This window comes from Kogia breviceps, chromosome X (genome assembly GCF_026419965.1).
Source record: "Kogia breviceps isolate mKogBre1 chromosome X, mKogBre1 haplotype 1, whole genome shotgun sequence".
Lineage (NCBI taxonomy): Eukaryota > Metazoa > Chordata > Mammalia > Artiodactyla > Physeteridae > Kogia > Kogia breviceps.
The window spans coordinates 53,819,354-53,963,532 of NC_081330.1; positions in this window are offsets into that span (position 1 = coordinate 53,819,354).

Below are 144,179 nucleotides of genomic sequence, written 5' to 3' on the forward strand. Positions count from 1 at the left end.
GACTCTGCTTCCTGGACTTGATTAACTATTTCCTTTACCATATATGGGAAGTTTTCCTCTATAATCTCTTCAAATATTTTCTCAGTCCGTTTCTTTTTCTCTTCTTCTTCGGGAACTGTATAATTCAAATGTTAGTGCGTTTAATGTCCCAGAGGTCTCTGAGACTGTCCTCTGTTCTTTTTATTCGTTTTTCTTTATTCTGCTCTTCAGTAGTTATTTCCACTCTTTTATCTCCCAGGTCACTTATCCATTCTTCTGCCTCAGTTATTCTGCTATTGATCCCATCTAGAGTATTTTTCATTTCATTTATTGTGTTGCTCATCTTTGCTTGCTTCCTCTTTATTTCTTCTAGGTCCTTGTTAACTCTTTCTTGCAATTTGTCTATTCTATTTCCAAGATTTTGAATCATCTTTACTATCATTATTCTGAATTCTTTTTCAGGTAGACTGCCTATTTCCTCTTCATTTGTTAGGTCTGGTGTGTTTTTATCTTGCTCCTTCATCTGCTGTGTGTTTTTCTGTCTTCTCATTTTGCTTATGTTACTGTGTTTGGGGTCTCCTTTTTGCAGGCTGCAGGCTCGTACTTCCCATTGTTTTTGGTGGATGCCCCCAGTGGCTAAGGTTGGTTCAGTGAGTTCAGTAGGTTTCCTGGTTGGGGGGACTAGTGCCTCTGTTCTGGTGGATGAGGCTGGATCCTGTCTTTCTGGTGGGCAGGTCCACGTCTGGTGGTGTGTTTGGGGATGTTGGTAGCCTTATTATGATTTTAGGCAGCCTCTCTGCTAATGGATGGGGCTGTAGTCCTGTCTTGCTATTTGTTGGGTATAGGGTGACCAGCACTGTTCGTTGCTGGTCCTTGCGTGAAGCTGGGTCTTGGTTTTGAGATGGAGATCTCTAGGAGATTTTCGCCATTTGATATTCCGTGGAGCTGGGACGTCTCTTGTGGACCAGTGTCCTGAGATTGATTCTCCCACCTCAGAGACACAGCCCTGTTGCCTCGCTGGATCGCCAAGAGCCTTTAATCCACATGGCTCAAAATATAAGGGAGAAAAAATAGAAAAGAAAGAAAGAAAGGAAGGAGGGAAGGAGGTAGGGTGTGAGGAAGGTAGAAAGGAAGGGAGGAAGGAAGAAAGGCAGCAAGGAAGTAATGAAGGAAGGGAGAAATGAAGGAAGGAAAAAACAAGAAAGGAAGGAAGGAAGGGAGGAATAAAGCGAGGATGGAAGAGAGGAAGGAAGGGAGGAAGAAAGGGCGGAAGGGCGGAAAGAATGGATGAAGGAAGGAAGGATGAAAGGGAGGAAGGAGGGAAGAAAGGAAGAAAGAAAGGATGAAGACAAAATAAAGTAGGATAAAATACAGTTATTAAAATAAAAAATAATTATTAAGAAGAAAAACTTCATTAAAAAAAAAAAACGGGTCGTTCTAACCCTAGGACAAATGGTGAAAGCAAAGCTATACAGTCAAAATCTCACAGAGCAGCACAAACATACACACTCTCAAAAAGAAAAATAGGGGAGAATAATAGTATATCTTGCTCCCAAAGTCCACCTCCTGAACTTGGGATATTTCGCTGTCTATTCAGGTTTTCCACAGATGCAGGGCACTTCAAGTTGATTGTGGAGTTGTAATCTGCTGCTTCTGAGGCTGCTGGGAGAGACCTCCCCCTCTCTTCTTTGTTCACACAGCTCCTGGGGTTCAGCTTTGGACTTGGCCTAGCCTCTGCTTGTAGGTCGTCCAAGGGCGTCTGCCCTTCACTCAGACAGGACCGGGTTAAAGGAGCAGCTGATTCGGGGGCTCTGGCACAGGCAGGCAGGAGGGAGGGGCACGGATGCGGGGCGAGCCTGTGGTGGTAGAGGCGCACTGGCCCAAGGTGCGCTGCGCGTTCTCCCAGGGAAGCTGTCCCTGGATCCCGAGACCCTGGCAGTGGTGGGCTACACAGGCTCCTGGGAGGGGTAGTGTGAAGAGTGTCCTGTGCTCGCACACAGGCCTCTTGGTTGTGGCAGCAGCAACTTAGCATCCCACACCCATCTCTGCTGTCCGCACCGACAGCGACAGCAACAGCCGCAGCTCGCCCCCATTTCTGGAGCTCCTTTACGTGGTGCCCTTAATCCCCTCTCCTCGCGCCCCAGGAAGCAAAGAGGCAAGAAAAAGTCTGCTGTCTCTTCGGCAGCTCCTCTCCCGTTTCTGGAGCTCCTTTATGCGCTTAATCTCCTCTCCTCACGCACCAGGAAGCAAAGATGAAAGAAAAGGTCTCTTGCCTCTTTGGCAGCTCCAGACTTCAACTGGACTCCCTCCCAGCTAGCCGTGGTGCACTAACCCCTTCAGGCTGTTTTCACGCTGCCAACTCCAGACCTTTCCCTGGGATCCAACTGAAGCCCGAGCCTCAGCTCCTTGCCCACGCCCGCCCAGGCGGGTGAGCAGCCAAGCCTCTCGGGCTGGTGAGTGCCGGTCAGCACTGATCCTCTGTGCGGGAATCTCTCCGCTTCGCCCTCCACACCCTGTTGCTGCACTGTCCTCCAGGGCTCCGGAGCTTCCCTCTCCACCACCCGCATTCTCCGCTCGTGAAGGGGCTTCTAGTGTGTGGAACCTTTCCTCCTTCACAGCTCTCTCCCACTGGTGCAGCTCTTGGCCCTATTCTTTGTCTCTGTTTATTCTTTTTTCTTTTGCCCCACCCAGGCACGTGGGGAGTTTCTTGCCTTTGGGGAGGTCTGAGGTGTTCTGCCAGCGTTCGGTGGGTGTTCTATAGGAGAAGTTCCACGTGTAGATGTATTTCTGATGTATCTGTGAGGAGGAAGGTGATCTCTGTGTCTTATTCTTCTGCCTTCTTCTCGCCAGCCTCTCTATCCCTATTTTAGTTTAACACAATATGCCTGTAGATTGTGTAGTCTCAGAAGTCCAGGGAAGACTTTTTATGGAAGTAGAGCTGAGAGCCAAGGGAAGTATAACTGCTAACAGGAGAACAGAGTTAATAGTATTTTAAACAAAATAAATAATATTCTAAGAGGCTATTGTGATAGAACATGGTGTGTCACAGGAGCTGAAAGCCTTGTATTTTACCATGATTGATCTAACTGCTATGTCAAAATTATATTTTCAAGAGGGCCAAGAGTAAAAGACAGGAGAACACTTAGGAAGTTCTTGCAGTTTTCTGGGTAAGAGATGATGGTGACTCAGGCTAGAATGGTAGCAGGAGGAGGTGAGAAGTCATCAGATATGGGATATAGATTGAAAATAAAGCCCACAGGCCTGGATTTGGGTGAAGAGAGAAAGGAAGAGATTGACAATTCTTCCAAATATTTTGCCCTGTGGACCTGAGTAAATAATTATATAACTTACTGAGGTTTACAGAGTAAATGCCAAAGAAAATCCAAGGTTCAGTTCTGTATATTAAATTTGAAGTGCCTGTTGGATATACAAAGTTTTGAGTATGCAGTTGAGTTTTATAATGTGGATTTATGAATTTGGGGTTATGAATATTTGGATTTTTTTAAGCCATAGAGCTAGATTAGATCACCCAGGAAGTGAGTGTAGATAAAGTCCTAAAACTGTGTCCTGGGACACTCAAACATTTAGAACAGAAATAGAAAGAGTATTTAGCTAAAGAGAGTGAGAAGAGACAGCCAGTGAGGTAGGAGGCAGGAAATCAACTGAAGAAACTATTTACAAATATTTCCTTTATTTATTAATTTATACTAGATTCTAGAACGACCTCTTAGTACAACCAGGTTTAATTGTTTGTCTTTCAATGTGCCAGTAAATATACATCTAAGCCTACGAATTGGTACCCTTCATGGCTAGCCAGATAGGAAAACAACAACAAAAAATGTGTACAAAGTTCATGGAAAATCTGTAAAACATATTTTGTTGGACATGAAAGGTGGCATGCACTTTATCAATTTCTGATGACAACCTTTTCAAAAGAGACTGAAATAAATAAGTAAATAAAAAGTGAAGTAAATAGAAATAAATTTAGAAAATTTAGAAAACGTCAGGCAGTAAAATAGTAGATGTCAGATCTAGTCATTAAAGTCACATCTTGCCAATGATTATACACTTACACATTTGTACATAATGAGAAAAGCTATTTCATGAAAAAGATTAAAAATTATGAAAAAATAACAGGACAGCATATTAGCTAGCTAATTATAAAGATATTATATAGTGATTAAAAATCCAAGAAAGGAAACTTGAGTCAGATAACATATTCATTATACAGATAGCTATTAGAAATACACTTATAGAATTCTGTAAACAGCTATGTGACTCAGAAGATGACGATTCTCCAGAATTGATTTTTTTTTAATCCCTTAATCAATGACCCCTGCCTCTGTACAGAAAATGACTGATACCAGAAAACAATTAGTTCACAGGAAATTGTCAAATATTTTAAAAGACAAACCTCCTTATAAATATCACATCATTCTGAGTATATATGTGGTTGTAATCTGAGAAAGCTATAAGAAGCTGACCGATTTGAGATCATTCCATTGACATCATTAGCTTATTTTCACTGAACCTTACAAGAGGTTTTCAACTTACCTTGGCCTATGAGGTATTTTTTAAGACATTTATTTTTAAGACATTTTTAAGGCATTATGATTTATTTTGTTACACAACATCCATATACCTAGGATATGTCAGGATGGCATCTTGTCTGTGCCTTTATACTACTCCACAGAAAGATGTAGATTTGTGATGTCTGAACCTTCTTTAAGTAAGAGAGGAGGGGGCTATTTTAAGGAAAGCAATAAAAAATAAGAATTAAAAATTAATAAACATAAGGATCCATTTAGATGAGAAAATAAATCACAATAAATATAAAATTATTAAAAGCTGACTACTGTAGAAAAATAAAGTTTTTTTCTTAACTATGTAACATGTCCCTGAAATATTTTCTTTTTAATTTATTTAAAGTGAAATTCACATAGTTGTCCATTTGAAAATGAACAATTCAGTGTCATTTAGTACATTTACAATGTTGTGCAACTACCACCTCTACCTAGTTCAAAAACATTTCCAACACTGTAAAGTAAAACCTTTTAGTCATAAAAACAACTTCTCATTCTTCCTTCCCCTAGCCACTGGCAACTACCAGTCGGCCTTCTGTATCTATAGGTATATCCATTCTAGATATTTCATATAAGTGGAATCATGCAGTATGTTACCTTTTGTGTCTGGTTTCTTTAACTTAGCATAATGTTTTGGGGGTTCATTCACATTATAACATAAACCAGTATTTCATTTCTTTATGTGGCTGAATAATATTTTATTACATGAACATACCACAATTTATCCATTCATCTATTGATGGGTATTTGGATTGTTTATACTTTTGACTATTGTGAATAGTGTTGCTATTAACATTTGTGTACATTTGAGTACCTGTTTTTGCTTGTTTTGGGTATATATCTAAGAGTGGAAATGTGGGATGATATGGTTATTCTATGTTTAATTTTTTGAAGAACCACCTAACTATTTTCCATAGCAGTTGAACCATTTCACATTCCCACTGGAAAATTATGAAGGTTCCAATTTTCCTACATCCATTCTAAAACTTATTTTCTGTTATTATTTCTTTTTAATTATAACCATCTTAGTGGGCATGAAATGATGCTTCATTGTGGTTACAATATGAATTTCCTAATTATTAATGGTGTTGAATCTACCATTTGTATTCAATTCTCATTTACTTTCATGTACTTTTTTTTTTTTTTTTTTTTTTTTTTTTTTTTTTTTTTTTTGCGGTATGAGGGCCTCTCACTGTTGTGGCCTCTCCCGTTGAGGAGCACAGGCTCCGGACGCGCAGGCCTAGCGGCCATGGCTCACGGGCTTAGTTGCTCCACAGCATGTGGGATCTTCCCAGACCAGGGCACGAACCCGTGTCTCCTGCATCGGCAGGCGGATTCTCAACCACTGCGCCACCAGGGAAGCCCCCATGTACGTTTTTAAAGATATTTTCTTACTGGTTACAATAAGGATTATAATTAACAACCTGAATTTACAACAATTTAGTTTGAAGTGATAGTAATTTACTTTAATTAGCATAGAAACATTCTCCTTCAATATAGCTTATCCCCCATTATAGAATATTACTCAGTTATAAAAAAGAATGAAATTTTACCATTTGCAGCAATGTGGATGGATCTAAAGAATATCATGCTTAGTGAAATTAGTCAGACAAAGACAAATACTTTATGATATCACTTATACATGGAATCTAAGCAATAAAACTAACCAATATATATAGCAAAATAGAAACAGACTCACAGATATAGAAAATAAATTAGTGGTTACCAGTTGGGAGAGGGGAGGGGGAAGGACAAGATAGAGTAAAGGATTAAGAGATACAAACCACAACTTATAAAGTAGATAAGTAACAATGATACATTGTACAGTACAGGGGAAACATAACCATTATCTTGTACTAAATTTTAATGGACTATAATCTGTAAGAGTTCTGAATTGGTATGCTGTACACCTGAAACTAATATAATAGTATGAATCAAATATAATGCAATAAAATAAAGGCATCCTATGGAATGGGAGAAAATATTTGCATACCATATATTTGATAAGGTGTTAATTTCCAAATACATAAAGAACTTCTACAACTCAATAGCAAGAAACATCCAATAGCCTGATTTAAATAATGGGCAAAGAATCTGAATAGATGTATTTCCGTAGAAGACATACAAATGACCACCAGGTAGATATATGAAAAAATACTCAACATCACTAAGCATCATGTAAATGCAAATGAAAACCATAATGAAATTGCATCTCACACCTGTCGGAGTGCCTATTATCCAAAAAAAGACATGTATTTGCAAAGATGTGGAGAAGTTGAAACATTTGAACACTATTTTTGGGAATGAAATATGGTGCAGCTGCTGTGATAAACAGTATTGAGGTTCCACAAAAAACTAAAAATAGAATTACCACATGATCCCGCAATCTCACTTCTGGAAATTTATGCTAATGAATTGAAATCAGGATATTGAAATATATGCACTACTATTTTCATTGCACCATAATTCACAATAGCCAAGATATGCAAATAACCGTAATGTTCATCAACAGGTGAATGGATAAAAGTAATGTGGTATGTATATAAAATTGATTACTTTTGAACCTTATAAAAATAAAATTTTGTTATTTGTGACAACATAGATTTACTTGAAGACATTAGGGTAAGTGAAATAACCCACTCACAGTAGGAAAAACACTGCATTTTCTACTTATATCTACAGTAGTCAAACTCAAAGGAACAAATAATAGAATTGTACTTGCCAGGGGCTGGGTGAACAGGATAAAAGGAAGTTTGTATTCAACATTTATAAAATGTCAGTTATGAATAACTTCTAGAGAGCCAGTATATAATATTTTTCCACATGAATATCAATACTGTTTTGTACACTTAAAATTATTTTGAAAGTAGATCCCATGTTGTGTTCTTACCAAAATTATTTAACAATTTAAAATAAATAAATAAATTAGATAAAGCATTTTTAAACAATCTTCATTTGTTTGTATTCTTTACAATTATCTACAACTGTCAAATCCTAAGCAACCAGATGAAAGCATAGTATGTTTTGCCTACAAAATTATTTTTTGGATTTATGGAGGGTTAAAACTATAAGAGATCTAAAAAATCATTTACTCTGTACTACTGATTTTGAGGTATAGGAAATTAAGACCATGAAAGTTTAGAAAACCCTCTCAGGTCATCCACTAATTTCCTAGCCACACAAGCTTGGAATCTAAAACCCTTATTTGAAACACTGAACTATTTCTGTGATGTGGGTAATAGAATTGTAAACTTCAACTTAAGTTAAATAATATGCAATTCTGAATTTCTAGAGTTTTAAATAATAAATAGAGATTTCTAAAATCATTTTAGAAATGTGGAAATTGTAAAATATGTCTGTTCAAAATAACATTACTAAGTTTGAGTCTACAAAAAATGAAATATTCCCAAAATTAGGCCTAAAACATTTTTTCTCTATTTTGTAATATCATTCTAGGGAGCTGGAGGAAGTGCTAAAGGCAACCTAATTAATTGACGGTCGTTAGAATATCCTTTGACTAACTGAACCAACTGACTTTTCATGACTCTTACTGTTCCTTTGGTTTTATACAGGCACAATCTATATTTGATCATGTTTCAAGCTCCATAGATTTAATAAGTAATATTCTAAACTCATAGAATATGGAGAATTAACTTCAGATGTTATTAGATAATATTTTCTTAAAAATATAGACTTCATCCTTTACAGGAATCACAATGTCCACCATGGTCTTACATTGTGCCAGCTAGTTGCTGACATATGGTGAAGCATATATTGCTGAAGTGGATTTAAGGAATTAGATTGCTTGAGGGGAGTTCAAAGGGAATAAGAGGAAATGAAATTTTAACCTACAACTTGGATAGCATTTCAATCTCAAAAGAAAATGTGTTGTTTATGAGATATGATCAGTATGATAGCTTGACGTCTTAAAAGAAATAAACTCACCCAGTAAATTATGATGTTGAGAACTCCATCTGAGAAAGATCAATGCATGTTTAAGTGAGAATGCTTTAGAACTGTTTTCCTCTTGGGGATTTTTTTCTTGCTGTTTACTGGTAAGAAGAAAAGACTTCTTAAAACAGGCTTGCAAAAATATCTGATATTACAGATCTTAGGAAGTACTTGCTGACAAACTCAAGGACAAGTTGGTAGGGAGCAAAAATACCTAAGGGTAGCTACTTTTATTTTCCCCATCATTACATTTCTTGGCTCCACAATTCTGAGCTCTGTGGTTTATAAGAAAACAACCTGACTGTGTAAATGGACAAGATTCACTGAAGCATAGATATAAATGTGTAAACCAGTTTTAGGCAGAGTAGTTGCTGACCTTGGTAAAGTCAGTATCAATAATGTGCTTAATGAACTTTAGTTGGAGCAGAGTGTATAATTACGATATGGAGCACAAATATTCCTGAGGTTGGTGGAAGGAGTCAACAGAGAATGAGGATGCAGGGCAAAGTAAAGAAAATCTTCAGTTGGATATATTTAGTGAAGGCAAAAGCTCATCTCTGATACAATGTGCTATTTTTCCTCTTCACACATAAAACCCACGCTGTTTCTGGAAGATATTTTGCTCACCCTTGTCTTCAATCCACTCAGTACACAGGTTTTCCTGTTTATCCTTTGGAGTTCACACTGTTTTTGAAAAGGCTTTCTCATTAATTGATCAGGGGTACTTGTAACTACATTTGCATGTTTGAAGATGTTGCTAACTATACCCAATTTCCTGTCACTTGGTAATTCAAAAAAACAGATTTGTAATTCAACTTGTCACAGAAAGAAAGAAAACTTTATTCCTCTTGTTATCTCAGAGATGATTAAAAGTTCATAAAGATAATTTATATGTTCTGGACATCCAAGATTAAAACTTCCATTAAAAGTCATGCTCAACTAAAGAAATTTGAATTTAATTTCAATACAGTTTGTTTTCAAAATTAGCACTGAGAATAATTTTAGCTAGTGTCTTTCACACATATAATGTTATCCTCAATTCCAAATACACCTAAATTTGATGTTTTTGTTTTGCACTGTTTACTCTCTAATTAAAAAACAAATTTCTAAGCTAGATATGCATTCATGCAGATATAATGACTTACAAGAAATCAGCCAAGGTCTTTTTATAATATCACACACCTGAATTTGGCAACATCCTTGATCAGCACTATGAAAATGTGCAGTTGTTACAAAGAGAAAAAAATGTCAAAATTTCTAGGCTAGATTTCAAAACTAAAATGTATCATTTTTTAAAAAGGACTTTATTGAAGTATAACTGCTTTACAATGTTGTGTTATTTACTTCTGTATAACAAAGTGAATCAGCTATATGTATACATATATCCCCATATACCCTCCCTCTTGTGCCTCCCTCCCACCCTCCCTACACCTCCCATCTATGTGGTCACAAAGTACCCGATCTCCCTGTGCTATGCAGCTGCTTCCCACTAGCTACCTAGTTTACATTTGGTAGTGTATATATGTCAATGCTACTCTCTCACTTCGTCCCAGCTTACCCTTCCCCATCCCTGTGTCCTCAAGTCTATTATCTACGATTGCATCTTTATTCCTGTCCTGCCCCTAGGTCCATCAGAACAATTTTTGTTTGTTTGTTTTTAGATTCCATATATATGTGTTAGCATATGGTATTTGTTTTTCTTTCTGACTTACTACACTCTGTATGACAGACTCTAGGCCCATCCACCTCACTACAAATAACTCATTTTTCTTCTTCTTAGGGCTGAGTAATATTCCATTGAATATATGTGCCACATTTTCTTTATCCATTAATCTATCGATGGACACTTAGGTTGCTTCCATGTCCTGGCTATTGTAAATAGAGCTGCAATGAACATTGTGGTACACGACTCTTTGAATTATGGTTTTCTCATGGTATATGCCCAGTAGTTGGATTGCTGGGTCATATTGTACTTCTTTTTTTAGATTTTTAAGGAACCTCCATACTGTTCTCCATAGTGGCTATATCAAATTACATTCCCACCAGCAGTGCAAGAGGGTTACCTTTTCTCCACACCCTCTCCAGCATTTATTGTTTGTAGATTTTTTGATGATTGCCATTCTGACTGGTGGGAGGTGATACCTCATGGTGGTTTTGAATTACATTTCTCTAATGATTAGAGATATTTAGCATCCTTTCATGTGTTTGTTGGCAATCTATATATCTTCCTTCGAGAAATGTCTATTTAATTCTTCTGCCCATTTTTGGATTGGGGTGATAGTTTTTTTTTGTTGTTGTTGTTGTTATTGAGCTACATGAGCTGCTTATATATTTTGGAGATAAATCCTTTGTCAGTTCCTTCATTTACAATTTTTTTTTCCCATTCTGAGGGTTGTCTTTTCATCTTGTTTATGGTTTCCTTTGCTGTGCAAAAGCTTTTAAGTTTCATTATATCCCATTTCTTTATTTTTGTTTTTATTTCAATTTCTTTAGGTGTGTCAAAAAGGATCTTGCTGTGATTTATGTCACAGAGTGTTCTTCTTATTTTTTCCATGGAGAGTTTTATAGTATCTGGCCTTACGTTTAGGCCTTTAATTCATTCTGAGTTTCTTTTTGTGTATGGTGTTAGGAAATGTTCTAATTTCATTGTTTTACATGTAGCTGTCCAGTTTTCCCAGCACCACCTATTGAAGAGGATGTCTTTTCTCCAGTGTATTTTCTTGCATCCTTTATCAAAGATAAGGTGACCATATGTGTGTGGGTTTATCTCTGGGCTTTCAATCCTGTTTCATTAATCTGTATTTCTACTTTTGTGCCAGTACTGTACTGTCTTGATTACTGTAGCTTTGTAGTATAGTCTGGAATCAGGGAGCCTGATTCCTCCAGTTCTGTTTTTCTTTCCAAGATTGCTTTGGCTCTTCAGGGTGTTTTGTATTTCCATACACACTGTGAAATTTTTGTTCTACTGCTGTGAAAAATGCCATTGGTACTTTGACAGTTATTGAATCTGTAGATGGCTTCGGGTGGTATAGTCATTTTCACAATGTTGATTCTTCCAATCCAAGAACATGGTATAACTCTCCATCTCTTTATATCATCTTTAATTTCTTTCATCATTGTCTTAGAGTTTTCTGCATACACATCTTTTTCTCGTTAGGTAGGTTTATTCCTAGATCTATCATTCTTTTTGTTGCAATAGGAAATGGGAGTACTTCCTTAATTTCTCTTTCAGATTTTTCATCATTAGAGTATAGGAATTCAAGGGATTCCTGTACATTAATTTTGTATGCTGCTAATTTAGGATATTCATTGATTAGCTCTAGAAGTTTTCTGGTAGCAACTTTAGGTTTCTTTATGTACAGTATCATGTCATCTGCAAACAGTGACAGTTTTACTTCTTTTCCAAATTGGATTACTTTTTATTTCTTTTTCTTCTCTGATTTCTGTGGTTGAAACTTCCAAAACTATGTTGAATACTAGTGGTAAGAGTGGACAAGCTTGTCTTGTTCCTGATCTTAGAGGAAATGGTTTCAGTTTTTCACCTTTGAGATTGATGTTGGCTGTGGGTTTATCATATGTGGACTTTACTATGTTGAGGTAGGTTCCAACAATGCCTACTTTCTGGGGAGTTTTTAACATAAATCACTGTTGAATTATGTCAAAAGGTTTTCTGCATCTATTGAAATGATCATATGGTTCTTATCATTCAGTTTGTTAATATGGTGTATCACATTGATTTGCATATATTGAAGAATCCTTGCATTCCTAGGATAAACCCCACTTGATCATCATGTATGATCATTTTAATGTGCTGTTGGATTCTGTTTGGTAGTATTTTGTTGAGGATTTTTGCATCCATGTTCATCAGTGATATTGGCCTGCAGTTTTCGTTTTTTTGTGACATCTTTGTCTGGTTTTGATATCAGAGTGATGGTGGACTTGTACAATGATTTTGGGAGTGTTCCTTATTCTGCTATATTTTGGAAGAATTTGGGAAGGATCAGTCTTAGTTTTTCTCTAAATGTTTGATATAATTCACCTGTGAAGTCATCTGGTCTTGGGCTTTTGTTTGCTGGAAGATTTTTAATCACAGTTTCAATTTCATTAATTGTGATTGGTCTGCTCATGCTTTCTATTTCTTCTTGGTTCAGTCTTGGAAGGTTATAGCTTTCTAAGCATTTTTCCATTTCTTCCAGGGTGTCTATTTTATAGGCATAGAGTTACTTGAAGTAATCTCTCATGATCTATTATATTTCTGCAGTGTCAGTTGTTACTTCTCCTTTTTCATTACAAATTCTGTTGATTTCAGTCTTCTCCTGTTTTCTTCTTGCTAAGTCTGGCTAATGGTTTATCAATTTTGTTTATATTCTCAAAGAACCATCTTTCAGTTTTATTGATCTTTGCTATTGTTTCTTTCATTTGTTTTTCATTTATTTCTGATCTGATTTTTCTGATTTCTTTCCTTCTGCTAACTTTCTTTTTTTTTTTTTTTTTTTTTTTTTTTTTTTTTTTTTTTTTTTCTTTCAGCTTTCTCTAATTGCTTTAGGTGAAAGGCTAGGTTGTTTATTTCAGATTTTTCTTTTTTCTTGAGTTTGGAGTGTATTGCTATAAATCTCCCTCTTAGAATTGCTTTTGCTGCATTCCATAAGTTTTGGGTCGTCTTGTTTTCATTGTCATTTGTTTCTTGATATATTTTGATTTTGTCTTTGATTTCTTCAGTGATCTCTTGGTTATTTAGTAGTGTATTGTTTAACCTCCATGTGTTTTTACTTTTTACAGTTCTTTTCCTTAATTGATATCTAGTCTCATAGCGTTGTGGTGAGAAAAAAAAAAAAAAAACTTGATATGATTTCAATTTTCTTAATTTTACCAAGACTTGTTTTGTGACCCAAGCTGTGACCTGTCCTGGAGAATGTTCCATGAGCACTTGAGAAGGAAGTGTATCCTGTTGTTTTTAGATGGAATGTGCTATAAATGTAAATTAAGTCCATGTTGCTTAATGTGTAATTTAAAGTTTGTGTTTCCTTATTTTTTTTCATTTTGGATGATCTGTCCATTGGTTAAACTGGGGTGTTAAAGTCCCCTACTAGTATTGGTACTGTCGATATTCCCTTTTATGGCTATTAGCATTTGCCTTATGTATTCAGGTGCTGCTGTGTTGGGTGCCTAAATATTTACAATTTTTATATGTTTTTCTTAGATTCATCTATTGAACATTCTGTAGTGTCCTTCTTTGTCTCTTGTATAGTCTTTATTTTAAACTCTACTTTGCCTGATATGAGAATAGTTTCTCCAGCTTTCTTTTGATTTCCATTTTCATGGAATATCTTTTTCCATCCCCTCACATTCAGTCTGTATGTGTCCCTGGCTCTGAAGTGGGTTTCTTGTAGATAGCATATATACAGGTCTTGTTTTTGTATCCATTCAGCCAGTCTGTGTCTTTTGGCTGGAGCATTTAATCCATTTACATTTAAGGTAATTATTGCTATGTATGTTCTTATTACCATTTTCTTAATTGTTTCGGGTTTGTTTTTGTAGGTCTTTTCCTTCTCTTGTGTTTCCTGCCTGGGGCAGTTCCATTAGCATTTGTTGTAAAGCTGGTTTGGTGGTGCTGAATTCTGTTATTTTTGCTTGTCTGTAAAGGTTTTAATTTCTCCATCAAATCTGAGTGAGTTCCTTGTTGGGTAATCTTTGTTGTAGCTTTTTCCTTTTCATCATTTTAAATATGTCCTGCCACTCCCTTCTGTCTTGCAGAGTTTCTGCTGTAAGATCAGCTCTTAACCTCATGCTTATTCCCTTGTATGTTATTTGTTGCTTTTAATATTTTTTATCTGTATTTAATTTTTCATAGTTTGATTATTATGTGTCTTGGAGTGTTTCTCCTTGGATTTATCCTGTATGTGACTCTCTGTGCTTTGTGGACTTGATTGACTATTTCTTTTCCCATATTAGGGAAATTTTCAACTATAATCTCTTCAAATATTTTCTCAGTCCCTTCCTTTTCCTCTTCTTCTGGGACCGCCATAATTCGAATGTTTGTGCATTTAATATTTTCCCAGAGGTCTCTGAGACTGTGCTCAATTCTTATCATTCTTTTTTCTTTATTCTGCCCTGCAGTAGTTATTTCCTCTATTTTATCTTCCAGATCACTTATCCATTCTTCTGCCTCAGTTATTCTGCTGTTGATAATTGTAGATAATTTTTAATTTCATTTATTGTGTTGTTCATCATTGTTTATTTGCTCTTTAGTTCTTCTAGGTCCTTGTTAAACTTTTCTTGTATTTCTCCATTCTAGTTCCAAGATTTTGCATCATCCTTAGTATCATTATTCTGAATTTTTTTCAGGTAGATTGCCTATTTTATCTTCATTATTTTGTTCTGGTGGGTTTTCACGTTGCCCCTGCATCTCCTGAGTTTTTCTCTGGCTTCTCATTTTGCTTAACTTACTGTGTTTGGGGTCTCCTTTTTTCAGGCTGAAGGTTTGTAGTTCCCATTGTTTTTGGTGTCTGCCACCAGTAGGTAAGGTTGGTTAAGTGGATTGTTTAGGCTTCCTGGTGGAGAGGACTAGTGTCTTTGTTCTGCTGGTTGAAGCTGGATCCTGTCTTTCTGATGGACCAGACAGCATCCTGTGTTGTGTTTTGGTGTGCCTGTGACCTTATTATGATTTTAGGCAGCCTCTCTGATAATGGGTGTGGCTGTGTTCCTGTCTTGCTTGTTCTTTGTCATGGGACTTCCAGCACTGAAGCTTGCTAGCCGTTGGGTGGAGCTGGGTCTTAGTGTTGAGACAGAGATCTCTATTAGAGCTCTTACTGATTGATATTATGTGGGGCCAGGAGGTCACTTGTTGTCCAATGTAATGAACTCAGCTTTCTCACCTCAGAGGCTCAGGCCTGACACCCGGCTGAATCATCAAGACCCTGTCAGTCACATGGCCAAGTATGTCGGTATTTTCTTGCCTTTTGGGAGGTTTGAAGTCTTCTGCCAGCATTCAGTAGGTCTTCTTTAGTGGTTGTTCCACGTGTAAATGTATTTTTTATGTATTTTGGGGAAGGAAAGTGATCTTCACATCTTACTCCTCCACCATCTTGAAGGTCTCCCTAAAATGTATTTTTTTATCCTGTATTATGGTCTGCTTTTACCCTTTAATAAAGTGTCAAGCTGAAACTTGAGATTTCACTGTTTCAACTTGCATTTTTGTGATAACTAGAAAATTTGAACTGTCTTTTTAAATTAGTTAATTAATATTGCCTGTCCTCTAGAAAATTATAAAAACATGACTTTAAGGCATATCACTTCCAAATTCTGTATTCTATGCTTCCTTTCCCACCCCTGCCTCAAAGACCTTGCTGTCCCTCATCTATCTGGGCAATCCTAGATTCCATTTTTTTAATCAGAGAAAATACCATGATCCAATTAATAATTTCAATTGTAATTCTGAATGAATAAATAAGCACTGCAGATATATATATATATTTTTTTGTGGTACGTGGGCCTCTCACTGCTGTGGCCTCTCCCGTTGCGGAGCACAGGCTCCGGACGCGCAGGCTCAGTGGCCATGGCTCACAGGCCCAGCTGCTCCACGGCATGTGGGATCTTCCCGGACTGGGGCACGAACCCGTGTCCCCTGTATCGGCAGGCGGATTCTCAAACACTGCGCCCCCAGGGAAGCCCAGCACTGCAGATTTTTTCAATATTTTTCTAAGTTAGCTTAAAATCATTCCTCAGTTTCTAATCACCATAGGATATACATGAAAACACACATCCATATTTTCATCTTACAAAGCTGATATGTATCTAATGCTTGCTATATGCTAGGTACTGCTCTAAATATATTAACATATGTTATATATATTAATTCAGGTAGTCCTCCCAACAACCTTATGAGGTAGATACTATTATTATCCCCTTTTTAAAAATGGGAAACTGCAGCATGAGAGGTTAAAGTAACTAGTCCAAAAGCACACATTTAATAATCAATGGCACTAGGATATGACCAAGACAGGCTTGTTCAGAAATATAGAAATATATCACAAGAATCAATGACAAGATAATAAGGTAAAATTTTGTGGATTTACAAACGTAGGTAGAGAGATAAGACTTTGATGTATTTCTCCACTTCAGTAATTCTTGTTCTTTCTTTTTGTTTTTCTCTTTATCAGTCCTTCCACAAAGGACAAATATGCTAAACCTTCTGAGTGCAAATAAGTTATTGCCCAGCTTTAAGTTAAATGACTTTTCTGAAACTTTCCATACTGGAATTTTACCAGAATAAACTATAGAGTCAGAAAGATGAAAATATGAGTAAGAAATATCTTCACACACTGCAAGTATTGCTTCTCTGGTGCTGCAAGAAAGAGCATTGAGAGAGAGAGAGAGAGAGAGAGAGAGAGAGAGAGAGAGAGAGAGAGAGAGATAGAGAGCAAGATAATAAGGCAGGGTTACAGCTGTGTATTTCCTGGATTCCCTTTCAAGATTTAAAGAGAAGGAAATTCAACAACAACCTCCTAGCGGTGTCCATAAAGACAAACAGATAGCTTTGGGGAAATTTAATAATATCAGGGTGTGTTTCTTGCTCTCTGCTCATAACATAGGTATTCTGTAAGCCTTTGTTTGACACAGTTTGTATCCAATATGGCGCAGATACAGTAGGTTACCTGGAGTTGAGATAAGGGTTTGGGTTCATAGACTTACAGGCAGGCCTTACACTTAAACTTGGTGCAAAGAAATCAGCTAAGAATTCTTTGGTCCTAAAAGGACACCAAATTGACCCCAAGGGTGGACAAAATAGCCCATACCTTGGTCCATAGCAGGGTAGAATCAAGTGGGCTCAGGCTATTCAAAGAAAATACAGTGAATACACAGAGACACAGGTAAACTAAAGGCAATACAGTGAGTACAGATAGCATCAAATGTTTCTTCTCTAAAACAATGAGAGTATATAAATTTTCTCCTTTTCCCAGATGCCATGCTAGGAAGAAACCAATGCAGAGCATGTCCATTGAGAGGGGTAAAAAACCCAAAAAACCTGAATAATATTTGAAAACAGCTAAGGTTTGTTCTAGATAAAACAGTCAACAATATTTGAATTTTGCTGAAGAAAGGTCTAAATCAAATTTAGTACAGTATGAGGTAATGGACTAAAATAAGATGTCTGCTCTAGGAAAATTGAGGTTTGACAGAGTTTTTGTCTTCAGTTACATCAAATAAATAAATTTTTGTTTATTTCTACTCATCAGAGATTAGAATATTTAAATTTCAATCTAGCCCCTATATTAAATTTGTAACTTTAAGCATGCAGTAAAAAAAAAAACATACATGGTCAAAAGCCATGCTGCTTTGGGGACATTTTTCTGCATAATTTAGAGTGACTGATGTTTCTTGAAATAAAAATGCAGTACAGTTGGCCTTAAAATGTCCTTTTTCACCTTGGTTAATATTCTTGTAGCAAGTCTTTATTGCTCCAGACCTTTGAACTAAGTTCAGTGTGGGAGGAGACATTTCTATGGAAATATTTGTTCAATGATACCTTGTTTTTTTTATTTCAAAAACAATCATCTGAATTAGTGCAGATCAAAGCAAGCTTCTCATTTTTGGCTATTCACTCAATGAAATATGATCATATGTTAACATTGTCCACTATTATTTTGTAGTCAGAAATACAAGTTTTGTCCATGACCATGGAGTGACAAATCAAGCTTTTGTAAATCAGAGATACCCTGTACACCTAATTAGATATGAAAAGTTGGGGAGAGAGAGCAGTCATAAATGGTTCTGGAGTTTGAGGCCTACAGATCTGAGGAAATAAATATGGCATTGACAAAAATGAGAAAGATGGAGAAGGAAGTTCTAAAGCTTCTCTATAACAAACAGGAAAGTGTCAAGATTAGTGGGAACAATAAAATAATTTTTCCCTTAAAGGAAGCATATATGCCTCTAGGGCTCATGAGGTAGTCATTTCTAGACTCTTATGCTAATAGCTCTCCATTGAGCTCATATATTCTCACACCTTCCTCTCAGCAGATCTGCACTCTACAACAGATGTATGACTATAACTAAAATTTTGGAATGAACTGCCTCTAGCTGTTGTTTAAGTGATACCTTCCATTTTTCTTTCCTTTGGACAGTGTCAAATTTAAGCTGTCTGGGAGACTGTAAAAACTGCCAGATGTTAATATATATTCTTTTGTGGTGTTTCAGGAAGAAATTGTTTCTCCAAGAAAATTACAATATTTTCTGTGAAATTGTTTTTTAAAAAGTTGCCTAAATGTATTGTATTTCCCCATATTTTCCTAGATATGGAAAGCAGGATAATCCTTTGGTTACATGATTTTTATTAACTAGGTACTGGTGGATTAGAGTCTTCAGTGTATCTGTGAGATAGACCATATTGATAAGGAGGTTGTTGAGGACAGTGAAGGACCACATGGTGCTTGTGCTGTTGCTTCTTCTGATATTATCTTCATGCCTAATTCCATGAAAGTTATTGTCTAGCTCACAAATGTCATTTTTAGACACTTCTCCAAGAAAAGTAGAGTTTATCAATAGATGAAATACTTTCCCTTTCCCTGTCACCTTCTCTAAGATAATTTTAGAGGTTTTATAGCTAATTTACTGCACTTCTTAAAATCTCAGACACAGTGTTATGCCTAGGCATACAATAGGCATTCATTCAATGTAACTTGCCAAATGCAATTTGTGTACTTCCACGGGAAGAAAGTCAAATTTGGAGATAGGAAAGGAAGTAATAGTAGAAGTAGGGTAAAGGTGGAAAAGAATAGCAGTTGTGTCAGTTGAGTCGTCTGAGAAGAAGATGCTGACGGAAAAGTAGAAGTAGAAGAGAATTAGTGAGGGAGTAATGCCTTTGAATATGAAAGTAGGATGAAGCAGTCTTTGGTAGTGAAAGATTTCAGACTACAGTGCAGATCTGACACCTATGAAGTGAAAGAGAGGAGGACATGAAACTGAGAAGGGAGAGCCTCAGATCATATAATGCAGAACTGCTGAACTCTTGTCCAAACCAGGAGGAAGTTCCAGAGAAAAGATTTCCTGTTTCCCCCATTGGTCAGAAATGGCCATCCTCATTAACAACTCCACTGCTCTTAGTACTGGCTGAGGTCTAACCAGAAAAAGTGAAACCTCTTGTTTACCTTGTCCAATCAGAATGATGTCATCAATATAACAGATAATTATGATGTTCTGCAGGATAAAGGGATGTCACAGATATCTTCAGACTATACTAAGACAAAGGATGGGAAAGTTACCAAAGGCCTGAGACGCAACTGTAAAGGTATATTTTTATCTGTTCCATGTGATTGTGAATTGTTTCTGTTCTCTTTTCTGACTGGAGTAGAAAAAAGCACATTATCTAAATCAGTAGCTTCATACCATGTACTTGAGGCTCTACTAATCTGCTCTAGCAACGATACCGCATATGGCATGGTAGGTATTATTTGGGATTACTATTTGCTTGAACTTGTGGTGATCTATAAGTTATTCTGTAAGGACCAGATTGGTGAATTGAGACATGACAGTAACCACCACCCAGGCATTCTACAGATCCCTGAGGAAGGCAACTCTTGTCCATCTTTGTGTAATGCATTATTATTTTTTATTCATTATTTTGACCAGAGATCAGTCTCAGAGATATATATTTGGCCTTCTCTACTATGAGAACTTTTCCTGGACAAGCCAACAAACCAATGTGTAGATCATTCCAAGTGCCAATTTGTCAAACTCAGTCATACATTCAAGGACTGGAAAAATGACCACTGGGTGAGCCATTAGACCCTATAACCCAGGATGCCTTTGTGATTTGAACTTTAGCTAGAAATCCATTTATTATCTGGTTTCCATATGTTCCCATTCTAACAAGGAGCCATGTAAAATGTCGGGTCTCTGGATATACATGTAAACTCAGATCCATAATAGTCCTTGAAATATCAGGACTCAGTGTACAGTAGTCTGAGTAAATGTCTCTATATTCTTTTGTAGAAGATCTGGGAGAATGGCTACAGTATAGACTTGGCATATTTTCGGGTCTTTCCACCTGGGGACCGGGCAGTCTCTTTTGTCAGTTGGTTCCAGGTCTGAAAAAGGGCTCAGGTTCCGAAATTGGTCAGGGATCAGTACATTTTATTAAGATGATTGCCCTCAGCCTCTTGCTCATTCTGTCTTGCCTTCTTTGGATTATATATATTAAGTGAGCCCTGTTACATCTAGAGAAGCCATGTTCTTTTAATCACCTCCACAGCTCTCTGTGGTTCTGCTGGTCATTACAATAATTTTGTCCTCTTGCCTTTTCATGGCTAAGCACCAACACTACATCTCCCTAACTTGGGCATGGGAGATGGAGAGTTATCATTTTCATGGATGTTAATGAGCCCAAATCTGTGACTGCCTCTCCTACCCTGAGCCCTGGCCTGCAGAGAAGAGCCATCACTGAAGTGCCTAGTGAAGTGGTGACCCTCTCACCAGCACATTTCTGGTAGTTTCGGTGAGTGGTGTGTCTTCAGGGATATAATCTTATGCTGGGTCATCTGACCTCACATAATATATCCGTTCCAACATGCCGACTTTCCTGAACCTCCTTAATTCTTCCTTTACCACATTGCTAGGGCAATTCAGATATTTCCACTTCCCTGAGCATGAGTCATCACTTTCTCTAAACTAGCGACTATTTTAGCAGTGAGTTTGCCCTGTCTGCTGGAGGCCTTGTCAGGTATCAATTCCTTTATCTTGAGAGAGACACTCAAAGTCAATCCATACTTTTTTATCTAGTTTTATAATCTGGCCCCATTGATCAAGCACACCAATAATCCAAACTCATAAATACTCCATGGCCATGGATTCAGTGGAGTTATGCTGAGTGTTGTTCTTCGTCCTTGGCCTGGCAGCCAAGAGAAGAGGTAAGGGCAGTTCCTAAAGAGACCCTGTTTCTTTGCAGTAAGAAGAGTGTTACACTGCTTTCCCATATGGCATAAGTGCTAATTCTTAATAAGAAGATGTGGACCACCTTTTTGGTGCCAAGCGATTAGAGGTTTCTGAGGAGTCAAAATCATCTGGGTTACCCACCCAGATTCCCCTGTACCATGTGTCATAGTCCCAGGTTTTCCCAACAAGGTCCCAGATCTTAATACAGTGGTCCTGCTTTAGTCACGCATTCAGTCATCATTTTAGCTGGCTACTCTAACTACTAAAACCTGATTTTGGTTTTTAGCTTTTCTGTCTTCCCCCTAGTGAGATAACAGTCACTTTGTGGGCTACCATAAAGGCTTTTTTGGTGTTTACACTTAATTTTTAATTGTTTATTAACTGTCCTTTGTAGAGCATCAATGCAACTTAGTAAAAACCAACAAATTCGGTTGTATTTTTACACATTATTTCCCCAAATCCTCCACTTTTCAAAAGCCAGAATTATTACATAGGTGAAAACAATTTTGTTCATAGGAACATTCTCCTAATTTATCATCGGTGAATATTTTAGAAATTGTGTCACAACCTTGTATCAGGGACTCTCTGTGCCCAGCATACCACCTAGAATAGGGTACTGATTACCAAATATCATTTTACCATCTGCATTCTTAGTGCACTATTGCCACCAAAATTGTCTGTTGAGTACCGTGGGTTGCAGCTGCTGACTTACTTACAATTGCAAGACGTTTACTGGGAGTAGTGGTGGTGGTAATGCCTATATGTGATAAAATGGGGAGAAAACAAGGTAAGTAAGAAAAATCTTAAGATTACACACAGTTCCAATATGCATTGAGAGAAAGACAGAAGGAAGGAAATTGGGTATAGAGACTTTCTGACTCTGGTACGAGATCTTGGCCAAACCCACAGACATACTTGGAGCAATTATTGTCTCTTAGGGGAGCATTTAATTATGCAGAAATAGCCAGGCTTTAGTACTATTTCCATGCTCAGTTATTGGTCGGGGGCTGCCTAGGAAGAGTGGAAACGGCTTATAAAGCTGAGGCACATCCTAAAGGCACTAACAGCCAGAGGTTGTCAGGAAATGGCACTCTTTGTAGCTGAACAGCAACTTCTTTCCTGAAAGATTTAAACAGTGTACCTCTATGGCTACAGCAACAATAAAGGGTGGAAGAGGAAAGAGGTTCATGGGATAGTTAAGTGAGGAAGAAATATCAGAAGAAAAGTATCAAAGGAGAAATGGAAGATGGATATCAAATGAAACATATAATGCTGATAATAAAGAGCCTTGAAAGTAATGATATTGAATCATATATCAGCTATTTTCCATGTACAGTTTACCTTTGAACAACACAGATTTGAACTATGCCAGTCCATATACATGCATATTTTTTTCAATAAATTTGTACTACAGTGCTACCAGATCCATGGTTGCGTCAATCTGCGGATGCAGACTTATAGATAATGAGGGCTGACTGCTAAGTTACACGTGGATTGTTTGACTGGGGTGGGAGTTGACACCCCTAACCCCCGTGTTGTTCAAGGGTCAACTGTAATTTGCATTTTCTTATTTAATACAATAATCATATGAGGTAACTATTTTTTTTACAAATGCTGAGATATAGAGATTAAATAGCCAAGGTCACAAAATTCAGAAGTGGTTGAAGAGTCTAACTCCGTATCTCATATCCTAACCACTATGCAATACTGCCAATTTATATTTAATGTATTAAAATCAATTTTGCTTTTTCCTTCTTGTAAATTTGTCTTCAATCATATGTATATGCATGTATTTTATATATCATATATATTATATAAAAGTACATACATGCATATTGATTTACTAAACTACAGACATCAACATATCATTTAATTTGCAAATTTTAGAAAATGTAACATTTTTCTACAAAAAGAATAGTCATATTAGGGTCATAAGTTTTTATATAAACTGTAATAAGCCTATTGAAATACTCATATTTATTTATGAAAGTAGTATACATTTAACAGATATTGCTTGAACTTTAGAAATAGTTTTCCATCTTTCAATTATTACTGAAACTGTCCAGGATTCTTCTAGATATTCTCTGAAAATAGTGGTTCTACAGAAATGTTTTATCTACACTATAGCCTTCTATTAAAATCCTTCACAAATCCAAAAGTAGTTCTTCACAAATAACCATCAAAAACTTTCAATTTCCTTTTTGGGGATCGTAGAATCACTATGGAATGTAAAAGCTATATTTCTGAATATTTTCACTTCACCACAATGTTTAAATCTTAAAGATGTACTGCTAAGCACAAATTTTAACATCTTTTCAAAATATTTTGAAATGAACCAAAAACACAAACACAGCTGCTTACATGCCATAAAAATGTGTATAAACCTGAGTTATATAAATATCATTATCTAATCCAAAATTGCCACCTCCTCTCACCATCTGTGAGTTCTTTTACAGTAGGGCACCAAGAAAAGGGTGTTCACTTGGAGTATTAATTCTTACTTTTTTTTATATATAACAAGCTATTTTAAAGACATAGAAAAATAGAGCTTAAAGAGAAGACAAAGTAGCTGTAAGCATTCAAAACAACTTTTCATCAACTGCTCTAAGAGGGTATCCCACAGCATATCAGTAACACAGATTTACTTTTAAATATGTAGAACATAAATTTATAAAAATATGCTTTACTTTTCTTGTATCAAGTTTATGTCTCTTTTGATATCCATTATATAATTGAAAGTACACTTGAAAGGCATTTTTAGAACATAAAGAAAATATTAATTCTGTCTTCTTTCAACTAGTTGAGGGACAGTTACTTTAGTCCACCTCCTCACAAATCAACTTACCCTATGGAAATTGGAACAAGAGTATTACACCTGAGATTGTCCAATGACTGTTGCCTCTAAAGAGACAGATAGCTTCTTCTTCTTTTTAAAAAATAAATGTATTTATTTATTTTTGGCTGCATTGGGTCTTTGTTGCTGCACACGGGCTTTATCTAGTTGTGGCAAGCAGGGGCTACTCTTCATTGCAGTGCATGGGCTTCTCATTGTGGTGGCTTCTCTTGTGAGCATGGGCTCTAGGCGCACGGGCTTCAGTAGTTGTGGCACGAGGGCTCAGTAGTTGTGGCGCCTGGGCTTAATTGCTCCGTGGCATGTGAGATCTTCCCAGACCAGGGCTCGAACCCGTGTCCCATGCATTGGCAGGCGGATTCTTAACCACTGCACCACCAGGGAAGCCCGAGACAGATAGCTTCTTGATAATTAAATCTAATTGCTTATTTATTTAAGAGGCTTAAAAATTGGCATGTAAAGAATTATATATGGCCCAGGAGCCCTTATATAGACCTCAGGAAAAGAGGCAAGGTAACTAGGCTGGTGTTATCCCTGATGGCAATATTAAGAATTTAGCACCTATTGTCTTAGATTCTGTTAAATTCAAGCAATTATGTTAACTATATTGGCCCTCAGTATTTGAGTTTTAAACTCCCGTTTTAATTTTTTTTTTTTTTTTTTTTTTTTTTTTTGCAGTGAGTTTTTTTTTTTTTTTTTTTTTTTTTTTTTTAACATCTTTATTGGAGTATAATTGTTTTACAATAGTGTGTTAGTTTTCCCTCTACAACAAACTAAATCAGTTATACATACATACATGCTCCCACATCTCCTCCCTCTTGCATCACCCTCTCTCCCACCCTCCCTATCCCACCCCCCCAGGCGGTCACAAAGCACAGAGGTGATCTCCCTGTGCTACGCAGCAGCTTCCCACCAGCTATCTAATTTACATTTGATAGTGTATATATGTCCCTGCCACTCCCCCACTTCGTCACAGCCCACCCCTCCCCCTCCCCATATCCTCAAGTCCATGCTCGAGTACGTCTGTGTTTTATTCCCGTCCTACCACTAACCTCTTCATGACATTTTTTTCCCTTAGAGTCCATATATATGTGTTAGCATACGGTATTTGTTTTTCTCCTTCTGACTTACTTCACTCTGTATGACAGACTCCAGGTCCATCCACCTCATTATAAATAACTCAGTTTCATTTCTTTTTATGGCTGAGTAATATTCCATTGTATATATGTGCCACATCTTCTTTATCCATTCATCTGTTGATGGACACTTAGGTTGCTTCCATGTCCTGGCTATTGTAAATAGAGCTGCAATGAACATTTTGGTACATGAGTCTTTCTGAATTATAGTTTTCTCAGGGTATATGCCCAGTAGTGGGATTGCTGGGTCATATGGTAGTTCTATTTGTAGTTTTTTAAGGAACCTCCATACTGTTCTCCATAGCGGCTGTATCAATTTACATTCCCACCAGCAGTGCAAGAGGGTTCCCTTTTCTCCACACCCTCTCCAGCATTTATTGTTTCTAGAGTTTTTGATGATGGCCAATCTGACCGGTGTGAGATGATATCTCATTGTAGTTTTGATTTGCATTTCTCTAATGATTAATGAGGTTGAGCATTCTTTCATGTGTTTGTTAGCAATCTGTATATCTTCTTTGGAGAAATGTCTATTTAGTTCTTCTGCCCATTTTTGGATTGGGTTGTTTGTTTTTTTGTTATTGAGCTGCATGAGTTGCTTATAAATTTTGGAAATTAATCCTTTGTCAGTTGCTTCATTTGCAAATATTTTCTCCCATTCTGAGGGTTGTCTTTTGGTCTTGTTTATGGTATCCTTTGCTGTGCAAAAGCTTTTAAGTTTCATTAGGTCCCATTTGTTTATTTGTGTTTTTATTTCCATTTCTCTAGGAGATGGGTCAAAAAGGATCTTGCTGTGATTTATGTCATATAGTGTTCTGCCTATGTTTTCCTCTAAGAGTTTGATAGTGTCTGGCCTTACATTTAGGTCTTTAACCCATTTTGAGTTTATTTTTGTGTGTGGTGTTAGGGATTGTTCTAATTTCATACTTTTACATGTAGCTGTCCAGTTTTCCCAGCACCACTTATTGAAGAGGCTGTCTTTTCTCCACTGTATATCCTTCCCTCCTTTATCAAAGATAAGGTGACCATATGTGTGTGGGTTTATCTCTGGGCTCTCTATCCTGTTCCATTGATCTATATTTCTGTTTTTGTGCCAGTACCATATTGTCTTGATTACTGTAGCCTTGTAGTAGAGTCTGAAGTCAGGGAGCCTAATTCCTCCAGCTCCATTTCTCGTTCTCAAGATTGCTTTGGCTATTCGGGGTCTTTTGCGTTTCCATACAAATTGTGAAATTTTTTGTTCTAGTTCTGTAAAAAAGGCCAGTGGTAATTTGATAGGGATTGCATTGAATCGGTAGATTGCTTTGGGTAGTATAGTCATTTTCACAATGTTGATTCTTCCAATCCAAGAACATGGTATATTTCTCCACCTATTTGTATCATCTTTAATTTCTTTCATCAGTGTCTTATAGTTTTCTGCATACAAGTCTTTTGTCTCCTTAGGTAGGTTTATTCCTAGATATTTTATTCTTTTTGTTGCAATGGTAAATGGGAGTGTTTTCTTAATTTCACTCTCAGATTTTTCATCATTAGTGTATAAGAATGCCAGAGATTTCTGTGCATTAATTTTGTATCCTGCAACTTTACCAAATTCATTGATTAGCTCTAGTAGTTTTCTGGTAGCATCCTTAGGATTCTCTATGTATAGTATCATGTCATCTGCAAACAGTGACAGCTTTACTTCTTCTTTTCCTATTTGGATTCCTTTTATTTCTTTTTCTTCTCTGATTGCCGTGGCTAGAACTTCCAAAACTATGTTGAATAAGAGTGGTGAGAGTGGGCAACCTTGTCTTGTTCCTGATCTTAGTGGAAATGGTTTCAGTTTTTCACCATTGAGAACGATGCTAGCTGTGGGTTTGTCATATATGGCCTTTATTATGTTGAGGAAAGTTCCCTCTATGCCCACTTTCTGCAAGGTTTTTATCATAAATGAGTGTTGAATTTTGTCAAAAGCTTTCTCTGCATCTATTGAGATGATCATATGGTTTTTCTCCTTCAGTTTGTTGATATGGTGTATCACATTGATTGATTTGCGTATATTGAAGAATCCTTGCATTCCTGGGATAAACCCCACTTGATCATGGTGTATGATCCTTTTAATGTGCTGTTGGATTCTGTTTGCTAATATTTTGTTGAGGATTTTTGCATCTATGTTCATCAGTGATATTGGCCTGTAGTTTTCTTTCTTTGTGACGTCTTTGTCTGGTTTTGGTATCAGGGTGATGTTGGCCTCATAGAATGAGTTTGGGAGTGTTCCTCCCTCTGCTATCTGTTGGAAGAGTTTGAGAAGGATAGGTGTTAGCTCTTCTCTAAATGTTTGATAGAATTCGCCTGTGAAGCCATCTGGTCCCGGGCTTTTGTTTGCTGGAAGATTTTTAATCACAGTTTCAATTTCAGTGCTTGTGATTGGTCTGTTCAAATTTTCTATTTCTTCCTGGTTCAGTCTCGGCAGGTTGTGCATTTCTAAGAATTTGTCCATTTCTTCCAGGTTGTCCATTTTATTGGCATAGAGTTGCTTGTAGTAATCTCTAATAATCTTTTGTATTTCTGCAGTGTCAGTTGTTACATCTCCTTTTTCATTTCTAATTCTATTGATTCGAGTCTTCTCCCTTTTATTCCTGATGAGTCTGGCTAATGGTTTATCAATTTTATTTATCTTCTCAAAGAACCAGCTTTTAGTTTTATTGATCTTTGCTATTGTTTCCTTCACTTCTTTTTCATTTATTTCTGATCTGATCTTTATGATTTCTTTCCTTCTGCTAAATTTGGGGTTTTCTTGTTCTTCTTTCTCTAATTGCTTTAAGTGCAAAGTTAGGTTGTTTATTCGAGATGTTTCCTGTTTCTTAAGGTATGATTGTATTGCTATAAACTTGCCTCTTAGAACTGCTTTTGCTGTATCCCATAGGTTTTGGGTCGTTGTGTCTCCATTGTCATTTGTTTCTAAGTATTTTTTGATTTCCCCTTTGATTTCTTCAGTGATCACTTCGTTATTAAGTAGTGTATTGTTTAGCCTCCATGTGTTTGTATTTTTTACAGATCTTTTCCTATAATTGATATCTAGTCTCATAGCGTTGTGGTCGGAAAAGATACTTGATACGATTTCAATTTTCTTAAATTTGCCAAGGCTAGATTTGTGACCCAATATATGATCGATCCTGGAGAATGTTCCATGAGCACTTGAGAAAAATGTGTATTCTGTTGTTTTTGGATGGAATGTCCTATAAATATCAATTAAGTCCATCTTGTGTAATGTATCATTTAAAGCTTGTGTTTCCTTATTTATTTTCATTTTGGATGATCTGTCCATTGGTGAAAGTGGGGTGTTAAAGTCCCCCATTATAATTGTGTTGCTGTCGATTTCCCCTTTTAAGGCTGTTAGTATTTGCCTTATGTATTGAGGTGCTCCTATGTTGGGTGCATAAATGTTTATAATTGTTATATCTTCTTCATGGATCGATCCCTTGATCATTATGTAGTGTCCTTCTTTGTCTCTTGTAATAGTCTTTATTTTAAAGTCTATTTTGTCTGATATGAGAATTGCTACTCCAGCTTTCTTCTGATTTCCATTTGCATGGAATATCTTTTTCCATCCCCTTACTTTCAGTCTGTATGTGTCCCTAGGTCTGAAGTGGGTCTCTTGTAGACAGCATATATATGGGTCTTGTTTTTGTATCCATTCAGCCAGTCTGTGTCTTTTGGTGGGAGCATTTAATCCATTTACATTTAAGGTAATTATCGATATGTATGTTCCTATTACCATTTACTTGTTTCGGGTTGTTCTTGTAGGTCTTTTCCTTCTCTTGTGTTTCTTGCCTAGAGAAGTTCCTTTAGGATTTGTTGTAGAGCTGGTTTGGTGGTGCTGAACTCTCTCAGCTTTTGCTTGTCTGTAAAGGTTTTAATTTCTCCCTCAAATCTGAATGAGATCCTTGCTGGGTAGAGTAATCTTGGTTGTAGGTTTTTTTCCTTCATCACTTTAAATATGTCCTGCCACTCCCTTCTGGCTTGTAGAGTTTCTGCTGAAAGATCAGATGTTAATCTTATGGGGATTCCCTTGTGTGTTATTTGTTGTTTTTCCCTTGCTGCTTTTAATATGTTTTCTTTGTATTTAATTTTTGACAGTTTAATTATTATGTGTCGTGGCGTGTTTCTCTTTGGGTTTATCCTGTATGGAACTCTCTGTGCTTCCTGGACTTGATTGACTATTTCCTTTCCTATATTAGGGAAGTTTTCAACTAAAATCTCTTCAAATATTTTCTCAGTCCCTTTCTTTTTCTCTTCTTCTTCTGGGACCCCTATAATTCGAATGTTGGTGCGTTTAATGTTGTCCCAGAGGTCTCTGAGACTGTCCTCAGTTCTTTTCATTCTTTTTTCTTTCTTCTGCTCTGCAGTAGTTATTTCCACTATTTTATCTTCCAGGTCACTTATCCGTCCTTCTGCCTCAGTTATTCTGCTATTGATCCCATCTAGAGTATTTTTAATTTCATTTATTGTGTTGCTCATCGTTGCTTGCTTCCTCTTTATTTCTTCTAGGTCCCTGTTAACTGTTTCTTGCAAATTGTCTATTCTATTTCCAAGATTTTGCATCATCTTCACCATCATTATTCTAAATTCTCTTTCAGGTAGATTGGCTATTACCTCTTCATCTGTTAGGTCTGGTGTGTTTTTATCTTGCTCCTTCATCTGTTGTGTGTTTTTCTGTCTTCTCATTTCGCTTATCTTACTGTGTTTGAGGTCTCCTTTTTGCACGCTGCAGGTTCGTAGTTCCTGTTGTTTTTGGTGGCTGTCCCCAGTGGCTAAGGTTGGTTCAGTGGGTTGAGTAGATTCCCTGGTTGGGGGGACTAGTGCCTCTGTTCTGGTGGATGAGGCTGGATCCTGTCTTTCTGGTGGGCAGGTCCTCGTCTGGTGGTGTGTTTGGGGATGTTGGTAACCTTATTATGATTTTAGGCAGCCTCTCTGCTAATGGATGGGGCTGTAGACCTGTCTTACTCTTTGTTGGGGATAGGGTGTCCAGCACTGTTCTTTGCTGGTCCTTGAGTGAAGCTGGGTCTTGGTGTTGAGATGGAGGTCTCTCGGAGATTTTCGCCGTCTGATATTACGTGGAGCTCGGAGGTCTCTTGTGGACTAGTGTCTTGAGGTTGGTTCTCCCACCTCAGGGACACCGCCCTGGTGCCTGGCTGGGGCGCCAAGAACCTTTAATCCACACGGCTCAAAATAAAAGGTAGAATAAATAGAGAGGAAAGAAAAGGAAGGAAGGAGGGAGGGAGGGAAGGAAGGAAGAAAGGAAGGAAGAAATGAAGGAAGGAAGCAAGAAAGCAAAGACGGAAGGTGTAGAGGAAGAAAGGGAGGAAGGAAGAGAGGAAGGGAGGAAAGAAGGGGGAAGGAAGGAAGAAAGGAGGGAAGGAGGGAAGAAAGGAAGAAAGAAAGGGAGAAGACAGAGTAGTATAAAGTATAGTTATTAAAATAAAAAATAATTATTAAGAAGAAAAATTTCCTTTTAAAAAACAAACAAACAAACAAACAAAAAAACAGAAAAATGGGTCGGTCTAACCCTAGGACAAATGGTGCAAGCAAAGCTATACAGACAAAATCTCACACAGCAGCACACACATACACACCCACAAAAAGAAAAAAAAGGGGAAAATAATAGTATATCTTGCTCCCAAAGTCCACCTCCTCAACTTGGGATGATTCGTTGTCTATTCAGGTTTTCAACAGATGCAGGGCACTTCAAGTTGATTGTGGAGCTTTAATCCGCCGCTTCTGAGGCTGTTGGGAGAGACCTCCCCCTCTCCTCTCTGTTCGCACAGCTCCTGGGGTTCAGCTTTGGACTTGGTCCCACCTCTGCGTGTAGGTTGTCCGAGGGCCACTGCCCTTCGCTCAGACAGGACGATGTTAAAGGAGCAGTTAATTCGGGGGCTCCAGCTCACTCAGGCTGGGAGGAGGGAGTGGCACGGGGGCGGGGCGAGTCCGCGACGTCAGAGGCCGACTTGACGCTGCACAGGCCCAAGGCGCGCCGTGCGTTCTCCCGGGGAAGCAGTCCCTGGATCCCGGGGCCCCGGCAGTGGCGGACTGCACGGGCTCCCGGGAGGGCCGGTGTGGAGAGTGACCTGTGCTCACACACAGGCCTCTTGGTGGTGGCAGCAGCAACCTTAGCGTCCGACACCCATCTCTACTGTCCGTGCCGACAGCCGCGGCTCGCGCCCGTTTCTGGAGCTCCTCTACGCGGTGCTCTTAATCCCCTCACCTCACACCCGAGGAAGCAAAGAGGCAAGAAAAAGTCTCTTGTCTCTTCGGCAGCTCCGCGCCCGGTTCTAGGGCTCCTTTAAGCAGCGCACTTAATCCCCTCTCCTCGCGCCCAGGCAGCAAAGAGGGAGGAAAAGGTCTCTTGCCTCTTCGGCAGCTCCAGACTTCTCTCAAACTCCCTCCCGGCCAGCCGTGGCGCACTAGCCCCCTTCAAGCTGTCTTCACTCTGCCAACTCCAGCCCTTTCCCCGGGATCCGACTGAAACCCGAGCCTCAGCTCCCGGCCCCGCCCGCCCCGGCGGGCGAGCAGACAAGCCTCTCGGGCTGGTGAGCGCCGGTCGGCACCAATCCTCTGCGGGAATCTCTCCGCTTTGCCCTCCGCACCCCTGTGGCTGAGCTGTCCTCCGCGGCTCCGGAGCTTCCCCCTCCGGCGCCCGCAGTCTCCGCCCGCGAAGGGGCCTCTAGTGTGTGGGAGTCTTTCCTCCTTCTCGGCTCCCTCCCACTGGCGTAGGTCCCGTCCCTATTCTTTTGTCCCTGTTTATTCTTTTTTCTTTTGCCCTACCCAGATATGTGGGGAGTTTCTTGCCTTTTTGGAGGTCCGAGGTCCTCTGCCAGCGTTCGGTGGGTGTTCTATAGGAGAAGTTCCACGTGTAGATGTATTTCTGATGTCTCTGTGAGGAGGAAGGAGATCTCCGCGTCTTACTCTTCCGCCATCTTTAAGCCGTCTCCCCCCGTTTTAATTTAACAAGGAAAAATTGCAGAGGAAATAGAACTGGGACAGCCAGAATTAATAAAGGAGACAAATTATTTTTCTAGTAGCATGAGATAATAATGTATATCAGAAAGGAATCATGGGGAAAATTGAGAAAATGATCGATAGAAATATTAAACTATAATTTGGAGGGCCAAAGGTTGATAAATGCAATTTTTTGTGTTATAGCAAATTAATTTGTTTCATATTTTATAGTGAATACTTTCCCGTATGTGCCGCATTTACTGGTAATGTCACAACTATGGCATAACTTATTACTAGTCCTAAATTTAGAAAAAAAATTGGGCTAAAAGAGACTTGGGACAAAATTCTATTATGTGATACATTTGGATGAACCTGTTTGATTCATATATATATTACTGTCTAGAACAGAGTCAGTAAATACACAATGTATATTACTCCCTATTTTATACCAATGACTGATATTACCAATCAATCATGATCCTTTTCTTCACTGAAGTCAAACATGCTTTTCAAATCTTTTCCAATAAAGAACTCTAGGGAACTATTGCCAGTAATTTGGTGCTTGCGTATAGGTTGAAAACTACTTGTCACCCCTTTATCTAGTGTTTTATTTTAGTTTAATTTCAGAATGAGTTCATATTAAATGACCTAACCAAATTGGGTGTATGCAATTAGTAAATAAAGGAGTCACAGATGTATTTGCTGAATAAAATATGTGTATCTCCTGGACCATGTGCATTATTTCCACTTAGATTATTTACATGTATATTTGAACATAGAAAACAATTTTCATTCCACTAAACTTCCTTGGGCTTCAATAAGTTTCTTTCATATAAAAGTTGTTCAGTATTTGAAAGTCAGTATATTCCTGGAAACTGACTCTTAAACAGATTGTCACGAGGCAAAATATTGGCTCTGTGTATGTTCTTGTTCAGGCATCAAGAGAAATGTGCCAAAGTGTGAGTAAGTTGGGCAAGAAGTGTAAGTATAGAGCATAACAGGAAGTGCTTAATGTCAGGCTTGCCAGCTCATAGGTAGATTTGGGAATTTTGTCTTTTATTTCTCTCCATTTTCTTTTTTTTTGGTAAAGCATTATAGATCATATGAAATACCTCCTCTCTCTCTCTTTCTCTCTCTCTCTCTCTCTCTCTCTCTCTCTCTCTTTCTTTCTTTCTCTCTCTCTCTCTCCCATCTCCCTCTCTCTCCCTCTCCATTTCTCTCTGCAAATCCACTGAAAGTAGAAATTCTCTTCAGTGAAAGGAAATACCTGAAACCTAGAAAAAAGATTAAAATTGAGATAATGTACATCTTTATTTTTTTTAACATGGGGGAAGTGATAAATTAGGAGATTCGGATTAACATATACACACTATTATATATAAAATAGATAAGTAACAAGGGTCTACTGTATAGCACAAGGAACTCTACTCAATATTCTGTAATAACCTATATGGAAAAATAATCTTAAAAATAATGGATATGCATATATATATATATATATATATATATATATATATATATATATAGCCGATTCACTTTGCTGTACACCTGAAACTAACACAACATTGTAAATCAACTATACTCCAATAAAAAATTTTTAAAAATGAGATAATATACATCTCATATTGTGTTACTGTATACAATTTGAATCTAACAGATTAGAACCCTTCTTGAGATCTAGGGACCATGATTTTATATTTTGAAAGGTTTGCCACTATGTAAAATTCTCCTGTATTTGGCAACCTTGATTAATCAAACTTCTGCTTCTTTTCAGGAATAGCCACAACAAAGATAGAAATACAAAATATCCTTTAAAAATGTTAAGCTTGCTAGTATCCAAATAAAACTTACACAAAACATTCATAGAAGACACCAAAAATAATGCAAGGGAAAAAAATAAAACTATGTTGTCTCATAAGATAAGATTTTATTTTTTAAGGCTGAATAATATTCCATGATGTGCATATATCACATTTTCCTTATCCACTAATCCATTGATGAACACTTAGGTTGTTTCCTTATCTTAGTTATTGTAAATAATGCTGTTTTGAACATAAGGGTGCAGATATCTATTTAAGATACTGTTTTCAATTTTTTGTGTATCAATTACACCTCTATAAAGTTGCTAAGAAACATAAACTACTAGCACACACACACACACACACATACACACACACACATATACACACACACACAATAAAAGCAGTTTTAGGTTTCTAAGCTTGAATACTGACTGGATATTTATTTCCAAACATGGCTGATCTATTTTCTCAGATATGGGATAATAATCTACAATAGGGCCTCTTCTTGTCAGTTGCCTGCTTGGTGGCTATCATTTGTTGAGTTCCAAAACATGAATGCTTATATAAATGCATTACCTTTGCTGTCAACCTCTCAGTTTACTGTAATTCTTGAACTAGTTGCTTACTGGTCCAGTCATTCCTAAGACAGTTATTGACATATTTGAGGTATCAGGTCCTCTTTCTCTCCTTCTGCCCAGCAATTCCTCAGTCTCCAATTAATGACTGTTACAGGACATTACAGAGCAAGTAAATCATCCTCTTATTTCCTAATCTCTTTTTTATTTATTTCAAACATTAAAACAAAGCAATTACATTACCTCCTGGTTAGGTAACTTATCTTAATTACCATTGGAGAACCTTATTTCAGTTTCCTTATCTAGCACCAGGCTCAGACATTCTTAAATATTCTTTTACTTCACATAAAGTAACTCTTTTCTTTCCAATCTCCCTGGTTCTGAAAGACTTTATAGGCTTAGCTTAGGCAGTCAGCATCTATTTGAAATCTCTTTATTTTAAGCATAGTGGATTGCAGAAACTTTATTTTAAAGTAGATGAAACACAATGTTCTTTTTCTCTTACTACAACTTTATTAGATTAACACTATTCTTCCAAATTTCTACCTCAATTATTTGCTTACTCTTACCCTTTCACTTAGGACACTAAAATGTAGTTACCTTTGTACTGTTTGTAATATAAATCATTTACTATTTGTATATTTATTTAATCAATGAGTTGTTCTGTCCTATACAATTTGATCCATGTCAACAATTTATTTTATCTTAGATTAATAAGCAATTAGGTGATAGATTGTAATTCTGTGTAGTTTTATTTATATAGTACCTAAAAGAACATAATACTTAATTAGCTATAGAAATGACCTTCCTTATGACAATAATGGTGAATTAGACACCAGATTAAATATGACAAATTTTATTACTGTTTATATTAATGGATTTTAAGAGCATGTGTGCCTATGTAGGTATTATATGGGAATATGTGAAATGTTATTGCTGTGTTAGTATCAGGGAAGAATGAAACTCAGTATCCTCCAAAATTATCTTCATCCTAAGGGTACCTTGTACTCTAACGCTGTCAGCATTTTAATTTATGATATTATTTGATGGTTAATTGATGGTTCAACTTAACTCTGGAGCTCTGAAACATGGGGGGGACACTCTCCACTCATTCAGTGCTTAACACCTTGTTTAGCACATAGAAAGACTCCAAAAATATTTGTTGACTCAGTGAATTCAGTAGGAGATTTATTAAGTCTATTTTAAAATAAAAGATGTAAAATCTCTTAAGATAGAATTTCCCTCACACATAATTTCATACCACTTCTTAATATAGTTGAATTAATTAAATAATTATTTTAATCAATATTTGTTAAATTCCTAGTATTCTCAAAAGCTCTGTGCTAGTCATAGGGAAACATGGTGGTAAAATTTTTAAAAAATGCTAAATCAATGCACAAAGCCAAATATCACATAGGAAAAAAAAATTAATGCCATTTAAGAGTATTATTTATTTTATATTAATTATTTTGTATAGTTACACAATTTCCACCATTATATATTCAGAATTCCAATTATTATTTAGAAATCAACAACATTTATTACACCAGAGGCTAAGGCTTTATATTTGTTTTCCTTCTCAAAATTCTGGTATATTATATGCACGACCTACTCCAATTTCCTGAGGTGAATGACAAATTATATAAATTTCCAAAATTATAAAAAGTACAAATTGCAGAAGTATAAAAAGATAGAGAGTGAATGTTAAATTTCATCTTCTCTTTCTGCCAATGACTAGTTGGTAGTGGTAAATACTAGCTCCTGACTCAACACAACAAAAAAAGATGCATTAATAAAGTAATATTTTAAGGCTATAAGAACCATAAAACCATGACTACTAGATGAACTGAAATTCTCAAGAGGAAGAAACCCTCCAGGGTGAGCTCAGATTGCCAAATATTTTATTCCTTGGACATATTTTCAGGTTCTAGGCATTGTCTGAGTTTTGGGCTTACCATAGACAAGGGACTAGATCATAAGAAAGAGAAACCAGTGAAACTTTTGAAGATTACAGGACTAACATGCCAAATTCTAATCAAGAGTATCCCCAAATAAAATTAGCAAATACAAACTATTACCTGTAAAATGGGTAAACAGCAAGGCCTATGGTATAGCACAGGGAACTATATTTAATATCCTGTGATAAACCATAATGGAGAAGAATATGAAAAATTATATTTATATACTTTTTTATTTATATACAAAAATATATATATGTGTATATATAGATATAGATATATATGTGTGTACATAGATATAGATATGTGTGTGTATATATGTGTGTGTGTATATATATATATATTTATCTATATAACTGAATCACTTTGCTGTACAGTCGAAATTAACACAACATTGTAAATCAGCTACACTTCAATAAAATAAACTTTTCAAAAAGAGTATCCCCAAATAAAAAGTAGGTTTTCCCCACAGAACATTTGCTGAGTAATGGGAAAGTATGGATAATAGAGGTCCTGGCCTGAAAAGCCTGAATGAAATATTCCCCTGTGGTACACTGTAGGGAAGACTATGTTGTACTAGGACCTACAACAGTCTCAAAAACTTTACTTTCAAGACATTTAAAACCAGAGATAGCCTGAGTCTAGCTAAAGATGAAAACCAGCTCTAACTCAGCTCACTTCCTGTTTGGATTGAAATTACTGGGTCCTCACTGACTGAAGGGAAATGTTATTAACTTTAGTCTCCACAGCCCTTTTGTACAAGTGTCTGACATACAAAATTTTTTACAAAACATGCAAAGAGGCAGGAAAAGATAACCAAAAACCAAGAAAGAGGACAAACAATAGAAACAGGCTGATAAATGGTTCAGATGTTGAAGTTAGCAAAGAACACTTTAAAGTAACTATTATAAATATGTCAAAGAAAGTAGAAAATAATATAGGCAAGGTCAATGAAGGGACAGAGAATATCAATAAGGCATTGGAATCCATGAAAAAGTATTAAATATATATTATAGACTCCTAAAAAGCATTATCTGAAATTAAAAATGCTGAATACTAGACATAAAATAAGCTAGGATTAGTGAACTTAATGGTTAGTCAAAAGAAAATATTCCCATTAACCTAAAAGGTAAAAAAAAAAAAAAAAAAAAGAAAAAGAAAAAAACAGGACAGAGCATAAAAGACATGTGGGAAAAAGTCAGAGAAGAGACAATTAGATTTAATTAGTGAACTTTAAACAATATCTCTGGCCTTGAGGATATATAAAGAATTCCTCTAATCCATGCCAAAATTACAAAATCTTCCTTTCCCCCTGCACTCTGCCCAATAGATGAGAGATCTATCTAAACAGCCACTTCACAAAAGACATAAAGGAATGGCAAATAAGCAAATGAAAATCTATTCAATACCATTAGTTATCTAAAATGCAAATGAAAACAAACATACCTACTGGAATGTCTTGAAGGAAGGAAGGAAAGAAAGAAAGAAAGAAAGAAAGAAAGAAAGAAAGAAAGAAAGAAAGAAAGAAAGAAAGAAAAAGGGAAAAATTTATTATTCCAAGTTTAAGAGAGACTTTGGAACAAGCAAAACTCTCATGTAAAGGGCTACAATTTCTTTGGAAAACTATTTGGCAATTTCTTTAAAAGTTATGATGCGATATTCCCAATCAGGAGTTTATCTGAGAGAAATTAAAATACAGGGCCACAAAACACCTTGTATAAAAGTGTTCAAGGCATTTTTATTCATAATAGCTAAGAAGTGACAATTATCCAGGTGTCCAAGAGCAGAATGAAAAGACAAACTGGTTTATTTAGCAACAAAAGTAAATAAACTATTGATATAGGCAGCAATATGGATGAATCTCAGAAACTTTCTGTTGAGTAAAAGAAACTTGGCACAAAGAGAACATACTGTATGATTCCATTTTTATGAAATTCTACAGAAAACATAACATAGAAATCAAATATGAAGTAGCTTGGGGTGGGGGTATTCCCTGGGAAGAAATTCAAAGGAATTTTCTTAGAGTATGGGAATTCTCTATCTCTTGATAAGAGTATGGGTAACACATATACATTCATTTATCAAAATTAAATGAACTTCATATTTTAAATCTGTACATTTCACTGTCTATGAATTATACCATGGTAAATTTAAAAGATCGAAAGTTATAAAATAAATTACCAGACATATTTTTGAGAAATAAAATAAATTGAATCTAAAATTTATACAGAAATGCAAAGGACTTGCAATAACTACAATATCCCTAAGGAAGAAAAAATGTGGAGGATTGCACTACAAGATTTCAAGACTTACTATAAAGCTAAAGTAATGAAGACAGTATCTTATTGCCACAGATTACAGACAAATAAACCAATAAGACAGAATAGAGTCCTGGAGTAGAGCCACATGTATCTAAATACTACACTTTATACTACACTTTTACTACAGAAATGTCATGGCATTCAAAGGGGGATATAGACAGTCATAAAAAAAATGGTGCTGGGAGTAATCTTTGGACTGCAGAGAAAAGAGGAGGAACCCCCCCAAAATCCCACAATCTACAGTAGGTAAGCAAACAGTGGAGTTTGTAGAGGCAAAGGTGGCTAGAATTTAAGGGGTGGAGTCCTGTAAGGAGAGACATGTGAGGAGAAAAAGCTTTAGAAATCTGCATAGGTGTCTTTGCTGTATGTCAATCTGTGCAATGTTTAGGACCAAATTCTACAAGGTAAAACCAAAAAAAAAAAAGAAAAGAAAAGAAAAGAAAGAAAGAAATAGAAATAGGGAAAAAATAAAATTCTCAGGAAAGAATAAATGTTACAAAATTTTAAGATGAACAATTCCCGAATTCACACAGGACTGAGAACAGTTTAAATTCTCAATATCCAACACAGAGAAACCTTTCCAAATACATGAGATCTCTTAGTAGAGATCCCACAAGTGTTACACCTTAGGAGTAAAGCCAAACTGATGCTGGATTAAATTCAGCAGCAGCAGATGTGTGCTACAAAAACTATTAAAGGATGTTCTTCAGGAAGAAGGAAAATTACACCAGATGGAATGTGTATCTATGCTAAAGAATGAAGAGTGATGAAAAGGGTAAATATGTGGGTAAATATAAAAGATAGTGTTTACTTATTGATAAATATTTTAAAACAAAATTTAAAAGCACAAAATTTTAATAATGTATTGTGGAGTTTATAGCATATGTAGGAGAAAATTGTATGACAATAATAGTACAATGTTCAGAAGAGAGCAAATGGAAGTAAACTGTTGAAGAATCAGACATTATATATAAAGTATAAAATATTACTTGAAAGTTGACTATGATAAGTTAAACACGCATGTTATAAATGCATGAGTGGCCACTAAAATAAAATAAACAGCAATTAATGGGGATAAAATGAAAAAAACTAAAAATAAATAATTCAAAAGAAAGCAGGAAAAAAAGAACAAACAGAACGAATAGAAAACAGATTAAAAAATGGTTAACTGAAACCTGACCATATCAGTAAGTATATAAAATGTACATGGTATTAATATACCAATAAAAAGCCAGAATGACACATTGTTTTAAAAAGTAGACTTGACTCTACAGTTATATCTCAGTATCTGAAGGGGATTGGTTCCAGGACCCCACCCCATTGATACCAAAATCCATGGATGCTCAAGTCCCTTATATTAAATGGCATAGTATTTGCATATAACCTACACACATCTTCTTGTACACTTTAAATCATCTCTAGATTACATATGATACCTAATAAAATATAAATGCTATGTAAATAGTTGTAAATTCAATGTAAATGTTATGTAAATAGTTGCCAGGGTGTGGTAAATTCAAGTTTTGCTTTTTGGAAACTTTTGGAATTTTAAAAAATATTTTCCATCTTTGGTTAGTTCAATCCATGGATGCAGAACAGACTGTATGTTGTTTACAAGAAAATCACTTTAAATACAAAGACATAGATTGTTAAAAAATTTTTTAAAATTATGGAAATATATACAAGGCAAATACTAAGCATAAGAATGCTGTAGTGATTATATAAATATAAGAAAAAGTCAATTTCAGAATAAGGAATAATAACAGTGATAAACAGGGACATTTCATAATAATAAAAGGGTCAATTAACAAAGAATTAATTGCAATCTTAATTTTTCTGCACAATACACAGTTTCAAAATACCTGAAATAAAGCCTGACTTAACTGAATGATAAAAAGACAAATCCACTACTATAGTTGGAAATTGTAACTGTAGTCTCTCAGTAAGGCATAGTAACAATTACATAGAAAAATCAATAAGAACATAAATAACTTGAATAACATTATCAACCAAGACAAACTAATTGACATTTATAGGACACACCACCCAACAACAAAAACTACATGTTCCTTCAAAGCATATGTGGAGTATTCATGAAGTCAGACCATAAACTGGGCCATAAAATGTAGCTCAGTATATATGAAAGGACTGAATCATGCAGAGTATGAAATCTTACCACTAGTAAAATTAGAAAAACAAACAAACAAAAAAACAGATATCTGAAATATCATCAAGTATTTGGAGAGTACACAACACATTTCTAAAAACCTTTAGATCAAAGGAAAAATAACAAGGGGGATTATAAAAAACTTTAGACTAAATGGAAATAAAAACTACATATAAAATTGCATGGGTCAACAAAATACTGGCAAGCCAAATTCAGCAGCATATTAAAAGGACCATACATCATGACCAAGTGGGACTTATTCCTGGAATGCAAGAATGGTTCAACATAATGAAAATTGCTCAATGAAATACAGCACATTAACAAAATGATGGGGAAAAAACACATGATCATATCAATTCAGAAAAAGCAACTGACAAAATTCAATACTGTTTCATGATAAAAATACTCAATAAGCTAAGAATAAATGGAAGCTACCTCAAAATAATAAAATCCACCTATGAAAAATCCACAGGTAACATCATACTTAATGATGAGTGACTGGAACAAGGCAAGGATGCCTGTTGTTGCCCCTTACACAACTTTGTATCCTGCTACTTTGCTGAATTCATTTATTAGTCGTAACAGTTTGTGTGTGTGTGTGTGTGTGTGTGTGTGTGTGTGTGTGTGTGTGTGTGTGTGTGGAATCGTTAGTTTTCTACATATAAGATCATACCATCTGCAAGCACAGCTAATATTACTTCTTCTTTTCCAGTGTGGGTGCCCTTTATTTCTTCTTGCCTGGTTGTTCTGGCTAGAACTTGCAGCATTATTTTTAATAAAAGTGGCAAACATAATTACTAAAGTTAAGTAACAAGTAATTCTAATATTGATTATCTTAGATTATGAATCATCATTAGTATTACCTATGATAATAAAGTTTTTAAAAAATCCTTAATTCAGGGCTTCCCTGGTGATGCAGTGGTTGAGAATCCGCCTGCCGATGGAAGGGACACGGGTTCATGCCCCGGTTTGGGAAGATTCCACATGCCGTGGAGCGGCTAGGCCCGTGAGCCATGGCCACTGAGCCTGCATGTCCGGAGCCTGTGCTCTGCAATGGGAGAGGCCACAACAGTGAGAGGCCCGCATAACGCAAAAAAAAAAAAAAAAAAAAAAAAATCCTTAATTCATATGTATGCATACATATATCTTTCCCAAAACATAGGCTATCTCTGGAAATGTATACATGAAAATTATCAGTAAGTATCTCTAGAGAGGTCAAGTCAGGGAAAGGAGAGTCAAGTGGGACAGAGAATAAGTTTAGTTTTATATTTAATAAGATAAAAATATACAAAGTCAGGAACAGAATGACAGTTCATCTCTTCTATAAAGCTTGAAGATATTTTACTCATGATATCACCATCCAGATCATAATGTAGAATATTTCCAGTACCCTAGAAAAGTTGTTTTTTATACTTTCCAGTCAATAGCTCTCCCTGCAAAGTGGAATCCATTCTTCTAATCTCTATTGTGATAAATTAGTTTTGCTTGTTCTTGAACTTAAAATAAATGGAACCATTCAGTAGGTACACTTTTGTGTATGACTTTTTTCACTCAACATATTGTCTTTGAAAGTAAATCAAGTTGTATATATCAGTAGCTTATTTTATTGTATAATATTCAATTATAAGAATATACTATAAAATATTTATATTTTATCTTGGGGAAGATGCTTTCATATATTAGAACATTCTTTTACATGGCGTGGTGTATACATGTACTCATTTTTTTTGAGCGTATACCTATTATGTTTCAATGTCTAATTTTCATTGCTATTACATGGGCATTTATTTAAGACATCTGGATATTGACCTTGTATTCTGTGACTTTGCTAAATTCACTTATTATTTTCATTACCTGTTTTTTAAATATCCTGGGCTTTTTCCATGTATACTATCATTCACACATTAACAAAGTTTTATTTCTTTTTCTCCAATCTGTATCGACTTATGTCTTTTATTGTCTTGTTGCATTGGCTAAGACTTCCAGTACAATGTCAAATAGCAAGGGTATAAATGGCTATCCATTTTTTGTTGTTTCAGATTATAAGGGAAAATTCTTCAGTCTTTCACAAGTTAGTATAATGTTACACCTAGATTTTATTTTTTATATATGACTTTTAGGTTGATGACATTATCTTATATTCCTAGTTTTCTGGCATATGTTTGATTTAGTATGAATAGATAATGGATTTTTAAAATGTTTTTTCTGAATGTTTGGAGAATAATAAATGATATTTCTCTTTTATCCTTTTAATATGGCAAACTAAATTGATTGACATTCAAATGTTAACCTTGAATTCTTGATGTAAACCCCACTTTGCTTTGCTGTATTTAATTATTTGTCCAGCTGGACAACCATGGAATGGCTATGAGGAGTGAATTCGTTTGCAAATACTTCATATTTTTTCTAAGATATGAAGAAAACTGGATAGTGTAAGTTTTATTTCCAGTAAATTAGTTGTGAATATAGGAAGCAATTACTTCTTTACTTCTATTTGCCTGGTAAGACTTTGTAGAAGAAGGATGGAAGGAATTATGGATGTTTGAGAAGGGAGAAGTGTTGGTGGGTTAAGAACAGTAAGAAAAAGCAGTCCTTGAGATGTACCATGAGATTTCTGATTTGGATGTAATTACTCTTTTATCCTAAACTTTTTGAAATTATAATAACAAAGTGTTACAATTGTCTCTAACGTTGCTTCATACACCGTGTTAGAACAAAAAGTTTCAAAGGGAGATGTGATGAACCTCTTATTGTTTTACTGTTTCTTCTAATCCTACTTTGCACATACAGCCTATGGTAATGACAGAATGTGCCTCAGATTCTACTTGCCCTGAAGGAAATTAAAGAGAAAGATGAGTATCTTTCTTCAGAGATATGTTACAAATTAAACATTTATGTAAAAATAAATGGTCTCTGTAGAGTATTATTCACATGACATAAAGAAGAGAAAATAAAGCCAAATATATCTTGAGGAAACTCTACAGCAGGAAAGAAAAGGTAAATTTCAAAGTATGGACATAACTCAGTTAAGCCTCCAAAATTGCTAAACCTTACAGGAAACTTATTGAATTAATATTTGCCCACAACAAGGAGTAAAATAATACTTGCTGAAGAGTATACCTCTTCATAAAACAGTCATTTCACACACCAAGTGGTGGCTAATTTGCTGCACATAAAAAAGTGATAGTAGCACATTAATATTCTGTGTACATTTTGTTAAAGCTTTCAATTGTCTTTTAATTGCTGTTTTACTTCTTGTTTTATGGTTAGCAGGGATGGAGCCTCTATGGAAAATTTGTGTGTATAATCTCTAATGTGTCTACTATCTTAAAAACAATTTCTCTATGTGGAAGATAAACAGTTAAGAATTATGTCATTAACTTAGGTATTTGGCATCTTCAATGAGGCAAATGTTCCATTAGGTTTACTGTTCTTTATTTATTATTTTCAGTTTGACTTATTCTATGCTTTGATTGCATATTCTATAAATCTCAGAGCTCAGTAGAACTTAGTAAATTTTTACTGAGTAACCTGAAATCTGCAAACAAAGGTGACAATCATGGGGCAAGAACTATGAGGTCCTTTTACATCTTTGTGAGGGAATTTGCTGAAAGTATAGGATAAGAACTGTGGCAGAGACATCCTCTTAGGTTACCTCTTAAGCAGCTCTGGTTAATATTTTCCATGAAAAGTATAGTAAAGTTTTTTTTAAAGTGTCTCAATGTTGTCTTCCTGCTTTTTTCTGCCTCAGGAATTTTTCTAAAGCCAAAAGCTTGTGAGCTCAACCTACAAGCAAATACAGCTCAGAAGTGTGTGTGTGCCTGTGTCTGTTTGTAGGAGGTTGTGGGTGTGTATAGTCCAGAGGAATGTGTGTGTGCTTGTCTCTGTGTGTTAACATTCAAGAGGGTAAACTCTCAAGCCAAAAAGGGATGAGAGTGTGGGGTGACAATTATGAGGTGCAAGGTGCATTCTCCATGCTCCCTCAGAGAGTATCCAGCAGGATTAGGCTCCAGTTTGCCACAGTGGTAAGCAACTTAAACATATTCCTATATATTGAGTTTCCTTTTTTCCCGTTCTCACTTTCCTGCCCCCTCAATTAGGCTTCTCAAATTCCCTCCCTGAAAAACTATCTGTCTCCAAGTCTTATCTCAAGATCTGCTTTCAAGGGAACCTAAATTAATACAAGAATATAGCAATATAGTCCCCTTTAAGCAATATATTCTTATATAAAATTATATGAATATAATAATTCATTGAAACGTCATGAAGTTATAACCCATTTGACATGAAATCCTTGTAAACTTACCTGCTTCTAAGATTTCAAGTACAAAGTTATTTCCCCAGTTTCAACTAAGTCCTTCCATCCAGAACTTCCTCCTAGAGAGATTTAAAGCAATTCATTTTAACAGTGCATCCCTTTCACACCACGCACTCATGCACAAACACACAATGTGTTCCTCAACTTATATTTCCCAACTTGGAAAGGTTGAAGAAAGGCAGTGCTGATGTGCATGTGAATATAATGCTTATGTACGTACAAAATGAGTGGTAGCATAAATAAGTACAGATATTGTTGGGGAATTTGGTTAAAATGTAAAAAAAAAATCAAATATGTATGCATCTCAATTAAAAATTCCATCATAAGGATCTATCTGTTGAAGAGAAATATTCATACATGTACCCAAAACATCAAACACAAATCCATTTATTGTAGTACATTTTTAACACTGAAAAGATGGGGGGAAACTCATAAATGTCTATCCATAGAAAAATGGTTAAAAATGTTACACATTTTTAACTGAAACAGAAAGTCTTCAAGTGTTTGTGTTATGTAGAAAAGAAATAAAAATAAAAAAACAGTTGCCATACAAATATGGATCACATGATAGAAAACAAACACCAAATTAAATGCTTGTATACAAATAAGTACACACATGCACTGGATACTCAGACGAGAATGTGAATATGTATTTTGTTTGTATGTGGGTGTGTAAAACTAATAAATTTTCTTAAATTATTCGCACCAAACCATGAGCCATCACTAACAATGGAGAGGATGATGATTAGAGTGAGTGATAGGGGATTTTCCACTTTTAGGCTATATAAATACATACTTTTTGAATTGTTTATAATGAGATAAACTCATTTAATTAAGAAATAAAATAGGTGCAATAACTCTTGACATTTGGAAACCTTGTAAATTGTCTCACTTATAACGTATTCTGAAAAAATAAATGTGTTGATTACAAGTATAAAATTACCTTGTATTTTGGTGGATGATCTACAGAGAGGTCATTTATTCTCTTTACATTTTTGTTTGATGAGTGGCTATAAAATTTTGTTAATGTATTGAATCAGTTATTTGATACATGACATCTTTATACCTGGAGTGAGTTCTGTGAACTTAATGTAATAATGAAACTGTCAAGTAACTTTCTAACTTATATGTTCAGTTCTTTTCTCCCAATTGCTCCAAATTAAAATAGTATTATTAGCAATATATTCAGAGTATATATTTTCAAATATTCCCAAAATATAATTTTCACTGTTTTTAAAGTAACTCAATGAACTGGCACAAGGGTATGTCCATGCACAGTATTATTTACTGAAAAAAATATTATTACCAGTATTGATGTGCAGGACAGATTTATGAAAAAAAAACTTATAAACATGATTTACATTCTAAGATTTTGATTTATAGAACTTGTGACAGATACAGAAGAAAAGTGACTGATGTATTATAGTAGTGCTCTTCAATTACTAAAGTTAAGGTTGTGTCAGCATTTCCATTATAAACTCTTAATTTCAGGAATTTATAACTTGCCTGCAAAAAGTCATTCTAGGTGAAAACTTTCTTCTCACAATTTTCTACTTAATAATTACAAGTCAGATAATTGGAGAAAGTAGTAAGACAGTGGAGAAGAGAACTTAGCAGTTAAATGCATTCTTATATACATGGATTGAAAGTCTGTTTCATAAATAGCAAATTCCTTGCACAGAGAAATGTCTTTCACATTGTTTCCCTTTCCAAAAGCCTTAAAAATTTCTGCAGGATGATGATTTGTGAACAAACAGTAAGAAGGAAAAATTTGTATTTTTACCCAATGTTGGCCAAATAAAAGAAAAACTTGAAGAATGATAAGAGATTTCTATAAGAATGTCCTTAGAGAAATGAGAACTTGAATGACTTCCCTTTACATGACTTCTCTTGAAACCTCATTGTGTTACTGGAGAATGTTGTGCCAACATTCAGATTATAGAATTATGCAAATGATTAATACCTCTCATTTTTTACTATTGTGGCAAAACGTTATGTCACTCACTTCCTTATAGTGCTACTTCTAATTCTAAAATAATAATAATAGCAACAATAATAGCAGTCATTGTTTTAGGTACAATAAAGAAAACTAACATTTTTCCAGATTTTATTTTAAATTAATTTTTAATTGATCTAATGTTTTATTTTCCAGTGATTCTCCATATCAAAAGGCAATATATTCTTTAAAAGCTGTAATTATTCAAGATTCTTATAGATGAAACAGACAACAGTTTATTGAGTTAGATGACTTAGACCAGAATTTTTTAACCTCAGAAATATTGACATTTTGGATTGAATAATAATTGTGGAGGGTTGTCCTATGCATTGTAGGACATTTAATAGCATCTCTGGCTTCTACACACCAGAAAGCAGTAGAATCTGTCCATTTCCATCCTTGTCCCCTCACCTAGACAGATGTGACAACCAAAAATCTCTAAAGACATTTCCAGTTATCCTCTCAGGGACCAAATTGTTCTTGATGGAGAACCACTTACTTAGTCCATTCCAACATTCTTAAACTTAGTCTGAAGATGTTCTTCATAATAATCTTTCTCTCTTCTTAAACTCCTAGTTAATAGTAACTTCTACCAGGACCTGGAAATTCTGCTTTTTCCTTTGTAGATAGAAACTAAAGTTATAGGTTCCAAATAGGATGATTGAAGTTAGAGTATTATGATACAAGTTCCAGGTCTTATCTTATTTCCAACATTGTTGGCATTATCTTTATTTTCCAGATCTTCTGTTTCTACTACAGAACCTGAAAAGCTGAAGATCTCAAAAACTCATTGCATGGAAAGAAGGACTGAAGAATTTTTCTGACTTCAATGATTAATGTCTAACCATTTGGTTGAATATTTCTAGAGGGTGTGCACATTGAGGAGAATGTGATTATTTCTAGAAAGGGGTGTCTCTGGGGAAAGTGATATTTAGTCTAACTATCATTGTTCTATAATATTAAGGGAAGTTGATTGTAACTTCTATCCTTCTAGAATAGTGTTTCTAAATCTTGGCTGCATACCAGAATCATCCAAGAAAGTTAAAAAATTCCAGTGCACACGGTAATATACAGAACAATTAACTCAAAATCTCTGAAGGAGGGATCTAGGCATCTTTAGTTGTTTTTTTGTTTTTAATTAATTTTTATTTGAGTATAGTTGATTTACAATGTTGTGTTAGTTTCTGCTGTACAGCAAAGTGAATCAGTTATACATATACATATATCTAGTCTTTTTTAGATTCTATTCCCATATAGGTCATTACAGAGTATTGAGTAGAGTTCCCTATGCTATACAGTAGGTTCTTATTAGTTACCTATTTTATATATAGTGGTGTATATATGTCAATCCTAACCTCCCAATTTATACCTCCCCCACTTTAAAACTATTTAAGTGTTATAAATGTGTGGCTAATTTTGAGAATTTCTGATCTAGAAAACAAATCGTACCTCTTCAAGCTTATCCTTAGGGTTCTCAGCTGTTCTCTATCTTGGAAATATAAAGTGTGAAGTCCAAGTAAGAAACAAGAAGGCTAAATCAAGGCTTCTCAAATAATGTTTTCCAGATCAACAACATCAATATAATAGGACAACTTGTTAGAAATGCAAATTTTGGTGTCTCCATACTAGAGCTAATATATCAGAACCTCTAGAACCAGGCACAGTAATCTGTGTTTTAACAAGACCTTAAGGTGATTTGGATGCATGTAAAAGATTGAGAATCACTGGACTAATTGAATTGTATGTGGAAAGAACAACAATGATTTTTAAAGACTGAAAGCAAAATAGGGAGAATTGTTACAGGAATACATAAAAGAAAACGTGATTTTACCCAACACTAAGGTCATATGTGGAACAATGATAAATAAGTCAAAAGACTAAGATCAAATCTCTGTAGGCAACCTGATATTTTTTCCAGATGCTAATCTTCTCTCCAACAAAACCGATGAAGGCAGGAGTAATCTTGCAATTTTATCTATCTCTAATAAAAAGGATTATTAATCTTCAGCCATGAAAGAACAGGAAGAGATTATGATATTTTTCCAGATTCTAAGGAATAAAGATTTTTGGAATTTCATTTCCCCAAAATGTTCTTTCATGATATAATATATTTTTTAAAAACTGCATTTAGAAAATCCACCTGTACATTCCTGTTCAAAAACAAGAAGAAACTCAACCATTTAAGAGGCTTTTTTAAAAGTAAAAATTATTGCCAATATTGCAGAAATAAAAAGAAATATGCATGTGATAATTTATTTTATACGTTAACCTGACTGGGCAACAGTGCCCAACTACTTGATTAAATATTATTCTGGATTTTTCTAGGAAGGTGGTTTTTAGATGAGATTAACATTCAAATTGATGGATTTTGAGTAAAGCACATTATCTTCCCTAATGTGGGTGAGCTCATGCAATAAGTTGAAGGTCTTAACACAAAAACTGACCTTCCCTGAGCAAGAAGGAATTCTGCCAATAAACTGCCTTTTGATTCAAATTGCAACTCTTCTTGGTTCTCCAGGGTGACAGGCTTCCTTGCAGATTTTGAACTTGCACCTCCATATTCCTTTAAGAAATTCTCTCTCTCTCTCTCTCTCTCTCTCTCTCTCTCTCTCTCTAATATACGTATAAATAGTGTAACATTATAATGGAGGTTCTTTATTGTAATAACGTACTGGAGGGTCTAGCCAGAGCAATTAGAAATCAAAGACATCCAGATCATAAAGGAAGAATTTAAACTATCTCTACATGCAGATGACATGATCTTGTATATATAAAATCCTATGAGGTCCATGCAAAAAATAAATTTAAAAAATAGAGCTAATGGGCTTCCCTGGTGGCGCAGTGGTTGAGAGTCTGCCTGCCAATGCGGGAGACACGGGTTCGTGCCCCGGTCCGGGAAGATCCCACATGCGGCGCAGCGGCTGGGCCCTGAACCATGGCTGCTGGGCCTGCGTGTCCGGAGCCTGTGCCCCGAAACGGGAGAGGCCACAACAGTGAGAGGCCCACGTACTGCCAAGAAAAAAAAAAAAAAAAATAGAGCTAATAAGTTAGTTCAGCATGTTTACAAGATATGAAATCAACATTCAAAATTGCTTTTGTTTCTAGACATTAGCAATGATCAATCGGAAAATAAAATTATGAAACAATTTCATTTATAATAATATCAAAAATAAATAAAATGTTTAGGAAGACTTCTTAAAAAAAACAGAAGTGCGAAACTATACTTTGTAAATGACAAAACAATGTTGAAATAAAAGAATACCTAAATAATTGGAAACACATCTTAAGTTTATGGCTCAGAAGACTTAATATTGTTAAGATGGAAATTTTACCCAAACAGACCTATGCATACATCATAATCTCTATCAGAATCTCAGATGTCTTCTTTATGAAAATAGTGAAGTTGATTCCAAAATTCATAAGGAGTTTCAAAGAACACAGAAGAGCCAAAAGTATCTTTAAAAAGAACAAAACTATAAAAAATTCAATTTCCTGATTTTAAATATTATTACAAAACAGTGGTAATCAATACAATATAATAATGGTACAGATTAATAGAAACAGAATTGAGAGTCCAAAAATAAACCCACATATCTATGGTCAACTACACAATGGTAAAAAACAGTGTTTTTAAAAAATGGTGCAGGGAAAACTGTACAGATATATGAAAAAGAATGACTTGGACACTTCTCTAAAAACATACACAAAATTAACTCTAAATGGATCAATGACCTAAGGATAAGGGTTAAAGCTATAAAACTTTTAGAAGAAAACATAGGGGTAAATCTTCATAGTTTGGATTTGGCAATGATTTCTTAGATATAACACCAAAACATCATCAACAACAACAAAAATTATATAAATTTTAACTTATCATGTTGAAAGCTTTTGGGTTTCAAGGATTCCATTAAAAAGTAAAAGAACCATGCAAACAATAAGATAATTTTTTTTTCAACTCATATATCTGATAGGGGACTTATATCCAGGATATATGAAGAACTCTTACCGCTCTAAAATAAAAAGACAAATAAACCAATTAAAAAATGGGCAAAGGATATGACTAGACAGTTCTCCAAAGAAAATATGCAAATAGGCCAATAAACACAAGAAACATTGCTTAACATCACCATCCACAAGGGAAATGCAAATCCAAACCACAATGAGATACCACCCCATACCCAGTGAGATAGGCATAATCAAAAAGACATATAATAAGTATTGGCTTACAGAGAAATGGGAACTTTCAAACATTGCTGATGTCATTATAAAATGATGCAACTGCTTTGGAAAACAGTCTGGTGGTTCCTCAAAAACTTAAACATAGTTACCACATGCTCCAAAAATTCCAATTCTAGTGGTATATCCAAAGGAGTTGAAGATATGTGACCATGCACAAACTTGTACATAAATCTTCATAGCACCATTTTTCATAATAGCCTAAAGTGGAAACAATCCAAATGTCTATCAACTGATGAATGGATAACAAATATGTGTTATATCCATATAGTGGAATTTTTCATTGATGCATGTAATGACACATGCTACAACATAGATGAATCTTGAAAACAAGTTAAGTGAACAAAAAAAGCCAGGGACAAAAGCACATAGATTACATGATTCAATTTTTATGAAATATTCAGACCAAGCAATTTCATGGAGGAAGAAATAAGCTTAGTGGTTGCCAAGGGCTAGGAATAGGTGGAACTGTGAATGATTGCTAACAAGTATAGGATATCTTTTGGGGGTGATTAAAATATTATAGCAAGAAATATATTGCTGGTTGCACAATGTTGTGATATACTAACAATCACTAAATTGTCAACTTTAAAATGGTGAATTTATGGCAAATGATATGTATCTTAATAATAAACAAATAAAAAGCCCCAAGAACTATGTATACAGAAAAGTCTATCTAAAGAAAATTAATCTTAACAAAATATTCTGGGAAAGAAACATTCATGGACATCAAGAGCAAGATCTGAGGTTTAATCAAAATGGAACATCTGGGACCGAATCATTTAACTTGAGCCTGCTATACACCCAGTACTGTACTAGCTACTGGGGCTTAGAAAAGTATATACCCAGTTTCTCTCCTCAAGAGTTTTATAGACTAGCTGTAACTTAGCATTAGAAAATGGTTCCTCAACCTTACCACTATTAAAATTTTGTGCCTGATAGTTATCTTTTGGGGGGAAAACCACTGTTGATTGCAGAAAGCAACAGTAGAATCATTGGCCTTTACCCACTAAATGCCAAAAGCAACCCCCTCCACTAGTTGTGACAACCAAAAATGTCCCCAGACATTGTCAAACGTCCCCTGGATAGAAAATTCTACCTTGTTTGAGAACCACTGACCTCTAGGTTACATAATGTCTTTCTTTAGTCTAGAGCTGATTTTTTTCCCAGTCATATCATACAATTCTACAGTATTATCACATATCCTGGTCTTTATTTTATTATGGCATGACATTTTCTGTTTGGTAGTGGTTACCCCTGAACAAGAAGGTAGAAAAGTAAAATGAGAGAAAATTATTTGCCCTGCACAGAAACATGCAATCCCCTATTTCTTAGTTCAGATGCCTGTGAAGTGGTAATTTCCTTTAAAATTGCCTCCTTATCTTCTCCTTCCTTCCCTTTTGACAAGCTTTTCTCTCTTGTATGTTATTTTCTTTTTGTCATTGATTAATATATCTAGTCTATACGGAAAAGTGAAAGTCACATCAAGCACTTTTTTAGCTCATATAATATGCCTCTTAAGAGTGATAACAGCAAGATGGTGGACAAAGAAGTTCCAAGACATTTTTCCCCCATGGAAACATTAAATAAATAGATATAGACTGACTTGAATAATTGCATAGGAGCTCTTGAAACCAGTCAAAGATCTATAAGAATCAAGTAAATGCCCAATCAAGAAATAGTCAATGTTAGGAAACTTTCTCTGTGTCATTTTTACTCACTGTTGACCCACTCCCATCTCACCCAGCATAGCATGATGTGTGCAGGGGAAAATAGTCCAACTTCTGGTTCCCTTGGTCAGGCAGAAGGAGCAGAGTAGAATTTGTTTGAAACATTTTGGCCCATCAGTACGCTACCTGAGGAATTGTTTTCTGTCTCATTTTCCTTGGAGCTCAAATGGGAGACAGTGGCATACAATATATCTCAGATTGGCAGAGCCATGAAAGGCAGTGGCAGATGTCACAGCATATGAAAACTGCAGGAAGACTGAAAATCCACAAATGCCTGTGGGCAAGATGTTATGGGTAGATAAATATAATAGAATATCCACGTCTCCACAGTGAGGTTTTGGTGAGACTTTCTGGAAAACTAAGACATTTAGAAGCAGCCATGGGGGAATCAGCCCTGGTCACCCCTTCTTAAGATGGGAATCCACCAATGCTGGCAGGGTCTGAATGCTAAAGCATGGGGTTAAGAGAGTGGATCTGGGAAGCATACAACTGTTGGCTGCATGTATGTAACAGAGGAGATGGGAATGAGGGGCTCTGCAGCTGGAATGCCCTGAGAGAACCTGTGGTCTGCCTAGAAAATGAGGTGCTATTGTTGAGTGGTGTGTAAGGGGTGGGGCTGCCATCGCTCCCACACACCAGCCCCTGCCTCAGCGGGCACTGGGAGGGACTCTTACCAGAGTGAGTGCACCTAGTCTGTTGCAACTGCCTGCCTGTCTCTGCCACCAGAGGGACTTCACTCACACCCCAGTTGTGGCCACCATGCTCCTACCTGACCTGAATGAGTAAGTGTGCCCCAATCAGCCACTGCTTTCACTCCCTCTCACCTGGGTGAGCAGACACCTGAGGGTGGCACACATGCAGAGGTGGGGCCAAAGCCAACGCTGAGCCCCAGGAATGGTGTAACTAAGGAAGAGGAATGGAAATCTCTCTGTGCAGCTGCACAAGCTATGAATTAAATCTCCACAATTGGCTCGGTAAACCCTGTGTCTTTGGAATATCCAAATAGACAATGAGTGCTCCCATAACTGAGACAGGTCTAGCTTTAGTGACAGTGGACTTCGGGGGCAAGTACACACAGGAGTTGGGCCAGGTCAGAGTCTGAACTGGCCCAACAGTGCCCACAGCAGGTCCAGAGACCTAGCTAGAGGTATTGGAAGGCTTTCTCTGGAGGCAGGGATTGGCTGGGGCTCACTGTGGGGCCAAGGACACTGACAGCAGAGACCCCAGGAAAATATTCTTATTACTATTATACTTTTTTCTTTGTTTTGTTTTGTTCAGTTGTTATTGATTTTATTATTTATTATTTTTTAATATTTTTCTATTTTTACTTTACTTTTTGTTTTTTTTTCTTGTTTTTGTTCTTTGGGTTTCTTTGTTTTGTTTTTAGTTTTTTGTTTTCATCTGATTCTTTGTTTCTGTTTGGTTGGGTTTGTTTTTATCATTTGTCTTGGGTTTGGTTTGTCTGTTTTCTTTCTTCATTGTTGTTATTGTTTGTTTTTGTTTTTGCTATTTGTCTTGGGTTTTGTGTGTTTTCTTTTCCTTCTTTTCTTTCTTTTTCCCTGGCCAGGGGTATGGCCTGGGCCTCTGAGGTGGGCTCACTCAGTCCAGGATGCTGGACCACCAGACAATTCCTGCATTCAGGGAATATTAATTGGCTTGTGCTCTCTTGTAGGTATCCATCTCAACACTAAAACCTGGCTCCACCCAACTGCCTGTAGGCTCCAGTGCTGGACACCTAATGCCAAACAACCAGCAAGACAGGAACACAGCTCCTCCCAACAGCAGACAGCTTCCTAAAGTCATACTAAGCTCACAGGCACCCCAAAACACACCATTTGATGCAGCCCTGCCCATCAGAGGGAAAAAACTCAGCTCCATTCACCAAAGGGCAGGCATCAGTCTCTCACACTAGGAAACTTACAGAAGCTCCTGAACCAACTTCATCCACCAGAGGGCTGACAACAGAAGCAAGAGAAACTACGACCCTGCAGCCTGTGGAAAGGAGAGCAAAAATACAGTAAGTCAGAAGCAGTCATGTATAAAAAGGAAATAAGGACAGAAAAGAAAAGTGTATATGCACATGCCTAGACAGGATACATGTCGAGAAAAGAACTGCAAGGACAAGCCTTCACGCAAAGCTTATGCCAAGACTAATAATTTAGTGATGAACTTCCACACCAGTCTACAAAGATGTGGCAAGGTACCTGTTTTTTTAAGTACTAATTTCAAACAAAGGATCACAAGACCTACAAAGAAATAGGGAAACATGACCCATTCAAAGGAACAAAATAAATCTACAGAAACCATGCCTAAGAAAGACAGACATCAGAATTACCAAACAAATAATTTAAAGAACTATCTTATTATGCTCAAAGAGCTAAGGGAAAACATGGAAAAATAACTAAAGAAAATTAGAAAAACAATATGTGAAGAATATCTACAAAGAGAAAATATACAAAGAAACTAGGTAGAAATTCTGGAGCTGAAAAATGCAATAACTCGGTCAAAAAATTCACTAGAGGGTTTCAACAGCAGACTCAGGCAAAAGAAGGAAATAGGAAACTCAAACACAGGTCTTTGAAATTATTAAGTCTGAGAAGCAAGAAGAAAAAATGAATGAAGAAAAGAGAACAAAGTGTAAGGGACATAGGGGAGATCATAAACTGGACCAAGATACACATTATAGGTATCTGGCAGGAAAAGAGAAGAAGAAAATGGCAAAAAAAGATCATTTGAGGAACTAATGGTTGAAAAATTCCAAAATTGAGAGAAAGTCATGTATATATAAGTACAAGAAGCTCACCCAACTCAAAGAAAAAAAATCAAAGAAACCCTCACTGAGGTACATGTTAATTAAAGCAGTAAAAGTCAAAATCTTGAAGGAGCAAGAGTAAAGCAATCCATCACATATAAGGTATCCCTAATAAGACTATCAATAGCTTTCTCAGCAGAAACCTTGCAGGACCAAAGGCACTGGCATGATGTATTCAAAGTGCTGAAAGAAAAATAATCTGTTAACCACACATTCTATACATGGCAAAACTGTCTTTCAAAACTGAGAGATAAATTACAAAATTCTCACACAAACAGAAGCTGAGGGAGTTTATTACCACTAGACCTTCCTTATAGGAGATACTAAAGAGAACACTTCAAGTTGAAATAAAGCTGAAATAAAGAATTGTAGACTTAAACTCTTCAAGCTAAACTTGAAGTAAAAATATAAACTTCTCTAGTAAAGTCAAACACATGGAAAAATGTTAAAAAATCATTATTATAATTTTTTTTCTTGTAACTCTACTTTTATTTACAAATGCATTAATTATAAATCTATTTTAAGATTTACACAATATACAAATATATAATATGTGACATCAGTAGCATAAGCTGTGGGGAGGGGGCAAGCTATAAAAGGAATACAGATTTTGTACATCACCAAAGTTATGTTGGTATCAATTTAAGATAGATTGTCATAATTTTAAGATGTTATATGTAGTCTCTATGGCAATCAAAAAGAAAATATGAAATAAATACAACATGAAATAAGAAGGGAATCAAAACTTGTCATGAAAAATATCAACAGAACACAGAAATGAAGGACAAACTATCTATAGGACATAAAGAAAACAAAGCATCAAAAGTACATACTTCCTAACAGTATTTACCCTAAATGTAAATAGTCTATATTTTAATATCAAAATACAGACTGGATTAAACAAAGATTGAACGATAGGCTGTCTATAAGAGACTCACTTTAGATCTATAGACATGCATAGGTTGAAAGTAGAAAAATGGCAAAAGTTATTCCATGCAAATAGTAATGAAAAGAGAATAGGGTGGATACACTAATATAGACTTCATGTAAAAAATAAAATAAAAAGCTATTCAAGAGATAAAGACATTATATAATGATAAAAGAGTTAAATCACAAGTAAGATATAACAATTATACACATCTGTCATACATCAGAGATCAAAAAGACATTAAATAATTCTGACAGAACTAAAGGGAAAAATACACATTTCTACAATAATAGCAGGAGGCTTCAATACTTAAGTTTCAATAATGGTTATAAAAACATAAAGTAGATCAATATAGAAAAAGAGTACTTGAAAAATACTATAGACCAATTGAAGCTAACATTTATATACAGAATACTCCATTCAGTAATACCAGAATATACATTTTTCTAAAGTGTATATTGATCATTCTCAAGTATAGACAATCTATTACACTAAAAAAAGTCTTAATAAATTTAAAAATAATAAAGTCCTACAAAGTATCTTTGATAATTACAAATGAATAAACTATAAATCAAGAACAAAAGGAAAACTAGGAATTCATAAACATGTGTAAATTAAAGTGAAATTTTAAAATATCTTGAGACAAATATATGGAAACACCACATATCAAAATGTATGACACTCAGTGAAATCAATGCTGAGAGGAAACTTTGTAACTGTGAGTACTTGTATTACAAAAGAAGAAAGGTCTCAAGTCAGCAACTTGACTTTACACTTTAAGCAACTGAAGAAGAACAAATTAAACCCAAAGCTAACAGAAGGAAGAAAATAGTGAGTATTAGAGGAGAAATAAATAAAATATGTAATAGAAACACAAGAGAGAAGATAAATGAAATCAACAGTTGATTCTTCATAAAGATCAACATACTTGACAAAACTTTAGCTAGATTGACTAAGAAAAAGGAGAGAAGACACAAATAACTAAAATCAGAAATGAAAGAGGCAAACTTACTACCAATTTCACAGAAGTAAAAATACATAAGAAAGTACTAAGATTTAGATTGTATATTCTAAATTGTATAATCTAAAGGAAATGGACACATTCCTAGAAACACAGACTCTACTAAGACTTAATCACAAAGTAATAGAAAATCTGTACAGATCTATAACAAGTAAGGGGATTGAATCAGTAATCAAAACCTGAGTTTTAAAAAAATGAAAAAGAAAAATTCCAAGATCTGATAGCTTCACTGGCAGATTCTACTAAACATTTAAAGAATTAACATCAATCTTCCTCAAATTTTTCTCAAAAATTGAAAAAGAGAAAACAGTTCAAATGTCATTTGATGAGGCCTTTATTTACCCCTATACCAAAGCCAACAAAGACACTACACAAAAATAAAGCCACATATCAATATCCCTGATAAATATTGACATAAAAATGTTCAAAAAATGCCAGAAAACACAAAATTCAAAAGCACATTAAAATAAGTATATAATATTACTAAGTGGGATTTATTCCTGGAATGTATGGATAGTTCAGCATAAGAAAACCAATCAATGTAATATGCCACATTAACTGAACATAGTATAAAAAGGATAAAAATCATTTGAACATCTCAATAGGTGCAGAAAAAGCATTTGACAAGATTTAATACTCCATCATGATAAAAACACTCAACAAACTAGGAATAGAAGGAAACTAACTCAACATAAAGTCACATGTTAAAAGCCAAGAGGTTTTTTTTTTTTAAATTGGAGTATAGTTGCTTTACAATGTTATGTTAATTTCTACTGTACAGAAAAGTGAATCAGCTATATGTATACATATATCCCCTCTTTTTTGGATTTCCTTCCTATTTAAGTCAACACAGAGCATTGAGTAGAGTTCCCTGTGTTATACAGTAGGTTCTCATTAGTTATCTATTTTATACACAGTACCAATAGTGTTTATATGTTAATCCCAATCTCTCAATTCATCCTATCCCCCAAAAAATAGCCAAGAGTTAACATCATACTTTATGGTGAAAGAATGACAGAGATTTTCCTCTAAGATCAGGACCAAGACAAGAAAGTCCACTTTTGCCACTTATATTCAACATAGTCCTGGAAATCCTAACCAGAGCAAACAGGCAAGTAAAATAAATTAAAGCATTCAAATTGGATACAAAAAGTAAAATTATCTCTTTTCATAGAGGACATGATCTTATATGTACAAAACTCAAAAGATTCCACCAAAAAATAGTTAGAGTAAACAAATTCAGGAAAGTTACAGGATACAAAATCAAAATGCAGAAATTAATCACACTTCTACACACTAACATCAAATTATGAGAAATAAAAATTAAAAATACAATCCCTACAATAGCATCAAAAAGAATAAAATAATTAGGAATAAACTTAACCAAAGAGGCAAATGACTTGTATACTCCAAACAAAAACAATTATTGTTCAAAAATTACAGATGGCATAAATAAATGAAAACACATCTTGTGTTCATGGAATGGAAGACTTAATATTGTTAAGTTGTTAATATTACCCCAAATGACTTACAGATTCAATGTAAACTTTGTTGAAGTCCCAATGACGTTTTTTATAGAAATGGGAATACCCATTTCAAAGTTCACATGGACTCTCAAGAGACTGAATAGACAAATTAATCTTGAAAAAGAAAAACAAACTTGGAGTTTTGACAATTCTTGATTTCAGAACTTACTACAGAGCTATGGTAATCAAAACAGTGTTATACAGACACACAAACAGACATGTAGATGAATGAAATAGAATAGAGAGACTACAAATAAATTCTTGCATATACAGCCAAATTATTTTAGACAAAACCATTCAATGGGGAAAGTTTTTTCAACAAATGGTGATGAAAGAATTGATATACACCTACAAAAAAATGAAGTTGGACTCTTACCTTATATCATATAAATAAATTAACTTAAAATTGATCAAATATTTAAATTTAAGAGCTAAAAGTATAAAACTTGTATCAGAAGATATAAGCAAAAATCTTCATGACATTGTATTTGTCAATTATTTCATGATGAAAATTAACAAATTACACTGTATCATTGTTAAATCTTTTGCTCAACAAAGGACACTATCAACAGAGTGAAAATGCCACCTACAGAATGGAAAAAAAATATTTGCAAATCATGTATCTGATGAAGGATTAATATCAAGAACTTATAAAGAACTCCTACAACTCAGCAACAAAAATATAGAAAACCTAAATAAAAGGTTAGAAATGTAAATTGGTACAGGCATTATGGAAAACAGTATGGAGGATTCTCAAAAAATTGAAAACATAACTGTATGATGCAGCAATTTAGTTTCTGGGTATTTATCCAAAGAAAACAAAAACACTAACTTGAAAATATATATGCACCCCCATGTTCATTGCAGCATTATTTACAATAGCCAAGATATGGAAACAACATAAGTGTCCATCAATGGATGGATAAAGAAACTGTGATATATCATGGCATATCATTTGGCCATAAAAAATAAAATCTTGACATTTGCAATAATATGGATGGTCCTCAAGTGCATTATGTTAAGTAAAATAAGTCAGCTAGAGAAAGACAAATGCCATATGATCTCTCTTATAGGTGGAATTGAAATAAAAACCTGTACAAACAAAGAAAAAAACCCACAAGCTCATAGATACAGAGAACAGATTGGTGGTTGCCAGAGGTGGGAGGGTGGTGGAAGAAAGAGGTTAAGAGGGTCAAAAGGTAAAAAGAAAAAGAAATGGGCAAAGGACTTGAACATACATACTCTAAAGAAGATATACAAATGACCACTAATCACATGAAACAATGCTTAACATCAGTAATCCTGAGGGAAATGCAAATTACAACCACAACGAGACAATGTTTCAGGTCCATTAGGATGGCTATTATTAAAAAAAAAAAGTTGGCAAGGATGTGGAGAAATTGAAACCCTTTTGCATTGCAAGTGGGAATGTACAATGGTGCAACTACTGTGGAAAATGGTATGGCATTTCCTCAAAATATTAAAAATAAATTTACTATATGATTCAGCAATTCTACTTCTGGGTATATACTCAAAGTAACTGAAAGCATGGACTCAAACAGGTAATTATATACCTACGTTCATAGCAGCATTATTCACATTAGCCAAATGTGGGAGCCACGCAAGTATCCAGTGAAGGTTAAATCAACAAAATAAATCTGGTGTATACATACAACAGAATATTATTTAGTCTTAAAAAGAGATGTAATTTTGACACATGCTACAACATAGATGAACCTTGAAGATGTTAGCCTACATGGAATAAGCTAGTCACAAAAGGACAAATGCTATAGGGATTCCCTTTGTAATCAAATTCATAAAGACACAAAGTAGGATGGTGGTTGCCATAGGCTGGGGAAGGAGAGAATGGGAAATTACTGTATAATGGGCACAGAGTTTCATTTTGGGAAGATAAATGTTCTGGAGGACTGTGATGATGGTTGCACAACAATGTCAATTAAAATTACAGAACCATACACTTAAGAATGGTTAAAATGGTAAACATTATGTAATTCATATCTTATCAGAATGAAAGATGATCACTTCCAAGTGGCACAAATGGAAGATATGACTTGAAAGGAAAAAGAAGACTCATTTTTCTCAAAGTGGGGTCTTTGAGAGGTTGTATACATCTTTGGGGCCAGTTCACATTTTATAGGAAGTCAAGTGTCCTATGTGAGTAAAGGGGAAAGATGTCAGAGGCAGATGTACATTCCATAGCAGCCAAGATATCAGGTTTTCACCCCATTCCCGATTTCTTTTGTTCAATCTCTTCTTAGTCAGTGATGCCAACACTTGGTCTAGATGGCAATCTGTAATCAATCAAGATCTTGTTAAGTCTAAAAGGTAATATTAGCTAGCCCTATTTTCAACATGTCAGGGCAAGGAAAAATTGAGAGATGAGAACAAACCAAAGAGTTTCTATAATCAAAGGGGCTTGCTCTGAGCAACTCCAAGTCACCCTCTTCAGAATCCAAAACCAAGTGAGGCTCACTTCGAGAAAAGCTCCAAATATGTGGAGCAGGATGGTTAAAATCTGCTTGACTCCAAGTGACCTGGTTAGCTACATAACCCCTTAAAGAAAGAGAGAAAAATCTTACAAAACTAAGATGGTTGTTTAATTCTTGAGACTTGAAATGTATGCTTCATGATTATGGAACTTGTGTTCTAAAAGTTCCTATTTTTAATTATAGGTTACTATATGGAAAAATACTTTTCTAAAAGCAATATGATATCCTAGATTTAATTATAGAAAATTTTAAAAAGACATTTGTAGAGATGTAGTGAATTCTAAGTAGTGTCTATATTTTAGTTAATAATACTGTATCAATGTTAATTTCTTAGTTTTAGCAAAAGTTTCATGATTATGTAAGATGTTAACATAAGGGGAAACTGACTGAAGGATATATGGGAATCCTTTGTATTTAATTCACAACTTTTCTATAAATCTAATATTATCCTAAAATATAAAGTTTATTTTTTAAAATTTCTAGGACAATTGCTTATCCATTTGTAAAAATAGATGAAAATTAAATTGGACCTTGACATCATTCACAAAAATAAATTCCAGATGGATTATCAACTTAAATGTAAAAGACATGAAATACACTGAGAGGGAGACAGAAAGATAGAGAGCAAGAGATGGAGAAACAGAGAGAGAGAAACTGAGAAAGAGAAAGCTTTGGAAGATAATCATAATTCATAATTATGACAGCTCATAACTCATAGGATATCATCATAATTCATATCATAATTCATAATCAAGATACAATAAATACAAATAAATAGATAAGTATAATACATTAAAATGATGAACTTCTATTTATCAAAAGATATTATTAAGAGTATGAAAAGAAAAACCCAGGATAGAAGAATACATGTACAACATATATACCCACAAAGATTTTTTATCCAGAATATATGAAGAGCTCCTAAGAATCAGAAAGAAAAAAGATAGACAACCAATTCTAAAAAATGGGTAGAACAGTTGAAAATGTATTTCATAATAGTGTAAATCGAAAGGGTCAAAATATACATAAAGATTTTCAATCTCATTAGTAATCAAGGAAATGCAAATTAAAACCACAGTGAGATGCCACTATGTACCCACCAGATTGGCAAAAATTAATGATGTTGGCAAGATCTTGGAACAACATGAACCCTCATTCTCTTCTTATTGTGGTGTCAATTGTTATGACTGCTTTCAATATCAAGGTGTCTAGTAGAATTGAAGATATGCATACCCTATAACTTAGCAATTCTCACTTTTAGGTATCAATATATAGGTAAAACTAACACAATATATATATTATATATATATATACACAGATAAAAAATAAATATTAGGGATATATAAATGGAAGTGATCAACATAAAATCATTCTAAGTGTTATGTCTATTGGGATTATAAGTGGTTGAGGTTAGGCAGGTAAAGTGGGAAGGGCTTCTGTGTAGTTAGCACTGTTCTATTTCTTGATACAGATGGTGATTACACAGGTGATTACTTCATGATTTTTCATCATTAAGCTGTTTCATGTACTTGTTAAATATGTAGATGTAGAAAGGAAAGTCCTCCATCCCACCTACACATTTCACAACTAAAAAGTTTTACTGAATGAATGATAAGAATGACTTGATATACCATCAAGTTTAAGGCCTTACTATTTTAATTTTTCATTGAAGGGCTGAATGAATTTGAACATTAATAGAGTGAAATTCTAGATAGAATGCCACCAAGCTGTTTTTATCTTTATAAAATAATTTCAAAGGAGTTTTAAAATATACTTTAAGGTTTGGGATAATTTAAATAGCATTTTAATTTGTTTGGTTTACATAAATATTTAATAAAATGTGTTTACATCCAGTTAGCAGATTCAGTTTTCACAAAGAAGGACTGTTCCTAATTATATGAGATAAAAAGTTTTAAATTGTGTTTTCATTCCATTAACTGGAATGAACTGCTGAAAAAAGTAAATCCAAAAACAAGCATAAAGAAATTTCAAGTATGTATTTTAGTCCCAGTTTGTCCACAATAACTTAGTTTTGCATTTTACTTTTATTCAACTAGTATTTTGAAATATACTTCTGTACTTGCTTAATGTTTGTAGTACATAAATTGTGTTGTCACGGAAACCCAAAGCTTATTGATATATTTCAAAACTGTTGATTGGTGAGAAAAGTATTTGACACCCTGCTATTTTCATCTTTGAATTTGGTAAGAACAATAAAAGCACAGCTTTTTATATAAAAAGCACAGCACAAAAGTCATTACATAGCAGTTAAGAAAATTACTTCATCTTTATCCTGAGTTTTAAAACAAGGTTTTACATAAAATTTTTAGATAACTAAAGGAAAATAATCTCACATAATCTGTGTGAGTTCAATATTGTACATAGATAATACTATATTTGCATTATTTTATTATAAGAGCATGCATTTTTATGTTGTATTCACTCTTTACATTTCAACAAAAAGTGAACTCACATGATTACTTTCAAAGTGTCTTTTACTAATATATTTTTCTCTAGATCATTTTTTGTTTTCTATTACTTCATTGGTATACTTTAATACCTTGAGAAAATATATTACTTTTTTCTTTCTTACCAAACTGCTAGGTCTACAAACACTGGAGCTTGTCTATGTATATTTACAATAACAAGCTGTGAGAAGATTCATTTATTCTGAGTTTTTGTTTCATAGTTAATTAATGAAATTCTGGGCTTGGAAAGAAGTCAAGAAATCGGTGGCCAAAATTTGTGACCTAGTTTCTAGTCAATGAGTATAAAAATTAACAGGTTATATATAAAATATAACATTCAATACCTAGATGGTAGTAACTTGTTTAGTTGCTTTAAAACTTTAATGTGGGCTTCTCTGGTGGCGCAGTGGTTGAGAATCTGCCTGCCGATGCAGGGGACACGGGTTCGTGCCCTGGTCCGGGAAGATCCCACATGCCGCAGAGCGGCTGGGCCCGTGAGCCATGGCCACTGAGCCTGTGCGTCCGGAGCCTGTGCTCTGCAACGGGAGAGGCCACAACAGTGAGAGTCCCGCGTACCACAAAAAACAAACAAACAAACAAAAACTTTAATGTGCTCAAAAATAACCAAAGGATTTTGGTAAAAAAGATTCTCTGATTTGGTATATCTTGGTTGAGAGCTGAAGTACTGCCCTACTAATAAGTTAACAGGTGATACTCATGAGGAGTTCCACTGAACACACTCAGTAGCAAGGTTTCAGATTGTGTTGTTTTGAGGAGATGCTTAAGGCCAAGTCTCTGTCAGATAAATGGACTTTGAGATTTCAAGATTCTGAGATTTTTCACTCCATGGGCCTTTATTTGTTTTTGTTTTTGTTTGTTTTTTTTGTTTGTTTGTTTGTTTTTTGCATTATGAGGGCCTCTCACTGTTGTGGCCTCTCCCGTTGCGGAGCACAGGCTCCGGACGCGCAGGCTCAGCGGCCATGGCTCACGGGCCCAGCCGCTCTGCGGCATGTGGGATCTTCCCAGACTGGGGCACGAACCCGTGTCCCCTGCATCAGCAGGCAGACTCTCAACCACTGTGCCACCAGGGAAGCCCTCCATGGGCCTTTAAAGCCCTCATAGGTGTCTGGAACATTATATCCAAATTTTGTTCCTTTATTCCCAAATATTTTGCTTGATCTCAATAGGATACTATTTCTGACCCTCCAAATCTGTGAGGTGTTCCTTCTGAAAGTGCCTTTAACACCTGGTTCTTGTCCCTCTTGTACCCCTCATCACACTCCCTTGTAATTACCTATTCAGGCTCATAACTCATTTTGTAGTTGTAGGTAAGAGCAAAACTAATACTAATCAGTAGGTAGTGAAAGGTAACTTAAGATTTTGGTTGTTGTTAACTTTCACAATGTAAATAGTATATACCTGAAGCAGAAGTAATAAAATAATAAAATAGAAGGATGTAGATGGAGAAAGGAAAGTCCTCCATCCCACCTACTGACACCCTTACATTAAATCCTTGTCTCCAGAAGTAATCATGGTTAACAGTTCCTTATTACTCATTTATTTTTCTATAATTACTCTATTTTTTGTATATTTATTATATATAATAAATAAATAAATAAATAAATAAATAAATAAATAAATAAATAAATAAATATATATATATATATATATATATATATATATATATATATATATATATATATATATATATCCATTAGGAGCAACTGTGGCAGAGATTTTTGGAAAGTACCAGGGTGCCACAATGTGACATGCATCTAAAATTTTGATAGATACTCTCCAAATGCATTTCAGTGAGAATGTACCAATGTTAAACCTCCCAGATGTGAGTGACTATTTCTTCATAACCCTGTCAATATTTAGCATCATCAAACTTTCAAGTCTTTTGTAATTTGAGATAAAATATAAGATATCTTATTATTGATTGTATTTCTGTCATGAGGGAGGTTTAATACGTTTCCAACTTTTTTTCAACATCTTTATTTTTCTCTTAACAAGCTTTACCATTTATCAGGTTTAAAATATTTAAAAATAGTTTTTCCTACTGATTTATATCAGCTTTTAGTATATTAAGGAAATTAGTCATTGTAAATTACATATAGTAATAATTTTAACCAGTAATAATTTTACCTTTTATGTTGTACATTTTTTGATCCGATAATAACTTTTAATTCTTATGTGAGTAAATGTGTATACTTGGAGGGGTTTATAGACATAATATATTTTAATTATAATTTATATAATTTATTTTCTTTTCAAGTAGATGTGTTTGGGCTTTAATGTGTAATCAAATTTAATAATGTCTCTGTTTTAGACAGTATTTTGTTGTGTCCAGATTTTCAAACTTTTGCTATGTGCTCTTCAGTTTCCCCTTTTTATTTATTTCTTTTTTATAATTTTGTAAGTTTATACCATTTTTTGGTTATTTGAGTTGCTATTATAATGCCTTTAAATAAAATATTTATAGCTCTTTTAAAATTATTTATCAATTTACAGAATAAATCATCATCAATATTCTTCCTGTTTTGAAAATTAATTCATTTAAGCTTCCTTTTATCTCCCATTTTGCCCCTACCCTCTACATTTCTTTTTTTTTTTTTTTTTTTGTGCTAGGCGGGCCTCTCACTGTTGTGGCCTCTCCTGTTGTGGAACACAGGCTCCAGACGAGCAGACCCAGCGGCCATGGCTCACGGGCCCAGCTGCTCCACGGCATGTGGGATCTTCCCGGACTGGGGCACGAACCTGTGTCTCCTACATCGGCAGGCGGATATTCAACCACTGCGCCACCAGGGAAGCCCCCTCTACTTTTCAAGTTGTGGTAATAAACTGAGATTTTTTTCCTTTCTCATTAAATTTTTATTTTATAGTTATATGACATTTATTTCAAGGTTAAATATCTACCTTTTTTTATAACCATCTTTTCTACTATTAAAGTGATTTAATAATAATTACTGACCTTTTAATGGTACAGCTTTCCCACTTCTAACAGATCATTTCATCATATGGATCTTCAGCTTTAAGAGCAGATAATTTGTTATTTATACATCTAAATAACAAATTTGCTGAGTTTCTCAAACACTGACTTTTGCCAACGAAATTCACATAACCAAAATGCTGTTCCAAACTATTCTAAGAAATAAAAGTATAAAGCATACACTATACTCTTGTCCCTCAGTTTTTACATTCTCCTCTTGCAGATAAATCTGCATGGGTGGATGTATGTGAGCTGGAAGCTTATGTGATTAACTTAAACTCGGACCGTTGAAAGAATTTCAGTAAACTTGATGGCTGAGAATCTACTGTACTTGAAGACATCAAATTTGTGCAAATATTTGAGAAAACTGTCTTTCCTCCTGTCTGTGCTTGCATAGGTTCTGCTAATCTTTTCCTCACTATTTTCTGTGACTGGCAAGACTCAACTAATTGATACACTATTCCTATCATATGATATTTCTTCTCATGAAGTTACATTTAAATTCTGATTTACAGACTATTCTATCTTATTAGGGTAACTACTAATCTCTGCTATGCTTTCAATTATGAGTTTTTCAAGATTCTCTGAGAACAAATGCATTTTCTTATTTCTTAGAGAAACAACTCAATGTCTCCCTCATATAATGCTCGAGTTGCCAATTAAGGGCATAATTCATTTGAATATAAACAAGGATTTTTGCTAATGTGAATTGAATACTGGTAGAGATGAATTGGTGCTGCTCAACATAACTAAGTATTCATACCCTCATAAAAGAGATTAGTTTTTCCAAAACATTTTTCTTAAAGGACACAGTCCATTAACCAATTTGACCAATCATATTTAGTGCAAAATTATGACACCAGGAATCAACAGACTGAACACTTTTAATTTGGATGGCTTTGACTTGTATTCTTTGTCTTCATCATGGTCTTCAACACTCTATTATGTTCACAAAATAGATGTTTATTTTACCTTTCTGATCCATGAAGAATTTTGGGTGGCTAGCTTCTAAGAGAGCAAGAACATTACTGAAAAAAACAAAAACAAACAAACAAAAAAAACTAACCCTAACATTTTACTAAATTCAACCAGTATTTTTTATTGAATTGAATAAATATAAGATATCAGCCAAGATGTGGCAAGGAAAACAGATAATTGGTTAGGAATTTCAAATGTAAGGGATTCTATTTAGACAATGGTTACACAAATATTGAAAGGGCTGGCAGGACAAAAGGGAAAAGAGAGTTTCTGTAGAAACAAGAACGGAGAAGGGGTAACACCCAGAAGTCACAAAATTAGTAAAGCCCTTCGACTGGTGTCTATGTGCCTGCATCTGCTGTTGTCCTGCTTCAATCTCTGCCAGCTCCTAGCAGTCCTGGCAGTTGGAACTCACATTGCCCAAGTATGCTGTCTCTGCACAGTATTCTGGAATCTGCAGTTGACCCCTTTCTGTCGCTGCTCCACCAGCGACTCTCTTGTTTGTTGAGAGCCAAAAAGTAGGAAGTTTTTTCTTTTCTTAACTTTTGCTTGTCCGTCAGTGCCTCCTACTGGCAAAATCAATACAGTTTGAGAATTTATCCCATGTTCAGCAGGGTAGAACAGAGCACAGAAGGGAGGGCGAGGAAATGAGACACCACAGATAAATAACCAGCACACAGAGTTTGCATGTAGACAGTCAAGAATAAAGGGAAAAATGTTCAAATCAGGCATCAATATTAAGATATTAACTATTCTCTGTACTGTGTTGATATGGGTTGTCTCACCATGTCATATCTTAATAAGAGGAATTGATCTGTAGTTTTGTGTTAAAAAGATACGTTCAAATATCTTGACCTTCATTTGAAAGAATACTACTAGATACATTTCAGAACTAATTATGAAATAGAAAACTATATGAAGTGAGCATGTATAGTAGTGAAGGGAAAAATAGGTAGCTAAAATTTGGTTTTAATTATGGACATTATTTTAAGGGCAGCTACACTTAAAAAGACCCTTTACCTGAATTTCCTTAGTATCTGGTAAAACTGGAACTTTAATTAAGGCCATAGAATTATTCTGACAGTAGTTGAGAAAGCTTAGTTAGGCAATAGACTGAAAAATTAGTTGAATCACACCTCTTACACTTTTGCTATCTGAATGGACTATTTAGATTGCATATGTGATGAATTTCCAGGTCTAAAATACTGCCTTGTATATACATCACTTATAGGTAGGATTGTGATCCATACACATTAGTCCCATTTAGTAGAATGTGTATGTACAGTCTGAACATATTCTAAGTAACCTGATCATTTTCCTTCAGAATATTTGGCTCATAATGTCTTTATGTCTCAATTTCATGTATTGCTAAATGAGAAGAGTGACAACAAAAATATTATTTCTTTTTGTTTCAGGAATGCATAGGCTATAGAAAGTACCATGATGAATCAAAGGTAGTTTACCATGACAAAAACATGCTCTGCATAACTTTGTCTCCAGGAACTTCTTGGTTCCTGATCATAATTACTCATCTGTGCACATAAGTATAACAGACACTTTTCAATCTGGGTCAATGAGGGGAAGAATTTCCTCTTGTACATATACAGGTTCTCCTTGAGCTAGAATAAAGAGTAATTTATACAAAAAGTAATTATCTATAAGTGCTCCCCATACAGCCTCTAAAAAAATAAGTAAAATAGTTTTGTACTTTGGACAGTCTATGAACTTCTTCTGACCCTCCTGCTTTTCTTTACCTTCTATTGCTCAACAGTACAGTTTCCATCAGTAAGCTTTTAAAAACATTTTCAAGACATGCTGTACCTCTTTTTTACTATTAATACTGGTGAATGTGTAATATTATAAAAGGGTATACATGTCTAAAGCATTATTTGTGTTTTAATTCTTGTTAACAATAAGAAACTTTTTCTGGCATAACTCATTTTAACTTGAATTTCAGAGACTCATCTCCATACTTCTGGAATTCATTATGGCAAATTTCAAAAACAGAAATACATTTTATGTGTCAGCTACATTTTCTCTGGTTACTTCCAAGTTCTTCTTAATTTTATGATTAAATCAAACTATAACAACATTCATTTACTTTTCTTATGTGATTTCCTGTGTTCTTGAATTCAATTTTTTTTAATTTTACAAGATAATAACAATATAATTATAAATTAGTGCCATAATTGAAAGTCATAATATAACTTTCTTAAGGTATACTGCTTTTCATTCTGTACATACAAAAACATTTAGCTAGAGAAAGCAAAAAACTTATGGAGAAATTAAATACATAACTCTGCTTACTCACAGAAAAAAGACAAAAAAGAAAGTAATAAGGGAATAAAAAAAGGAGGAAAAAGGAACTATCTGAAATAATAAATGTCCAAGATTGAGGAAAATTATAATAAAAAGTAAGTTAAATATTTCTGCTATTGTGGCAAAACAAATATCTCTATTATAACTTACAAAGAATATAGGATTAATATGTTAGTATTACATACAAGCCAAATAACAGGAACATAAAATTTAATAAACTTAAAAAAATTGAATTGTGAGAGGCTCAAGCTAATGGCTAGAAAATTTATATATATATATATATATATATATATATATATATATATATATATATATATATATGAGCCCAATGTTCCCATTGAATATACACCCTGAGGTCATGCACATTAAACCCAGACTCTCATTTCAGCTTAATCTGTAATCCAGGTAATGAGAATTTATGCTTAGATATATGACCCAGAGACCCTAAAATATCCTAAAATATTTTATGGAAGGTTAAGTTATGTTCATTGGAAGATACTCAGGAGAAAAAGTAACCTCTCACACATTTTACTTTTTGAGTAATCTTTGTTGTTTTTATCTATTATAGAAGTGATACATATTTTTAGCAAAAATTGGAGAAGCACAGAAATTAAGACAACAAAAGTAAAGTACCACAAATAATGCTATAACACAGGAAATTTTACTTCTGGAATTTTAGTGTTTTTCCTGCCAGTAGTGTTTTTTTGTTGTTTTTGTTCTTCACTTATTTGTTTATGTTTTTTCTTTAAATAATTGTGATCATGAAGTATAAAAACTTTAATATTGCTTTATGTTTCTCAAGTTATTCACTTTATAAAAATAATTCTAATAACTGAGTGATACTAAATTGACTGGTTTTATCATTATTAAATTCACTGTATCTATAGTTTGATATTTAGGCTACTTCCATAATTTCAATTGTAATAAATAGTGGGACATAATTGTAGATAAAGTTTTCTCTATAATTTGCTTAGGACAAATTTTCAGAAGAATAACTGCTTTGCTATAACCTTAGAAATGTTTTAAAGCATATAAAATTATTTCAGTTGAATTCTGAGTGAATTAAAAATGATTTGATTAGAATTCCCAATCATATTGTCAATTAGGATTGTTGTTAAATTTGACTATATTCATATCATTAGGATATTACTTTAAGAGCTCCTCTATTTTAGAAAAAAATAATAGGAAATGGGAATTCTAAATGCTCATGCATCAAGAATATAAGACATTGAGACATTTGTGAGGAGAGAAATAAAGAGGGTGGAGTAGGAGGGCAAAGAACTCACTTCTCCCCATGAGCACTTCAAAGATACATCTACATGTGGAACATTTCTCACTAAAACCAACTGGAGACTGGCTGATAGACTCCTATACAACCAAAGATCTGAAAGATCCACAAGGAATCATGTAGGAAGGAAATATAAGCAATCAGGTTGGGACCTATGCCCCTATGAGGACACTCAGAAGAGAAGGGGAATTACATAGGGAGAGAGTATCTTAAGGGAGTGAGAAGTTTGAGCAACATACTGTGCATGACAGCTCTGAGGTCCAACACCAAGAAGACAAGTCCCTTTGGCTGGTTGGAGGGCTGGTCAAACTGCACAACACTGTAAACGAACTATACTCCTATATAAAATAAAAATTAAATTAAAAAAAAGCCAGCCAGAACAGAAGAATACAATAACCAAAATGAAAAACACACTTAGAAGGAAATAATAGCAGACTAGGTGATACAGAAGAACACATCATTGATATGGAAGGTAGAATTATGGAAATCACACAATCAGAACATCAAAAAGAAAAACAGATTTTAAGAAAATAGAACATTCTAAGGAACCTTTAGGACAATATCAACTGTACCAAATTTGCATTATAGGAGTTACAGAAGGAGAGAGAAAGGGATAGAAAATGTATTTGGTTAGATTATGGCTGAAACACTCCCAAACCTGAAGAAGGAAACAGATATCCAGGTACAATAAGAACAGAGGGTCTCAAACAAAATTAACTCAAACAGACTCACACAAAGACATATAATTAAAAATGGCAAAAATTAAAGTTAAAGAGAGAATTCTAAAAACAACAAGAGAAAAACAAAAGTCATATACAAGAGAACCCCATAGGGCAATCAGCTGTTTTTGTATGCAGAAACTTCACAGGCCAGCAGGGAGTGGCATGATATATTAAAAGTGCTGACAGGGAGGAACCTGCAATGTAGAATAATCTATCCAGCAAAGTTATCACTTAGAATTTAAAGAGGCATAAAAACTGAGATAAGCAAAAACTCAAAGAGATAATCAGTACTAACATAACCTAAAATAAATGTTAAAGGGTTTTCTCTAAGTGGAAAAAAACAAGGCTATAACAAGAAGTAAGTATATATAGGAAAGGAAAAATCTCACTAGTAAAAGCAAATATGTACTAAAGGCTGAGGATCAACCACTTAAATATTCTAGTACAAATATTAAAAGACAAAGAATTTTAAAATCAAATGTAACTTTAATTATCAGCAAAGTGATAAACATGAAAATGTAAAATATGACATCAAAAACACAAATTGGGGCTTCCCTGGTGGCGTAGTGGTTGAGAGCCTGCCTGCTGATGCAGGGGACATGGGTTTGTGCCCTGGTCCAGGAAGATCCCACATGCCACAGAACAGCTAGGCCCATGAGCCATGGCCGCTTAGCCTGTGCATCCGGAGCCTGTGCTCCACAATGGGAGAGGCCATAAAAGTGAGCAGCCCGCATACCACAAAAGAAAAAAAAAACACAAATTGAAGGGGAGGGGAGTAAAAATGTATATCTTTTAGAATGTGTTTTAACTTAAAGGACTACCAGTTTAAAATATGTAGATATAGTTATAGGTGAACATATGTGGAACTCATGTTAACCACCAAAGAAAAACATAGAACAGATATACGAAAACTAGAGAGAAAGGAAAAAAGCATACCACTAAAGAAAGTCATCAAACCACAAGGAAAGAAACCAAAAAAGAAGAACAAAAACAGAAAAGAACTACAAAAATAACCAGAAACAAGAAACAAAAAGGCAATAAGTACATACCCATCAAAAATCAATTTTAATGTCAATGATATAAATATTATAATCAAAAGGCACAGGGGTGGCTGATTGGATAAAAAAGCAAGACCCATTTATGCTGCTTACAAAAGACTCACTTCAGGAATGAAGATACACAAAGACTGAAAGTGTGGGGATGGAAAAGATATTTCATGAAAATGGAAATGACAAGATAGCAGGGATAACAATACTAATATGAGACAAAGTAGACTTTAAATCAAAGGCTATAAAAAATACAAACAAGAGCATTATATAATGATCAAGGGATAAATTCAAGAAAAGGATATAACATTCATTAACAAATAAGCACCTAATACAAGAGAACATAAATATATAAAACAAGTATTAACAGACATAAAGGAAAAAAATAACAATAATACAATAATAGTAGGAGACTTTAACACCACACTTACATTAATGGATGTATAATCCAGACAGAAAATCAATAAGGAAACAGTGGTCTTAAATGGGACATTAGATCAGTTAGACTTAATATATATCTACAGAATATTACATCCCCCCAAAAAAGAATACACATTATTTTCAAGTGCACAAGAAACTTTCTCCAAGATAGATCACATGCTAGGCCACAAAACAAGTCTCAACAAATTCTAGAGCACAGAAATTATGTCAAGCAGTTTACCTGACCACAATGGTGTGAAAATAAATATCAATTAAAGGAAAAAAATAGGAAAAACTAAAAAACATGAAGACTAAACAACATGCTACTAAAACACTAATAGGTCAATGAAGAAATCAAAGAGGAAATCAGAAAATACCTTGAGACAAATGAAAATGGAAACAACTTTCCAAAATCTATGGGATTTAGCAAAAGCATTTCTAAGGGGAAATTTTATAACAGTACAGGCCTCCCTCAAGAAACAAGAAAAATCACAAATAAACAATATAAGCAAACATCTAAAGGAATTAGAAAAAGAAGAACAGAGTCCAAAGTCAACAGAAGAAAATAATAAAGATTGAAGAGAAAAATCAATAAAACAGAGACAAAAAGGAAAGGAAAAAAGAAAAGAAAAAAAAAAGCAATGAAAACAAAAGTTGTTTTTTTGTATAGAAAAAATAAATGGATAAACTTGTATCTAGGCTCACCAAGAAGAAAAGAGAGAGGACAGAAATAAACAAAATAAGTGAAAGAGGAGCAAAAATAATGGATACCACAGAGATATAAAAATATAATTCTATGAATAGATATATGCCAACAAAAGGAACAACCTAGAAAAGTGAAAAAATTTTTAGACACATATAACCTGCCAAGGCTGAATCAAGAAGAAGCAGACAGTTTGAACAGACCAATTAATAGAAGATAAATTGAATTCATAAACAACAACAACAAAAAAACCCAGCAAACAAAAGTCCAGGAATGGACAGCTTCACAGGGGAATTGTAGCAAACATATAAAGAAGAGCTAATATCTATCTCCAATTAGTCAAAAAATTTTAAGAGGATGAAACACTCTCAAATTCATTCTACCAGGCCACCATTACCCTAATACTAAACCAAACAAACACTATAACAAAAGAAAATTTCAGGTCAATATCTCTGATGAATATAGAGGCAAAAATACTCAACAAAATATTAGCAAACAAAAAACAACAATATATAAAAGGATCATACACCATGATCAAGTAGGATTTATTCCAGGGATGCAAAGATGGTTAAATATCTGCAACTCAATTCATGTTATACATCACATTAACAAAGGAAAGAATAAAAATCGCATGAACATCTCAATAGATGCAGATCCTAGAAGAGAATAGAGGCAAAAGACTCTGACATAAATCATCACAATATGTTTTTGGATCTGTATCCTAAGGCAAAAGAAATAAAAGCAAAAATACACAAATAGGATCAAGTTAAACTTAAAAGCTTTTTCACAGTGAAGGAAACCATAAACAAAATGAAATGACAACATATAAAATTAGAGGAAATATTTTCAAATGGTGTGACCAACTAGGGTTTAATATCCAAAATATATAAACATCTCATACAAATCAATATCAAAGAAACAAACAACCCAATTAAAAAATGGGCAGAAGACCTGAATAAACATTTTCCATAGAAGACATAAAGATGGCTAACAGGCACATGAAAAGATGCTAAACTTCACTAATTATCAGAAAAATGCAAATCAAAACAATGAGATATAACCTCACACCTGTCAGCATGGCTATCATCAAAAAGTCTACAACTAACAAATGTTGGTGAGTATGTGTAGAAAGGAAACCCTTGTACATTGTTGGGAATATAAATTGGTGTAACCACTATGTAAAACAGTAGAGAGGTTCCTCTAAAACCTAAAAATAGAACTACTATATGATCCAGCAATGTCACTGCTTGGTATATAACTGAAGGAAATAAAAACATTAATTCAAAAAGGTAGATACACACCAAAGTTCATAGCAGTATTATTTACAATAGCCAAGCAGATGAAAGGATAAAGAAGATGTGATATAGATATATAGATATAGATATAGATATATTGATATATGTATATATACACATACACACAAACACACATATATACACAGTGGAATATTACTCATCCATAAAATGAATAAAATTCTGCCATTTGCAGCAATGTGTATGGAACTGGAGAATATTATGCTTAGTGAAATAAGTCAGAGAAAGACAAATATAACATGATGTTACTTATCAATAAAATAAAACAAATAAATGTATGTAGCAAAACAGAAATACATTCACAGAAATAGAGAACACACTAACAGTTAACAGTCAGAGAAGGAAGGGGCAGGGGATTAAGATATACAATCTACTATGTATAAAATAAATAACCAACAAGGATATATTGTAAGGCACATGGAAATATAGGTATTATTTTGTAATAATTTTAAATGGACTATAATATAAAAAATATTGAATCATCATCTTGTATACTAGAAACTAATATAATATTGTAAATTAACTATAGTTCAAAAAAAGACAATACTGAGAAATTTGATACATTAATTCACTCATTCATTTCTCTTCCTCAACACTAACATTATTTAATATAAAACAATTATTTATTGTCTTGTGCTAAATATTATATGAGGTAAAGAAATTTCCCTCAATTAAACAAATAGTGGGAATCATAGCTTGTAAATAATACGTTTTGATATGTCAAAACATCTTTAGAAAAATATAAGCCAATATGGCCTAAAGAAGAGAAAGTGATCAGTCTTGACTGGGGGAGGGATCTGTAATATTTAAACTAGGTCTTGAATTTGTAGAATAGAAATAGTACAAATAACAGTGTAGTTGTAATCAGTATACCTTATTCTTAAACTGTAATACTTTAAATACATTGATCGACTTGACTGTATATACTATGTTTCAGTTTGATTATCCCTTATATTGGATAAAATAGTATCTGTCCTCACAGGGTTACTGTAAAGATCAAATAAGGATATTATCTATTGCTGTGTCCCACAGGTTTTGGATCATCATGTTTTCATTGTCATTTTTCTCTAGGTAGTTTTTGATTTCCTCTTTTATTGCTTCAGTGATCCATTGGTTGTGTAGTAATATACTGTTTAGACTCCATGCATTTCTGTTTTTTCACAGCTTTTTTTTTTGCTGTAATTATTTTCTAATCTCCGTGTGTCATAGTTGGAAAAGATGCTTGATATGATTTCAATTTTCTTAATTTTACCAAGGCTTGATTGGTAACCTAAGATATGATCTATCCTGGAGAATGATGACTTGAGAAAAAAGTGTATTCTGCTGCTTTTGGAAGGAATGTCCTATAAATATCAATTAAGTCTATCTGGTCTAATGTGTCATTTAAGGCTTGTATCACCTATTGATTTTCTGTCTGGATAATCTGTCCACTGGTGTAAGTGGAGTGTTAAAGTCCCCCACTATTATTGTGTTACTATCAATTTCCCCTTTTATGGCTGTTAGAATTTGCCTTGTGTATTGAGGTACTCCTATGATGGGTGCATATATATTTATAATTGTTATACCATCTTCTTGGATTTATCCCTTCATCTTTATGTAATATCCTTCCTTAACTCTTGTAACAGTCTTTATTTTAAAGTTTATGTTGTCAGATATGAGTATTGCTACTCCAGCTTCCTTTTGATTCCCTTTTGCATGGAATATATTTTTTCATCCCCTCACTTTCAGTCTGTAAGAGTCCCTAGGTCTGATTGTGATAAAAACTCTCCAGAAAGTGGGCATAGAGGGAACATAACTTAACATAATAAAGGCCGTATATGACAAACCCACAACAAACATCATTCTCAATGGTGAAAAATTAAAAACATATGCTCTAAGATCAGGAACAAGACAAGGATGTCCACTATAGACACTTTCATTCAACATAGTTTTTGAAGTCCTAGCCATGGCAATCAGAGAAGAAAAAGAAATAAAGGAATCCAAATTGGAAAAGAAGAAGTAAAACAGTCACTGTTTGCAGATGACATGATACTATACATAGAAAATCCTAAAGATGCTACCAGAAAACTACTAGAGCTAATCAATGAATTTGGCAAAATTGCAGGATACAAAATTAATACACAGAAATATCTTGCATTCCTATACATTAACAACAAAAGATCAGAAAGAGAAATTAAGGGAACAATCCCATTTACCATCACATCAAAAAGAATAAAATACCTGGTTATAAACCTACCTAAGGAGACAAAAGACGTGTACTAAGAAACCTATAAGATACAGATGAAAGAAATCAAAGATGACACAAACAGATGGAGACATATACCATGTTCTTGGATTGGAAGAATCATTATTGTGTAAATGACTACACTACCCAAACAAACTACAGATTCATGCTATCCCTATCAAATTACTGATGGCATTTTTCACAGAATTAGAAAAAAAAATTTACAATACATGGAAACACAAAAGATCCTGAATAGCCAAATCAATCTTGAGAAAGAGAACTGGAGCTGGAGGAATCAGACTCTCTGACTTCAGACTATACTCCAAAGCCACAGTCATCAAAATAGTATGGTACTGGCACAAAAACAGAAATATGGATCAATGGTACAGGATAGAAAGTCCAGAAATAAATCCACGCACCTATGGTCACCTAATCTATGACAAAGGAGGCAAATATATACAATGGATAAAATACAGTCTTTTCAATAACTGATGCTGGGAAAACTGGACAGCTACATATAAAAGAATGAAATTAGGGGACTTCCCTGGCGGTCCATTGATTAAGACTCCATGCTTCCACAGGAGGGGGAGCGGGTTTGATCCCTGGTAGGGGAATTAAGATCATGCATGCTGCTAGGCATGGCCAAAATTTTTTAAATAAAAGAATGAAATTAGAACACTCCCTAACACCATACACAAAAATGAACTCAAAATGGATTAAAGATCTAAATGTAAGGTAGAACACTATAAAACTGTGAGAGGAAAAACATAAGCAGAACACTCTCTGACATAAATTGCAGCAAGATCTTTATTGATCCACCTCCTAGAGTAATGAAAATGAAAACAACAATAAACAAATGGGACCTAATTAAACTTAAAATCTTTTTCACAGCAAAGGAAACCTTAAACAAAATGAAAAGACAACCCACAGAATAGGAGAAAATATTTGCAAATGAATCAACTGACAAGGGATTAATCTCCAAAATATACAAGCAGCTCATGCAGCTCAATATCAAAAAAACAAGAAACCCAATCAAAAAACTGGGCAGAAGATCTAAATAGACATTTCTCCAAAGAAGACATATAGATGGCCAAGAGGCACATGAAAAGATGCACAACATCACTAATTATTAGAGAAATGCCAGTCAAAACTACAATGATGTATCACCTCACAGCAGTCAGAGTAGCCATCATCAAAAAGATCTACAAACAATAAATGCTGTAGAGGCTGTGGAGAAAAGAGAACCCTCCTACACTGTTGGTGGGAATTTAATTTGGTACAACCATTATGTAGAACAGTATGGGGGTTCCTTAAAAAACTAAAAATAGAGCTACCATATGATTCAGCAATACCACTCATGGGCATAAACCCAGAGAAAACCATAATTTGAAAAAAAAAAATATGCACCTCAATGTTCACTGCAGCACTATTTACAATATCTGAGACATGGAAGCAACCTAAATGTCCATCGACAGATGAATGGATAAAGAAGATGTGGTGTATATATACAATGGAATATTATTCAGCCATCAAAAAATGAAATGACGTCATTTGCAGCAATATGGATGGACCTAGAGATTGTCATACTGAGTGAAGTAAGTCAGACAGAAAAATACAAATATCATATGATATTGCTTATATGTGGTATCTAAAAAAATGGTACAAATGAACTTATTTACAAAACAGAAATAGAGTCACAGATGTAAAAACAAGCTTATGGTTTCCAGGGGCAAAGGTGGGGGAGGGATAAATTGGAAGACTGGAATTGACAAATACACACTACTATATATAAAATTGATACCTAATAAGGACATACTGTATAGCATAGGAAACTCTACTAGATATTCTATAATGACCAAATGGGAAAAGAATCTAAAAAAGAGTGGATATATGTATATATATAACTGATTCACTTTGCTGTACATGTGAAATTAGCACAACATTGTTAATCAACTCTACTCCAATAATTTTTTTTAAAAAAGAAACACATAAGGATATTATCATACCTTGAATTCCCCAGGAAGCAGAACTTATGGCAAAAACAAGTGTCACTACTTTATTCGGGATTTCAATATCAGGAATGTAGTGGTTAAGGGACAGAAAGTGAGTTAGGAAGAAGGAAGCACAAACATAAAGAGATGTTATGGAGCTGAACAGCACATATTAATCAGTCCTCCAGGACCATCTTCTTATGGGCAATGTGAAATATTGCATATGAGAACAATTTGTCTGAGGATAAAGGGAGAAGAATTTATATTTCAATCCCTGTCTCCCAGTGATCAAAGATTCACCCTATGACATATTTTCTCCCCTGCACATCTGAATTGTAAGCAGTACTTAGATAGCTTATGCTCAGCATTAATAAGGAAGCTCTGTATTGGAAGGTAACAGATGAGTGTTGCAGAGATGAGGCAAAGTATTGTGAGGTGTACCCACTCAAGTTTCAAAATTCATGCAGATTTGTTATCCCCAGAGGTTTCTGGAGTTGAAGTTTTGGCAAAGCCCCAGAGTTAGGTGAGGCAGAGAATATATAAAATGATGACTAATACTGTTAATATTAAGAGGTAAAGGTCAAGAGATAAAGAGATATTGTAAGTAAGGAAAATAATAATTTCCAAGATATTTCTGTGAACAATAAGTACCCTGGTTTGGTACCAGCTGGTTTCCAGTTCTGCATGTTAAGAGCTTAGAAGTCACCACTCTGATCTGACAAATAGAAATCTGAACAAACTGAAAAATCAATAACTCTTTTCACATCCATGACATAGGTGAAGACACAGCACAAACCACTGCCTCCAAGACTGGAGAGAAAGCAGAATACAGGGATTCATGGCTTAATGGAGCAGAGAGTTACAACAGGAACCCTCTGCAGGAACAAGTGTCAAGGTGGAAAAACCTGAACTGTAATTGATGAGTTGTTGGAGGCTAAGTGTGGATGCCTCTGAGAATTTAAAAACTTAGGGAGAGATTTGAGAGCTTCAAGATGGTGGAAGAGTAAGAAGTGGAGATCACCTTCCTCCCCACAAATACATCAGAAATACATCTACATGTGGAACAACTCCTACAGAACACCTACTGAAAGCTGACAGAAGACCTCAGACCTCCCAAAATGCAAGAACCTCCCCATGTAACTGGGTAGGGCAAAAGAAAAAACAGAGACAAAAGAATAGGGACAGGACCTGCACCACTGGGAGGGATTTGTGAAGGAGGAAAGGTTTCCACACACTAGAAGCCCCTTCGAGGGAAGAGACTGTGGGTGGCAGAGGGGGGAAGCTTTGGAGCCACAGAGGAGAACACAGAAACGGGGGTGCAGAGGACAAAGGAGAGAGAATCCTGCACATATGATTGGTGCCGAACAGCACTCACCAGCCCAAGAGGCTTGTCTGCTCACTCTCTGGGATGGGTGGAGGCTGGGAGTTGAGGCTCAGGATTCGGAGGTTAGATCCTGGGAGAGGACTGGGGTTGGCTGCATGAACACAGCCTGAAGGGGGTCAATGCACCATGGCTAGCCTGGAGGAAGGCCAGGAATATGTCTGGAGCTGCCAAAGAGACAAGAAACTTTTTCTAGCCTCTTTGTTTCCTGGTGCGAGAGGAGAGGGGATTAATAACACCTCTTAAAGGAGCTCCAGAGATGGGTGTGAGCCGCGGCTATCAGCTCGGACCCCAGAGATGGGCATGAAATGCAAAGGCTGCTGCTGCAGCCACCAAGAAGGATGTGTGCAAGCACAGGTCACTATCCACTCCTCTCCTTGTGGGAGACTTTGCAACCCGCCACTGCCAGGGTCCCATGATCCAGAGACACCTTCCTCAGGGGAACACACAGTGCACCACAGACACTGTACTGCTCCCTACCCCTGGCCTGAGTGAGCCAGAGCCCCCTAATCAACTGTTCCTTTAACCCCGTCATGTAAGAATGAAGAACAGATTCCCTCAGGCAACCTACATGCAGAGGCAGGTTGAAGTCCAAAGCTGAACCCCAGGAGCTGTGTGAAAAAAGAGAAAGGGAAATTTCTCCCTGAAGCATCAGGAGCAGTAGAATAAATCTTCATAGACAACTTGATGTACCCTGCACCTGTGGAATACCTGAAATACCTGAATAGACAATGAATCATCCCAAATTGAGGAGCAAGGATATATATATATATATATATATATATATATATATATATATATATATATATATATATATATATATATATATATGTATATGTGTGTGTGTGTGTGTGTGTGTGTGTGTGTGTGTATATATATATATAATGTATATATATATACATATATATATTTCTTCCCTTTTTTTCTCTTTTTGTGAGTGTGTATGTGTATGCTTCTGTGTGTGATTTTGTCTGTATAGCTTTGCTTTTACCACTTGGTGTTCTGTTCTTTTTTTTTTGTAAAGTTTTAGCACTTGTTATCATTGGTGGATTTGTGTTTTGGTTTGGTTGCTCTCCTTTCTTTCTTTCTTTTTTATTACTTAAACATTTTTTTATAATAATTATTTTTCATTTTTTATTTTAATTATTTTATTTTACCTTCTTCTGCCTTACTTTCTTTTTTTTCCTCCCTTTTATTCTGAGCCATGGGGATAACATGCTCTTGGTACTCCAGCCAGGCATCAGGCCTGTGCCTATGAGGTGGGAGAGCCAAGTTCAGGACACTGGTCCATAAGAGTCCTCAGAGCTCCACTCAACAGCAAAAATCTCCCAGAGATCTCCATCTCAATTCCAAGACCCAGCTCCACTCAACGACCAGCAAGCTACAGTGCTGGAGAGCCTATGCCAAACCACTAGCAAGACAATAACACAACAGCACCCATTAGCAGAGAGGCTGCCTAAAATCATAAGAAGGCTACAGATACGCCAAAACACACCACCAGACCTGGACCTGCCCACCAGAAAGACAAGATCCAGCCTCATCCACCAGAACAGAGGTACCAGTCCCTTCCACCAGGAAGCCTACACAACCTACTGAACCAACGTTAGCCACTAGGGACAAACACCAAAAACAACGGGAACTATGAACCTGCAGCCTGCCAAAAGGAGACCCCAAACAGTAAGTTAAGCAAAATGAGAAGACAGAGAAGCACACAGCAGATGAAGGAGCAAGGCAAAAACCCACCAGACTTAACAAATAAAGAGGAAATAGGCAGTCTACCTGAAAAAGAATTCAGAATAATGATAGTAATGATGATCCAAAATCTTGGAAATAGAATGGAGAAAATACAAGAAACGTTTAACAAGGACCTAGAAGAACTAAAGAGGAAACAAACACTGATGAACAACACAATAAATGAAATTAAAAATTCTCTAGAAGCGATCAATAGCAGAATAACTGAGGTAGAAGAACGGTGAAGTGACCTGGAAGATAAAATAGGGGAAATAACTACTGCAGAGCAGAAAAAAGAAAAAAAGAATGAAAAGAAATGAGGACAGCTTCAGAGATTTCTGGGAAAACATTAATGCACCAATATTCAAATTATAGGGGTCCCAGAAGAAGAAGATAAAAAGAAAGGGATTGAGAAAATATTTGAAGAGATTATAGTTGAAAACTTCCTTAATATGGAAAAGGAAATAGTTAATCAAATCCAGGAAGAACAGACAGTCCCATACAGGATAAATCCAAGGAGAAAAACATCAAGACACACATTAATCAAAGTATCAAAAATGAAATACAAAGAACAAATATTAAAAGCAGCAAGGGAAAAACAACAAATAATACAGAAGGGAATCCCCATAAGGTTAATATCTGATCTTTCAGCTGAAACTCTGAAAGCCAGAAGGGAGTGGCAGGGCATATTTAAAGTGATGAAGGAGAAAAACTTACAACCAAGATTACTATATGCAGCAAGGATCTCATTTAGATTTGAAGGAGAAATTAAAACCTTTACAGACAAGCAAAAGCTAAGAGAATTCAGCACCACCAAACCAGCTTTACAACAAATGCTAAAGGAACTTCTCTAGGCAAGAAAAACAAGAGGAGGAAAAGACCTACAATAACAAACCCCAAACAATTAAGAAAACGGTACTAGGAACATACATATCGGTAATTACCTTAAATGTAAATGGATTAAATGTTCCTACCAAAAGACATAGACTGGCTGAATGGATACAAAAAAAAAAAGACCCGTATATATGCTATCTACAAGAAACCCACTTCAGATCTAGGGAAATGTACAGACTGAAAGTGAGGGGCTGGAAAAAGATATCCCATGCAAATGGAAATCAAAAGAAAGCTGGAATAGCAATTCTCATACCAGACAAAATAGACTTTAAAACAAAGACTATTACAATAAACAAAGAAGGACACTACATAATGATCAAGGTATCAATCCAAGAAGAAGACATGAAAATATTAAATATTTATGCACCCAACATAAGAGAACCTCAATACATAAAGCAAATACTAACAGCCATAAAAGGGGAAATGGACAGGAACACAATCATAGTAGGTGACTTTAATGCACCATTTTCACCAATGAACAGATCATCCAAAAGTAAAATAAATAAGGAAACCAAGCCTTAAAAATTACACTAAACCTGAGGTACTTATTTGATATTTATAAGACATTCCATCCAAAAACAACAGAATACCCATTCTTCTCAAGTGCTCATTGAACATTCTCCAGGATAGATCATATCTTCGCTCACAAATCAAGGCTTGGTAAATTTAAGGAAATTGAAATCATATCAAGTATCTTTTCTGACAATAACACTTTGAGACTAGATATCAATTACAGGGAAAAAAATCCTGTAGAAAATGCAAGCACACGGAGACTAAACAATACATTATTTAATAACCAAGAGATCACTGAAGAAATCAAAGAAGAAATCAATACCTAGAAACAAATGACAATGAAAACAAAACATCAAAAGCAGTTCTAAGAGGGAAGTTGATAGCAATACAATCCTATATTAAAAAACATGAAACGTCTCAAATAAACAACCTAAATTTACACCTAAAGCAATTAGAGAAAGAAGAACAAAAAACTCAAAGTTAGCAGAAGGAAAGAAATCATTAAGATCAGATCAGAAATAAATGAAAAAGAAATGATGGAAATGATAGCAAAGATCAATAAAGCTAAAAGCTGGTTCTTTGAGGAGATAAAAAAAAATGGAGAAACCATTTGCCAGGCACATCAAGAAAAAAAGGTAGAAGACTCAAATCAATAGAAGTAGAAATGAAAAAGGAGAAGTAACAACTGTCACTGCAGAAATACAAAGGATCATGAGAGATTACTACAAGCAACTCTATGCCAATAAAATGGACAACTTGGAAGAAATGGACAAATTCTTAGAAATGCACAAACTTCTGAGACTGAAACAGGAAGAAATAGAAAATATAAACAGAACAATCACAAGCATTGAAACTGAAACTGTGATTTAAAATCTTACAAACAACAAAAGCCTGGTACCAGATGGCTTCACAGGAGAATTCTATCAAACATTTAGAGAAGTGTTAACACTTATCCTTCTCAAACTCTTCCAAAATATAGCAGATGGAGGAACACTCCCAAACTCATTCTACGAGGCCACCATCACCTTGATATGAAAACCAGATAAAGATGTCACAAAGAAAGAAAACTACAGGCCACTATCACTGATGAACATAGTTGCAAAACTCCTCAACAAAATACAGGCAAACAGAATCTGACAGCACATTAACAGAATCATACACCATGATCAACTGGGGTTAACCCCAGGAATGCAATGATTCTTCAATATATGCAAATCAATCAATGTGATACACCACATTAACAAATTGAAGGAATAAAACCATATGATCATCTCAATAGATGCAGAGAAAGCTTTCAGAAAAATCCAACACCCATTTATTATAAAAACACCTCAGAAAGTAGTCATAGAAGGAAATTTCCTCAATATAATAAAGGCCATATACAACAAATCCACAGCCAACATCGTTCTCAATGGTGAAAAATTGAAACCATTTGCACTAAGACCAGGAAGAAGACAAGGTTGCCCACTCTGACCACTATTATCCAACATAGTTTTGGAAGTTTTCGCCACAGCAATCAGAGAAGAAAAATAAATAAAAGGAATCCAAATTGGAAAAGAAGAAGTAAAGCTGTCACTGTTTGCAGAAGACATGGTACTATACATAGAGAATCCTAAAGATGCTACTAGAAAACTACTAGAGGTAATCAATGAATATGGTAAAGTAGCAGGATACAAAAATAATGAACAGAAATCTCTGGCATTCCTATACACTAATGATGAAAAATCTGAAAGTGAAATTAAAAAACACTCCCATTTACCACTGCAACAAAAAGAATAAAATATCTGGGAATAAACCTACTTAAGGAGACAAAAGACCTGTATGTGGAAAATTATAAGAGACTGATGAAAGTAATTAAAGATGATACAAATAGTTGGAGAGATATACCATTTTTTTGGATTGGAAGAATTGACATTGTCAAAATGACTATACTACCCAAAGCAATCTACAGATTCAATGCAATCCTATTCAAACTACCACTGGCATTTTTCACAGAACTAGAACAAAAATGTCACAATTTGTATGGAAACAGAAGAGACCCTGAATAGCCAAAGCAATCTTGGGAAAGAAAAACTGAGCTGAAGGTAACAGGTTCCCTGACTTCAGACTATACTACAAACCTACAGAAATCAAGACAATATGGTACTGGCACAAGAACAGAAATATAGATCAATGGAACAGGATAGAGAGCCAAGTGATAAACTGACACACATATGGTCACCTTATCTGTGATAAGGGAGGCAATAATATACAGTGGAGAAAAGACAGCCTCTTCAATAACTGGTGCTGAGCAAACTGGACAGCTACTTGTAAAAGAAGGAAATTAGAACACTCCCTAACACCATACCCCAAAATAAACTCAAAATGGATTAAAGACCTAAATGTAAGATCAGACACCATCAAACTCTTAGAAGAAAACATCGGTACAACACTCTATTACATAAATCACAGTAAGATCCTTTTTATCCCACCTCCTAGAGAAATGGAAATAAAAACAAAAATAAACAAATGGGACCTAATGAAACTTAAAAGCTTTTGCACAGCAAAGGAAACCATAAACAAGACTGAAAGGCAACACTCAGAATAAAATATTTGCAAATGAAGCCGTTGACAAAGGATTAATCTCCAAAATTTACATGCAGCTCAATATCAAAAAACCAAACAACTCAATCCAAAAATGGGCAGCAAACCTCAATAGACATTTTTCCAAAGAAGATCTACAGATGGGCAACAGACGCATGAAAGAATGCTCAACATCATTAATCATTAGAGAAATGCAAATCAAAACTACAATGAGATATCATCTCACACCGGTCAGAATCGCCATCATCAAAAAATCTACAAACAATAAATGCTGAAGAGGATGTGGAGAAAATGGAACCCTCTTACACTGTTGGTGGGAATGTAAATTGATACAGCCACTATGGAGAACAGTATGGAGGTTCCTTAAAAAACTACAAATAGAAATACCATACGACCCAACAATCCCACTACTGAGCATTTACCCTGAGAAAACCATAATTCTAAAAGAGTCATGTACCAAAATGTTCATTGCAGCTTTATTTACAACAGCCAAGACATGGAAGCAACCTAGGTGTCCATCAACAGATGAATGGATCAAGAAGATGTGGCACATATATGCAATGGAATATACTCAGCCATAAAACGAAACAAAATTGAGTTATTTGTAGTGAGGTGGATGGACCTAGAGTCTGTCATACAGAGTGAAGTAAGTCAGAAAGAGAAAAACAAATACTGTATGCTAACACATATATATGGAATCTAAGAAAAGAAAAAGGTCATGAAGAACCTCGGTATAAGATGGGAATAAAGACACAGACCTACTAAAGAATGGACTTGAGTATTTGAGGAGGGGGAAGGGTAAGCTGTGACAAAGTGAGAGAGTGACATGGACATATATACACTACCAAATGTAAAATAGATAGCTAGTGGGAAGCAGCCGCATAGCAGAGGGAGATCAGCTCGGTGGTTTGTGACCACCTAGAGGGGTGGGATAGGGATTGTGGGAGGGAGGGAGATTCAAGAGGGAAGAGATATGGGGACATATGTATAACTGATTCACTTTGTTATAAAGCAGAAACTCATACACCATTGTAAATCAATTATACTCCAATAAAGATGTTTAAAATAAGAAAAGTCAGGGAGAACCAGTCATAGGAGACCCTCACATTATTCTGAGATTTACCTCCAGGAACTTAAACAGGTTCAGGCTTCTGGCAGGGAGCAGGAAAAAAAGGAATAATTATGAAATATGCCCAAGTATTCTGTTATTCTTAATAAGGTCTGCCTTCAGGGGATAATACCAGTCCTTCTGGTGTCATAAAGGCCAAACAGATTTGAGGGAAAGGAAACACCCAACTCCAGCCCACACTACCTATCTTTTCCCACCTAAGGGTGGAAAAAAGAATATGAGAAAGACTAGTGAAAATCATGGCTCAGAAGCACTTGTTCACAAAAAGGCTCAGAGCTAATCATGGGAACATAGAATGCTTCCCATTCTCCATACCTCACCATCATATTTCTAAATACCTATTTATAGCAGTTTATTTTACCAATACATCATGATCTGCTATTAAGGAAAAATTACAAGACATTCCAAGAGGTTAAAAAACACAATTTGAAGAAACAGAACAAGTATCTGAAACTGACATGGCAGAGATTTTGAAATGATCAGGCCAAAACTTTAAAACAGTTATAATTAATATGCTAAGGACTTGTATGGATAAATGAGACAACATGAAAGAATAGATAGGATATGTTTGCAAAGAGATGGAAATCCTAAGAAAGAACCAAAAATAAATGCTAAACAACACCAAAAAGAAATATATATTTGGTCCTGTCACAGAGCTCCTAAAACCCTTGGAATTTTCTGTGAGCCACTCCAGCAAATTAATTGAACCCAAGGAGGGGGTTTTGGAAATCTTTGATTTGTAGCCATTTGGTTAGAAGCATAGGTAACAATCTGAAGTGGAAGGCAGTCTTGTAGGACTGAACCCTTAACTTGTGAAATCTGATGCTATCTTCAGGTAGATAGTGCCATAATTGAGTTTAAGTAGATTAATCAAGATTAAAATGTACAAAAGGCCAGGGTGACTTGTCTTGATGCCTTACTGGAGATACAAAACCTTTTGTACAAGAGTGGGTAAAGTGGTCAAAGGGTGGAAAAGAGAAGTTTACAGGATCCCTTGACACAGGAATCTCATAAAATGTGGTATCAAAGTTCATCAGCGAAACTCTGATTCAGGCTACAATTAGATTGAGAGAATGTAAAAATGCAATGCTTGAGAGGACTGTGAAAGTTGGAATGTTTAAACAGAAGTTGGGTCAACTTTATTTGAATGTTTTATGTGAATGAAAGTTTTATCTGATTGGAGAATATTTTCCCAACCTAGTATTGTAAAACAGAAGAAAAGCATATCTGCCCTTCAAGCAATATTAATTGGACATGCTATATGTGAACAAGTAAGACTAAGCATACACAATGTAGAATAGAAGCTGGAATGCTAGTGGGGACAAATACTTACGTGCAGCCTAAACTGGGGCTTATGGCAAAAGCCTGTGAAAACTTTCCAGCAGTGACTACTGGGACTTTGGACTAGAGAATTTATATTTGAGAGGTATTTACTAATGTTAATTTGAAACAAATAGACAGCCAGTTATTTCTCCAGCAAAATGAGTTATTAAGGATTAGATAAGAATTGCAGTTTGGGGACGGCAACCATGGTGATCCATATGCTAGTCCTCAGCAGAAATGAAGAAGAGAACTTTTTTATAGAGGGAAAAAGGAAAGTTGGGAGAGCTATAGTAAACAGAGAGTCAGTGGCTTTTCAATGGCTGAGCTGTGACTGTCTCTCATTTGCTGAGCTCTTGCCAGGAAAGAAGACAGAAGTTTTCTTCTTGGTGGGCTCTCATTTTAGGGTATGAGAGCTCCCCCTTCTGGTCTCCTGATTCTACTTACTTGAGGTTTCTGTTTATTAATTTTTTACATTTCACATTTTTGAACAAGCCATTCTCGGAAAACATTGCTGATCAAGAGTCAGGTTTTCTGTGATTTCAGCAGCTTATTTTCTTCAATGTCAGAAACAAAATTCTCTGGGTATAGTGTCCGACATTGTAGGGAAAGTGAACAGATTGGAAACATATTGAGGTCACGTTCAAGTAACAAGAAGGGATAGGAGGAAGACTGCTCAGCCACTTTTTATTTAAAGCTAATTATTATTAAAATTAAAGACATTAGAGATCATATGAAGTATTATAACCTCATCAAAGATTTGGAAACAAATTTCCAACAGGCCTGGTCCAGATATCTTGGGAAAGCTGTCTCATCAGATGTCTTCTGCTTCAATTCTGGGAAATCTTTATTTCAGGTCACCAGACTGGACCTGCAGGTGTGCAAGTCCAGTCATTGTTCAGCACTTTCTATAGGTGTGTCACATGAATCCAAGAGTCTATTTCCTAGGGTTTGATGACACAGGGGTTGATTAGCAGTACCTGATTGGGCCTTTCCAGTAAGCTTGAAAAGAATCATTCTGGAGGTATCTTTTCCAATAGACAAAATCTCCAGATTGCAAGATATGATTCTCATGGTCTTAATCTCCTGAGAGTGCACTGTGAAAAGATTGCTCTACCAAAATATGGTTATTTTTAATAGAAGCAATTAGGCCTTGAAATATTAGAGTATCTCTCATTTTATCACTTGAGTTTCAAATGAAGCATGATCCAAGTTCATTGGGCAGCATGTGACCATCTCAAATGGTGAGAGCATATGAGTTCTAAAAGGGGTGGATCAAGATATAGTAGGACCAGTGGCGATGTTTTTGACCAAGATATTTAGTGGGCATTTACAAAGTTGCCAATTGAGTCTTTTTATAAGTTTTTATTGGAGTATAGTTTCTTTTATTATTTTATTTTTCTTTTATTTATTTATTTTTTGGAGTATAGTTGATTTACAATGTTGTGTTAGTTTCAGGTGGCCAATTGAGTCATAATAACATCATTACTGTGTTCGACTAAACCAGAGGATTGAGGGGGGTAAGAGCAGTGAAAGTGTTGTTTTAAAAACCAACCAAACAGCCAAACATGTTGAATTTCCTGACCAATAAAAGGGGTTCCTCAATCACAGTGAAGTTCAAGACTTCCGCAGGTAGAAGTAATCTTTTCCAAAAGGACTTTAGCCACAGAAGAGGCAGTAGCCTGTCTACAAAGGAAGGCTTCAGTTTAGTGTGAAAATATACAGACCAGGACTAAAACATATTTATATCTATGAAATGGAGGAACTTATATGCAATCCATTTGCCAGACTTTGAATGGTCCATTAGGAAGTTTAAAATGTCTGGGAGTAGAATGAACAGACTTCCCTGGGTTGTACTTCGGACAAGAGGGACAAGTGAGGTAGTCATTTTTGCAGGCTTATTAATGTTTTCCCACCAATATTTTTAAATAGCATAGTGTGTATATGTTAACCCCACCTCCTAATTTATCCCCCTTCTTTTCCCTTTGGTAACCCTAAGTTTACTTTCTATGTCTGTGGGTCTATTTATGTTTTGCAAATAAATTCATTTGTATCCTTTTTTATTTAGATTCCACATATAAGCAATATAATATGATATTCGTCTTTGTCTGACCTACTTAGTATGAAAATTTCTAGGTCTATCCATGTTGCTGCAAATGGCATGATTTCATTCTTTTTTATGGTGAGTAATATTCCACTTTATATGTACCACATCTTCTTTATCCATTCATCTGTTGATGGACATTTAAGTTGCTTCCATGCCCTGGCTATTGTAAATAATGTTGCAATGAACATTGCAGTGCATGTATTTTTTCAAATTATAGTTTGCTGCAGATATATGCCCAGCTGTTTGAGTGGGGTGGCAGGATCATATAGTTAAAAACAAACAAACAAGAATGACCAGCAAAACAGCTCCCTTACATATCTCCAGGTTGAATAGACCTTTCAAAATATTTGGACCCAATTTTAAGAAAACAAATACTACAACTTGGAACTATCATATTGACATCCCTGATAAAGCCATTTCAAGTCATCAGGAAATTCTGTGTTGTATTCTCTATTCAGAGTGTGTTCCAAACTTCAAGTCTGAATGAGGATTATGGAGAACTATGATGACTTTTTCCCCTTTTCTTCATATTTCCATTTTATGAGGAAAGATACTCCTTTTCAAATCCCAGAGGTTCTATTCTTCTTTCTGCTGCATGAAAATATCTGTTTGTGGCAATGTTGCTAAAAAAGTCTTCTATTTGAAATAAATTAATGAAATTTTTATAGAAATAGAAAAACAATCTTAAAATTCATATGGAACTACAGAACTCTGAGAGCCAAAACAATCTTGAGCAAAAAGAACAAAATTGGAGGCATCACACTACCTGGTTTTAAAATATACTATAAAGCTACAGTAATCAAAACAGCATGGTGCTGACATATAAACATATATAGAGAGACCAATAGATTAGTTTTAAAAGCTCAGAAATAAATCCATGCATTTACAGTCAATTGATCTTTAATGTCCTCAATAATTGATGTTGGGAAAAACTTGTTTTCTACATGTAAAAGAATGACATTACATGCTTATTTCACTCCATATCCAAAATTCAACTCAAAATTGATTAAAGACTTAAATGTAAGGCCTGATACCATAAAAACTATTCAAAGAAAACAAGGAAATTTTTTCTTGATATTGGTCTGGGGAATAAATTTTTGGATGTGACTCCAACATAAGCAATAAAAACTAAATAGACAAATGGGATTACATTGGCATCAAACTAAAAACCTCTGCACAGTAAAGGAAACAATAAAACATATAAAATATAATCTATGGAATTGGAGAATATATTTGTAAATCATACATGTGTTAAGGGGTTAGTACTGAAAAATATATAAGGAATTCAAATACCTGAATTGCAGGTAAACAAAAAATCTGATTAAAAAATGGGCAAAGAACCTGAATAGTTATTTCTCCAAAGAAAACTTATAAATGGTCAACAGATATATGAAAAGGTACCCAACCTCATTAATCATTAGGGAAATACAGATTAAGACCAGAACGAGATATCACCTCAAACCTCTTAAAATGACTATTATCAAAAAGATAACAAGGATTGGCCAAGATGTGAAAAAATGGACCCCTTGTATATTGTTGGTGGGAATGTAAATTGATATAGTCACTATGGAAAACAACATGGAGATTCCACTAAAAATTAAAAATAGAACTACCCCTTCCCGGTATACATCCAAAGGAAATAAAATCATGATCTTGAAGAGATATCTGTACTCCAGTGTTCATTGCAGTGTTATTCACAATAGCCAAGATGTGGAAACAATCTGTGTCCACTGACCAATGAATGGATAGAGAAGATGTGAGATATGTATTGGTATATGAATGTATATACAAATATATATACATATATATAATATTGTCAGTCATGAGAAAAAAAATCTTGCCACTTGTGACAGCATGGATGGACCTGGAGGACATTATGCCAAGTGAAATAAGCCAGACAAAGACAAATTCCTGTAAGACTTCACTTATATGTGGTATTTAAAAAATAAAAATAAAGTTAAACACATGGAAGCAGAGAGTAGAACAGTGACTTCCAGGTGTTAGGAGGGAGTAAGGCAAATGGGAAGATATTGGTCGAAAGGCACAAAGTTTCAGTTTTGTAGGACTAATAAGTCTAGAGAGCCAATGTATGGACACAATGACTACACTTAGTAATACTGCATTGAACTCTGGAAATATGCTAAGGGTAGATTTCAGATACACTCATTGTACACAAAAAATGTTAACTATGCAAGGAGATGATATGTTAATTAGCTTGACTATAATAATTACTTCACTATGTATATCAAATCATGTTATTCACCTTAAATATATATATTTTTATTTAAAAATTACCTTCTTCCAAGTGTTCCATCTAAAACCTTGGGGTCTCCCTTGACTCCTCTGTTTTTCTGACACTCCACATTCAACCCTCATTCACATTCTTTAAATTCTACCTTTCAGTGTATCCCAAACTTGACCACATCTCTCCACTTTTGCTATGACTACCCTGGTTCAGCCTACCATCATTTCCTGCCTGAATGAAGGCAAGAGTATGTTATCTGATCTCTCTACTCCTGTCTTTGCCTCTACTATTCTTTCTTCTTCACAGAGCATCCAGAATATTAATTTTAAGACAAGTCAAATTATAGTACTTTTCTGCTTAAAATCTTCAAATACCTTTCCATCTCATTATGAGTAAACACCAAATCCTTACAATGATATCCAAACCCCCATGTGATCTGATTCCTGTTCTCTCTCTTACTAATATGCTCTAACATACTTGTCTTGCTGTTGTTCAATGAATACATGAAGAATGTTCCCACTTTAGATATTTTGTAATTGCAGTTCCCTCTGCCAAGCATTCTACTCCCAGATAAAAGATATCTGTTTGGACAATTCCTTCACTTCCTTCAGGTCTTTACTCAATTATGATCTTATCAGAGAAGTTTTCCTTGTTCATCTCTCTTTACCTAATTTAATATTCCCTAACACCCTTATCATGCTTTCATTACTTTTCATGGCACCTCTTACTATATCTATCTATCTATCATCTATTTATCTATCTATCGTAGTTCTTCTAGATCGATAGATATTCATTCATTTGCTAATTTTTTCTCTTTTCTACTAGTAGAATGCAAAGATGCAAAGGCATTGTGGATAGGGACAGTTTTTGTCCATAGTGCTATCACTCTAGAACAGTGTGACTGGCATAAGGTATCCATTCAACAAATCTGCCAACACAAGGAATTTGTTAAATGAATGACTAGTGTAAGTGAATGAAAGTACACATTAACTTTGTGACTTAGAAGCCTAATTTTATTTGGAGGTATTCATATATAGAAATAACTATAATGTATTTGTTTAAAACAAAATAAAGCACTTTATTATTTTTGTCTAGTGCTAAATAAATCACTTAAAACAATGTTTTTCACAATTTGAAAGATCTCTAGAAACATCTGGGGAGCTTTAAAAAATACAGAATTCTAGTTTTCACATGATTGATCACCAGAAACAACAGGTGCAATCTCTAAAGATTCTTAATGTGGAGTAAACTTAGCGTGGAGCTGACAACTCTATTTTTAAAAGCCCCTTAACTAAGCAGAGATATCTAGCTTTTTGGAATCATTGATTTACATAATTCATTTGACATTGACCTTGATAATGCTTCCATGGGATTGATTCCCATGGAAATTTGGAGAAATGAAAGAACTGTGGAAGATAGTGGGGAATGAGTCATCAGCACCATTCAGCAGACCTACAATTATATCAATTAAATAAATAACAGATTCACCATATAATCCTTCTATGCTCAGAAATATTTGGCACTGCCTGGGATACATATACACTTAAGACAGTTGACATGAGGGATGGAAATGTCATTATGCAGTTCAATCACTGAAGAGGGGAAACTAAATAGGAAATATTCCAAAACTTCTTGGCACTATGACATACTCTTATGATTTATTCGATTTCTTATCTCCTTCTGATCTGGCCACACAGAGCACATTCAAGACCAAAGCAAGGAGAGGCGAGAAGATGGTGGAAGAGTAAGACGTGGAGATCACCTTCCTCCTGACAGATACATCAGAAATACATCTACACATGGAACTTCTCCTATAGAACACCCACCAAACGCGAGCAGAAGACCTCAGACCTCCCAAAAGGCAAGAAATTCCCCCACGTAACTGGGTAGGGCAAAAGAAAAAAGAATAAACAGAGACAAAGAATAGGGATGGGACCTACACCAGTGGGAGGGAGCCGTGAAGGAGGAAAGATTCCCACACACTAGGAGGCCCTTCACGGGTGGAGACTGCGGGTGGTGGAGGGGGAAGCTCTGGAGCCGTGGAGGAGAGAACAGCAACAGGGTGCGGAGGGCAAAGCAGAGAGATTCCTGCAGAGGATAGGTGCCGACCGGCACTCACCAGCCCAAGAGGCTTGTTTGCTCACTGGCTGGAGCGGGTGGGGGCCGCGAGCTGAGGCTCCAGCTTCAGTCGGATCCCAGGGAAAGGTTTGGAGTTGGCAGAGTGAAAACAGCCTGAAGGGGTTAGTGCACCACCGCTAGCCAGGAGGGAGTCCGGCTAGCTGGGAGGGAGTCCGGTTGAAGTCTGGAGCTGCTGAAGAGGCAAGAAACCTTTTCTTCCCTCTTTGCTTTCTGGTGCGCAAGGAGAGAGGTTTAAGCGCGCCGCTTAAAGGAGCTCCAGAAATGGGCGCAGAGCTGCTGAAGAGACAAGAGACTTTTTCTTGCCTCTTTGTCTCCTGGTGCGAGAGGAGAAGGGATTAAGCGTGCCTCTTAAAGTAGCTCCAGAAACAGGCGTGAGCCGCAGCTGTCAGCACGGACAGTAGAGGTGGGTATGGGATGCTAGGGTTGCTGCTGCTGCCACCAAGAGGTCTGTGTGAGAGCACAGGTCACTCCCCACACTGCCCCTTCCGGGAGCCTGTGCAGCCCACCACTGCCGGGGTCCCGGGATCCAGGGACAGCTTCCCCAGGAGAACGCACAGTGTGCCTCGGGCTGGTGCAATGTCACACCGGCCTCTGCCGCCACGGGCTCACCCCGCATCCGTACCCGTCCCTCCCTCCGGCCTGTGCCAGAGCCCCTGAATGAACTGCTCCTTTAACCCGGTCCTGTCTGAGCGAAGGGTAGACACCCTCGGACGACCTACATGCAGAGGCGAGGCCAAGTCCAATGCTGAACCCCAGGAGCTGTGTGAACAAAGAAGAGAGGGGGAGGTCTCTCCCAGCAGCCTCAGAAGCAGCGGATTAAAGCTCCACAATCAACTTGAAGTGCCCTGCATCTGTGGAAAACCTGAATAGACAGCGAAATATCCCAAGTTTAGGAGGTGGACTTTGGGACCAAGATATACTATTAACTTCCCCTTTTTTCTTTATGTGAGTGTGTATGTGTGTGCTGCTGTGTGAGATTTTGTCTGTATAGCTTTGTTTTCACCATTTGTCCTAGGGTTAGACCGACCCGGGTTTAATTTTTTTTTTTTATTTCTTTAATATAAATTTTTCTTCTTAATAATTATATTTTATTTTAATAACTATATTTTATCCTACTTTATTTTGTCTTCTCCCTTTCTTTCTTCCTTTCTTCCTTCCTTTCTTCCATCCTTCCTTCCTTTCTTCCTTCCTTCCATCCTCCCTACCTTCCTCCCTTTCTTCCTCTCCTCCTTCCTTCATTCCTTCCTTCCTTTCTTGTTTTCTTCCTTCCTTTATTCCTTCCTTCTTTTCTTCCTTCCTCCTTCCCTCCCTCCCTCCCTCCTTCCCTCCTCCCTCCCTCCCTCCTTCCTTCCTTCCTTCCATTCTTCCTTCCATCCTTCCTTCCTTCCTTGCTTCCTTTCTATCCTTTCTAAATTTTCTCCCTTTTATTTTGAGCTGTGTGGATTAAAGGCTCTTGGCGCTCCAGCCAGGCATTAAGGCTTTGTCTCTGAGGTGGGAGAACGAACCTCAGGACACTGGTCCACAAGAGACCTCCCATCTCCACACAATTTCAAATGGCGAAAATCTCCCAGAGATGTCCATCTCAACACCAAGACCCAGCTTCACTCAAGGACCAGCAACGAACAGTGCTGGACACCCTATCTCCAACAAAGAGCAAGACAGGTCTACAGCCCCATCCATTAGCAGAGAGGCTGCCTAAAATCATAATAAGGCTACCAACATCCACAAACCCACCACCAGACGTGGACCTGCCTACCAGAAAGACAAGATCCAGTCTCATCCTCCAGAACAGAGACACTAGTCCCCCCTACCAGGAAACCTGCAAAACCCACTGAAACAACCTGAGCCACTGGGGACAGCCACCAAAAACAATGGGAACTACGAACATACAGCCTGCAAAAAGGAGACCCTAAACACAGTAAGATAAGCAAAATGAGAAGACAGAAAAACATATAGCAGATGAAGGAGCAAGATAAAAAGACACCAAACCTAACAAATCAAGAGGAAATAGGCAGTATACCTGAAAAATCATTCAGAATAATGATATTAAGGATGTTTCACAATCTTGGAAATAAAATAGACAAATTACAAGAAACAGTTAACAAGGACCTAGAAGAAATAAAGAGGAAGCAAGCAATGATGAACAACACAATAAATGAAATGAAAAATACTCTAGATGGGATCAATGGCAGAATAACTGAGGCAGAAGGACGGATAAGTGACCTGGAAGATAAAATAGTGGAAATAACTGCTGCAGACCAGAATAAAGCAAAGAGAATGAAAAGAACTGAGGACAGCCCCAGAGACCTCTGGGACAACATTAAATGCACCAACATTCGAATTATAGGGGTCCCAGAAGAAGAAGAGAAAAAGAAAGGGAGTGAGAAAATATTTGAAGAGATTATAGTTGAAAACGTCCCTAATATAAGAAAGGAAATAGTCAATAAAGTCCAGGAAGCACATAGAGCCCCATAAAGAATAAACCCAAGGATAAACACGCCAAGACACATAATAATCAAACTGTCAAAAATTAAATACAAAGAAAACATATTAAAAGCAGCAGGGGAAAAGCAACAAATAACACACAAGGGAATCCCCATAAGGTTAACATCTGATCTTTCAGCTAAAACTCTGCAAACCAGAAGGGAGTGGCAGGACATATTTAAAGTGATGAAGGAAAAAAAAAATTACAATCAAGATTACCCAGCAAGGATCTCATTCAGATTTGATGGAGAAATTAAAACCTTTACAGACAAGCAAAAGCTGAGAGAGTTCAGCACCACCAAACCAGCTTTACAACAAATGCTAAAGGAACTTCTCTAGGCAAGAAACAGAAGAGAAGGAAAAGACCTTCAAGAAAAAAACCAAAACAATTAAGTAAATGGAAATACGAACATACATATCGATAATTACCTTAAATGTAAATGGATTAAATACTCCCACCAAAAAACACAGACTGTCTGAATGGATACAAAAACAAGGCCAATATATATGCTGTCTACAAGAGACCCACTTCTGACCTAGGGACACATACAGACTGAAAGTGAGGGGATGGAAAAAGATATTCCATGCAAATGGAAATCAGAAGAAAGCTGGAGTAGCAATTGTCATATCAGACAAAATAGACTTTAAAATAAAAACCATTACAAGAGACAAAAAAGGACACTACATAATGATCAACAGATTGATCCATGAAGAAGATATAACAATTGTAAATATTTATGCACCAAACATAGGTGCACCTCAATACATAAGGCAAATACTAACAGCCATAAAAGGGGAAATCGACAGTAACACAATTATAGTAGGGGACTTTAACACCTCACTTTCACCAATGGACAGATCATCCAAAATGAAAAAAAATAAGGAAACACAAACTTTAAATGATACATTACACAAGATGGATTTAATTGATATTTATAGGACATTCCATCCAAAAACAACAGAATATACATTTTTCTCAAGTGCTCATGGAACATTCTCCAGGATAGATCATATACTGGGTCACAAATCCAGGCTTGGCAAATTTACGAAAATTAAGATCGTATCAAGTATCTTTTCTGACCACAATGCTCTGAGACTGCATATCAATTACAGGAAAAGATCTGTAAAAAATACAAACACATGGAGGCTAAACAATACACTACTTAATAACGAAGTAATCACTGAAGAAATCAGAGAAGAAATCAAAAAATACTTAGAAACAAATTACAATGGAAACACAATGACCCAAAGCCTATGGGATACAGCAAAAGCAGTTCTAAGAGGGAAGTTTATAGCAATAAAATCATACCTTAAGCAAAAGGAAACATCTCGAATAAACAACCTGATTTTTCACCTAAATCAATTAGAGAAAGAAGAACAAAAAAACCCCAAATTTAGCAGAAGGAAAGAAATCATAAAGATCAGGTCAGAAATAAATGAAAAAGAAGTGAAGGAAACAATAGCAAAGATCAATAAAAGTAAAAGCTGGTTCTTTGAGAAGATAAATAAAATTGATAAACCATTAGCCAGACTCATCAAGAAAAAAAGGGAGAAGACTCAAATCAATAGAATTAGAAATGAAAAAGGAGATGTAACAACTGACACTGCAGAAATACAAAAGATTATTAGAGATTACTACAAGCAACTCTATGGCAATAAAATGGACAACCTGGAAGAAATGGACAAATTCTTAGAAATGCACAACCTGCTGAGACTGAACCAGGAAGAAATAGAAAATATGAACAGACCAATCACAAGCACTGAAATTGAAACTTTGATTAAAAATCTTCCAACAAACAAAAGCCCAGGACCAGATGGCTTCACAGGCGAATTCTATCAAACATTTAGAGAAGAGCTAACACCTATCCTTCTCAAACTCTTCCAAAAGGTAGCAGAGGGAGGAACAATCCCAAACTCATTCTATGAGGCCACCATCACCCTGATACCAAAATCAGACAAAGACGTCACAAAGAAAGAAAACTACAGGCCAATATCACTGATGAACATAGATGTGAAAATCCTCAACAAAATTCTAGCAAAAAGAATCCAACAGCACATTAAAAGGATCATACACCATGATCAAGTGGGGTTTATTCCAGAATGCAAGGATTCTTCAATATATGCAAATCAATCAATGTGATACACCATATCAACAAACTGAAGGAGAAAAACCATATGATCATCTCAATAGAGGCAGAGAAAGCTTTTGACAAAATTCAACACCCATTTATGATAAAAACCCTGTAGAAGTAGACATAGAGGGAACTTTTCCTCAACATAATAAAGACCATATATGACAAACCCACAGCCAGCATTGTCCTCAATGGTGAAAAACTGAAACCATTTCCACTAAGATCAGGAACAAGAGAAGGTTGCCCACTCTCACCACTCTTATTCAACCTAGTTTTGGAAGTTCTAGCCAAGGCAATCAGAGAAAGAAAGGAAATAATAGGAATCCAAATAGGAAAAGAAGTAAAGCTGTCACTGCTTGCAGATGACATGAAAATATACATAGAGAATACTAAGGATGCTACCAGAAAACTACTAGAGCTAATCAATGAATTTGGTAATGTAGCAGGATACAAAATTAATGCAGAGAAATCTCTGGCATTCTTATACACTCATGATGAAATCTCTGAGAGTGAAATTAAGAAAACACTTCCATTTACCATTGCAACAAAAGAATAAAATATCTAGGAATAAACCTACCTAAGGGGAAAAAAGACTTATATGCAGAAAACTATAAGACACTGATGAAAGGAAATTAAAGATGATGCAAATAGGTGGAGAAATATATCATGTTTTTGGATTGAAAGAATCAACATTGTGAAAATGACTCTACTACCCAAATCAATCTACAGATTCAATGCAATCCCTATCAAATTACCACTGGCAATTTTTACAGAACTAAAACAAAAAATTTCACAATTTGTATGGAAACACAAAATACCCCGAATAGCCAAAGCAATCTTGAGAATGAAAAATGGAGCTGGAGGAATCAGGCTTCCTTACTTCAGACTATACTACAAGCCTACAGTAATCAAGACAGTGTGGTACTGGCACAAAAACAGAAATATAGATCACTGGAACAGGATAGAAAGCCCAGAGATAAATCCACACACATATGGTCACCTTATCTTTGATAAAGGAGGGAAGGATATACAATGCAGAAAAGACAGCTTCTTCAATAAGTCGTGCTGGGAATACTGGACAGCTACTTGTTAAAGTATGAAAGTAGAACACTCCCTAACACCACACACAAAAATAAACTCAAAATGGGTTAAAGACCTAAATGTAAGGCCAGACACTATCAAACTCTTAGAGGAAAACATAGGTAGAACACTCTATGACATAAATCACAGCAAGATCCTTTTTGACCCATCTCCAAGAGAAATGGAAATAAAAAGAAAAATAAACAAAGGGGACCTAATGAAACTTAAAAGCTTTTGCATAGCAAAGGATACCATAAAGAAGACCAAAATACAACCCTCAGAATGGGAGAAAATATTTGCAAATGAAGCAACTGACAAAGGATTAATCTCCAAAAGTTATAAGCAACTCATGCAGCTCAATAACAAAAAAACAAACAACCCAATCCAAAAATGGGCAGAAGAACTAAATAGACATTTCTCCAAAGAAGATATACAGATTGCCAACAAACACATGAAAGAATGCTCAACGTCATTAATCATTAGAGAAATGCAAATGAAAACTACAATGAGATTTCATCTCACACCGATCAGATTGGCCATCATCAAAAACTCTAGAAACAATAAATTCTGGAGAGGGTGTGGAGAAAAGGGAACACTCTTGCAGTGCTGGTGCGAATGTAAATTGATACAGCCACTGTGGAGAACAGTATGGAGGTTCCTTAAAAAACTACAAATAGAACTACAGTTCGACCCTGCAATCCCACTCCTGGCCATATACTCTGAATAAACCATAATTCAAAAAGAGTCATGTACCAAAATGTTCATTGCAGCTCTATTTACAATAACCAGGACATGGAAGCAACCTAAGTGTCCATCAACAGATGAATGGATAAAGAAGATGTGGCTCATATATACAATGGAATATTACTCAGCCAAAAAATGAAGTGAAACTGAGTTATTTGTAATGAGGTGGATAGACCTGGAGTCTGTCATACAGAGTGAAGTAGGTCAGAAGGAGAAAAACAAATACCATATGCTAACACATATATATGGAGTCTAAGAAAAAAATATGTCATGAAGAGATTAGTGATAGGATGAGAATAAAACACAGACCTACTACAGCATGGACTTGAGGATATGGGGAAGGGTAAGGGTAAGATGTGACGAAGTGAGAGAGTGGCAGGATCATATTTACACTACCAAATGTAAATTAGTTAGCTAGTCGGAAGCTGCTGCGTATCACAGGGAAATCATCTCTGTGCTTTGTGACCACCTAGTGGAGTGGAATAGGGAGGATGGGAGGGAGGGTGACGCAAGAGGGAAGAGATATGGTAACATATGTATATGTATAACTGATTCATTTTTTTGTAAAGGAGAAACTAACACACTATTGTAAAACAGTTATACTCCAATAAAGATGTTACAAAAATAAAATAAAATAAAATAAAACCACCAAAATGAAAAAAATAAGACCAAAGCAAGAATAATTATAATAAGTATGCAATTAGATGTTTAACAATAAGTGGAAATTGAAGTTAATTTGATTTTTAGATTAGCACAAGCATAATTTTAGTTATTTAGAGAAGCCATAGGATATGACCAAAGTGAGCTTGGAAAAGGCTACCTATGGTTCTGACTAGGCAAAACATGAAGAAATCAACAGAATGTTCTTCTCTTCTAAGGGTCTGTGAATGCATAAAGAGGATTGTGAATGGTCATAATGATGGTTAGTTCAAAATATGTTTTAGTTAAGAACTGTTACTGGAATTGTGAGCTGTAAAATCAGGACATTTAAACAGTTTATGTTTTCTATGGCTACAATAGAGATATAAACATGAGACAAAAGAATAAGTAGAAGTTTAAATAATTTTTGTGGAATTTTAATAGTACTAAAATGTGTAGAGTTTAATATTTAGTTAAATATCAATCATAAAATATATATACATTACACATATACATACCCTTATATACAGTCTCTGTGCTTACATACCTGAATGGTAAGAGTTGTAATCTCTTGACAGTGGGACTATCATTTCTTTTTTAAGTTGTTTATAGTTTTAAATTTTTTCTAAAGTGAGTATGATTTTTAAAATCATAATCAGAATATGTTTATTGCATCTATTCCTACTAGCACACCACATTCTTCTGAGAGGTAGTTTTCCTCCTGAGTGTGACTATTTAAAAAATTGAGAACAGAAAAGCATTTCTGCACAAACCAAATTTGCTCAGAATATTGCTTTCCATCTCTCTGCTGCTGAGAATCACAAAAATATTTGCTTTTCTACATGTGCATGTATCTACAGTGGGGTGTCAGATTTATACCCGGTTTTAACCTATGAAATATGAGATTCTGAAAGCTTGTCCTTTTCTCTGAAGTCTTTTTGCTTTGAATGCTGGTTGTAATTTCCTTTTAGTGCCTACTTTTAAAAATGAGCCATTTAAAGTATTTTTTCAAATGCACCTTTATTTCTCTCAGTTGCAGATATCCACTGTTAATAGTAATTATAGTAATATTTTGCTTAACTGGTACCTATTACTCAAGTGCTCTACTTGTAAATGATTTAAGCCTCTCAACACCTATGTAAATTTATAACCTTTGTCCTCACTTTATGGATCAGTAATTGAGACCTGAAAATGTTAAGTGAGTTGTCAAATGTTAGGATTTTGTTCAGCAAAATCAAGGTGCTACAGTATGCTGTATTTGTTTGAATTGCTCAAATTGAAACTGGTTTTACTTTATTTACATTTTAATGTTTTCTTCCTTCCTTTTTTTTTTTTTTTCTCAGTACGCGGGCCTCTCACTGTTGTGGCGTCTCCCGTTGTGGAGCACAGGCTCTGGATGCGCAGGTTCAGCGGCCATGGCTCATGGGCCCAGCCGCTCCGCGGCATGTGGGATCTTCCCATACCGGGGCATGAACCCGTGTCCCCTACATCGGCAGGCGGACTCTCAACCACTGTGCCACCAGGGAAGCCCCCTTCCTTTTTTAATAGTGTTTTTATTGCCAACTAGGAAAGCCATTTTAAATATTTGTATACCTCATTAAATTTTCTCAGAGAAACTGAAGATTCCCAAGTTTCTTGTACATGATTCTTTAGTCCACAAAGAAGGAATAATAGCTCTTTTAACTACTTTGCTAGGTTTGTTATATGCTAAAGAAACATGATTATTATATTATGGTTGCATTAATTCATTCAAAATTGTGTCTAAAGAAAACTTCTAATGTGCTATACACATTTCTAGGTGCTGGGGATATATCCTGAAAGGAATTCACAATCTTTGTAAGTGGTTGTACATGGGAGAGGAGGAAAAGGGAAGGACAAGTAAACGGGTAGTTATAATTACAATATTGAGTGATGTATACAATAAATTTTGAAAACTCATAGGAAGGCAACTTGCCAAGATTTGGAGTAGAAGACCTAGAAGGAGTTAATTTACCAAATTACTAGGTTTTTTACTTGCTTCTGCAAGTAATAGAAAAACTGCTGAGTTTTAAACATGATGTTGTTTGATCTGATTGAATTTTCACTTTGGGGAAAGAGTTTTGTCTGCACCTGATGCAAAGGTGGATTGGAGTGGGAAGATAAGAGGATAAGAAAGCCATTTGGAAACTATTGTTAAATAATTCAAATGAAAAATGATGGTGATCTAAGAAAGGTTATTGATAGTGAGAACTGAGAGAAGTGCATGAATTAAATAATTTTGAAAGGTGATTGATTATGTTTGTCAAAAATGAGGGAGAGGGCTTCCCTGATGGCGCAGTGGTTGAGAGTCCACCTGCCGATGCAGGGGACACAGGTTCGTGCCCCAGTCCAGGAAGATCCCACATGCCGCAGAGTGGCTAAGCCCGTGAGCTATGGCCACTGAGCCTGTGCGTCCGGAGCCTGCACTCCGCAACGGGAGAAGCCACAACAGTGAGAGCCCCAAGTACTACAAAAAAAAAAAAAAAAAAAATGAGGGAGAGGGCAGTGCCAAGAGTGTGATCTAGTTTTCTGGCTCAGAAAATTGTGTGCTTGTTGGGGTTACCAGTTGAGATTGGGGAGACTGTAGTATTTTATAATACTGTAAATTTGTTTCATATATTTGTTATTTTTCTTTTAAAATTTCAACCTTTTTTCTCAGCTCTGACCACATGGATTTCTATGGCATTGCTGTCAGTTAGAGTGGCCAGGTGGTGATATCCTGTTCGATAGGGCTTTTGAAGGGTCAAGTAGTTATAATAGGTTCACTTTGTCTTCACTGGAGGATGACATATATTCTGAGATCTAAAGAAACCTGTGAAAAGGAGAGAGTGGATATTCCAGACAGTAGTAACATTATATAACAAATGCTAGGGAGGGAAAAGAGAGAGCGATTAAGAGAAACTGGTATTTTTATCTCTAGGAATCTTAAATGTCTGGATTATAGATTACATGGGAGAGGGGAGGGAGAGATTGGGGAAGATTATTGTCTGAGTTTTCTATCGCTGAATAACACATTATGGCAAATTTAGTGGCTTGAAACCGCATCCATATATCAGCTCACATTTATGTAGGTTAGAAGTTCCAGTGGCTGGACTGGGTTCTCTGCCTAGTGTCCCACAATTCTAAAGCCAAGCTGTCTGCCAATCTGGGCTGTTATCTATTGGGAGATCCTGCGGAAGAAACTGCTTATAAGCTTTTTCTGTTTTTTGGCAGAATTTAGTTCTGTGCAGTTGTGGGCTTATGGTCCCCGTTTCCTTGCTGTTTTTTGGCTGGGGGTTGGTCCACCTTCCAGAGGCAACCCACATTCCTTGGCTCATAACTCCTTCCTTCTTCAAAGTGAGCAACGAAGAATCATTGAAACTTTCTGTTTCAGATCTTTGACTTCCCCTTCTGCAGCATTTCTCTTACTTCCCTTTTTTTTCAGGGCTTATGTGATGACATTGCTCCCATGGTATAATCCAGAATAATATCTTTATCATAAGATCAACTGTTTCATAACCTTAATTATATCTTCCAAGTTCCCTTTGCCATATAAAGTAACATTCACAGGTATGATATCTTACCATATTTATAGTCCCTGGGATTAGGACATGAAATATTCTTAAAGGCCATGATTGTGTCACAATGGAGAGATATCAGATGTGTTCTTTCCAGTTTACATAGGGCACTGAAACATCCTATGTATTTTGGATTTTTTCCTAAACAATTAGCTAAATTGGGCTAATAGAGCATATCTGTTCCAATCACTGTTCTAAATGCTTTTCTTTATTATCTCATTGAATTCTCATAACAACCTTGGACGAAGATACTATTATTAGTGTTCCATATTACAGATGAGAAAACTGAGGACAAATATTTAAGTAACCTGCCCAATATCCCACAAATAATAAGTGGCAGAATTGGGATGTCAGCCTACACCATTCACCACTTTGATAGGCTTTCTTTTTTAAAGAAGGAGGAAGCTACTGAAAGGTTTTAAACAGAGGAAAAACAGCATGATCAGATTTGTATTTTAGAGAGATTAATCTGACTTTCTTATTGATAATGGATTACTTCAAAATAGGACTCATAATAAGGAAATCAGTTAAGAGCTTTTCACAATTGTCAAGACTTGATGGTGGATTGTAAAGAGAGAGTTAAATGGAAGTATGTGAGGTATGTTTTAGAAGCAAAATCACCAAGACTTTATGGCTGTCTGGATATGAAGGGAGAGGACAGAAAGAAGTCAGAGATGCTTCTTAAATTTTATGCTTTGGGTAACTGGATGGTTGAAGGCTTTAATGGAGATATAGGACCTAGGACCAGGAGCAGCTTAGGTGGGGCATGGGGAAAAGGAGAGAGGAGATGGTGAATCTTGCTGATGACAAGCTGAGTTTGTCAGTATTAGCATGCTCATTTTATCCCATAGGCAATTGGCCATATAGATATGGATCTTAGTAGAGAGATCTGGAATAGAGACATAAATTAAGCTGGGAAATGAGGTGATTATATTTGCATTTTGCAAACATCATTCTGGAAGCTCTGTGTGGTATAGGGGTGTCCGCTTGCAACAAAGTAAAATACAGAGCATTTTTCATAAAATAAATCAATATGTGGTGACTCTTATTACACTTTACCTTTTAGAAGTTTGTTGTTGATGCTTTTCATATAAACTCTATCACAGGAACTTCTCACAAATGTCTAACAGTTTACTCTGGTTGCTTTCAGGAAAAAGCAGTATAAAAGTGAATGGGATAGGGGAAAATATATTGTCTTCTAGGTAAAATATGATCGGTAGTTTTGCTCAGGGTGGTGGTGGTAAAGATATAAACAATAAAGTACCAAGAAATCAAGTTGAATTTAAAATTTTTGTTTTATATGTTCCATTTCATTTTTAGGTGTATAATGCTGTGAATTTTTATATGGTGCATTGTAGCTGAGATTTTGTGCTGTGCTTTGTTTTTATCAATATTATATAATATCAGAATGTGTTTTTATGTAATTCTAATGCTTATGTGTGCTCATGAGTTTCTTTTTTTGTCTCATCAAATCTATTGAGTAACCTATGCCAAGCCAATGTGTCTGTTTACTATTTGCAGAGGTTCAAGTTCTAATTTCCTATCTAAACTTGAAATTGTAGATGCTATTGACCCTAAAGTATTAGATATACCAGTTTTCTTTTGACTCCTAATTTTGATTATGTGGGTTATTATATGTATATATTTTATATTCAAAAAGCTTCACTATCAGAAGCTTAGTTAGCATCTGTCCCTTACTGACTTAGCTAATAAAAGTAAGAATATATTGTAATTCATAAGTGTTATTTATTTTAATTTATCAATTTCACTAAGAGTAACATGGCTTTAATGACTAGTGCATCCTTGGAAATAGCCCAAGTCACCAATTCACAAAATGTCTTACACTGCTCTTGTAAGGCACTGTGATAGTAAAGTGGATCACTTATTAATTCTTTCTGCTTACCTTATATCAAATATTCTTATCCAGTGAAGTTAACCATTGGTAAATTTTCATAAGAGTATAATGCCAAAGGTTAAAAGTGATGCACAATTGGCTTTATTTAGTCTTTGCTTCTGCCAGATTTTGCCTTTGTCATAGCAAACCTACACTACTTCTCTTTTTTCTATGCATCTGTAAAAAATGAAGTGAGCAGAATTATACGTAATTACCAAAATTTAGAGGAAATTAAGTTGCCCTTCAATAGGTGAATGGAAAAGCAAACTGTGGTATATCCATACAATAGAATATTTTTCGGCAATTTGAAGAATTATTCAGTGATAAAAAGAATGAGTTAGCAATGTCAGCCAAATGACTGAATAAGAAGTCCTTCATTGTATCACACCTCAACAGCAACAATTTTACATCCATCCATTGACAAAAGTTCCTCTATGGAATTGTGGGATCCAGCACAATATGCTAAGGTACCCAGGAGGAATCTCAGCCACCCATGCATCAGGTAATAGGCATAAAGGTCTTATCTTGCCTGAGCACCTTGTAGTGGTCCAAGAAACAGCTCCAGCACCTCTTGGTCATGCTCTGGGAGCCCCTAGACGGAACTTGTCTTGGATAATCATCTATGGATGAGAAAGCCATTGTGGAAGTCCATGTTTCCAGCAGAAAATTTCCAGCACATTGTTGGAATAACAACAATGACAACAACAGAATGTATGTGTGTGTGTGTGTGTGTGTGTGTGTGTGTTTGTGTGTATAGACAGATAGCTAGATAGATAGATATGTAATATATACACATACATATACATATATCATATATATACTAGCATATGTGAGTGTGTGTGTGCGTGTATGTGCATGTGTGTGTGCATGTGTTTGGATGCATTGCAGAGGGCAAGAGAAACAGTTTGACTTTACCAGTGTCAACCCTCCCACAAGACATCACAATTTAGTGCCAAGAGATACTTTCTTGGGTCACGATTTCCCTCGTGGGGGAAAATGAGAGCAAGTGAGTGAGTGCCCACCTTCCCTAGCTATGTGGGACACTGCCAAAGAGGCCCATTTCTCTCAAACCCAATCCAGAGTACTGAGTCATGAGCTTCATGACTAGGGGGTGAGAAGAGGCTGGCATTGTGGATCTCATCATGAAGCCCACACATGAGCCAATGGGGATACCTAATAAAGAGATCTCCACAACTGGCACAAGGACACCCACAGTAATATGCACGCCCTACTCAAACATACCCCATCATGTGAGTGGCTCCCTGTGTGCATCCCCAATGGTGGCAAGAGCCAGCTTTGGCAGACAGATAGTGAGCACATGCAGAAAAGTGGTCTGAATATGTGGGTAAAGGAGAAACCACAGCTTGAGCTTTAGCTCTGCCCTTGGGAAAGCAAATAGGAGGATGTCAGCACCTCACCTGGTGCATGGAGGACCAAAAGGCACACAAGCTTAAGAATTCTAACACAAGAGGGAGCAAGAAGCATGGAGCAGGCATATACATAGAAAGTCTGTGAAAGCTTCAAGATCCCTAGAAGGGCTAACAGAAGGTGTTTCTCTCCAAAAGTCAGTTAGTGAATATTGGAGGAGGTGACCATTATTTCAAATGTGAAGAGAGCAATGCAAGGAACTTGAAAAATCAAGGAAACATAGCATCATGAAAGGGTCACAATATTGTCCTAGCAACCAACCCCCCAAACATGGAGATCGGTGATTTACCTGATGAATAATTCAAAATAGCTCTTTTAAAGAAGGTTAAGAAGTTATAAGAAAACAGAGATTGGCTGAGAAGATGGCAGAAGAGTAAGACGTGGAGATCACCTTCCTCCCCACAGATACATCAGAAATACATCTACACATGGAACAACTCCTATAGAACAAACACTGAATGCTGGTAAAAGACCTCAGATCTCCCAAAAGGCAAGAAACTCCCCCACATACCTGGGTAGGACAAAAGAATAAAGAATAAACAGAGACAAAAGTATAGGGACGTGACCTGCACCAGTGGGAGGGAGCTGTGAAGGAGGAAAGATTTCCACACACTAGGAAGCCACTACGTGGGTGGAGACTGTGGGTGGCAGAGGGGGGAAGCTGTGGAGCCATGGAGGAGAGCACAGCAACAGGGGTGCAGAGGGCAAAGTGGAGAGATTCCTGCACAGAAGATTGGTGCCAACAAGCACTCACCAGCACGAGAGGCTTGTCTGCTCACCCGACAGGGTGGGCAGGGGTTGGTAGCTGAGGCTGGGGCTTTGGTCGGATCACAGGGAGAGGACTGGGGTTGGTGGTGTGAACACAACCTGAAGGGGGCTAGTGCACCAGGGCTAGCCGAGAGGGAGTCCGGGAAAAAGTCTCTACCTGCTGAAGAGGCAAGAAACTATTTCTTCCCTATTTGTTTCCTGGTGCACGAGGAGAGCTGATTAAAAGCACTGCTTAAAGGAACTCCAAAGAAGGCCATGAGACGCTAAGGTCACTGCTGCCACCACCAAGAAGCCAGTGTGCAAGCACAGGTCACTCTCCACAGTGACCCTCATGAGAGACTGTGCAGCCCACCACTGCCAGGGTCCCTTAATCCAGGGACAACTTCCCTGGGAGAATGCACAGCACGCCTCAGGCTGGTGCACCACCACATTGACCTCTGCTGCTGCAGTCCTGCCCCACATCCATGTCCCTCTCTCCCACTGGCCTGAGTGAGCCAGAGCCCCCGAACCAGCTTCTTCTTTAACCTCATCCTGTGTGAGCACAGAACAGACGCCCTCAGGAGATCTACACTCAGAGGCGGGGCCATATACGCAGCTCTGCGAACAGAGAAGAGAGGGAAATTTCTCCTGACAGCGTCAGGAGCAGTGGATGAAATCTTCACAATAAACTTGATGTAACCTGCATGAGTGGAAAATTTCAATACACAATGAATCATCCCAAATTGATGAGATGGACTTTGAGAGCAAGATATATTATTTTTTCCCCTTTTCCACTTTTTGTGAGTGTGTTTGTGTATGCAACTGTGTGAGATTTCGTCTGTATAGCTTTGCTTTCATCATTTGTCCTAGGGTTCTGTCCATCCTTTTTTTTTTTCATTAATTTTTTTTCTTAATAATTACATTTTATTTTAATTATTTTATTTTAGCCTCTTTCTTTCTTCCTTTGTTTCTTTCTTTCTTTCTTACTTACTTTCTTTCTTTCTTTCTATTTTTCCTCCCTTTTATTCTGAGTGGTGTGGAAGAAAGGCTCTTGGTGTTGCAGCCAGGAGCTAGGGCTGTGCCTCTGAGGTGGGAGAGCCAACTTCAGGACACTGGTCCACAAGAGACCTCTCAGCTCCACGTAATATCAAATGGTGAAAAATCTCCCAGAGATCTCCATCTAAACACCAACACACAGCTTCACAGAATGACCAGCAAACTACAGTGCTGGACACCATATGCCAAACAGCTCGCAAGACAGGAACACAATCCCACAAATTAGCAGATAGGCTGCCTAAAGACATAATAAGGACATAGACACCCCAAAACACACCACCAAACGTGGACCTGCCCACCAGAAAGACAAGATCCAGCTTCAGCCACCAGAAAACAGGCACTAGTCCACTCCACCAGGAAGCCTACTCAACCCACTGAACCAAGATGAGCCACTGGGGACAGACACCAAAAACAATGGGAAGTAAGAACCTGAAGCCTGCAAAAGGAGACCCCAAACACAATAAGATAAGCAAAAAGAGAAGACAGAAAAACACACAGCAGATGAAGGAGCAAGAAAAAAAAAACAACCAGATCAAACAAATGAAGAGAAAATAGGCAGTCTACCTGAAAAAGAATTCAGAATAACGATAGTAAAGATGATCCAAAATCTTGGAAATAAAATAGAGAAAATGCAAAAAACATATAACAAGGACTTGGAAGAACTAAAGAGGAAACTAGCAATGATGAACAACACAAAAAATGAAATTTAAAATACTCTAGAAGGGATCAATAGCAGAATAACTGAGGCAGAAGAACGGATAAGTGACCTGGAAGATAAACTAGTGGAAATAACTACTGCAGAGCATAATAAAGAAAAATGAATGAAAATAACTGGGGACAGTCTCAGAGAACTCTGAGACAACATTAAATGCACCAACATTCAAATTATAGGGGTTGCAGAAGAAGAGAAAAAGAAAGGGACTGAGAAAATATTTGAAGAGATTAGAATAGAAAACTTAACTAATAAGGGAAAGGAAATACTTAATCAAGTCCAGGAAGCACAGAGAGTCCCATACAGGATAAACCCAAAGAGAAACACGCCAAGACACATAATAATCAAACTGTCAAAAATTAAATACAAAGGAAACATATAAAAGCAGCAAGGGAAAAAACAACAAATAACACACAATGGAATCCCCATAAGGTTAACAGCTGATGTTTCAGCAGAAACTTTGCAAGACAGAAGGGAGTGGCAGGACATATTTAAAGTGATGACGGAGAAAAACCTACAAGCAAGATTACTATACCCAGCAAGGATCTCTTTCATATTTGATGGAGAATTTAAAACATTTACAGACAAGCAAAAGCTGAGAGAGTTCAGCTCACAAAACCAGCTTTACAACAAATGCTAAAGGAACTTCTCTAGGCAAGAAACACAAAAGAAGGGAAAGACCTACAATAACAAATGCAAAACAATTTAGAAAATGGTACAAGGAACATACATATCAATAATTACCTTAAATATAAATGCATTAAATGCTCCCACCAAAAGACACAGACTGGCTGAATGGATACAAAAACAAGACCCATATATATGCGGTCTTCTAGAGACCAACATCAGACCTAGAGACACATAGAGACAGAAAGTGAGAGGATGGAAAAAGACATTCCATGGAAATGGAAATCAAAAGAAAGCTGGAGTAGCAATTCTCAAATAAGACAAAATAGAGTTTAAAATAAAGACTATTACAAGAGACAAACAAGGACACTACATAATGATCAAGGGGTCGATCCAAGAAGAAGATATAACAATGGTAAATATTTAGGCGACCAACATAGGAGCACCTCAGTCCATAAGGCAAATACTAACAGCAATAAAAGGAGAAATCAACAGTAACATAATCGTTGCAGGGGACTTTAACATCCCACTTTCACCAATGGACAGATCATCCAAAATGAAAATAAAAAAAGAAACACAAGTTTTAAATGATACATTAAACAAGATGGACTTAATTGATATTTATAGGACATTCCATCCAAAAACAAAAGAATACACATTTGTCTCAAGTGCTCATGGAACATTCTCCAGGATTGATCATATCTTGGGTCACAAATCAAGCCTTGGTAAATTTAAGAAAATTGAAATGGTATCAACTATCTTTTCTGACCACAGAGCTATGAGACTAGATATCAATAACAGAATGGATCTCTAAAAAATTCAAACACATGGAGGCTAAACAATGCACTACTTATGAACGAAGTGATCACTGAAAAAATCAAAGAGGAAATCAAAAAATACCTAGAAACAAAGGACAATGGAGACACGACAACCCAAAACGTATGGGATGCAGCAAAAGCAGTTCTAAGACGGAAGTTTATAGCAATACAATCCTACCTTAAGAAACATGAAACATCTCAAATAAACAAACTAATCTTGCACCTAAAGCAATCAGAGAAAGAAGAAGAAGAAGAAGAAGAACAACAACAACAACAACAACAAACCCAAAGTTAGCAGAAGGAAAGAAATCATAAAGATCAGATCAGAAATAAGTGAAAAAGAAATGAGGGAAAAGATAGTAAAGATCAATAAAATTAAAAGCTGGTTCTTTCAGAAGATAAAATTGAAAAACCATTAGCCAGACTCATCAAGAAAAAAAGGGAGAAGACTCAAATCAATAGAATTAGAAATGAAAAAGGAGAAGTAACAACAGACACTGCAGAAATACAAAAGATATGAGTGACTACTAAAAGCAATTAAATGCCAATAAAATGGAGACCTGGAAGAAATGGACATATTCTTAGAAATGTACAATATGCCAAGAATGAATCAGGAAGAAATAGAAAATATGAACAAACAAATCGCAGGAAATGAAACTGAAACTGTGCTTAAAAATCTTCCAACAAAAGAAGCACAGGACCAGATGTCTTCACAGGCGAATTCTGTCAAACATTTAGAGAAGAGCTAACACCTATCCTTCTCAAACACTTCCAAAATATAACAGAGGAAGGAACACTCCCAAACTCATTTAACAAGGTCAGCATCACCCTGATACCAAAAGCAGACAAAGATATCACAAAGAAAGAAAACTATTAGCCAATATCACTGATGAACAAAATGCAAAAATGCTCAACAAAATACTAACAAACAGAATCCAACAGCACATTAAAAGGATCACACACCATGATCAAGTGGGGATGACTCAAGGAATGCAAGGATTCTTCAATATAAGCAAATCAGTCAACGTGTTACACCATATTAACAAAGTGAAGGAGAAAAACCATATGACCATCTCAATAGATGCAGAGAAAGCTTTTGACAAAATTCAACACGCATTTATGATAAAAATACTGCAGAACGTAGGCATAGAGGGAACTTTCCTCAACAGAATACAGGCCATATATGACAAACATGCAGCCAACATTGTCCTCAATGGTGAAAAACTGAAAACATTTCCACTAAGATCAGGAACAAGGCAAAGTTGCCCACTTTCACCACTATTATTCAATGTAGTTTTGGAAGTTTTAGCCACAGCAATCAGCAAAGAAAAGGAAATAAAATGAATCCAAATTGGAAAAGAAGGTGTAAAGCTTCCACTGTTTGCAGATGACATGATACTCTACATAGAGAATCCTAAAGATGCTACCAGAAAATTACTACAACTAATCAATGCATTTGGTAATGTAGCAGGACACAAAATAAATGAACAGAAATCTCTGGCATACCTACACACTAATGATGAAAAATATGAAAGTGAAATTAAGAAAATACTCCCATTTACCATTGCAACAAAAAATAAAATATCTAGGAATAATCCTACCGAAGGAGACAAAAGACTTTTTGCAGAAAATTATAAGACAGTGATGAAAGAATTTAAAGATGATACAAATAGATGGAGGGATATACCATGTTCTTGGATTGGAAGAATCAACATTGTGAAAATGAGTCTATTACCCAAAGCAATCTACAGATTCAGTGCAATACCTATCAAACTACCACTGGCATTTTTCACACAACTAGAACAAAAAATTACACAATTTGTGTGGAAACACAAAAGACCCCGGATACCCAAAGCAAAATTGAGAACGAAAAATGGAGCTGGAGGAATCAGGCTTCCTGACTTCAGACTATACTACAAAGCTACAGTGATGAAGACAGTATGGTACTGGCACAAAAACAGAAATATAGATCAATGGAACAGGATAGAAAGCCCAGAGATAAACCCACACACATATGGTCACCTTACCTTTGATAAAGGCGGGAAGGATATACAGTGGAGAAAAGACAGCCTCTTCAATAAGTGGTGCTTGGAAAACTGGACAGCTACATGTAAAAGTATGAGATTAGAACACTTCTTAACATCATACACAAAAATAAGCTCAAAATGGATTAAAGACCTAAATGTAAAGCTAGACACTATCAAACTCTTAGAGGAAAACATCGGCAGAATACTATATGACATAAATCACAGCAAGATCTTTTTGACCCACTTCCTAGAGAAATGGAAAAAACATATAAATAAACAAATGAGAACTAATGAAGCTTAAAAGTTTTTGCATAGCAAAGAAAGCATAAACAAGACCAAAAGACAAGCCTCAGAATGTGAGAAAATATTTCCAAATGAAGCAACTGACAAATGATTAATCTTTAAAATTTACAAGCAGCTCATGCAGCTCAATAACAAAAAAACAAACAACCCAATCCAAAAATCGGCAGAAAACCTAAACAGACTATTCTCCAAAGAAGATATACAGATTGCAAACAAACACATGAAAGAATGTTCAACATAATTAATCATTAGAGAAATGTAAATCAAAACTACAATGAGATATCATCTCACACCAGTCAGAATGGCCATCATCAAAAAATCTAGAAACAATAAATGCTGGAGAGGGTGTGGAGAAAAGGGAACACTCATGCACTGCTGATGGGAATGTAAATTGATACAGCCACTATGGATAACAGTATGGAGTTTCCTTGAAAAACTACAAATAGAACTACCATTCAACACAGCAATCCCACTCCTGGGCATATACCCTGAGAAAACCATAATTCAAAAAGAGTCATGTACCAAAATGTTCATGGCAGCTCTGTTTACAATAGCGAGAAAATGGAAGGAACCTAAGTGTCCATCATCAGATGAATGGATAAAGAAGATGTGGCACATATATACAACAGAATATTACTCAGCCATAAAGAGAAACAAAATTGAGTTATTTGTAGTGAGGTGGATGGACCTAGAGTCTGTTATACAGAGTGAAGTAAGTCAGAAAGAGAAAAACAAATACCATATGTTAACACATATATATGAAATCTAAGAAAAAAAATGTCACATAGAACCTAAGCATAAGATGGGAATGGAGATGCAGACCTACTAGAGAACAGACTTGAGGATGTGGGGAGGAGGAAGTGTATGCTGTGACAAAGTGAGATAGTGGCATGGACATATATACACTACCAAAGTTAGAATAGATAGCTAGTGGGAATCATCCACATAGCACAGGGAGGTCAGCTCAGTGCTTTGTGGTCACCTAGAGGGGTGGGATAGGGAGGGTGGGAGGGTGGGAGATGTAATAGGGAAGAGATATGGTAACATGTGTATATGTATAACTGATTCATTTTTGTTATAAAGCAGAAACTAACACATCATTGTTAAGCTATTATACTCCCATAAAAGTTTTTTTAAAAAAAGAAAGAAAACACAGAAGGACAAATCAATTTAATCAAGAAAACAATATATGTACAATTAAGAAGTTTAACAGAGATAGAAATCATAAAAATATAAACAAATTCTAGAGGTGATAAATATATTGAATAAAGTAAAATATGCAGTAGAATGAATCAACTGCAGACTGAATCAACAGAAAATATACTCTGAAAATTAGAAGAGAGAAAATTTGATATTATCAAATCAGAAGAAAACAAATAAAAATACAAAAGAGTGAAGAAAACTTATGTGATACCATCAAAAGAAACTATCTACATATTATTGAAATCCCAGTAGAAGAAGAGAGAGAGAAGTAGGCAGAAAATAAATTTAAAGCAATAATGGTTAAGCCCTCCCCAAATCTGGGGAGAGATTTAGATTTTTAAGTTTATGAAGCTCTTAGGTCACCAAAAAATTCCAATTTAGGGATCTTTGGGATTTGAGCAAAGATGTAGAGTAGAAAGACTCCGAGCTCATCTCCACTCATGAACACAGAGAAATCACAACTATCTGCAGAACAACGATGAATGAAAATGACCAGAACATACCAGAAAAGATATTCTACAACTAGACTTAAAGAAGGAACCACAATGAGATGGGTAGGAGGGGCACACTTGTGACATTTTCAAGTCCCACACCCACAGGTGGGCAACCCACAAACTGGAGAGTAATTATGTTGCAAAGTTTCTTCCCCAGCAATGAGAGCTCTGAGTCCCACATGGGTCTCCCCTGCCTGGGAGTCTTTTCCTGGGATGAAGAGCCCCCAGAGCATTTGGCTTTGAAGGTCACTGGGGCTTAAATTTGGGAGTCCCACAGGACAGGATAAAGGGTTCACACAAAATTTCACGCACAGGGGAACCCAGGGCAAAAGCTTTAATTTGATAGGAGTCTAGGCCAGACCTACCTGCTCGTCTTGATGAGTCTCCCAGAGAGGCAGGGTCAGCTGCAGCTTACCTAGACACTGGCAACAGCCATTCTTGGGAACTGCTTCTACCACATGAATGCTGGTGCTGGCAGGCGCCATTGAGGGATCCTCCCTCTAGCTCATTAACACAAAGACCTGACCCCACCAGACAACATGTAGATGCTAGTGCTGGGATGCCTCAGGCCAAGGAACTAAATGTGTGGGGACACATTTCGAGCCATCAGCAGACAGGCTACCTAAAGCCATCCTGAGCCCACAACCACCTCTAGACACACCCCTAGCTACAATCTCTCCCACCAGAGAGTGCAGGACTCAGCTACACCTACCAGTGGGCAGGAACCAGCCCCAGGATCACCTGTGCCTCCACCCTGCCTTCCAGGAAGACTGCTCTAGGCTTTAGACCAGCCTCTCCCACCAGGGAGAAGACACCAGACACAAGAAAACAATAATACTACAGTCTGTGGAACTAGCCTGCCCACAGCAGTGCAGATCCTGCCCTAATACTAGCTGGGCCCTGGCACTGCCCACTAACAGGCCAACACAAGCTTCAGGAAACCCTGGACTCAGACTCAACTATGTCAGGAACTGACCCTTCCACCAGCAAATTGACACCAACTCTGGTATTCCTGGGCCCTGCAATCAGACTCCAAGACCCAGCTCTGCCTCCCAGTAGGCCAGTACTAAACCCAGAACCTGGCGTCAATCACCAGTGGCTGCACAACCTTCCTGGGGTCTTCTGGACCTGACACTGCCCACCAATGAGCTACCATAAACCCCAGGCCCCCACAGATTTCCACAGTCAGCCACTTCATGAACCATTCTGCCAACCAGCACCTGGCACCCTCTGCACAAGGCAGGGCCTGGCAACCTATTGGCCTGGAGACCAACAAAACCTACCAAACCACCCACATAGTTATCCTGCCACAACAGAGTGACACACGCAGTCCTCAAAGGTGGAACCCCTAGAGCATATAGCTCAGGTGACAAGAGGGGAGTGTGCTGCTGGGATACATAGAATGTCTCATACAAAGGCCACTTCTTTAAGGTGAGGAGACATAACCAACTGATCCGATATATAAAAATAAAAACAGCAATTTAAGAAAAATGAGGTGACAGAGGAACATGTTCCAGACAAAGGAACAATATTAAAACCCCAGAAGAAGAACTAAGTGAAATGGAGATAGGCAATTACCCGAGAAGGAGTTCAGGGTATGATTATAAAGATGATCAAAGAAGTCAGGAGAAGAATGGATGCACAGAGCAAGAAGTTAGAAGTTTTAAACAAAGTTTGAAAATATAAAGAACAACCACACAGAGATGAATAATAAAAAACTGAAATGAAAAATACTCTAGAAGGAAGCAACAATATACTAAAGGATACAGAGGAATGGATCAGTGAGCTAGAATACACAGTAGTGGAAATCACTAATGTTGAACAGAAAAAAAGAATGAAAAGAAATGAGAACAGTTTAAGGGACACCTGGGACAATATCAAGCACATGAATATTTACATTTTAGGGGTCCCAGAAGGAGAAAACAGAGAGAAAGGGGCAGAGAACATATTTGAAGACATAATAGCTGAAAATTTCCCTAACCTGGGAAAATGAAGCAGACATCAATGTCCAGGAAGTATAGAGTAGCACACAGGATTAATCCAAAGAGGAACACACTAAAACACATTGTAATTTAAATGACAAAAATTAAAGAGAAAGATAGAATATTAAAAGCAATAAGGTAAAAACAACAAAAAATATACAAGGAAACTCCCATCAGGCTATCAGCTGGTTTTTCAGCAGAAACTCTGCAGGCCAGAAGGCAGTAGCATGATAGCTTTAAAATGATGAAAGGGAAACACCTACAACCAAGAATAATCTACCCAGCAATGCTCTTGTTCAGCTTTGATGGAGCAATCCAAAGCTTTATAAACAAGAAAAGCTAAGAGTTCTGCACCACCAAATCAGCTTTGCAAGAAATGTTAAAAGAATTTCTCAAAACAAAAAAAGAAAAGCCATAACTAGAAATATGAAAACTATGAAATGAAAAAGTGCAAAGGCAAAAGCAAACATACAGAAAGGTATGAAATCTTCCACACACAAATCTAGCAGGAAGGTTAAATGACAAAAGTAGTAAAATCATCTATTTCCACAATAAGCAGTTAAGGGATACACAAAACAAGTAGATATCAAATATATCAAAAATAGTAATTGTGAATAGAGGAGAATACAAATTCAGGGCTGTTAAAATACATTTAAAATTAAGAGACCAGCAACTTAAAATATGCACAGATATATATTGCTGTATAAAGACCTCATGGTAACCCCAAATCAAAAATCTAAAATAGATACATAAAAAAGGAAAAGGAATCCAAACATAACACTAAATACAGTAATAAAATCACAAGAGAAAAGAACAAAAGAAGAAAGAGAAAAAAATGATGCACAAAACAATTACAAAACAAATAAGAAAACGGAAATAAGAACAAACAAATCAATAATTACCTTAAATGTAAAGACTAAGTGCTCCAATCTAAATTCATAGAGTGTCTGAATGGATACAAAAACAAGAGCCATGTGTATGCTGCCTACAAGAGACACTTCAGATCTAAACACACATAGATAGAAAGTGAGAGAATGTAAAAAGTTATTCCATGCAAATGGAAATCAAAAGAGGGATGGGGTAGCAATACTCTTATCAGACAAAAGAGATTTTGAAATAAAGGCTGTTACAAGACACAAAGAAGGACACTACATGATGATCAAGGGAACAATCCAAGAAAAATATATAACAATTGTAATTATATATGCACCCAACATAGGAGCACCTAAATACATAAAGCAAATATTAACAGACTTACAGGTAGAAATCAGCAGTAACACAATAATAGTAGCGGACTTTAACACCCTACATACATCAATTGAAAGATCATCCAGACAGGAAATCAATAAGAAAACATTGGCCTTAAATGATATTTTAAACCACATGGACTTAACTGATATATATAGAGAGAGCATTCCATCCAAAAGTAGCAGAATACACTTTCCTTTCAAGTACATGGAACATTCTCCAGGATAGATCTCATTCTAGGCCAGAAAACAAGCCTCAGTAAATTAACGAAAATTGAAATCATATCAAGCATCATTTCTGACCACAACATTATGAGGCTAGAAATCAACAACAAGAAAAAAATGTGAAAAACACCAACATGTGGAGGCTAAACAACATGCTACAACACAACCAATAGATCATTGAAGAAATCAAAGAGGAAATTAAAAAAAAAAAAAAAAAAAAACCTAGAGACAAATGAAAAGGAAAACATGAGGATCTAAAATCTGTGGGATGCAGCAAAAGCAGTTCTAAGAGGGAAATTTAAAGGGATAATAGCATACCTCAGGAAATAAGAAAAATCTCAAACAACCTAAACTTACACATAAAGGAACTAGAGAAAGAAGAGCAAACAAAACCCAAAAGTTAGTAGAAGAAAAAAACTCATAAAGAACAAAGCAGAAATAAATGAAATAGAGTCTAAAAATACAATAGAGAAGATCAATGAAACTAAAAGCCAATTCTTTGAAAAGATTAAGTAAATAGATAAAACTTTAGCCAGACTCAGGAAAAAAAGGGAGTGGGTCAAAATCAATAAAATCAAAAATGAAAAAGAAGTTAAAACTGACACCACAGAAATACAACAGATCATAAGAGACTATTACAAGCAACTATATGCCAATAAAATGGGCAACCTAAAAGAAATGGGAAAATCCTTAGAAATGCACAATCTCCAAAGGCTCATCAAGGAAGAAACAGAAAATTTGAACAGATCAATTACCAGTAGTGAAACTGAATCAGTAATTTAAAAATTCCCAACAAATAAAAGTCCAGAACCAATTGGCTTAAAAGGTGAATTCTACCAAACATTTAGAGAAGAGTTAACACCTGTCCATCTCAAACTATTCCAAAAAATTACAGAGGAAGGAACATTCCCATACTCATTGTATGTGGCCAGCATCACCCTGATACCAAAACCAGAAAAAGATACTACAAAAAAAGAATATTACAGACCAATGTCACTGATGAATATAGATGCAAAAAAACCTCAACAAAATATTAGCAAACATAATCTAATTATACATTAAAAGGATCATACACCATGATCAGTGGGATTTATTCTAGGGATGCAAGAATTTTTCATTATTCACAAATCAATGTGATACACCACATTAACAAATTGAAAAATAAAAATCATACAATCATCTCAATAGATGCAGAAAAAGCTTTTGACAAAATTCAACATACATTTTTTATAAAAATTCTGCACAAAATTAACATAGAGGGAACTACCTTGACATAATAAAGGCAATATATGACAAATCAACAGCTAACATCCTACTCACTGAAACGCTGAAAGCATTTCCTCTAATATCAGGAACAAGACAATGATGCCCATCCTCCCCACTCTTATTCAACACAGTTTTGGAAATTCTAGCCACAGCAATCAGAGAAGAAATAGAAACAAAAGGAATCAAAATTGAAAGGAAGAAGAAAAACTGCCACTGTTTGCAGATGACATGATATTATACATAGAAAATCTTAAGGACTCCACCAGAAAAATCCTAGAGCTCATTAATGAATTTGGTAAGGTTTCTGGATACAAAATCATTATACAGAAATCTGTTGCATTTCTATAACAAAAATCTATCAGAAAGAGGAGTTAAGGAAACAATCCCATTCACCACCATATCAAAAAGCATAAAATACCTAGGAATAAACCTACTTAAGGCGGTAAAAGACCTGTACATGGAAAATTATAAGACACTGAGAGAAGAAATTGAAGACAATACAAACAGATGGAAAGAATTAAAATGTTCATGGATTGGAAGAATCAATATTGTTAAGATTATTACCCAAGGCAATCTACAGATTCAATGTAATCGCTCTCAAAATACCAGTGACATTTTCCAGAAAACAAGAATAAATAATTTTAAAATTTGTATAAAAACAAAAAAGACCCCATATAGCCAAAACAATCTGGAAAAAGACAAGAGAGCTGAAGGAATTATGCTCCCTGACTTCAGACTATACTACAAAGCTACAGTGATCAAAATACTATGGTACTGGCACAGAAAATGACACATGGATCAATGGAACACCAAGCATTTATGGTTAATTAATATATGACAAAGGAGGCAAGAATATACAAAGCAGAAAAGACAGTCTTTTCAATAACTAGTGCTGAGAAAACTGGACAGCTATATATAAAAGAATGTGATTAAGACATTCTCTAACACCATATATAAAAATAAACTCAAAATGGATTAAAGACCTAAATGTAAGACCAGAAACCATAAAATTCTTAGAAGTAAACATAGGCAGAGCACTCTTTTTTTTTTTTTTTTTTGGTGGTACACGGGCCTCTCACTGTTGCGGCCTCTCCCATTGCGGAGCACAGGCTCCGGATGCGCAGGCTCAGCGGCCATGGCTCATGGGCCCAGCCTCTCCGCGGCATGTGGGATCTTCCCGGACCGAGGCATGAACCCGTGTCCCCTGCATCGGCAGGTGGATTCTCAACCACTGCGCCACCAGGGAAGCCTGCAGAGCACTCTTTGACATAAATATTTGCAATAATTTTTGTATCTGTCTCCTAAAGCAAAGGAAACAAAAACAAAATAAATAAATGGGACCTAATTAAAATTAAAAGCTTTTGCACATCAAAGGAAACCATAGTAAAAAAGAAAAGACAACTTACTGAATGAGGGAAATGTTTGCAAATGATATGACCAATAAGGGGTTAATATCCAATATATATAAACAGCTCATACAACTCAAAATCATAAAAATAAACAGCCAAATTTTAAAATGGACAGAAGACCTGAATAAACATTTCTGTAAAGAGGACATGGTGATGGCCAACAGACACATGAAAAGATGCTCACCATTGATAATCATCAGGGAACTGCTAATCAAAACTGCAAAATCACCTCACACCTGTCAGAATGGCTATCAGCAAAACAAACTTAAATAACAAATGTTGAAGAATATGTGGAGAAAAACGAACCCTTGCACACTGATGGTAGGAATGTAAATTGGTGCAGCCACTGTGGAAAACAGTATGACAGTTTCTCAAAAACTCAAATTGGAACTACCATATGACCCAGCAATTCCACTCTTGGGTATATATCTGAAGAAAAACAAAACAAAAGAAAACAAAACAGTAATTTGAAAAACTACATGCACCCCAATGTACATAGCAGCATTATTTACAGATGCCATTACCAAGGTACAGAAGCAACCTTAGTGTCCAAGTGTCCATCAAGAGATAAATAGATAAAGAAGATGTGGTATATACATACAATGGAATGTCATTCAGCCAAAAAACAAAAAAAGGAATTTTGCCATTTGCAAAATCATGGATGGACTTCGGAGGGTATTATGTGAAATGAAATAAGTCAAATAGAGAAAGAATACTGTATATCACTTATATGTGGAATGCAAAAAATACAACAAACTAGTGAATATAACAAAAAAGAAGCAGATAAACAGATACAGAGAACAAACCAGTGGTTACCAGGGTGGAGAGGCAAGTGGGGTGGGGCAATAAGGGAATAAGGAATTAAGAGCTACAAACTATTATGTATAAAATATGCTACAAGATTATACTGTACAACTTAAGGAATATAGCCAATATTTTACCATAACTATAAATGGAGTATAACCTTTAAATTCTGAATCACAATACTGTACACCTGTAACTTATATAATATCCTACATCAAATATACTTAAATAAATAACTACATAAATAAGAAAGAGATCTTCTCCAATATATATTATAATAAAACTTTCTAAAATAAAAATATATCTGTAAAAAAGCAAGAGAAAAGAAGCTTGTAAATTACAAAAGAACCCCCATAAGACTCTGAGTGGCATTCTCAACAGGAACATTATTGGCCAGAAGAGAGTGGGATAATATAGTCAAAAATGATTTTACAGAGATATCTGTACTCATGTTCATTGCAGCATTATTCACAATAGCCAAGACATGGATACAACCTGTGTCATTCTATGGATACATGGACAAAAATGATGTGAAACACACATGCACAGATATTGTAATGGTAGACATATGGCACTATGCATTTGTTAAGACCCATAGAACTCTATACCACAGAGAGTGAATCTTAATGTAAACTTTGGACTTTAGTACTAGTAATGTATTGATTTTGATTCATAAATTATAACAATGTTACATCCTAAAGCAAAATGTATATAAAGATGAAACTATGGGGGAGGAGGGGTGGGTATATGAGAATATTTTGTGCTCTCCATTAAATTTTTCCATAATACTAAGTCTGGTTTAAAATTAAGTATTTGTGAAAAAGAGAAAAATGCAATTTTACAAGGTGAGTTTAGATCAAAATGCATAAATGACAATATAATGGTAAATCAATGAAACAGGGACAAGTCATAGGAGAAAGAGAGAAAACAGGAGAAATCTCTTTCTGGAGAATTAAAAAGTAATTTATATTTTTATAATTGAATAAAAATTTGAGATAACTAGTCTAGCTTTCTTGTTCTCACTAACCTTTTTGGAAATGTGCCCTAAGTTTCCAGGCTGATGATCCATACAGCAGTAGTTTTGACACTTATTTTGTTTCTTAATTCCCTTGTATTTATTTACTCCTACAATGCAATACTCATATAAGAATGATAGGTCTTATTCATTAAACAAGTATTTTTTGAGTACCTACTTGTATTGCAGAATTTATTCTGGGTGTTTGGTATACATCAGTGTACAAAACACACTAAAATTTCAGCTCTCATAGAACGTGCATTACTCTGACAGATTTAATTCCTTCACAAACTAAAATAAGCATCACTCTGATGTTTCTTTCTGAAGGATAACTTCCACATAACAGCTCCACTTGCTATATCAGAAAAGAACATCTTGTTACCACAATAGATAATATTGAACTACTTCTTTTTCAATTGTTCCAAGTATTGATTTTTGCCTCCTCATTTTCTATTAATTTTTTTTATTTCTGTGCTAGATTTGCTTTGGCTTGTACTCAGTGAGTATGTGAGAGAATTCCCAGCCATATCTATCTTTCCACATAGAACACTAAAATACATAGATCAAGCTATTTGTGTAGCTGATATGTGGGGTGTTTTTCCCCCAAATAGTCTCATTTTAATTTTTTTTGTACAGAGTTGACTTATTACTGTCAATTTCTGTCCCAGATTGTGAAAATGAGAGAAGAAAAGTGAGGATCCCAGGTTACATATTTAAGAGTTAGCAGAATTAAGACTAGAACCAGACCCTGATTCTATTCTAATATTTTCCACCAAATTATTGTAGAATTTGTGTCAGCTTAAGGTAAATGATTCATTATTTTTTCACTTCCAATTTTCCCAACATATTTACTACAAGAAAATAGACCATGTATAAAATTTATGTTAAATGTTTACCAAACATGTAAAGAAACAAAAATAATATATTGAAGACTGTAATATTTGTACTTACTGAATATATCAAGTTAGGTGCATTTGTTTTTTTCAGATTTCCTGTTGACTGATCTGTAATGGGAATGACAGAAAAAAGTTCCTATTTGCCTTAAATCATACACATATATTTGCAGACAAGAAGTGTGTTAAGTTATACATTAAAGTCGGGTATAATTAAATGGCATAAAATTAATACAACCAATCAACTCCACATGTAACTACCTTATAAGACATAAAATTAAGCCACCCATTAAGACACAATAAATGTCTTTTCTGCTTATATAAATAGCCTTCAAAAATATCTGTTATGAGAGCTCGTGAAAAGATGGTGGAAGAGTAAGATGCGGAGATCAACTTCCTTTCCAAGATATATAAGAAATACTTCTACACGTGGAACTGCTCCTATATAACACCTACTGAAAATATAGCAGAGGGAGGAACACTCTCAAACTCATTCTAAGAGACCACCGTCACCCTGTTACCAAAACCAGACAAAGATGTCACAAAGAATGAAAACTTCAGGCCAATATCACTGATGAACATAGATACAAAAATCCTCAACAAAATACTAGTAAACAGAATCCAACAACAATTAAAAGGATCATACACCACAAACAAGTGGGGTTTATTCCAGGAATGCAAGGATTCTTCAATATAGGCAAATCAAACAACGTGATACACCATATTAAAAAATTGAAGGAGAAAAACCATATGATCATCTCAATAGATGCAGAGAAAGCTTTTGACAAAATTCAACACCCATTTATGATAAAAACCCTGCAGAAAGTAGGCATAGAGGGAACTTTCCTCAACATAATAAAGGCCATATATGACAAACCCACAGCCAACATCATCCTCAATGGTGAAAAAGTGAAACCATTTCCATTAAGATCAGGACCAAGACAATGTTGCCCACTCTTACCACTATTATTCAACATAGTTTTGGAAGTTTTAGCCGCAGCAATCAGAGAAGAAAAATAAATAAAAGGAATCCAAATCAGAAAAGAAGTAAAACTGTCACTGTTTGCAGATGACATGAAAATATACATAGAAAATCCTAAAGATGCTACTGGAAAACTACTAGAGCTAATCAATGAATTTGGTAAAGTAGCAGGACACAAAATTAAAGCACAGAAATCTCTGGCATTCTTATACACTAATGATGAAAAATCTGAAAGTGAAATTAAGAAAGCACTCCCATTTACCATTGCAACAAAAAGAATAAATATCTAGGAATAAACATACCTAAGGAGACAAAAGACCTGTACGCAGAAAATTATAAGACACTGATGAAAGAAATTAAAGATGATACAAATAGATGGGGAGATATACCACATTCTTGGATTGGAAGAATCAACATTGTGAAAATGACTCTACTACCCAAAGCAATCTACAGATTCAACGCAATCCCTATCAAACAACCACTGGCATTTTTTACAGACCTGGAACAAAAAAAATCACAATTTGTACAGAAACACAAAAGAACCCGAAGAGCCAAAGCAATCTTGAGGACAAAAAATGGAGCTGGAGGAATCAGGCTCCCTGGCTTCAGACTATATTACAAAGCTTCAGTAATCAAGACAGTATGTACTGGTACAAAAACAGAAATATTAATCAATCGAACAGGATAGAAAGCCCAGAGATAAACCCACACACATATGGTCACCTTATTTTTGATCAGGGAAGCAAGAATATACATTGGAGAAAAGACAGCCTCTTCAATAAGTGGTGCTAGGAAAACTGAGAGGAACATGTAAAAGTATGAAATTAGAACACTCCCTAATACCGTACACAAAAGTAAGTTCAAAACGGATTAAAGGGCTTCCCTGGTGGCGCAGTGGTTGAGAGTCCGCCTGCCGATGCAGGGGACGCGGGTTCGTGCCCCGGTCCGGGAGGATCCCGCATGCCGCGGAGCGGCTGGGCCCGTGAGCCATGGCCGCTGAGCCTGCGCGTCCGGAGCCTGAGCTCCGCAACCGGAGAGGCAACAACAGTGAGAGGCCCGCGTACCACAAAAAAAAAAAAAAAAAAAAAAAAAAAAAAAAAAAAAAAAAAAAAAAAAAAAAAAAAACGGATTAAAAACCTAAATGTAAGGCCAAACACTATCAAACTCGAGGAAAACATAGGCAGAACACTCTATGACACAAATCACAGCAAGATCCTTTTTGACCCACCTCTTAGAGAAATGGAAATAAAAAGAAAAATAAGCAAATGGGACCTATTGAAACTTAAAAGCTTTTGCACAGCAAAGGAAGCCATAAAGAAGACGAAAAGATAACCCTCAGAATGGGAGAAAATGTTTCCAAATGAAGCAACTGACAAAGGATTAATCTCCAAAATTTACAAGCAGTTCATGCCGCTCAATATCAAAATAACAAACAACCCAATCCAAAAATCGGCAGAAAACCTAAATAGACATTTCTCCAAAGATGATATACAGATTGCCAACAAACACATGAAAGAACACTCAACATCATTAACCATTAGAGAAATGCAAATCAAAACTACAATGAGATATCATCTCACAGCAGTCAGAATGGCCATCATCAAAAAATCTAGAAACAATAAATGCTGGAGAGGGTGTGGAGAAAAGGGAACACTCTTGCACTGCTGGTGGGAATGTAAATTGATACAGCCACTATGGAGAACAGTATGGAGGTTCCTTAAAAAATTAAAAATTTAATTACCATATGACCCTGGAATCCCACTACTGGGCATATACCCTGAGAAAACCATAATTCAGAAAGAGTCATGTACCAAAATGTTCATTGCAGCTCTATTTACAATAGCCAGGAGATGGAAGTAACCTAAGTGTCCATCATCAGATGAATGGATAAAGAAGATATGGCACACATCTGGCACACATATATACAATGAAATATTACTCATCCATAAAAAGAAACAATTGAGTTATTTGTAGTGAAGTGGATGAACTTAGAGTCTGTCATACAGAGTGAAGTAAATCAGAAAGAGAAAAACATATACTGTATGCTAGCACATATATATACAATCTAAGCAAAAAAAAGATAAAGGTCATGAAGAACCTAGGGGTAAGATGGGAATAAAGACTGAAACCTACTAGATAATGGACTTGAGGATGTGGGGAGGGTGAAAGGTAAGCTGTGAAAAAGTGAGAGAGTGGCATGGACATATATACACTACCAAACGTAAAATAGATAGCTAGTGGGAAGCAGCTGCATAGCACAGGGAGATCAACTTGGTTGTTTGTGACCACCTAGAGGGGTGGGATATGGAGGGTGTGTGGGAGAGATATGCAAGAGGGAAGAGATATGGGAACATATGTATATGTATAACTGATTCACTTTGTTATAAAGAAGAATCTAACACACCATTGTAAAGCAAATATACTCCAATAAAGATAGTTAAAAAAAATAAATAAAATACCAGTTACATTTTTGAAAAGACTGTAAATTTCCTGATAGTTAATATTGCCTGTAAACACACTAAAACTACAGGCAAAGGATCTCTAAAGGAGAACTGAATATTAATTAATTTAATTTTTATTTAAATATTTAATTAAGTTAGGCAAATTTATGTGCATTTTTAATGATTAGTAAAATAAAAGAAAAATGTAATCGAACCATCAATTAACATTGGTTAAAAAACATGGAGAGATTTTTATAAGCATACTAGTGAAAAATTCTCTTGGTGAATGGGTAAAAAGAAATTAAGCTATAGAAATGAGAGAAGGGCAGAAAGAAAGAAAAGGAGGGCCTATACAACTTGTTAGAAATGTTTGCTTCCAGCATGCTTCAGGCACATTTATGACACTTAAGGCCACTTCAGCCTAGGAAATAGAATCACTTTGTTCTTTGGTCTTATAAACTAATTTAACATGTTGCAGAAGTTCTGTGGGTTTTGATCTTTCCTCCTTAATGCTCTTCTTAGAAATAAAAGGGAGGGTGAAGGGGGCAGGACCTTAATTTATTTTTTTTTCTTTTTTTTTTTTAACATCTTTATTTGAGTATAACTGTTTTACAATAGTGTGTTAGTTTCTCTTTTACAACGAAGTGAATCAGTTATACATATACATATGTTCCCATAACTCTTCCCTCTTTTGTCACCCTCCCTCCCACCCTCCCTATCCCACCCCTCTAGGTGGTCACTAAGTACAGAGGTGAACTCCCTGTGCTATGCTGTAGCTTCCCACTAGCTATCTAATTTACATTTGGTAGTGTGTATATGTCCCTGCCACTCTCTCACATCATCACAGCTTACCCTTCCCCCTCCCCATATCCTCAAGTCCATGCTCTAGTAGGTCTGTGTTTTATTCCCATCCTACCACTAATCTCTTCATGACATTTTTTTTTTTTTTTTAGATTCCATATATATGTGTTAGCATACGGTATTTGTTTTTGTCCTTCTGACTTACTTCACTCTGTATGACAGATTCCAGGTCTATCCACCTCATTACAAATAACTCAGTTTCATTTCTTTTTATGGCTGAGTAATATTCCATTGTATATATGTGCCACATCTTCCTTATCCACTCATCTGTTGATGGACACTTAGGTTGCTTCCATGTCCTGACTATCGTAAATAGAGCTGCAATAAACATTTTGGTACATGACTCTTTTTGAATTATGGTTTTCTCAGGGTATATGCCCAGTAGTGGGATTGCTGGGTCATATGGTAGTTCTATTTGTAGTTTTTTAAGGAACCTACAGACTGTTCTCCATAGTGGCTGTATCATTTTACATTCCCACCAGCAGTGCAAGAGTGTTCCCTTTTCTCCACACCCTCTCCAGCATTTATTGTTTCTAGAGTTTTTGATGATGGCCAATCTGGCCGGTGTGAGATGATATCTCATTGTAGTTTTGATTTGCATTTCTCTAATGATTAATGATGTTGAGCATTCTTTCATGTGTTTGTTGGCTACCTGTATATCTTCTTTGGAGAAATGTCTATTTAGTTCTTCTGCCCATTTTTGGATTGGGCTGTTTGTTTTTTTGTTATTGAGCTGCATGAGTTGCTTATAAATTTTGGAGATTAATCCTTTGTCAGTTGCTTCATTGGCAAATATTTTCTCCCATTCTGAGGGTTGTCTTTTGGTCTTGTTTAGGGTATCCTTTGCTGTGCAAAAGCTTTTAAGTTTCACTAGGTCCCATTTGTTTATTTTTGTTTTTATTTCCATTTCTCTAGGAGATGGGTCAAAAAGGATCTTGCTGTGATTGATGTCATAGAGTGTTCTGCCTATGTTTTCCTCTAAGACTTTGATAGTGTCTGGCCTTACATTTAGGTCTTTAACCCATTTTGAGTTTATTTTTGTGTATGGTGTTAGGGAGTGATCTAATTTCATACTTCTACAGGTAGCTGTCCAGTTTTCCCAGCACCACTTATTGAAGAGGCTGTCTTTTCTCCAATGTATATTCTTGCCTCCTTTAACAAAGATAAGGTGACCATATGAGTGTGGGTTTATCTCTGGGCTTTCTATCCTGTTCCATTGATCTATATTTCTGTTTTTGTGCCAGTACCATACTGTCTTGATTACTGTGGCCTTGTAGTATAGTCTGAAGTCAGGGAGCCTGATTCCTCCAGCTCCATTTTTCGTTCTCAAGATTGCTTTGGCTATTCGGGGTCTTTTGTGTTTCCATACAAATTGTGAAATTCTTTTTTCTAGTTCTGTAAAAAATGCCAGTGGCAATTTGATAGGGATTGCATTGAATCTGTATATTGCTTTGGGTAATACAGTCATTTTCACTATGTTGATTCTTCCAATCCAAGAACATGGTATATTTCTCCACCTATTTGTAACATCTTTAATTTCTTTCTTCAGTGTCTTATAGTTTTCTGCATACAAGTCTTTTGTCTCCTTAGGTAGGTTTATTCCTAGATATTTTATTCTTTTTGTTGCAATGGTAAATGGGAGTGTTTTCTTAATTTCATTCTCAGATTTTTCATCATTAGTGTATAAGAATGCTAGAGATTTCTGTGCATTAACTTTGTATCCTGCTACTTTACCAAATTCATTGATTAGTTCTAGTAGTTTTCTGGTAGCATCCTTAGTATTCTCTATGTATAGTATCATGTCATCTGCAAACAGTGACAGCTTTACTTCTTCTTTTCCTATTTGGATTCATTTTATTTCTTTATTTTCTCTAATTGCTGTGGCTAGAACTTCCAAAACTATGTTGAATAAGAGTGGTGAGAGTGGGCAACCTTGTCTTGTTCCTGATCTTAGTGGAAATGGTTTCAGTTTTTCACCATTGAGAACAATGCTGGCTGTGGGTTTGTCATATATTGCCTTTATTATATTGAGGAAAGTTCCCTCTATGCCTACTTTCTGCAGTGTTTTTATCATAAATGGGTGTTGAATTTTGTCAAAAGCTTTCTCTGCATCTATTGAGATGATCATATGGTTTTTCTCCTTCAGTTTGTTGATATGGTGTATCACATTGATTGATTTGCGTATATTGAAGAATCCTTGCATTCCTGGAATAAACCCCACTTGATCACGGTGTATGATCATTTTAATGTGCTGTTGGATTCTGTTTGCTAGTATTTTGTTGAGGATTTTTGCATCTATGTTCATCAGTGATATTGGCCTATAGTTTTCTTTCTTTGTGACGTCTTTGTCTGGTTTTGGTATCAGGGTGATGGTGGCCTCGTTGAATGAGTTTGGGAGTGTTCCTACCTCTGCTATCTTTTGGAGGAGTTTCAGAAGGATAGGTGTTAGCTCTTCTCTAAATGTTTGATAGAATTCGCCTGTGAAGCCATCTGGTCCTGGGCTTTTGTTTGTTGGAAGATTTTTAATCACAGTTTCAATTTCAGTGCTTGTGATTGGTCTGTTCATGTTTTCTATTTCTTCCTGGTTCAGTCTTGGCAGGTTGTGCATTTCTAAGAATTTGTCCATTTCTTCCAGGTTGTCCATTTTATTGCCATAGAGTTGCTTGTAGTAATCTCTAATAATCTTTTGTATTTCTGCAGAGTCATTTGTTACATCTCCTTTTTCATTTCTAATTCTATTGATTTGAGTCTTCTCCCTTTTTTTCTTGATGAGTCTGGCTAATGGTTTATCAATTTTATTTATCTTCTCAAAGAACCAGCTTTTACTTTTATTGATCTTGGCTATTGTTTCCTTCATTTCTTTTTCATTAATTTCTGATCTGATCTTTATGATTTCTTTCCTTCTGCTAAATTTGGGGTTTTTTTGTTCTTCCTTCTCTAATTGCTTTAGGTGCAAAGTTAAGTTGTTTATTCGAGATGCTTCCTGTCTCTTAAGGTATGATTGTATTGCTATAAACTTCCCTCTTAGAACTGCTTTTGCTGTATCCCATAGGTTTTGGGTCGTTGTGTCTCCATTGTCATTTGTTTCTAAGTACTTTTTGATTTCCTCTATGATTTCTTCAGTGATCACTTCGTTATTAAGTAGTGTATTGTTTAGCCTCCATGTGTTTGTATTTTTTACAGATCTTTTCCTGTAATTGATATCTAGTCTCATAGCGTTGTGGTCAGAAAAGATACTTGATACGATTTCAATTTTCTTAAATTTGCCAAGGCTAGATTTGTGACCCAATATATGATCTATCCTGGAGAATGTTCCATGGGCACTTGAGAAAAATGTGTATTCTGTTGTTTTTGGATGGAATGTCCTATAAATATCAAGTAAATCCATCTTGTATAATGTATCATTTAAAGCTTGTGTTTCTTTATTTATTTTCATTTTGGATGATCTGTCCATTGGTGAAAGGGGGGTGTTAAAGTCCCCTACTATAATTGTGTTACTGTCGATTTCCCCTTTTATGGTTGTTAGTATTTGCCTTATGTATTGAGGTGCGCCTATGTTGGGTGCATAAATATTTACAATTGTTATATCTTCTTCATGGATCGATCCCTTGATCATTATATAGTGTCCTTCTTTGTCTCTTGTAATAGTTTTTATTTTAAAGTCTATTTTGTCTGATATGAGAATTGCTACTCCAGCTTTCTTCTGATTTCCATTTGCATGGAATATCTTTTTCCATCCCCTCACTTTCAGCCTGTAAGTGTCCCTAGGTCTGAAGTGGGTCTCTTGTAGACAGCATATATATGGGTCCTGTTTTTGTATCCATTCAGCCAGTCTGTGTCTTTTGGTGGGAGCATTTAATCCATTTACATTTAAGGTAATTATTGATATGTTCGTTCATATTACCATTTACTTAATTGTTTCAGGTTGTTCTTGTAGGTCTTTTCCTTCTCTTATGTTTCTTGCTTAGAGAAGTTCCTTTAGCATTTGTTGTAAAGCTGGTTTGGTGGTGCTGTACTCTCTCAGCTTTTGCTTGTCTGTAAAGGTTTTAATTTCTCCATCAAATCTGAATGAGATCCTTGCTGGGTAGAGTAGTCTTGGTTGTAGGTTTTTTTCCTTCATCACTTTAAATATGTCCTGCCACTCCCTTCTGGCTTGTAGAGTTTCTGCTGAAAGATCAGATGTTAGCCTTATGGGGATTCCCTTGTGTGTTATTTGTTGTTTTTCCCTTGCTGCTTTTAATATGTTTTCTTTGTATTTAATTTTTGACAGTTTGATTATTATGTGTCTCGGAGTGTTTATCCTTGGGTTTATCCTGTATGGGACTCTCTGTGCTTCCTGGACTTGGTTGACTATTTCCTTTCCTATATTAGGGAAGTTTTCAACTATAATCTCTTCAAATATTTTCTCAGTCCCTTTCTTTTTCTCTTCTTCTTCTGGGACCCCTATGATTCGAATGTTGGTGCATTTAATGTTGTCCCAGAGATCTCTGAGACTGTCCTCAGTTCTTTTCATTCTTTTTTCTTTCTTCTGCTCTGCAGTAGTTATTTCCACTATTTTATCTTCCAGGTCACTTATCCGTCCTTCTGCCTCAGTTATTCTGCTACTGATCCCGTCTAGAGTATTTTTCATTTCATTTATTGTGTTGCTCATCGTTACTTGCTTCCTCTTTATTTCTTCTAGGTCCTTGTTAACTGATTCTTGCAATTTGTCTATTCTATTTCCAAGATTTTGCATCATCTTCACCATCATCATTCTAAATTCTCTTTCAGGTAGATTGGCTATTACCTCTTCATCTGTTAGGTCTGGTGTGTTTTTATCTTGTTCCTTCATCTGCTGTGTGTTTTTCTGTCTTCTCATTTTGCTTATCTTACTGTGTTTGGGGTCTCCCTTTTGCAGGCTGCAGGTTCGAATTTCTATCTATTTTTGGTGGCTGTCCCTAGTGGCTGAGGTTGGTTCAGTGGGTTGTGCAGGTTTCCTGGTTGGGGGGACCAGTTCCCCTGTTCTGGTGGATGAGGCTGGATCCCGTCTCCCTGGTGGGTAGTTCCACGTCTGGGGGCGTGTATGGGGATGTCGGTAGCCTTACTGTGATTCTAGGCAGCCTCTCTGCTAATGGATGGGGCTGTAGACCTGTCTCGCTCTTTGTTGGCGATAGGGTGTCCAGCACTGTTCGTTGCTGAGGACCTTAATTTATTAATAAATGAATGGGCCACATATTCTAATGTCTATGCTTCTGACCAAAATTAAAGCCCATTACAACCAAGCTGTTCTTATTAAACCCATCATAACCAAGCTGTCCTTATTAAATATATCCATTGAAATCCTACAGCAAATTCAAAGTCATTAGACCTTCAGATGTAAATGCAATATAACACACAAATGGAATAATGGAGAGTCAGTTATAATTGCTCCAGCTGTATTTTCCTAAATACAGAAATATATTCCAGTTTCAGTATAACAAAAAAAAAGTTTTTTAGTAATTATATTAAGATATTCTATCAGATGAACATTCACTGAGAAATTAATCAGATTTATCTTTATCAGAAATAACAATTTAAAGATATTATACATTTTTACCTTAGAAACCCCAACATGTCATTGTTTCAATTATTTCTTAATATATATTCATTATATATAAAATACATACATCTGTACTTACACACACAATAATACTCAATATTTCTCAGCCAGCTACCTTACTGCCTATGAAGACTTTTTGTCTGTTAGTAGCACCTCACATAACTCTTTTACATTATAATTGCCTTAACCTGGCTACTCTTACCCCCTCTGCCACTGACAAAGTCCCTCAGACTTGCTTAATGGTGATGGACCACTTCCTGTCTCCTCAAGGGGACCTGCAGGATACTCTTTTGGGTAACAGTGACTTTTCATGGTTCACTGATGGTTCTTATTTAAAAGATGACAATGGTAAATATTGTGCTGGCTATACTATTACAACTCCTTTTTATGTTGGTGAGGTAGCATATTTACCTATGGCTACTTCAGCCTAACAGGCTGAATTATACTCACTTTCAGAGGCTTGTACTTTAGCCAAGGATAAAACTTCCTACATTTATATTGATAGAAGATATGTGGTTGGAACAGCTCATGATTTTGGAATTTTGTGGGAGCAATGTGGCTTTCTTACTTCCAGTGGAAACAAAATTAAAAATGGCCCCTATGCTCAGGAATTATTGGATGCAATACTTTTACTTGATGTTTAGCTATTACTAAGATTCCAGGACATTTTAAACTTGACTTTCTGGAAACTAATGAATTCTGTCCTTGAAAATTAACAGCAGAGAAACCACCATCATGGTCCAAAGGGTTATTTATCCAAATAATAACTTAGAAAAACTGGCTAAAGAGACCAAACAATTAGTCTCAGGAAAGGAAAAACAGGATTGGAAATTTAACCATTGTTGGTGTGATAAAAAGAGAAAGCTCTGCTTTGCGCCAAATAACAACTGAGTCCTACTGGAAACCCTAAATTCCCATTCCTCACCACTGTACATGCCTTAAACCATTGGTCTACTAAGAAAATGATAGCATTCATGAATTAATATTGGTGGGGAAACATTATTAAGTCTGCAAAGTGTGTACCTTTCTTGTTCCATTTGTTTGAAGTACAACCCAGAGAAGGCTGTTTGTACTGCTCCCAGATATCTTTAAACTGGACAATTTGAGATCTGGCAAATGGATTTCATACAACCTCCTCCATCTCATGGGTATAAATATGTTTTAATCATAGTCTGTATATTTTCACACTGAACTGAAGCCTTCCCTTGCAGACAAGCTCCTGCCTTTTCTGTGGCTAAAGTCCTTTTGGAAGAGATTATCCCTATTTAGGGAAATCCTCTTAAACTTCATAGTGACCAAGACATCCATTTTACTGTTCAGGTTCTTTGACAAGTCTCTGCTGTCTGGCTGGTTTTACAGCACTTTCCCTGTGATCAACACCCTTAATCTTCTGGTTTAGTCAAATACACTAATGACATTATTAAGACTCAATTGCCAAAATTTGCAGAGACCTTGCAGATACTTTAAACAAAAGCATAGCCAATGGTCTTTCTAAAACTCAGATCTACTCATTGAAACTCATAAACTCTCATCCTTTGAGATAGTCACAGGATTCCAAACGCATTTGGCTCCAGCTTCTTTTAACTATAAGCTGTTAAAAGGAGATAAACTTCAATATTGTAAATGACTAATTTCTTCTATTAAAAATAATCATGTTTCAGTAGAGCAATAATTTCACAGTGTGCCTTTGGGAGACAAAAACCTTGAACATCATACCTTGCAACCTGGAGATTTTGTCTTTTGGGAAAGATACCTCTAGAAGGATTCTTCAACCTCACTGAAAAGGTCCTTATCATGTACTGCTAACAAACCCTTGTGCTATGAAACTCTAAAAAATAGACCCATGAGTTCATGTGACACACATAAAGAAAGCTCTCAACACTGGCTGGACCTGCACTTCACCTGTTGACCTGAAAATAACATCTTCCCAGAAATGAAGTAGGCAAAATCTGATGAGATAGCTTTGCCAAGGTATTTGAACTAGGCCTGTTGGAAATCTGTCCCCAAAACTTTGATGATGGCATAACAATTTAGATGATATCCAATGTCTATGATCTTCATAACATATTGACTTTAGATTAAAAAGTGCCTGAGAGTACTCCCTCCTACTCTTATTTGTGACTTGAATTAGAAATTAACAGGTTTCCAATCTGTACCTTCCTTCCAACGTGAGACATTACACCCAAGAAAACTCTTCCTGACGTTGAGGGACAAAAGGACATTAAAGCCAGAAAATCTGACTTACAATCAGAAATGTTTTCAAAGAAAGATACTGAGCAAAAGGGGGAAATTAAAAAAAATAAATAAATAAACAGAAGCCTCATTTCAATAGAGTTGGTAAACCAGAACGGGTAGCTCTCATGCATCGTGTGGATAGCAGAGTGCAACAGGCAGAATAAAACTCCATTTCTTCTCTGCCAAGGACTTAGCCTATGAAAAACCATGGACTGTGTTTATTATAGCTCTCTCAACTTCCTTTTCCTCTCTTTAAAAATGTTTTACTTCCCTTGTTCTGTGGAGATTTTCATGTTATTTGTCATGGTTGCAGACTGTGAATTGCAGTTCTCTGCTTATTCTGATTAAACCCATCTTTGCTGGAGAATAATCTGTCAGTCTACTTATTTCAGGTCAACAGGATGTAGAAAGGTTTTTGTTGATTTCAGCTTAGAAGTTTCTTGAATATAATTCTAAGGAATTTGGAATATATTATGCATGCAATAAAAGGCCCTTAGGACTTTTAATATATGTGTATATATTATTGCATATATACATATATGTATATATACATATATGTATATATATATATATATACATATCCCTTACCTTAATATGTATGTTTAAAATGTCAGTTTGGTCATTTCTTTCTTTAGATGTGACCCATTTAGAGACAAGGAATTCTCCCTGCATCTAACTGGAACATTTATTTTTCAATTACTCCTATTGTGAAAGAAGATTGTAATCTTGATATTGTGCCTTAATAAAATTTTATGAGGATTTAAAAATAGATTTCAACTATCTAACCAGTTAGGCAATGTGGCTATAAAATCATATTGACAAAAATTTATTTATTTCTCAGTTTCCCCATCTCTGACACAGGCACTTTAGTACTCAATAACTGGCTGGCTCATGTGGCTTTAGCAAATACTAATTAGTTACTGCTAGTTAAATTCTAGAATATAGATGCTGTTTCTAATATCTATGTAACATTACTCATTTAATTCCACAATTACTTTTTTGGTAGTATCACAGGGGAATTGCAAAACTCAGTGTGGGCATTTCTTTTTCTTTTTTTTTTTTTTTTAAACATCTTTATTGGAGTATAACTGTTTTACAATAGTGTGTTAGTTTCTCCTTTACAACAAAATGAATCAGTTATACATATACATATGTTACCATATCTCTTCCCTCTTGCATCACCCTCTCTCCCACCCTCCCTCTCCCACCCATCTAGGTGGCACAAAGCACAGAGGTGATCTACCTGTGCTATGAGGCAGCTTCCCAATAGCTATCTAATTTACCTTTGATAGTGTATATATGTCCCTGCCACTCTCTCACTTCATCACAGCTTACCCTTCCCCCTCCCCAAATCCTCAAGTCCAGGCTCTAGTAACTCTGTGTTTTATTCCCGTCCTACCACTAATCTCTTCATGACATTTTTTTTTTTCCTTAGAGTCCATATATATGTGTTAGCATATGGTATTTGTTTTTCTCCTTCTGACTTACTTCACTCTGTATGACAGACTCCAGGTCCATCCACCTCATTATAAATAACTCAGTTTCATTTCTTTTTATCGCTGAGTAATATTCCATTGTATATATGTGCCACATCTTCTTTATCCATTCATCTGTTGATGGACACTTAGGTTGCTTCCATGTCCTGGCTATCGTAAATAGAGCTGAAATGAACATTTTGGTACATGACTCTTTTTGAATTATGGTTTTCTCAGGGTATATTCCCAGGAGTGGGATTGCTGGGTCGTATGGTAGTTCTATTTGTAGTTTTTTAAGGAACCTCCATACTGTTCTCCATAGCGGCTGTATCAATTTTCATTCCCACCAGCAGTGCAAGAGGGTTCCCTTTTCTCCACACCCTCTCCAGCATTTATTGTTTCTAGAGTTTTTGATGATGGCCAATCTAACTGCTGTGAGATGATATCTCATTGTAGTTTTGATTTGCATTTCTCTAATGATTAATGAGGTTGAGCATTCTTTCATGTGTTTGTTAGCAATCTGTATATCTTCTTTGAAGAAATCTCTATTTAGTTCTTTTGCCCATTTGTGGATTGGGTTGTTTGTTTTTCTGTTTTTGAGCTGCATGAGTTGCTTATAAATTTTAGAGATTAATCCTGTGTCAGTTACTTCATTTGCAAATATTTTCTCCCATTCTGAGGGTTGTATTTTGGTCTTGTTTATGGTATCCTTTGCTATGCAAAAGCTTTTAAGTTTCATTAGGTCCCCTCTGTTTATTTTTGTTTTTATTTCCATTTCTCTAGGAGATGGGTCAAAAAGGATCTTGCTGTGATTTATGTCATAGAGTGTTCTGCCTATGTTTTCCTTTAAGAGTTTGATAGTGTCTGGCCTTACATTTAGGTCTTTAACCCATTTTGAGTTTATTTTTGTGTGTGGTGCTAGGGAGTGTTCTCATTTCATACTTTTACATGTAGCTGTCCAGTTTTCCCAGCACCACTTATTGAAGAGGCTGTCTTTTCTCCACTGTATATCCTTCCCGCCTTTATCAAAGGTAAGGTGACCATATGTGTGTGGGTTTATCTCTGGGCTTTCTATCCTGTTCCAGTGATCTATATTTCTGTTTTTGTGCCAGTCCCATACTTTCCTGATTACTGTGGCCTTGTAGTATAGTCTGAAGTCAGGGAGCCTGATTCCTCCAGCTCCATTTTTCATTCTCAAGATTGTTTTGGCTATTCGGGGTCTTTTGTGTTTCCATACAAATTATGAAATTTTTTGTTCTAGTTCTGTAAAAAATGCCAGTGGTAATTTGATAGGGATTGCATTGAATCTGTAGATTGCTTTGGGTAATAGAGTCATTTTCACTATGTTGATTCTTCCAATCCAAGAACATGGTATATTTCTCCAGCTATTTGTATCATCTTTAATTTCTTTCATCAGTGTCTTATAGTTTTCTGCATACAAGTCTTTTGTCTCCTTAGGTAGGTTTATTCCTAGATATTTTATTCTTTTTGTTGCAGTGGTAAATGGGAGTGTTTTCTTAATTTCACTCTCAGAGTTTTCATCATTAGTGTATAAGAATGCCAGAGATTTCTGTGCATTAATTTTGTATCCTGCCACTTTACCAAATTCATTGATTAGCTCTAGTAGTTTTCTGGTAGCATCCTTAGGATTCACTATGTATAGTATCATGTCATCTGATAACAGTTACACCTTTACTTCTTCTTTTCCTATTTTGATTCCTTTTATTTCTTTTTCTTCTCTGATTGCTGTGGCTAGAACTTCCAAAACTATGTTGAATAAGAGTGGTGAGAGTGGGCAACCCTGTCTTGTTCCTGATCTTAGTGGAAATGGTTTCAGTTTTTCATCACTGAGAACGATGCTCGCTGTGGGTTTGTCATATATGGCCTTTATTATGTAGAAGAAAGTTCCCTCTATGCCTACTTTCTGCAGGGTTTTTATCATAAATGAGTGTTGAATTTTGTCAAAAGCTTTCTCTGCATCTATTGAGATGATCCTATGGTTTTTCTCCTTCAGTTTGTTGATATGGTGTATCACGTTGATTGATTTGTGTATATTGAAGAATTCTTGCATTCCTGGAATAAACCCTACTTGATCATGGTGTATGATACTTTTAACGTGCTGTTGGATTCTGTTTGCTAATATTTTGTTTAGGATTTTTGCATCTATGTTCATCAGTGATATTGGCCTGTAGTTTTCTTTCTTTGTGATATCTTTGTCTGATTTTCATATCAGGGTGATGGTGGCCTCATAGAATGAGTTTGGGAGTGTTCCTCGCTCTGCTATCTTTTGGAAGATTTTGAGAAGGGTAGGTGTTAGCTCTTCTCTAAATGTTTGATAGAATTCGCCTGTGAAGCCATCTGGTCCTGGGCTTTTGTTTGTTGGAAGATTTTGAATCACAGTTTCAATTTCAGTGCTTGTGATTGATCTGTTCATATTTTCTATTTCTTCCTGGTTCAGTCTCGGCAGGTTGTGCATTTCTAAGAATTTGTCCATTTCTTCCAGCTTTTCCATTTTATTGGCATAGAGTTGCTTGTAGTAAACTCTAATAATCTTTTGTATTTCTGCAGTGTCAGTTGTTACATCTCCTTTTTCATTTCTAATTCTATTGATTTGAGTCTTCTCCCTTTTTTTCTTGATGAGTCTGACTAATGGTTTATCAATTTTATTTATCTTCTCAAAGAACCAGCTTTTACTTTTATTGATCTTTGCTATTGTTTCCTTCATTTCTTTTTCATTTATTTCTGATCTGAACCTTATGATTTCCTTCCTTCTGCTATATTTGGGTTTTTTTTGTTCTTCCTTCTCTAAGTGCTTTAAGTGCAAAGTTAGATTATTTATTCGAGATGTTTCCTGTTTCTTAAGGTATGATTGTATTGCTATAAACTTCCCTCTTAGAACTGCTTTTGCTGTATCCCATAGGTTTTGGGTCGTCATGTCTCCATTGTCATTTGTTTCTAAGCATTTTTTGATTTCCTCTTTGATTTCTTCAGT